The 144,179-nt window shown below is 37.2% G+C and overlaps 1 protein-coding gene across 3 annotated transcripts; it reads left to right on the top strand.

Annotated features, from left to right (window-relative positions):
* Positions 1-7,489: 7,489 nt before the first annotated feature.
* ICE1 (interactor of little elongation complex ELL subunit 1) lies at positions 7,490-92,334 on the top strand. Of its 3 annotated transcripts, XM_043969155.1 has the most exons (21): positions 7,490-7,791; positions 30,715-30,773; positions 32,650-32,684; positions 34,575-34,593; positions 36,867-36,978; positions 41,982-42,058; positions 45,806-45,843; positions 48,290-48,372; positions 48,646-48,685; positions 48,775-48,834; positions 51,787-51,876; positions 51,980-52,036; positions 52,689-53,128; positions 59,182-64,074; positions 65,443-65,611; positions 68,690-68,850; positions 75,507-75,697; positions 76,308-76,414; positions 86,650-86,697; positions 89,454-89,552; positions 91,222-92,334. In XM_043969155.1, exons 1-21 carry the CDS (start codon positions 7,708-7,710, stop codon positions 91,401-91,403), a joined length of 7,044 nt encoding a protein of 2,347 aa, XP_043825090.1. In that variant the 5' UTR covers positions 7,490-7,707; the 3' UTR covers positions 91,404-92,334. The 3 variants fall into 3 exon arrangements, with proteins under 3 accessions (XP_043825090.1, XP_043825104.1, XP_043825096.1); XM_043969169.1 differs by lacking the exon at positions 51,980-52,036; XM_043969161.1 differs by lacking the exon at positions 86,650-86,697 and having other exon boundaries at positions 91,222-92,333.
* Positions 92,335-144,179: the final 51,845 nt, after the last annotated feature.

Genomic DNA, 144,179 nt, shown 5'->3' on the forward strand with positions numbered 1-144,179 from the left:
TGTCACTGTGTGCTCATAGTTACTTGGCTAGGCGGGGGAGAGAGGGGGAGGAGGTGGAATAAGCCTCTTTCCCCTCCTTTGCTGAAAGGCCAAGGGAGGGAAAACGCTTGAAGAGTCTTGAGAGTGAAGGACTCAAAAAAGAGAGCAAACTGTTTATCTTCATTTCCTCTTTAGGTCACTGAAGAATTGGCCCCTGCTGACTCTGGTCAGTCATATTCGGTGCAATCCCCATCACTGGTCAATCAGGCTCATATCCTTCAGCAAGAGACCAGAGCACATACCCAACTCCATAGAAAGTGATCCAGTTCAGATCAGGGTGTTTCTCTCATAACTCCCTTGTCTCTCCCTTGTACTCCCTCAGTTGTACAGACAATGGCAGTTGCTAGACAATGTACATGTTGCTTTGAACTCAGAAGTTCTATACAATAAAGAGTTCAGTTTACTTAGCCAGCTACATCCTTAAAGCTAGAAAGGGAATATAGTTGATATAGCATAGTCTATTCTTGATTCATAGGGGCATCCAGGTGGTGCAGTGGGTAGAGCACTAACCCTGAAGTTGGGAGGATCTGAGTACAAATCTCACCTCAAACACTTATTAGCTGTGTGACCCTGGACAAGTCACTTAACCCCAATTGCCTTAAATATCCGGGGCCATCTCCAGTTGACCTGATATATATCTTGCCACTGGACCCAGATGGCTCTGGAGGAGGGAGGGAGGTTTGTGACCTTGCACAGCCCTCCCTCACTTAATCCAATTCAGTGCAAGTCATGATATCATCCTGATGTCATGGTCCTCTTTGAGAACAAAAGGACAAACAACAACAATTCTTGATTCATGCATTCAGAAGAGCTGATGACCAGATGAAGACTCAGGAATTCTGGACCCTTGGATTACTCCCAGCACAGAATGAGGACTCAGGATCCGTGTCAAACTAGAACTCCTAAGGGCTATTTTTCTGCCTGCTGCTATCAGACCAACACTTTCTATGACCAATTCATTTCAGAGGACAATGATTGAACTCAGCAGTTTGCCCAGGCAAAGAACAGTGCTACCAAGACACCCTCAAGCTTTTGTAAGATTCAGACTTTTATCTTGCCACACATTCCTCTTGAAGCCATATCCTGTTTCTTCTTGTTGCCACTTTCTCTTTTGTCCCTCTGCTAAACTTCCTAATGCTTAGCTTATCACAGTGCTTAGCACATAGTAGGCACACAGTAAGTGTCTATTGATTGGTGGAAGGAGAAGACAGTGAGAGGGAGCTACTGTACAGTAGTATCTGTTCTTTTCTTTTCTTTCTTTCTTTTTTTTTGGCAGGGCAATGAGTGTTAAGTGACTTGCCAGGTGTCACACAGCTAGTAAATGTCAAGTGTCTGAGGTCAAACTTGAACTCAGGTCCTCCTGAATCCAGGGCTGGTGCTTTATTACCTGCACCACCCAGCTGCCCCCATACCTGTTCTTTTCTTTCTGAGTCTTGTAACAGTTTTTTCTTAAAGCAATAAATTTTGATACAAAATATACACTCTGTTAGAAATATATCACTTCTTGGCAATGGGACTGGATCTGGAAATTCATTCATATAGGAAATGCCTTATTAAAACATAGGAAAAATGATTACTGGAATCATCTAAATAAGCAAGACCTTGAAGGAAATAAGCACAGTAGCCTAGAGGTTATTGCAAGAAAACTGGAAACCAGTTTGGCAGAAATCAGGTTTGGACCAAAATCTTATGTTATATATCATTACAAACTCCAAAATGTATACTCAGCCTAAATATAAATTGTAACATCATTAAAAATTGTAGTACTATACAAGTTCGTATCTTTCACAACTGTGACTGTGGAGGAAATTATCAAAAAAAGTGTTAGCGGCGATCATAAAACATTAAGTAGATAATTTCAAATATATAAAAATGTAAACATTTTGTACAAATAAAATCAAATGAGCTAGAATAAGAAGATAAGAAGAAATCTTTTATTTAGGGAGAAAACTACTTCACATCTCAAGGTAACTGATAAAGATCCTCTATCCAAGATACATAGAGAACTAAGGCACAAATGTGAGAGATATAGAGACAGAAAAAGCAGTGCTCAGTAACAGAGAGATATCAGGAAGAGGAAGAAAGAGTCATTCATTCATTCAAGCATTCGATAAGTTTTCTTTGTATGCTGAGAGCCCTAGAATAGTGCCGGGCATATAGTAGGTTTTTAATAAATGCTTGTTGAATGACTTCATAAAATATATATATGAACCATTCCCTAATGGATTTCAAGAGAAGAAATACAAACTCTCAAAAACCTTATGAAAGAATGCTGTGTCACAAAGAATAAAATAAATGCAAATTGATTGATGCTCAGGTTTTACCTCATGTCCATATGATTAGTAAAGATGACAAAAGACAAAAGTGGAATTGTTAGAAGTGATATGCAAAAAATCTCTGTAAAAGGCATTCAGACCCTGTTCATAGCTGTGAGTTGGTCCAACTGTTCAGGAAAACAACTGGAAACTATATTAGAAAAATATCTAAATTGAAATATAGCCTTTGATAACACTATTGGTCATATATCTCAGGGATATCCGAAATAGAGAGAAAGGTCTCATGTATAAAAAAAAATTCTAACTGCAGTTTTTATGGTCGTAAAAAAAATGGAAACAAAATTGGTGCCCACCAATTGGACAATGGATGAGAAATTGTGGTATATGAATGTGTGTAGGGAAGGAAGAATTTAATTACTGACCCCAGATTAATTTATATAGTCACAGTAAGTCATGTGTTGATATGATGATAAGGTGTTAGTACCTAATGATGCCTAAACAAAACAAAAACACTTTTCTCTGATTAAATCAGAAGGGGCAACAAGATTAGCTTGAATTATAAATTGGCGGAGAGTGTTATATAGCAAAACCCTGGAATAAGTTAGCAATTCAACATCTCCATCAGTCAAAGAGAGAACCAAAAGTTGCAGAAGAACCCAACTTCTTGCTTCTTGCAGTGGGGGAAGGGATTTTTTTTTCTTCTCTCCTCTTTTCAAGGGTCATGGCCTCTAAGTGTTTCAGGAGAATTTGAGGCACAGTTGAAGAAACAGAGGCATACACTCCAAACAAATCTGAATACAGAGAAGCCATTACTCAAGGCTGTAATCATCTCCAAGAAATGAAATTTTATGGCAGAGAAGAGAGCTATCTGTCAATTCAAGAAGGAGCCAGATCTGGCAATTAAGAGCTGGGCTCCAGAGAAGGTTACACAAGGAGAGAGTGGACATCAAGCCCCTCGTTCTTTAGCTATGGGTTGTTTTGGTCAAATGTGTCCTCTACACATGTGCCTCAATACCACCATACTCTAAGTTGTGCCCATAGACATTGCATACTTGCACAAGAATGAAACCCAGGCTACAGGAGGGAGTATGTATTAGAGCTACTGTTTTTACTATGCCATCTTAATACAGGGCTAAGAATTGATCATTTCTACTAGCTGATTTTTAATAGGAAGTATACCAGTAGGGGCTGGAGAAGTAGAGTTTTAGAGGGCTGGTCCCACAGGGTCCACCTTTGAAACCCAAAAGAATTCCCCCAGGGAACCGTTCCTACAAACATGTGAATGGTCCTCAGAGGAGGTGAAGTATGGGGGAGGGTGCTAAAATGTATTTGAATAGTATTGCATCATAAAGAAAGGATGAAAATGATGAAAATTTTTAAATGGTAGGACTTGAACTGCTCTAGAATAAAGCAAGCAGTACCAGGAGAACAGTTTAAAGAATGGCCACAGTATATAAAGGAAACTTTAAGGCCTTAGATGTTCTGCCATTTCATGCATATGCATTATCTATTTTATTTAGTGTTTTAAAAACATTCTTGGGTTTTATCATTTCAAATGTTCTTTTGCATTCTAAATTTATTAACATCTGCTCTGTCTAATAATATTCTTTCTACTTTCCTTTTATCTATTATTTTGGATCCTTTCCTCATTACTTAAACACAGACTCAACTGATTTAATTTCTCTTTTTACCTATTACTAAGAGATGTGATTGAATACCACAGAGTTTTATATATTGTATCTGTGTTAACAGATACATACATACATATATGAGCAGGCTTACACTTAAAGAGCAATGGTAACTAGGTATATGTACAAGAGACACCTATAGCAAAGCAATTCATAGCTCCTTTTATTACAAGGCCTAGAAGTTTTCTCTCTTTCTGGAGTCCTCACACTGGATCTCCAGGGGCTGCTCCTGTCCATAGCCAACTCCTGACTGCTAAGGGTCAAACTCCTTAAAGCTGCTTCTTTCCTTCAGTGACTCCCTCTCTGCCTTCATGCCTGTGTCTCTGATCCTGCTGGATGCAGTGTCTCCTGCTGGTAAAATAGTTCTGTTCCAAAGCTACATATGGAAGTGGGGGAAGAAAGAAAAATTCCTTCTTCCTACCATTGCTTGTAATTCCTTACTCTCTTCAATTCTCAAACTGCTGTTTACTTTTCTGCTAGGTGCCATATCTGATGGGGATGGGGAGTTGAGGAGTGGGAAGAGATAGAAATTCCCTTTTTCTTACCCCTACCCTTCAAGCATTCTCATTTTAAAACTGCTTTAGAGCTTTGGCTGCCTAACTCAGTGCTCTCCTCGACTCAATCCAGGGAATAATTCACATCTGATAAAGAGATCAGGGTGAAGAAAAACCTCTACAGTAAGTTCAATATATCATTAATATCTTGTGTTTACCAGGTTGGCTTTCTGTGACTTAGTTAACTGAGGTGAGGTATGTGCATGTCTTATATTTCTTCCCCTCACATACTTATCATGTAGTGCTTTTTTCAGTTATGTCTGACTCTCTGTGACCCCATATAGGGTTTTCTAGGCAAAGATATTGGAGTGGTTTGCCCTTTCCCTCTTCAGCTCATTTTACAGATGAGGAAATTGAGGCAGACAGGGTTAAGTGACTTGCCTTCCATCACACAGCTAATAAGTGTCTGAGGACAGATTTGAACTCAGGATGATGAGTCTTCCTGACTCCAGGTTTGGCACACTATCCAGCTGCCCCTCATTGTAGCTATAGTTACATGAACAACAACAAAGAATATTTTTTCCAGACTGGGGGGTACAAATAAGTGCTTGAGATATAACCCTTTCCATCAAGCACTTAAAAGCTAATTAGAGAAACAAGATCTTTATCTATCTATATGTGTACAGATATAGATATATCTTGTTTTTCCATATAAATGTACACACACACAAACATATACACACTTTATGTACGATAATAATTGGAGTTAATTCACTTAGCTTTTGACTCTCATCCTGGTTCTAGTTCATCTAGGGCAGGGCTTAAACTTTTTCCACTAGCAACCCCTTTTTACTAGAGAAATTTTTATACAACCCTAGGTATATAGGTTTATAAAATAGGTATACATAACCTTTTAGTGTTGCCAAATTTTTTGTGATTCCCCACATTCAGTTACTTGACCCCATATGTGGTCACAACCCAGTTTAAGAAGCTTTGGTCTTGGGGTATCCCCACCCTGCAAAATAGTAAAGTCTCAGTAATGAGTCCTCAAACTCAATGAGGCCACTATGTGTGTGGAGATAGATATATTTCCACACAATACATATATACATACATACATATATCTACAACTATGTGTGTGTAGTCAACCATAGACCACAAGATTATACTTTGTATCCCATCTAGCTATTCTGTAATTTACCCAGCTAACACACATGCTACTTCCCTTGAAACCTAACCCTAATTCCACATCTTGCTCTGTAACCAAATCAATATGACCATACTACCATAGTTTTTTGTGGAAAGATGTTCCAGTTCAAAGTCCTTTTGGATATTTCACTATCCCCCTGACTCTCTTTCCTAGCCACCAGTCCCATATATGTGTCTTCTCTTTCTATTAAGAGCGCAAGCTTCTTGAAGACAGGAATTGTCTGTTTTGTATTTGTATTCTCAGTTTTTAATAATAATAACTAGCATTTAATAAGTGCCAGGCACACAGTAATTAACAAATGCTTTTTTGCTAATTTTTACATGTGGCATTGCCTCTTAATTGCTGAAAAGACATTTCATTGATTTCAGAGGTACCTATACCGAAGTTTCTGAACAAGCTTTGGATGGTGCATCATAAAGTTTGTGTGGGAAACTCTATCAGCAATCATGTAGTCCCAAGCTCTTATTTTATGGATGACAAAAACTGTCCTCCAGAGAGATTAAGTGATTTGCAACAAGGTCACAGAAGAATTAAGTAGAATAGCTGGAATTATTAAATTGTTTATTAGCAGAGTAAATATGCTGCATGTGAATAATCCCAATAAATCCTTCCTGAATGATTCGTTCAATCCAGTCTGGAAGTGATCTCTAGACCTTGGGTCTCTCTGAGCACAAGCTCTGCCTCGACCTTGCCAATCTTAAACAATCATGGTTTTCACGTGCCGGAGCCTCTGAGGTTGCTGCACTACTGGAGTCAGGAAGCCTTAGATTTACACTAGCGGTATCAGTTTCCTAATCTGCAAAATGGGAAGTCGAATACCCGGCGCTTTCTAGCTCTAACGAGATAATGCATGTAAATATAAATTAGTGTTATTACAAGGCTGGTGATGAAAACCCTTCTCCCCGTGCGTGCTTCGAGATGCGGAGAGGCTGCCGGCCAGGGCAGTCAGTAGTCTGATCCAGAACCTCTGTAAAATAGAGATACGAGAAGTACATCACTGGGTGGGTGTGAAGATCGTGTCAAATCACATTTTATAAAGAAAAACGCTTTGCAAACTTTAAAGGGCCATGTACGTGTGGCTACGGTGGTTATTACTATCATTATTAATGATTATTAGGAGAGTCAGAGTCAATAATCCTCGAGGGTGTGAAGAATCCGGCCGCCTGGACCCACCTCCTCCAGATACCGCCCTCCCCCCACCCCCGCCTTCCGCCGGCACGCCCACATTCCCAGGCCCGCAGGGGGAGGCTCCGCCCGCGCCACCCCAGGAACCGAGCCTGGGAGCCACTACCTTCGCCCGTCGCCGGTCGCCGGTCGCGCTGCACGCTGGGAAGGTCGTTCCGCAGCCAGAACCGACGCGGGAAAGCAGAGAGCGCAACAGTCATCTTTATAAAGCTCCGGGGTAGTACCTTTTCTCCGCCCTGGGGGCCTTCGACGTCCTACGCAGCAGAAATATTACGCTCCGGGTGAGGCTCCGCCTTCTCCCTCTAGAAAAGAGGCCGCTCCCTCCCAATCATCCTCCGATTTAGAAGCTTAACTAAGTGCCTGCTCAGAGTTGAGTCTCCATAGTTTGATCCCTCAGGGTAAAGAAGTGAGTCTCTGACTACGCTTTTATTTCTTGAGGGCCATATCGGTGGATCTTCAGGGACCTGCAAGAAATAGTTTTAGCTCATTTCTTTCAGGCTATGTCGTAGACACCCTCTCCCCGGCTGGAAGAGGCGGGGTCCTAACTGGGTCGCGTCGCTCTCTAGGGCGGTGCCCAGCGCAGCGTTTTCCCCACGGTACCTGGGGCGGCGACTACCACGGGATCGGGGTGTCGCTCGCTCGCTCCGCGGGGACATCGGTGTCCGGATGGACTCGCCCGGCCCCGGCGGGAAGTGGCTCCGCAGGCTCCGGCCGGGCAGGCGGCGGCGGCGGCCGCGGCGGCAACAGCGGCAGCAGGAGGACGAGGCGGCAGCGGCCGGTCCCTGAGGCAGGCGAGCCCGGCTTCCTGCGGCACCATGATGCCCGGGGAGACTCACTCCAAGGCTGCGGGGACGGCAGCGGACGCCTCGGGTTGTCAGGGCTGCTCCGCGCTCCAACAGGTACTGACTTCGCGCCCGGAGAGGGAGGGTTGGGTCCTTTCCCCTCCTACCCCCCTCCCCCGTCATCCCGGGACCCGCCCCCTGTGGGGTTAGGGTCTGTAAGCTGGCCCAGCCATTGCCCTTCTGTCTCCCCCCCCCCCGCCCCGCCTTTTGTCACCCCTTGTGCCAGGGCTCCGCGCCTCCTTTCCTGGAGTATTTGGGAAAGGGTCTTCTTGTTGTAGAAGTCACGTGTTCTCTTGGGCGGGGGGGGGGGGTGCGTCGTGGGGGGAGGGGTTGCCGGGGCGACGGTCTAGGGGTGCGTGGAGGAGGTTTCCGGGCTTACGCTCCCAGGGACCGGGTGGGTTCTTGCTGTTCCCGGCATAATGCCCGGGACTGACTGCTGCAGGGGACGGCCCCTTTCTTGGGTCTAGGGTGGGCTCTTTTCCCTCCTGTTTGACTTCAGGAGGCATTTCAGCTCTGAGCTGCTCCTTTAAGAGACAGGAAGGTTCCCCTCGCACCCCCTTCCGCATCCCCCACGCCCCCAACCCACTGTGTGTGTTTAAAGTTCCCTCCTACCAGGGGCAGTACCCCGGGGAGGTGTGGTTATGCCTGGAGCTGCTGGACCCAAACTACAGAAAAGAGTCAAGCTTAGCTTCTCTGATTCGAGGAGGGGAAGCCAGGGGAAAAGCCACCGTAAATGGGTCACTTGGATAGAGTGTCAGACGATCGACAACCATTTTCGAAGCGCCTAATATGCGCCAAACACTGCATGCCACCGGGGGTACAAAGAAAGACAAAGAAGAAACCCCTCCTGTTATTTGGGAGCTTAAGTTTTTCTTTGTTTTGGGGGGAGAGGAGGGAGTTGGGAGGATTTAAGAGGGAGTAAAACAACATACATAGTTCGGATATATACAAAGTAAGTAAGTGGGACTTTTACGACGGAGGTAAAACTTGAGCTGAACTTTGAAGAACGCTAGTGATCATAGGAGTCAGAGGTGAGGAGGGAGTCACACTGGAGATCAGATTATACACAGTCATAGAGGTGTGTGAATAACAGTAAGGGAGCCAGTTTGCAGCCTAGAATGCTTGTAGGACACTAATGTGTAAGCCTGGTTAGGGACTGGTTGTGGGGAACTTTAAATTGCCAATAGAGGAATTCGCATTTTATCTTAGAGGCAATAGGGAGCTACTAGAAGTTATTGAGCATCTGGGATTGGTGTAGTCAGACCTATGCTATAAGAATATCACTTTGGCCACTACGTTTTAGTGTTTGCTACATGATAATATGAACAGAGAAAATCACTTGGGATGGAAAGTGAATTTATTTTCTTTGAATTAATAATTTTGTTAATCTATGAATCATCTTTAAAGATTGTTTTGATTGGCTCATCTATGCAAAAAAGCATAGATTTGTGTTGGAAGAAACCTTAGGGGACATCCAATTCAACTCCTTCATTTTACAGATGAGAAAATTGAGACTCAGAAAGGTGAAGTGACTTGAGCAAGGTCACTCATTAAGCGACAGAGGCAGCATTTGAACCCAAGACCTCTGACCCCCAAATCCAGGACTCTTTCCACTGTTCGATTCTGCAAGTTCAAGTTCTTCAGATATCTATTCTAGTTGATCTTTCTGATCTCTTCTAACTTTAAATCTTATTCAAATAAATATCTACTACCTGCAGGGGCCTAGGGATATACTAACTGAAACAGCCCCAGAATTCAAAGAGCTCAGATAGCACTGGGTAGATAAGGCACATATTTTGGCTGTGACAGTTCATACCAGCCCTAAATTCTGTGTTTAGGAAAAACTACATGTTACTGATAAATTTGTCTTCATGCTTAGTAATACCAAGATATTATAGTAGTTATCTCTTAGGAATACTCTGGAAGTAGAATCTTTATAAAGCATGGTATCTCCAGGGATATACTTGTTTTCTTATTTACAATCATTTTTTATCTTCAAGAATTAGTAACTTTTTTTGTGTTTTGTTTTGTTTGGGTTTTTTTTGGCAGGGCAATGAGGGTTAAGTGACTTGCCCAGGGTCACACAGCTAGTTAAGTGTCAAGTGTCTGAGGCTGGATTTGAACTCAGGTCCTCCTGAATCCAAGGCCAGTGCTTTATCCACTGTGCCACTTAGCTGACTCCTATTAATAGCTTTTTAATGTTAAAATTTGTGATTTCATTAGGGTGGAAGAGATTCTGGTCCGGAAACTTTTCACCAGTATAAGATTTGCAGCTTTTTTATAACTTATGGTTTAGAACACTGAGAGATTAAGTGGCTTGTTCATGCCCTGGTCACACAACCTAAATGCGTGTGTATGTGTATACGTGTGTGTGTGTGTGTGTGTGTGTTTTCAGGCAGGACGAGACCCTGAATCTTCCTAACTCTCCGGCCTCTTCCCTATTGTGTTCAATTTCCAATAGCACCAATAGCAAAGGGCATTTATGTATAACTTAAAAGTTTGCAAAGCACTTTATCTGCTATATCTCCCTGTATTTTAGGGGGGAAAATAAATTTTCAGTCATTGACTCTGATTTAAAATGTTAGATTTGGAAAGGTTCTCAGATTTTTAGACTTGAAAGGGACCTCAGTGGCATCTAGTATAACTCAAACATGATTTTTTTTAATCCCCTTTAAACATACCTGAAAAGTATCTCTTAGCATCTGCTTGAAGACCCATGAAGGAAACCCACTAGCTCCCAACGCAGCCTATTCTGTCTTGGATCAATCCAATTGTAAAATTATTATATCAGGCCTAAATATTTCTCTTTGCAATTTCTCTCCATTGTTCCTAGTTCTGCTCTCTGGGGCCAAGCAGAACTAGTCTGATTACTCTTTGATATGACAGTCCCACAAATACTTGCAGATGACTATCATGACACCACCCCTCCCCTCTCCTCCCCCCACCTTCTGTTTTGTTCTTCAGGATAAGTAACCATTTTCTTCACCCTCTCTTCATATTCTTGGTTGGACTCCTGTGCATTCTTCAGCTTATCAGGATCCTTTTTTAAAATGTAGTGCCTGAAACTGTTACACTACTCTAGGTATGCTCTGACAGGGGAAAAATAGAGCAGGATTATCATCACTTCCTAGTCCTGGACACTGTTGCTTCTCAATGTAGGCTAAGTTTACATTATCTTTCTTGGAGTGGGTACTGAATGCTGAACTTGGCTTGAGAAATACTTGGGTTCCCATCTTGTGACACGTACTACCTAACTGTATGACCATGGGCAAGACACTTAATATGAGCCTCTCAGTGACACATAGGCTATGAGTGAATTGGAAGATATTGATGTCCTTAACAGTGAGAAGTGAGGAGTCTTTAAGGAAAAGATGGAACATGGCTGACGGACAAAATTTAAGGTAAAGTCAGTCATCGTGTATTAAGCACCTGCCATGTGCCAGGCACTCTGTGCTAAGTGCTAGGAACACAAAAAAAAGGCAAATGATAGTCCTTGCACTCAAGGACTGGGGAAGACAGTGTGCAAACAACTATGTACAGACAAGCTCATGGAGGATAAATTGGAAATAATTAACAGAGGGAAGGCACTAGAATTAAACTGGATTGGGAATGGCTTCTTGTAGAAGGTGAGATTTTTACTGGTGCTTGAAGAAAGCCAAGAAGTAGAGATGAGAGAGAGCATTCTTGACATAGGGGAAAGCCAGAGAAAATGCCCAGAGTCAGAGATGGAGTATCTTGTTCAGGGAACAGCAAAGGGGCTGTTGTCTCCTGGATCAAAGGATGTAAGGAGTATTAGGTGTAAGTAGACTGGAAAGATTAGGGGAAGGGCAGGTTTTGAAGGGCATTCTGCACCTAATAGAAGATTTTCAGCTTGATCCTGTAGATGTTACGGAGCTAAATTTAGTTCATTGAAAGTGGGGGAATACATGGGAGGTGCTATGAAGGTAAATTAGACAGACCTTGGCAACAAACTGAATATAGAGGTTGAGAGGGAAGATGACACCTTGATTTGGAGGCTAGATGACCAAAATGATATGATATCCTCAGCAGTAATAGGGAAGTTAAGAGAGTAGGGTGGTACCAAAATCTATGGGATGCAGCCAAAGCAGTGCTTAGGGGAAAATTTATAGCTCTAAATGCTTACATGAATAAGAAAGAGAAAGAGGAGATTAATGAATTGGGCATGCAACTTAAAAAGCTAGAAAAAGAACAAATTAGAAATCCCCAATTAGACACTAAATTAGAGATCCTGAAAATTAAAGGAGAAATCAATAAGATTGAAAGCAAAAAAACTATAGAATTAATCAATAAAACTAAGAGCTGGTTTTATGAAAAAACCAATAAAATAGATAAAATATTGGTTAATTTGATTAAAAAAAAGAAAGAAGAAAACCAAATTACCAGTATCAAAAATGAAAAGGGTGATGTTACCACCAATGAAGTGGAAATTAAAGCAATAATTAGGAAATATTTTGCCCAACTGTATGCCAATAAATTTGACAATCTAAATGAAATGGATGAATATTTACAAAAATACAAACTGCCCAGGTTAACTGAAGAGGAAATAAAATCCTTAAATAAACCCATATTAGAAAAAGAAATTGAACAAGCTATTAATGAACTCCCTAAGAAAAAATCCCCAGGGCCAGATGGGTTTACGGGTGAATTTTACCAAACATTTAAAGAACAATTAATTCCAATATTATACAAATTATTTGGAAAAATAGGTGAAGAAGGAGTTCTACCAAATTCGTTTTATGACACAAATATGGTGGTGATACCAAAACCAGGCAAAGCAAAAACAGAGAAAGAAAATTATAGACCAATTTCACTAATGAATATTGATGCTAAAATCTTAAATAAGATATTAGCAAGGAGATTACAGCAAGTGATCACCAGGATAATACACTATGACCAGGTGGGATTTATACCAGGAATGCAGGGCTGGTTCAACATTAGGAAAACTATTAACATAATCAACCACATCAATAAGAATACCAACCAAAATCATATGATTATCTCAATAGATGCAGAGAAAGCTTTTGACAAAGTACAGCACCCATTCCTAATAAAAACACTAGAGAGTTTAGGAATAGGTGGAGCTTTCCTTAGAATAATAAACAGTATCTACCTAAAGCCATCAGCAAGTATTATATGCAATGGAGATAAATTAGAGGCCTTCCCAATAAGATCAGGGGTGAAACAGGGATGTCCATTATCACCCCTATTATTTAATATTGTTCTAGAAATGTTAGCTTTAGCAATCAGAGAAGAGAAAGGAATTAAAGGAATTAGAATAGGCAAGGAGGAAACAAAACTATCACTCTTTGCAGATGATATGATGGTATACTTAAGGAATCCTCGAGAATCAAGTCAAAAATTACTTGAAACAATTAACAACTTTAGCAAAGTAGCAGGATATAAAATAAATCCACATAAATCATCAGCATTTCTATACATGACCAACAAAGTCCAGCAGCAAGAGATAGAAAGAGAAATTCCATTTAAAGTAACGGTAGGTAATATAAAATACTTGGGAGTCTACTTGCCAAGACAAACCCAGGAACTCTATGAACACAACTACCAAACACTCTTCACACAAATCAAATCAGATCTAAATAATTGGAAAGATATCAATTGCTCATGGATAGGCAGAGCTAATATAGTAAAAATGACAATACTGCCTAAATTAATTTACTTATTCAGTGCCATACCAATCAGGCTACCTAAAAATTATTTTATACAGCTAGAAAAAATAATAACAAAATTCATCTGGAAAAACAAAAAATCAAGAATATCCAGGGAAATAATGAAAAAAAATTCACAGGAAGGTGGGTTAGCGGTACCAAACCTGGAGCTTTACTATAAAGCGGCAGTCATCAAAACTATCTGGTACTGGCTAAAAAATAGAGTGGTAGATCAATGGAATAGGCTAGGCTCAGGAAATGCAGTAGTAAATGACATAGTGTTTGATAAACCCAAAGACTCCAGCTTCTGGGATAGGAACTCAGTATTTGACAAAAACTGCTGGGAAAACTGGAAGATAGTATGGCAGAAATTAGGCTTAGACCAACATCTTACACCTTATACTAAAATAAGGTCAAAATGGATACATGATTTAGACATAAGAGGTGATACCATAGGTAAATAAGGAGAGAAAGGAATAGTCTACCTATCAGATCTTTGGAAAGGAAAACAGTTTTTGACCAAACATGAGATAGAGTATATTATAAAATGCAAAGTGGATGATTTTGATTATATTAAATTAAAAAATTTTTGTACAAACAGAAGCAATGCATCCAAAATTGGAAGGGAGGCAGAAAGCTGGGAAACAATTTTTGAGGCCAGTGCTTCTGATAAAGGCCTCATCTCTAAAATATATAGGGAATTAAGTCAAATTTATAAGAATCCAAGTCATTCCCCAATTGAGAAATGGTCAAAGGATATGAACAGGCAGTTTTCTGATGAAGAAACCAAAGCTATCTATTCCCATATGAAAAAATGCTCTAAATCTCTAATGATTAGAGAGATGCAAATTAAAACAACTCTGAGGTACCACCTGACACCTATCAGATTGGCTAAAATGACAAAAAAGGAAGATAATAAATGTTGGAGAGGCTGTGGGAAAATTGGAACACTAATGCATTGTTGGTGGAGCTGTGAGCTGATCCAACCATTCTGGAGAGCAATTTGGAATTATGCCCAAAGGGCGATAAAGCTGTGCATACCCTTTGACCCAGCAATCCCACTTTTAGGTCTTTTGCCCAAAGAAATCATGGAAGGGGGAAAGGGACCCACATGTACAAAAATATTTATAGCTGCTCTTTACGTGGTAGCAAGGAATTGGAAGTTGAGGGGGTGCCCATCAATTGGGGAATGGCTGGACAAGTTGTGGTATATGAATACAATGGAATACTATTGTGCTGTAAGAAATGATGAGCAGGAAGAGTTCAGAGAAACCTGGAGGGTCTTACGTGAGCTGATGATGAGTGAGATGAGCAGAACCAGAAGAACATTGTACACAGTATCATCAACATTGAGTGTTGACCTACTGTGATGGACTATATTCTTCTCACCAATGCAATGGTACAGAAGAGTTCCAGGGAACTCATGATAGAAGAGGATCTCCAAATCCAAGAAAAAAAAAAAGAAAGAAAGAACTGTGGAGTATAGATGCTGATTGAACCATATTATTTCTTTTGTTTTGGGTGCTGTTGTGTTTTTTTTTCTATTTTGAGGTTTTGCATCACTGCTCTGATTCTTTCTCTTGTAACAGGATTAATGCAGAAATAGGATTAATGTTATTATGTGTATATATATGTGTGTGTGTATATATATATCTATATGTATATGTATAGAGATATATAGATATAACCTATATCAGATTACCTGCTGTCTGGGGGAGGGGGGAGGGAGGGGAGGGAGGGAGAAAAATCTTAAATTGTAAAGCATGTATAAACAAAAGTTGAGAACTATCTTTACATGTAACGGAAAAAATAAAATATCTCATAAGAATTATAAAAAAAAAAAAGAGAGTAGGGTGGGCGCGGGGGGTGGGGTAAAGATTATGACTTCAGTTTTGGACATGCTGAGTTTAAGATGTGTAAGATCCAGGGGGAGCAGCTAGGTGGTACAGTGGATAAAGCACTGGCCCTGGATTCAGGAGGACCTGACTTCAAATCCTGTCTTGGACACATGAAATTTGCTGGCTGTGTGACCCTGGGCAAGTCACTTAACCCTCATTGCCCCACCAAAAAAAAAATTGTGTAAGATCCAGTTGGACGTGTCTAATAGTTGTAGCTGTGAGAGTGAAGGTCAGGAGAGAGTTTAAGGTTAATAAGTAAGTATATTTGAGAATCATCAGCATAGAGATGATAATTTAATCCATGGGAGCTAATGACATCACCAAGTGAAATAGTACAGTTTGAGAAGAGAAGATGGCTCAGGACAAAACCTTGTGGGATACTCATTGATAGCAGGCATGACCTGGCAGTTAGAGATGTGTGACTTTAGTTTAGCAGAGAAATTAGGATTGAAGATATAGTTTTGGGAGTCACTTGCATAGAGGTAAGATCATCAAGTGAAATAGTATAGTGAAAAGAGCAGAAATCTCAGAGCAGAGTCTTTAAGGAAATCTGTGGGCATGACATGAATGAAAACCAGCAAGAGAAACTGAGAAAGAGAAGTTATAGTTAGGAAGAGCCAGGAAAGAGAGAGTGCAGTGTCATCAGGAATGCCTGAAAGTCCTCTCTTTCATTAAATATCCATTTTTTCCCCTGAAGAATTATACTGTTATTCTGGGTAGGTGATTCTTGGCTGTAATCTAGCTCCTTTGCCCTCCAGAATATCATATTCAAAGCCCTTGGATCTGTTAATGTAGAAGCTGTTAAGTCTTGTGTTATCCTTACTATGGCTTCACATTATTGAATTGTTTCTTTCTGGCTGCCTCCAATAATTTTTACTTGACCAGGAAGCTCTGGAATTTGGCAATAATGGTCCTGGGGGTGGGGGGAGTGGAACAACTACTGAGGAGAGGGGGATAGCAAATATATTACAGAGGGCCCAGTTGAGATTGGAAAACATAAATTGTAATAGGCTATCTGTGATTTCCTGAAGCTCCATTCAGCAGCAGAATAGGAAAATTTTAAATGTAATTTTGTTAACTTATCTCAATACTCAGTATAGAAAGGACATCATCAGCAATTTAAATTCATGGGAGCCTTTTATTTTTTTATGACAGCCCTGATTTATTCTAACAAATAGAGGTAATTTCAGCATGTTTTTACTTTTACATGTTATTTACATTTTACAGATGAGAAGACTGAAGCTCAGACAGGTTAAGTAACTTGCCCAGGGTTACACAGCTAAGTGATGTTAGAGGTAGTTGAAAAGATAAATGTCAGGAAGTAACTAATGAATTCAGAATTAATTAATCAAAAGTATTTTGGAAGTGAGAAAGATCACTTGCAGCTGGGATAGTAAAGAGAGGCAACAGAAAAGGATAAGATTTGAACTAAAATTTGAAAGGATAGGCAGGTTTTGGATAGAAATAGAAAGATAATTTTGCATTGTAGGGAAAAGGGAGGAATTGTCATGAACAAAGAAATGGATGTCAAGGTGTTGACTATTCTAAATTTGACTTAATTTTGGGGGTGTTTTTGTAAAATGTGTCCACCTAAATTTAAACCTTTAAATTGAGTTGTATGGTTCTTGAATGAAAAGCTCTAAGGGATACCATGTATCTGCTAAACAGATACTCACATGTGATTGAGTTGTGTATATTTTGAAAAGGGTACTGTCACTAGCGAAATTGATAAAAACTGAGGCAATTAAATCCTAGCATATCAATTTGTTAGCAAGGCATGCAGTTGCATAACAAATCAGAGCCTAAGAGCCTCCAATAGGTAAAAGGACACCATTTTGCAATTAACAAAGCTTTCATATAGTCAGTAATGAGAGACCAATTGGCTTACACGGTCTTGAGAGTAAATAGGCATTCATTCTTTCTTTCTGATTGGCCAGAATTTTACAAATCTTGTGGATATTTTAAGAATATCCTGGTATATTCTGTGGTTATTACAAAAACATATCACAAGATATATGGAGCATCTTATGGTCATTATCTACTGCCCCAATTTTCCAGAATTATATCAACATCTTAATTCCCCATAATCATATGATTTATAGCAAAGTAAGGCCTACCTCACAAAATAGATTCTGGTCAGAAGATGGGGTCAGTTTGGCTCTTTCAATTCCTTCTTTGATCCTTGGAGAACTTGTTCCCTATCAATCATTTATCCAATTCCAATTGTATAAAGTTCATCATATAATTAGAATCAGTACTTTAAACCATCATCAGATTATTAGGAATTAATTTCGAATAGATTTTAGTACAGTAATAAAACCTATAATACAAAGACAAAAGACAATTATGTGGCCTAGGATACAAACATACCTAATTGTATTGGGCTTTGCTTTATTGCACTTTGCAGATACTGCATTTTTTACAAATTAAGGGTTTGTATCCACATAAATCATCAGCATTTCTATACATGACCAACAAAGTCCAGAAGCAAGAGATAGAAAGAGAAATTCCATTTAAAGTAACAGTAGATAATATAAAATACTTGGGAGTCTACTTGGCAAGACAAACCCAGAAACTCTATGAACACAACTACCAAACACTCTTCACACAAATCAAATCAGATCTAAATAATTTGGAAAGATATCAATTGCTCATGGATAGGCAGAGCTAATATAGCAAAAATGACAATACTGCCTAAATTAATTTACTTATTCAGTGCCATACCAATCAGACTACCTAAAAATTATTTTATACAGCTAGAAAAAATAATAACAAAATTCATCTGGAAAAACAAAAAATCAAGAATATCCAGGGAAATAATGAAAAAAAATTCACAGGAAGGTGGGTTAGCGGTACCAAACCTGGAGCTTTACTATAAAGCGGCAGTCATCAAAACTATCTGGTACTGGCTAAAAAATAGGGTGGTAGATCAATGGAATAGGCTAGGCTCAGGAAATGCAGTAGTAAATGACACTAGTAATGTAGTGTTTGATAAACCCAAAGACTCCAGCTTCTGGGATAGGAACTCAGTATTTGACAAAAACTGCTGGGAAAACTGGAAGATAATATGGCAGAAATTAGGCATAGACCAACATCTTACAACTTACAGTAAAATAAGGTCAAAATGGATACATGATTTAGACATAAGAGGTGATACCATAGGTAAATTAGGAGAGAAAGGAATAGTCTACCTATCAGATCTTTGGAAAGGAAAACAGTTTTTGACCAAACATGAGATAGAGTATATTATAAAATGCAAAATGGATGATTTTGATTACATTAAATTAAAAAATTTCTGTACAAACAGAAGCAATGCATCCAAAATTAGAAGGGAAGCAGAAAGCTGGGAAACCATTTTTGAGGCCAGTACTTCTGATAAAGGCCTCATCTCTAAAATATATAGGGAACTAAATCAAATTTATAAGAACCCAAGTCATTCCCCAATTGAGAAATGGTCAAAGGATATGAACAGGCAGTTTTCTGATGAAGAAACCAAAGCTATCTATTCCCATATGAAAAAATGCTCTAAATCTCTAATGATTAGAGAGATGCAAATTAAAACAACTCTGAGGTACCACCTGACACCTATCAGATTGGCTAAAATGACAAAAAAGGAAAATAATAAATGTTGGAGAAGCTGTGGGAAAATTGGAACACTAATCCATTGTTGGTGGAGCTGTGAACTGATCCAGCCATTCTGGAGAGCAATTTGGAATTATGCCCAAAGGGCGATAAAGCTGTGCATACCCTTTGACCCAGCAATTCCACTTTTAGGTCCTTTTTCCAAAGAAATCATGGAAGGGGGAAAGGGACCCACATGTACAAAAATATTTATAGCTGCTCTTTACGTGGTAGCAAGGAATTGGAAGTTGAGGGGGCGCCCATCAATTGGGGAATGGCTGGACAAGTTGTGGTATATGAATACAATGGAATACTATTGTGCTGTAAGAAATGATGAGCAGGAGGAGTTCAGAGAAACCTGGAGGGTCTTGCATGAGCTGATGATGAGTGAGATGAGCAGAACTAGAAGAACATTGTACACAGTATCATCAACATTGAGTGTTGATCTACTGTGATGGACTATATTCTTCTCACCAATGCAATGGCACAGAAGAGTTCCAGGGAACTTGTGATGGAAGAGGATCTCCAAATCCAAGGAAAAAAAAAAAGAACTGTGGAGTATAGATGCTGAATGAACAATACTATTTCTTTTGTTTTTGATGCTGTTTTTTTTTCTATTTTGAGGTTTTTCATCATTGCTCTGATTTTTTTTCTCTTATAACTAATGCAGAAATATGTTTAATGTTATGTATGTATGTATGTGTGTGTATATATATTTATTTTTATATATATATATATATATATATATATATATATATATATATATATATATATATAAAACCTATATCAGATTACCTGCTGTCTAGGGGAGGGAGAAAAATCTGAAATTGTAAAGCTTGTATAAGCAAAAGTTGAGAACTATCTTTACATGTAACGGAAAAAAAATAAAATACTTTATTAATTTAAAAAAAAATTAATGGTTTGTGGCAACCCTGCATGGAGCAAGTCTGTTGGTGTCTTTCTTCCAACAACATGTGGTCACATCATGTCTCTTGTGTCATACTTTGGTAATTTGTCACAATATTTCAGAATTTTCATTATTATCATATCTGTTGTGGTGATCTGTGATCAGTGATAGTTGATGTTACTATTATTATTGTTTTGGGGTACCACAAACTGCACCCATGTAAGACATCAAACTTAGCAGGTAAATGTGGTGTGTATTCTGGTTGGTCCATCAACCAGTCCCATTTCTCTGCCTCTTCCCAGGCCTCCCCTTTCCCTGAGACAACAATATTGAATTTAGACCAGCTAAAAGCCTTACAATGGCCTCTAAATGTTCGAGTGAAAGGAAATCAGTCTTTACAGCAAACTTCATTGTTCTCTTCTTTCAAGAAATTGCCATAGCCACCCCAACCTTCAGCAGTTTCCATCCTGATCAGTCAACAGCCATCAACATTGAGGAAAGACCCTCCACCAGCAAAAAGATTATTATTTGTTGAAAGCTCAGGTGAAAGTGTTTTTTAGCAATAACATTTTTTTCATTAGGAAATGTACTTGTTTTTTTTAGAAATGATATATTAATAGACTACAGTATAGTGTAAACATAACTTTTATATACACTGAAAAACCAAACAATTCCTGGACTTGCTTTATTGTGATATTTGCTTTGTTACAGTGGTCTGGAACCAAACCGAAAATATTTCCAACTTACGCCTGTAGAGCCCATTTGATTATAGTTGTCATTACTCCTCCTTCTTGTACATCAATTTGGAGGGAGTAGATATACTCACTTGTGGCCTGGGCTAACTTCTCGGTCTCAGGGGAGAGATTCTTGGCTGCCTATTCTGAGGCAGTGACCCCAGTGTATAGAATTATGGAAAAGAGAAACTTAACATGACCGTTCTTTTACAGGGTTTCTGATGTATTCATCCTTACTTTTTCTCTTTGGGTGCTTATGCTCCTAAATTTCTAGTGGAATGTTTCTCCACTATTCTTAAAGAATGATTGAAAGCTGATACTGGTGGGGATAAATAAGTGATTCCACATGTCCCAAACCAGTGTGGGGAAAGAATAGTATAAGTTCTTTCACTGCAAACAAAAAATAGACTAGGAATCCTCAATGTCCATGTAAAATTTGAAAGGAGTCTGGGATTTTCTTTAAATTGTTCATCACTGGAACCATTATAAGTAATATTTGCAAAATTAAAATAGGCCTTCAATCCAATTTCCCAATGCTACTGTAAAAGCACCCATTTTCCTATAGTTGACAGTTTGTGTTTTAACTAGGGAAAGAGAAGCACTGGATAATAGTATACATTATTCTCATGTGGAGCAATACAGAACAGGTTTTACCTGGGCAGAGTGTTCCCAATAGTCCTTTTCTCCAATCCTGAATGGGGGTGGGGATTGTGTTCAGCAATGCCTGGAATGGGCCCTTCCAGACGGGTTGAGTTCCACTAGTCTGCTAAACGTTCTTGATGTAGACTGTTATATCTGTGGAGGAAGTGAGGTAGTGAAAAGTTTAAAGACCAAGTCTGTACTGTAGTTCTTGCTTCATGAAGGTCCTTCAGTCTGTTTTGTAATTCCTGTATATAAGAAGCAACTGATTTATCTCTTCCCAACAATGATGTGTAGCGTTTATGGGAAGGTGACCATGTGGTATTTCAAAAGGAGAAAGGAGCAATTTTCTTCTCACTCTGTTTGAGAACATTATCCCCATATCATCCTATATTAAAGGACCAGGCAGGCAGGCAGGAAAAGCTACTTAGAATAAAGAGGATGCCTACAAAGACCACTTTCCTTTAGCTTTTCTACTCATTTTCCTCCTATCTCTACTTATTTAAACCCTCTCACTATTGCAGATTTTTTTACTTTACTTTCATTGTCCACTTGAGCCCATCTTATCTTATTCCCAATCATAAACTAGTTTATTTCGCAGAATCAATACCATACTACTTTATCTAAACAATTAAAACCTGTTGAATTATTTCAAATTAGCTTTCAGATGTGTTTACAATTTCATTGCTTTATTATTCTCCAGAAAAAGAGAGAGAGAGATTGTATGTGCTTAACTTTAATCTTCAAATTTCTAAAATTTACTGTTTTAGCAATTACCATAATTGGGAAATTTACAGTAAAGATATTACAATTTAGTCACAAATTTTAGTTTCTAGTTCTTAGTGTTATAAATTTCTACACACTGGGAGGAACAAAGATTCCCTTCCTTCTTATCTGAGTTTCTTGTCTGCTCTTTCCAGTTGGTCAGAGTTAGAAAGACAAAGAGACTTCCCTTTTTGAAGACTGAAATTCCTTAGATAAAACACATTATTTTTCCTTTGGCTGATCAGGCCACAAGAAAAAGTTAGCAGCATTTACTAAAACACAGACAACATGATAAGATACATAGATGTACTTGCTGGCAAAGTTTTTCCTTCTTATCTCCCACTGAAACTTTTTTTTTTTAGGGCAATGGGGGTTAAGTGACTTGCCTATGGTCACACAGCTAGTAAGTGCCAAGTGTCTGAGACTGGATTTGAACTCAGGTACTCCTGAATCCAGGGCCGGTGCTCTATCCGCTGCGCCACCTAGCTGCCCCCCACTGAAACTTTTAATCAAAAAGTACACAATTTCCTAAAATAACAAAAACCTTTAATTTGAGAAATAGGAATGGGCTCTTTAAGGAGTGGAGGGCATGATCCTTTAGAAAGGGCATCTCAAGAAAAGCAGTAGTTGATTTGATGTTGGTGTTGGTGGGCCAATCTCAATTTCTTTAATATGCAGTAAACAAAAGTGCTGAATTTAGGCCAGAATAGTATCAGCTGTATCTCTTGCAGTTTTAGAACAAATTTCACATGATTTAATAATGAGCTTTTCTTGGTCATTCCTAGTTGAACCTGGAGCTTTCCCCTGTTTCAGAATATGAGATATTTTCCCAGGCTGCTTCCTTTCAATATGCTACTACTGGATCCCATTAGTCCCTTAAGTACCTTCTCATTGCTTTGTTCCTTTAAGAGATTTCCCACTATTGTCAGGGCGTAAGCTAAGGCTTTGAAAAATTGGGATTGAAGTTAAGAGAAGTAGAACTTCAGGGCAATTCTTCATGGAGAAGTCCCTTGATGTCCTCTAAGTATTTTTGTTGGGGGGGGGGGGGGGCAGTGAGGGTTAAGTGATTTGCCCAGGGTCACACAGCTAATGTCAAGTGTCTGAGGTTGGATTTGAACTCAGGTCCTCCTGAATCCAGGTCTGGTGCTAATCCACTGTGCCACATAACTGCACCTATAGGAAGTTCTAAGAGGCTGTCTCACAAGAAGGGGGAGGGGGGATAGAAGAAGGGGAGGAAGGGGCAGGGTTGGTGTCCATGTCCATGCCCCTCTTATCCTTCTGGCCAATTGTCAGCGAAACTGATTTTAAAAAACTGAGGCAGTTAAATCCTAGCATATCTGTTTACTAGCAAGGCATGCAGTGGATCAGATCCAAGATCCCTAGGTAGGTACAAGGACACATTTTGCAATTAACAAAACTCTTCTTATAGTCAGTAATGAGGAACCAATCAACTTACACAAGATATTCCATATAGCTTGTGATACCAACTGTCACCTAGCTGCCCCTTCAGAATTATTTTTGCTTTTTCATTCTTTCTAAATCCCTGTATCTAATCATTGCCAAAAGCTGTCTATTCTACCCAGAACATCTCTTGATTCCATTCCTTTTTCTCCACTTGCTGAGGTTCATCCTAGTTCAGGTCCTTATCACCTTTGAACTAGACAACTACACTAGCCTCCTAATTCATCTTCCTGCCTCAAGTCTCTTCCCTTTCCAATCTATTTTCTTCAGTTGCCAAAATTGATTTTCCTAAGGCACAAGTAAGACCATATCACTTCACTGCTCAAAAAACTTCAGTGGCTCCCTGTTGACAACTCTAGGATAAAATATAAAATCTTTTGACATATAAAACCCTTTTGCAATTTGGCTCCAACTTATATTTCTAGACTTAATTACATTACTCCCTCTCACATCCTGTGTTCCAGCTAAACTGATCTACTTGTTCCAAGTACATGATAGATCATATTTACCACCACATTGTCCCTTGTTCTCACCTCTGACTCTTGGAATCACGTCAGTAGCATTCATGGCTCAGCTGGTCACTTCCTAAATGAAACCTTTCCTCATCACCCTCAATTGTACTCACCACTATCCTCATTACTTTAAAAATATATATATTGATCTTTTTTCTTTTATAGTTTCCCCAGTATTCCTCTCTATCAGAGATCAAATATTATTAATATAACAAATGCTCATTTTTAAAAGACAAAAGATAAGGAAAATCAGCATAACTGATCAATACATTGGAAAAGTGAAAAAAATTTCCATGTACAACACTGGTAGATTTCCCAGCCCTGCCAAGGGATGAGGTAGGAGTATCTTCTCTCATATCTCTTCTTTTGAATCATACTTGTCCTTTTTTGCCTCGTGCTTGTTCTTTATAATTTTGAAACATTCAATTTTTATTTCCTGTCTGTGATCCTTTCTATTTACATCATTGTAACCAGTTTGTATATTGCTTTCTTCTCTCTGCTTATGTCACTTTGCATTAGTTCATGAAAAAAAACTTTCCATACTTCTGTGTATTAATCACATCCATCATTTCTTACATCATAGTGATATTCCATTAAATTAATTTACCACTGTCATTTTAGCTATTCCCCAGTTGATGGACATCTGCTTTGTTTCCAGTTCTTAGCTGTCACAAAAAGTACTGTTATCAGTAATTTGACATATATAGGGATTTTCTTATTGGTGGCCTTCTTTGAGTATAAGTCTAGTAACAAACTCTGAGTTAAAGGATATGGACATTTTAGTCAGTTTATTTGTAAAATTACAAATTGCATGCTTTTCCTGATTCACAGCTCCACCAACAATGCACCAGTGTGACTAACCCCCCCCCAACAGTGACTATTCTCATATTTTGTCATTTTTACAAATTTTCAGGGGTATGAGGTAAAAACCTCAGGGTTGTTTTGCATTTCTTATATTATTAGTGATTTGGAACATTCTTCTAACCACATGGTTGTTAATAGTTTGCGATTCTTTTGAGAACTGTCTGTTCATATCCTTTGACCACTTGTTTATTCTTTGGAAGTGGCTTTTCCCATTATTCTAGCTCTCCCTCCCCCTGTTTCTTCTTTCCTCTCCCTCAATTGCTTGATTTTTAAAATACCAAATCCCTTATAAGAGAAAATTGATAAGTGTTTTTCATTCAGCTGCTTGTATTTTCTACTTATTGGTAAATATTTTGCTCCTTCTGTCCTGCAGTGTAAGTAAGACTCTTCAAAGAGCAGAGACTGTTTCTATTTCTGTCTATATCCCTTGGGCTGACCACTGTATTTGGGAACTATATTATATTATTGTTACCATCTTCCTGGTACCAGTTCCAAATTGTACAGTAGGTTTATTCAGAAAATGAAGTATTACAAAAATGGATTTCGTGAAAAAGTTGGTTCATGATGCAGGCTTTATGTAATACTTTCAGTCTCATAACATTAAGGATATAATTTAAATATTCCTTATACCTGGAATTCTATTAAAATCAAACATTTAGCAAAACTTGGAGAAATTGTGATCCTGTGGCTTGTCAGCAAAAGTGTCTTCAGATTGTGTAATTCATTCACAAATGTTTATTGATCACATACTATTTACAGGGTCTTAGTGGGGATATAGAGGAAATCAAGACCATCTTTGCCCTCATGGAACTTAACATCAAGTAAGGAAATGTAAATGCACAGAAAATTGTGTTGTAGAAAGGCTGTGGACATATTGAATGGTGTTAGACCAAGTCAAGGTGCTAGTGCTCTAATTCTTCCCAAGAAACTTCCTAGATAGGTAGCCATGGGCAATTCATTTTAACTCCTGACTAGAGCCTCAGTTTCCTTACTTGTAAAATGGGGCTAATTCTTCTTTTTACCTGCACAATTATAGGATTATTGTCAAAGAAAGCACTTTGCAAATAAAGCATTGTATAAATGTAATTTGTTGCTATGTGAGAGTACAGTAAGACAAGTACAACATGCCATGGTAAGAGAATTGAGAACTGTCATGAGATAAGTTTTCAAAGAGCATAGAACCCTCCATCTGGCCTTTGAAGGGTGGTTGAAATCGGACAGAGTTTGGAGGCAGAGACAGATGGTCATTACAGGTGGAAGAGCAAAGTGATGGAGGTGGGAGAACATGAGGGAAAGCAAGAGATCCAGTTTAGTTAAAGCACAGAGCCAAGTCGGGGGACAAGATGGGAGAGGGCGGCACTTTGAAATGAAAGTTCAGGTCATTAGTGTGCAGTGAAATAGGACTGAATATTGAGGAATGGCATCACTTGGAAGGAGGAGGCAGATGGACCAAAAAAAAAAAAGGAGAGAGACAAAAAGAATGATCAGAAATTTGGAATATTATAGTGTTATAAGAACTAATAGTATTAATGGTATTATAGGAATATTAATAGTATTATACTAATAGTACTATAGGAACTAAGAGGATTTCAAAAAGAAGGACGTACTCAACAGTATCAAATGGAGCAGAAAGGGGCAAGGAAAAATGGTGATCAAGAAAAGGCAGTTAGGCAGAACAGTGAATAGAGCACCACCTGAACACCTAAGTACAAATTTGGCCTCATACACTTATTAGCTGTGTGACCCTGGATGAGTCACTTAACTCTGTTTGCTTCTGTTACCTCAATTATAAATAAAATTGGATGATAATAGCACTTACCTCACAGGCTTTTTGTGGGGATCAAATAAAGTAGTAATTGACAAACCCTTACTTAACATAGTGCCTTGCATATAGTAAACACTTTCTAAATGGCATTGTTGTAATTAATTCAGAAGCCATTGGTAACCTCAGAGAAAGGATTTTGCTTGAGTGTTGGGAATTGTAAGGGATGGGGTAAGACTAGGGATGATGTAGAGAAAAGGAGTCTAAACTAATATTTTGAAAAGCATACTAGTCCATAGAGGAATAGAGAATTATATGTATATATTTCTATGTCTCAACCTACTATTCTCTATTTTGCCTATCCCTACCAACTTATCATGAATCTCTACCAACTGCCATCTTCCCCTCTGCTTATTAACAAGTTCAGGCTCTGCAGGCTTTAATTAATATTATATATAATGAAAGGGTGGGCACGGTAGTAGCAAGTAGGCCTCAAAGGGAATGAAATAGAAAATAATAGATAGTTTAGCCATCAGCCATAGAAAGCAGAGAGGGAGGATATAAAGTGTTGGGGTAGAAGGGAAGGTGAAGGAGGTCTAGACTGATGTTCTTTATTTTTCTTTGTAAAGTAGTAGGCGAAATAACCTTCAGAGTAGGAACCATCACTTTGGTAGCTAGGGGAGAACAGAAAAAGTTTAGAAAAATCACTGTTAGTAAATACAATAAGGATTGAATGAAAAAGCTTGTATGCTTACTAAATGTCAGGTACTACACTGGGAAAACAAAAATAACCAAGATCATTCTTGTCATCAAGAAGCTTACATTCTAATAGGAGAAGACAAACATATAAAGGGGAGCTAGAAGTGGAAAATTGTGTGGAGGAGTTGGACAGATATGAGGGGACCAGGAAGTGTAACAGTCTGGGATTTGGCCCAGAGTCTAAGAGGCAGGTGTGAACTTCAATCGGTAGAAGAGATGGCCAGAGATCTAGTAGCATGGGTGGGGTATAAGACTGTTGTTTGTTTCTGTCCATATCTAGATCTAGAATCTTATACACTTGCATGAGAAACTATCTGTTTAGTTAAATTCCTCAAGCTGTTTGAATTGAGTGAGACACAAAAAAAGGATAGTTACGTCTATGGGATGTGTTAAAATTAATTATCTGAAATAAAAAGGAAACTGAGGGGGCGGCTAGGTGGCGGAGTGGATAAAGCACCAGTCCTGGATTCAGGAGTACCTGAGTTCAAATCTGGCCTCAGACACTTGACACTTACCAGCTGTGTGACCCTGGGCAAGTCACTTAACCCCATTGCCCTGCAAAAAAAAAAAAAAAGGAAACTGAGGACAAAGTTACTGAGCCATACATGATTTAATTTGCAAAGCTATCATTCGCATAATAAACAAGGTCACCTGATTGCTCCAAGGTCAGGACAGGGAGTGATCTACAGAGATGGTTTTTGTAACAAAAAAGAGGTATTGGAAAAATTATAGAAATTGGTTTTGAATGTAATTCACTTAGACAAGGCAGGTTACCTGACTAGTTATAGTGTCTCCCAGACTTTCTTAATCCTATGCCAGGCATCCTTCCTTTAGGTGTGGTACCTTTTGTAATCAGAAAGTGTACTGGGAAAGAGGAACTTATGGTTAGTGACTGGCATTTTCCCCCTTCCCCCATCTTCTTTAGCACAGTCTGTTACTCAACTTTGGATCTAGCTAAAGAAAAAGAAAAGAGGGTTTAACTTAATCTCTGGTTAACCTTTCTTCAGCTGCCAGAAAGGGAATTTGGCCTCTGGTCAAGCCCCGTTTCTGGATAGCTTTTGGTCACTTCCACCCTTTCTCTTAGAAAAGGAAATAGCCTTTTGAAAAATTTTATGATTTTTGGAATATTTTATTATTCTAAATTATCTGCTACCAAATGATAAAGTCTTCTCAGTCTTTCTATAACTAGTCTTAGTCACTGAGCTGGTGTTGCCTCAGGTAAATTATGACCTGTGAAAGGCCTTAGCTTAAAAGGCCAAAGTTTCCTACTGCATCAATCTGCACCATCTCCAATCTTCCTGATGTATTTCTTGCCAGTGGACCCAGATGTCTCATGAGGAGAGAGTGAGGCTGGTGATTTTGCACAGGCATGCCCCACTTAAGCCCAGTTCACTGAAAATCATGATATCACCTCCCTGTTGTCATGGTCCTCTTTAACAATGAAGGACAAACAACAACATCTGTTAACTAAATCTGTAGGTAACCTAGGCTGTCTATGTTAGTCTGGTTTAGCTCTTAGGATTAGCTCTTCCTAAAGAACGGAGCCTAACCCTTTAATCAAACTAAAAATAAATCAAAGTAATCAGTAAAAGTTGATTTCCTTTTCAAATGAGAACTTCAGATTTGAACTTTCCCAATTGGAATTCAGATATCTTGTTTTTCCCAGAGGCCTGGTCTTCATGATGGGGACAGTATTTACAAGGTGACATAATAGTGTTTGACTTGGAGTCAGGAAAACCTACATGTAGATTCCACTACATGTAGGAGCTCAGTGACCATGGGCAGGAATTCACAGGACCTCTTAGAACCTTGGTTTTCTTTTTCTAAAAAGGAAAATGGTACCTAATACATAGGGTTACTATATGGCTTAAAATGAGATGCATGTTAAACTCCGCATGCCTTGAAGTGCTGTCTGAATTTTAGCTTTTCTTTGTCTCTTGTACTTCAGTGGATGAGTGATCTCATTGATATACTCATTCCATCAGCACCAATTGCAACTCTTCCAATCCTTCTCATTGTATGTGATACTTGGTCATCTTTCCATAAATTGTTCCTGCCCTATATAATAGAGGTCTTCCTCTGATTCTTTAGTGCTTTATAGTTTACAAGGTACTTTCCCATGTAGTGTCTCATCATTGGATCCTCGATGTAGTCAGTGTAGATGCTTAACCCTACTTTACAAAAAAAAGAAATTGAAACTAGGTTGAGTTTATTATTTTTTTTAATGTAGTTTCTGAGTGTCAGATCTAGGAGTAATACCCAGCTCTTTTGTTTCTTAGTCTGTGCTTTCAAAAAAAACTTCACTGGGGACATGTGGAGATTATTTTAGATAGATTGGGATGAAAAATGCATAAGGAGAACCTAGCAAGCCAACATGTCACTGGACTAGAGCAGAGAAGCTATATTGAGACTAAAGAGGTTGGTTTAGAGGGCCTAGCATTATTAATCATTGGCTGTTGATAGTTCTCTGGTTACAGACGAATGAATCACAAACATTGGTTCATATTTAGTTTACAGTTTTGATCTTTTCATGTGGGGTTAGGGAGTAATTAACATTTTTATACTTGATACAGTTGAATGTCGAAGTCACATACTGTTTCTCATTTTTGGGACAATGTAAAATAAATGAAAAGAGGTTTAAATGAAAAAAAAAATTACCTCCTAATCATAAATATTTATGCCTTTGAATCATCTACATTGTGAATCAAATCAGATTAAACTTCTAGGAGCCTAAACAAGTAAAATATAGTACAGCATGCAAAAATCACAAGAACTCCTGAAAGCATCTAGCATGATTTTGCTTAAAGGATTGCCAGTGATTTGAAATGCTATTGTCTATTAAAACTCTTCATGTTTGTCTTCTGTAGTCAGTTACCAAGTGAGTGTACTTCAAGATCATTTCTGTAGTATGTTGCTATAAGAGAGAATTGTGACTGAACATGTAATAGAGGAAGGACAATTTAAAGACCTACCACTTTCACTTTTTGTCTCTGAAGAGTGAGAGAGAGAGAGAGAGAGAGAGAGAGAGAGAGAGAGAGAGAGAGAGAGAGAGCGTGCATGCGTACGTGCTTGTGTGTGTTTAGTTTTGGTTTGGGAATGAGTTTTATATTTGGTAAGTTTGGACTCTTTAAAGTACTGAGGATTTAATTCAACAAACATTGAGGGCCTGTTAAGCGTAAGGCACTGAAAAGTACAGGAAATTGAAGTGGTTATTGCTTGATGTTCAAATTAAAAGAAATATGAAGCTTTTAGGCTCTCCCTAACAATCTTATACAGAGTGATTGTTACATGGATAGTGATTAACCAGTGCATTTGTTTGAGCTGCCTTCCAAAAAATGGAAATAGCACTGATCATTTTTTTTTCTTTTCAGAATTTAAATGAATATGTTGCTGCACTAATCACACTGAAACAGAAAATAATTGATACAGAGTAAGTAAAGATATTTTTTGATACCTTTTAGGTGAACAAAACAGTTTTGTTATTTGGTTTTAATATATAGATCTGGGGAAAATAGGAGATATGTACAGATTTCCTAACCATGTTAGTACGGTGGTTTTGAGATCTGGATCCAAGCCCATATGAGTTTTCTTTATTGCTGACATTGACATTGGAGAATAGTCTCTTGTCTATACAATGACAGTATAATTTTAAGTCATTTTATTAGTGAGATTTAACCTTTTTTCCATTAATAAAAATCTATTTTCTCTCCCTTTCACATCATCCCCCAATGAAAAAAGAAAACTCTTAGTGCTTGTAGATATATTTATGCATAGTAAAAGAACAACAAAAAAATTCTATATTGATGACTATGTCCAAGAAATATGCAGGCTGCTCTTAAAGCTTAAAACTGTACTAAGATTTTTGGGACACCCCCCCCATGTCTGATTCTGTACCCTGAGATCTCCACTTCTCTATCAGGAAATGGATACCATGTTTCACCATGGGTCTTCTGAAATCATGGTTAGTCATTGAGTTGGTCAGAGTTCGTAAGTCCTCAAAGTTTGTCTTTACAATAATGTTATACTATAAATTGTTCTTCTGGTTCACCTCATTTCACACAGCATCAGTTCATAAAAATGTTCCCAGGTTTCTCCAATTACAAAAATGTTCCCTGGTTTCTCCAAAATTTTCCTTTTCATCATTTCTTCAAGTACAATAATATTCCAATGTAGATTTACAATAAATTTGTTTAGCTATTCTCCCATTGTAACACATTTTCCTTCATTTTCAGTTCTTTGCCACCTCAAAAAGAGCTACTATAAATACTTTTTGTACATATGGATCATTTTCCTCTTTCTTTGATCTCTCTGTGGACTTGTTAGGGTCAAAGTGTAGGCATAGTAACTTTGAACATAGTTTCTAATTTCTTTTCAGAATGGCTGGATAATTTTACAACTTAAAGTGGTGGACCAAACTTAAAAGTCCATAGTCAGGATTTTAAGCTTAATCCATATTCTCTTCATGGGTTGAATAAACACACTAGAACATGCTCTAACAGTAACACAGATGTTGGATAATTTTCATTTTTCTAATGTAATAAATAAAAGTTTTCACACAGTGTTAACTTTGAGCAAAACTCCCATTCCCCCCCCCAAAAAAAAAAAATTAGGGACATTGGAAGGGAGAAAATATATCACTCTATGAAAAAATTTACTAGCAAATTTCCAACATTTTTTTCTTAACCAATCTATAGGTATTATTAGCTTGGAAGGAATGACTATTTCCAAGAATGATAGCTATCTTGAAGGGTAAAATTGACTCAAGAAAAAAAAATGATATCTCTCAGGATTCAGACTGAGAAATAGTTTTAGGATCCCTAGGTTATAAATGACTTTGGTCTGCCTCCATTATGTTTTCTGATTTAGAAGGGTTTTTGCTTGTGTGTTTTTAAATTTCTTGCTATACTCAGATTTTTCTCATAATTTAAAAAAAAAGGAATACTAAAATAATCAGTCATTCTTGGAAGTTCAATTAAAATTCATTAAACTCTGTGAAAAGTCTAATACTATATACTAGGCCTAGATTTTAGTTAGCTCAGAAAAATTCTTAGCTAGGGAATGACATATTTCAGTAACTTTAGATAATAAATAATTTAATGCAATATTTTTAGAATAGTCAATTTTTGTGACTTGTTGATCCTAAATAAAATTACAAAACTTTGCTTTATAAGGTCACTTCAGTACATGCTTTATATATTGTACAGCATCAATAACAAGATAACTGTTGAGATTTTTCAAATGAAATGTAAACTGGTATTTTTATTTTTCCATTGTAAGTAATTTATTGTTTTCTCCTTTATTTACAGTAATTTGCTGACAGAATATCAGAAGAAATGTGATGATATCCTTTCTAATAACTTTTTACTTCTAAATACATTTGCTTAGTGTATATTCCTTTAAAATGGATCTTTTATGTCTGATTTTTTGGGAGGGAATTCTTGGATAGTTTATTTCTCATTTGTAAGATAAAAGATTTAGGCTCTAGTAAAGAACGTATCTTAATAGTTTCATATTTGATAGTCATTGTATTTAATATTCTAACTAGTCAGTAAATTGACTTTGCCATTAGCCCTAGGGTCTTAAGAAAGATTCAAGCTTTTTTTGTACATAATTTATCTCATCTTTAAAATGGATTGAATACATATTCCTTATTTATGTGAAAATGTGTGAAGCATATTTGGGGGACTACTAGGGGTAGTTTTTATTATAGCTGGAATATGTGGATAGCAGTATTTGGGTGGCCTCAGTTTCTAGAGGGTTTTGGATACTAGGTTCAGGAGTTGGAACTTTGTTCAGTAGGCAGAATGGAGCCATTCAAAGAGTTTTGAACAGAAGAATGGATTGACCAATTCTGTTTGTGCGGAAAATTAGTCTGGCAGCAGTGTGATAGACAGGAGATATAGCATAAGAATGTTTACTATAGGAACACCAGGAAATCATGAGAGTAGATTAGAAGAATTAATGAGTAGCAGCCAAGGACCTTGTTTTAAAATAATGTTTGATCTGAAGGAAATAATGTGAATTCATCCTAATCTGATTACATAGTTTCTTCTTTTTGAAATTGCTTTTTTCCCCTTCTAAGTCAGAAGTGCTTTTGAAAGCCTAAATGAAGGAATATGTAAATGTTCCATTACTGTAGGAACTCATTTATTATTTAAAGCCACTTTCCAATTACTGTGTATTTGATAGAGATCTTCCAGAATCATTCTATTGAATTTAATCATTCTGGTGAAAATGGAAATTGATTTAGGAATTCTGGTGTGTTGTTTTATAGACCTTTATGTTTACTGCTGGAATTAATTTCATTACCTCCTTACTATAGATTGAGCTCAGATTTTATCAGCAGCAATATTTTTTTGTCATGATTTTGTGTCATACATATTATACATGTATCATACATGTGCTGTTTGTATCTATGTGTGTTGAAGTATCTATATGTGAGGAACTCACTAAAGGCTTGCCTCATTATACTCCTATAGATAAGTTAAAACCCAAATGAAGTTTTGGAGACAGTTCATTTTAGTGCATTGTTTAAAACGGTCTCTTAAAATTTCTGATCTTGCATTTCATTTTTTAACACATTGGTTGTATTTTATAAAAGTCTTTGCTTATTTTTAAACAATAAAGCATTTATTAAAAACCTGTGTTCCTGCTAGGGATTCAAAGAAAAAATAAAACTCAGGTAATTGATACAGAATTAATACAAGGTAGTTTGGGGAGAGATTGAAAGGCTTCATGTGGAAGGTGGACCTTGAGCAGAGTATTGATGGAAACTAGGCTGAGGTAAGGATGTAGTACATTCTAGGTATTGCAGAAAAACCTGTGGTACATCCTGTGTGGAACAGCAAATAGGACAGTATATGCATAGAATGGGGGAGTAAGGTGTAAGAAAATTAGGATGGTAGGAAGGGGGTCAGGTTGTGAAGAGTCATAAATACCAAACATTGGGGCAGCTAGGTGGCGCAGTGGATAGAGCACAGGTCCTGAAGTCAGGAGGATGTTAGTTCAAATGTGACTTCAGACATTTGACACTTACTAGCTGTGTGATCCTGAGCAAGTCATTTAACCCCAATTGCCTCACCAAAAAGACAAAACAAAATAAATACCAAACATTTTGATCCTAGAAGTAATAGGTAATGGGGGGAGGGGGGAAAACTATCAGTAGCTGCAGGGGGAATATATATATATATATATTTTTTTTTCCCCTATGTTTTCTTTAACTCGACATTACAGCTCCAGTTTGCAGAAAGGTAAGTAAAGATTTAAACAATGCAGTTCACATGGGCCTTACTTTTGAGTGGACATCTTTCAAATTATAGTAAAGGAGCTGATAATGTACCAGTAAAAAAAATAATATTAGCTCCTTTTTTCTTCTTTTTTCATATAAATATTTTATTATTTTCCAGTTATATTTAGAGATAATTTTCAACATTTATTTTTATAAGATTTCTAGTTTCAAATTTTTCTCCATCCTTCCCCTCCCTCCCCCTTCCCCAAGACAGCAAGTAATCTGATGTAGGTTGTATATGTACAATCACAATAAACATATTTCTGCATTAGTCATGTAATGAGAGAAGAATCAGAGCAAAAAGGAAAAACCTAAAAAAAGAAAAACAACAAAAACAATAGAAATACTATGGTTCAATCTGCATCCAGATTCCACTGTTCTTTTTTTTTTCTTTTTGTCTGGCTTTGAAGAGCATTTTTCATTGTGAGTCCCCATGAACTATCTTGGACCATTGTATTGCTGAGAAGAATCAAGTCTGTCACAGTTGATCAACACACAATGTTGTCGGTACACAATGTTGTTGTGTACAATGTTCTCCTGGTTCTGTTCATGTCACTCATCATCAGTTCATTCAAGTCCTTCCAGGTTTTTCTGAAATCTGCCTGCTCATCGTTTCTTACAGCACAATAGTATTCCATTACATTCATTTGGGGGGGGGGGGCAGGGCAGTGGAGGTTAAGTGACTTGCCCGGGGTCACACAGCTAGTAAGTATCAAATGTCTGAGGCTGGATTTGAACTCAGGTCCTACTGAATCCAGGGCTGGTGCTTTATCCACTGTGCCACTTAGCTGCCCCCCCCCATTACATTTATATAATACAACTTGTTCAGCCATTCCCCAATTGATGGGCAACCCCTCAATTTCCAATTCCTTGCCACCACAAAAAAGAGCAGCTATAAATATTTTTGTACATGTGGGTCCTTTTCCCTTTTTTATGATATCTTTGGGAAGAAGGCCTAATAGTGGTATTGCTGGATCAAAGGGTATGCAACACTTTATTGCTCTTTGGGCATAGTTCCAAACTGCTCTCCAGAATGGTTGAATCAGTTCACATATTAGCTCCTTCTTAGTGACCTCTCTCCAGAAATCTAGGTGGTAAAGTGGAAATAGTCCTGGGCCTAGTAGGAAGACTCATCTTCCTGAATTCAGTTCTGGCCTCAGATGCTTAATAACTGCGTGACCCTGGGGAAGTCACTGAACCCTGTTGACCTCAGTTTCCTCATCTGTAAAATGATCTGGAGAAGGAAATGGCAAACCACTCCAGTATCTTTGCCCCCCAAAACCCCAAATGGTGTCATGAAAAATCAGACACAACTATAACGACTGAACAAAGTCTGAACCACGCAGTTAGGAGCATAAATCTTCTAAAACTACATCTTTCTGGGTTTCTCTGATTTATTGCATAATTATCTGAATATCTACTTACAGAAGATAACCTTATTTATTAGATGTACTATTTTAGTTATTTAAGTGCCTACTCCCATTATTATTTAAAGGTAACCTCATTGACCAAAAGACTTTTTTGGTAGACTGCTACTTATTAAACATTATAACAGAATACAGCTGGTTATCTGTTAGGATTTATCCAAAATATCCGATGTCAATTAATCAAATGCCCATAAAAGCAAGAGGGTCTGTAGAGCTTTTCTTACATTATAGTCTTTGAGTTCTGTTTCATCAATGATGTTAACCAATGTTAAATGCTATTTATATTGACATTTTAGTACCATCAGATTATTTTGTGTGATTTGGACTATTTAATTTGATAGTCTTAACAAGTTTAATTTCAGCTATTTGATTTAATTGTGAATAGACATATTTATATTTTTAGTAGTATTTCATTATATAATTGTTGTAGTTACTTGCTTATAACATAAAGCATGTACTTAAGATTTTAATATGGGAATAAGTTAACTCATCTTTTTGGCTTAATAGATTAGGCTCAGTCTAAGGAAAAATTGGAAAATCCCAACAGATTGGAAAGTTATATTAATTGCCTCTTAAATCCTTTTTTAATCTGTTTTTGCCAATAAAAGGAAAAAAGTAAAGAGTAATTTTAAGGAGTTGGATGATGACATTGCAAATGGAGCTCATCATGTTAACAGAACAGTTATCACAGGAACAGGAAAAATGTTACTTTACCTCTCACTTGCAAGCTGTATAATGAAGAACTTTAAGTTAATTGAGCTTAGATAACTAGATACTATAGTATTAACTCATTACCTGTTTATTTTAGAGAAAACTCTGCCCTTCGTAAGCAGGTGGAACAAATGCTGCAAAAAATTTCCCCTCTGGAGAAATGCCAGGAAGAACTGGGATGTTTGAAAGCAGAGCTAGAAGAGAAAAAGGTATGGTAGTGAAAAGACGAGTATTGCTAGGCTGAAGCTTACCCACATTCCATATATTTGTTGCTCTGTGCATTCATTTGGAGTAAGTTATAGGTATGTTATTTTGTGTAGATAATAATTCATGTATTTTCATTTTGTTATTTTCCATTGTGTGTTATCACATAGCCTTAAATCGTTAGATTTGGTCAGATTAGGCATAGTTTCTGTCTTAAAATTCCAGAATACTTGAAAACTTCTTAGAAATCTTGTTCTCACTTAGAATTTTATGTCACATTGAGAGGAATACATGCTGCCTTTAAAAAACAGTGTTCAGAAGGACTTTTTAATTTCTTTTGCAAAGTAGTCTGTTGCTGAGTGAAAACTTAGCAGTTTTGGTATCTAATGACCTGCTAAACTATGACATGCTTGGCTTCTAATTATTTCATATTTTATTTATTTTTTAGGATTTATTTATTTACTTAGAATTTCCCCCAAGTTACATGTAAAAAATCCCAAATTTTTCCCCATTGATTTTTTACAACTTTGTGTTCCAGATTTTCTTCCTGCCTCCCTCTTCAACTCTCCCTAAGAAATCAAGCAATTCAATATAAGTCATACATGTGCAGTTATACAAAACATCTTCACATTAGTCAGGTTGTGAAAGAAAACAGACAAAAATAACTTTAGGAAGTTAACAAATAAAATTATACTTCAATCTGTAATCAGATACCATCGGTTCTTTCTCTGTTGATGGTTTGCATTTTTCTTATGTCCTTCTGATAAGCATCCTGCTTATCATTTCTTTCACAGTTACTATTCTTAACTGTATTATCTTCCATCCTATTCTCTCACCTTGATATTTACTCTATTGTCTATCTTCTTTCACCCTATCCCTCCTCAAAAGTGTTTTGCTTTTTACTGCCCCCTCCCCCAATCTGCCTTCCCTTCCTTAGCCTCTCCCCCCTTATCCCCTTCCCCTTCCACTTTCCCTCAGGGCACAATATATTACTATACCCACTTGAGTGTGTATGTTATTCCTTCTTTGAGCCAATTTTGATGAAAATAAGGCTCACTCACTCCCCAACTCCTTCCCCATCTTCCCCTCCACTCCATAAATCTTTTCTTATTTCTTTTATGTGAGCTACTTTACCCCCCCCCCCATCCACCTCTTCTTTTCCTTTTCTTCCATTGCATTCCTCTTACCCTTTAACTTTATTTTAAAGATGTCATCATGGGTCAGCTAGGTGACACAGTGGACAAAACACCAGCCCTGGACCCAGGAGGCCCCGAGCCCAAATTGGGCCCCAGGAACAAGCCACCCCACCCTGTCTGCCCCACAAAAAACAAGGATAAACAAAAAATAAATCCTTTACTGATAGCATCCTTTCATATTCAATTCATACCTGTGCCCTCTGTCTAAGTATATTCCTTTAAGCTGCCCTAATACTGAGAAAGTTCTTATGAGTTAGAAGTATCATCTTCCCATATAGGAATGTAAACAGTTTAACCTTTTAATATATCTCATGATTTCTTTTTCCTGTTTACCTTTTTATGTTTCTCTAGGGTCTTGTATTTGAAAGTCTTATTTTCTATTCAGTTCAGGTCTTTTCATCACAAATGCCTGAAAGTCCTCTTTTTCATTGAAGTCCACCACCATCCACTCCCCCACCCCCCAAAGATTATACTCATTCTTGCTGGGTAGGTGATTTTTGGTGTAGTCCCAGTTCCTTTGCCCTCTGGAATATCATATTCCATGCCCTCGGGGCATGGGTTCCTACTTCATTGTGCCAGCTCTGGTATGCTATTCCTCCTCCTCACCTTGGGACTACCACCCAGGACTGCAACCTGAATCTGAGTATGGGCAAAACAACAGAGTCCTGCGTTAGTGCTAGCAGAGACGCCTGTAATCTCCTTCTAAGCAATTGTTCCACCCCCTTACTGTCTGTGGGCTGAGAGCTTTGGAAGCAGCAGCAGCAGCAGCAGCAGCGGCTGCTGATGTTGATTCGGTGACTCCTAAGGCCTGCTTCTAGTCTGTCCTATATCTCGCTGGGTGTAACAGACCTTTCCTGCTGACATTCTAATTTCTATTTAGCTGGAAAATTTTTTCACCCTCTCCTTTTGTGGATTCTGCTGCCCCAGGAATTGTTTTATGGCATTATTTAAATGTCTTCAGAGGGGTTTGGGGGAGAGCTCAGGTGAGCCTTTTCTCCACCATCTTGGCTCCTCCTCTGTTGGTTAATTTTCTGTAAGTGAAGGTCTTATTCTTTTTTTAAAAAATAAAAGTATTTTATTATTTTCCAGTTACATGGAGAGTTAGTTTTCAACATTTGTTTATATAAGATTTCCAATTTCCAATTTTTCTCCCTCATTCCCCCCCCTCCCCGCCCCTAGACAACAGGTAATCTGATATAGGTTTTATATATATATAAAACATTAAACATATTTCTGCATTAGTCATGTTATAAGAGAAGAATCAGAGCAAAAAAGGAAAAACCTCAAAAAAGAAAAAACAACAGCACCAAACCCAAAAGAAATAGTGTGGTCCAATCAGCATCCATATTCCACAGTTCCTTTTTTTTTTTTTCCTGGATTTGGAGAGCCTTTTCCATCATGAGTCCTTTGGAACTTTCTTTAAAGGTCTTATTCTTAAAAAAGGAACTAATTTAACATATTTAAGGTACATTTAAATGAGCAACAAAGTAGTATATAGAGCAAAACACAATAATAATCACAAACATAAGCACCTTAAGGTTTACAAAGGGCTTTGCATATTTTATTTAATTCTCCCAACCTTGTGATAGGTACTATTATCATTACCATTTGACAGAAAGACAAACTGAGACTGAAAGAGGTTAAATAACTTGTCCAGGGTCATACATCTAGTAACTGAGACTGGTTTCAGTTTCAAGTCTTCCTGACTCCAGGTCCAACTTTCTTATCCACTGTGCTTGCTGTCAGTCTCCAATGCTGATCAGGAGAGAAATGGTATTTGCTTGGTTATTAGCTTTGCTAATAGCCAACTGACCTTTAACAAGTCTTATAAATTCTCTAGGTTTCAGTTTCTTCATATGTAAAATCAGTGATCCTTTCCTTCCAGCTCTAAAATTCTATGATTCTATGTACCTTAGTATTGATTATTCTAAATAACCTTTCTTTATTCTCCGTCATCTTTCTTGAAGGAAAACATAAGCAAAAATTCAGACTTAGCAGCTAAGTAGAGATTGATGATTTATGTTATAAAAAATTCTTCATTTTACAAAATATGGCATTAGAGTCCCCATTATATCCTTTTAGTTTATAAAAAGATTTTAAAAAAATAGAAACAATTCAGCAACACAGAAAAATAACACATTGGTTTTGCCTTAGAGCACACACAATATTTCATACTTGGTTCCTTTTCAGTGAATAGAGAGAGAGAGAGAGACAGACAGACAGTTCATTTCTTAACATCTTTTTTTTTTCTTTAGCATGAGTTTGGTCATAATTACACAACATTCAGTGTAATTTCATTGTTACATTTTTGTTATTACTTTTATTTTTCATTGTTTTATTGCTTGGTTTTTCCTATCTTACTCTGCATCAGTTCATGTAGGTGTTATGTTCTTCTGAGAGTTCTTCATAGTTATCATTTCTTATGATGCAATAATACATTTGTTTAGCCATTCCATAATTGGTGAGTGCCTACTTTGTTTCTAATTCATTACTGCTCTAATAAGTATTGCAGTTTAATATAAATGGAACTTTTCCTTCTACCTTTCATTTTCTTGGATTTTCTTAGCCAGGGGATATCTAGGTTAAAGGGTGTGGCTTTTTAGTCACTTTTTTCCCCCACATAATTCTAAATTGTTTTTTAGAATGACCAGAACAGTTGACAGCTCTGCCAACTGTATAATAGTGTCCTTCATCAGCCACTCCATCGTGAACCATTTTTGTCTTTGTCATTATTGCCAGTTTTCTGGTGATGAAGTAAAACCTGAGTGTTTTAATTTTCACTGTTAGTTTCTAGACCTATGTTAAATAATAGGGAGTTGACTATCCTTGATTTATTGGGAAATCTGATATTTCTCCATGGATATTGCTAGTGTTATATTTTTTTAATCATATTAAAAACTAGCCCACATATCTATGCTTTTTAGAGTTTTTAACATAAATTAATATAAAACTTTGTTGAAGACTTTATTTTATATATTGTCATAATCATAAGATTTGGGGCATTTTTATTTTTAATGTAATTTAGTATATTTTCCTAATGTTTACTCCCTATTACAGTTCTAGTTTGGTCACAGTAAGTGATTCTTAGGTAATGTTGCTGTGGTCATAAGATCATAGAACTCTTCTGTTTTAGTTCCTTGGAGTGCTGAGCTTCAGCTGGGCTCAAGGGCACCTTGATCTTATAGAAGAGGGAAATGAGGCCCAGAGAGCTCACATGACTAACAGCAGGATCCATATGGGAGTTTTCCTAACTGCAAGTCCTGGGCTCTATGCACTGTGTTGCAATGCCTCTCATTTTTTGTAGCGGGGATTTTATTTAATATATTCACTTTAATATTCATTTATAGAAAAAAAACCTTTTAGCAAAACTTCTATTTAAACATTTGCTTGTATATTGTTTATTTATGTATTGTATTTAAGACCTTATATCTGTATATCCCTCTGTGCAGAAATTGGTATTATATTATATTAAAATAATAATGCAGAAGAACTGAAAACTTGAGTTTTTTCCCTTGATTTTACACCCATGAAACTTATCTATATTCATTTACATAAAAAGAAGCATTCAACTTCTGGGTTGTTGTGGGGGAGCGGGATGTTTTGGGTTTTTTGCAGGGCAATGAGGGTTAAGTGACTTGCCCCGGGTCACATAGCTAGTAAGTATCAAGTGTCCGAGGCTAGATTTGAACTCAGGTCCTCCTGAATCCAGGGCCGGTGCTTTACCTACTGTGCCACCTAGCTGCCCCCCAACTTCAGTTTTTTTTGAGTTAATACAATACAATATTGAGGCCATTTTTTTTTTTCTTTGCTAGAGTTCTCTCAAGATATATCAGGATTCTTATCATGAATATACTCGTGTGAAAGAAGAATGCCTAAAAAGTGATGCTCGGTAAGTTTTAAGTTTGTTTTTTTTTTTTTTTAAGAAAAATGACCATAATGTAGCTTATTGTTGTTAATCTCAGATCATCTGTATTTCTTCTGTGTTTGGACTTTTTTTTCATTGTTTCTGGAATTTTGTATAAAAATATTTTTTGAATGTTTACATTAAAAAGGGCCCTTTGCTTTTCATGGGAAGCATAGAGTCAATAAAAGAGCTTTGCTATTTCACAAAACAATCTAGCGCTCTCTTCTCCTACATTGTTTAGTTTTGAGCTTTTTAGGGTACACATCCTGATACTTAATGAAAGTTTATCATTTTTTGAACCAGTTGGTCCCTCCTAAAAAGATAAAGTCTGAATCCTTTTGAGTGATTACAGATTTCTTCAAGGAAGCTTCATAATTAATGTTCTGAGGCTTGATGTGGTCAGCACAATGCTATCCACAGAGGAGGGACCAGGGTAGAGAGGGGGAATGAACAAGCACTTATTAAAATGTCTTCTATCTACCAAGCACCAGGCTATTTATGTGAAGTTTAAAATCTAATTGTGATGTCTAAAAATCTAATGAGTGATCACCTTAAATTAGAATCTCATAGCACCAATCTTTGGGCATTAAGTATTTATTAAAGTATATTAGGGGTTAGTAAAGAGAACATGTGGAGTTCAGAAGGAAAGACCCTAGCTCCCTATACCTCCTGCTCCTACCACCACCTCCAACAGATAGAAAGATCCCCAGTACTTCTTGAGCAGAAGCTCCCTGCAGGTCTGACCAGGAAAGGTCCCCACACACAGCTCTAAGCTAATTGGCTGGTAGCATTGATTGACATGACTTACAGGCGGTTCTATGAATAGATGTAACTTCTAGACGTTAGTCACATGCTTTCTCCTCAGGGTGGTACTGCCCTGGTTCTCACAATGTCTTTCTCAGCAGGGGGTAGCACTCTTGATTCTCACGAGTAATTTATAACTATTCTTAATTGCTCATCACAACAACCCTGTGAGGGAAGGGCTATTATTATTCCTACTTTACAGTTGAAGAAACTGAGGTATATGGAGATTATACTGACTTGGCTATGGTTCCATAGCTAATAAGTGTCTGGGGTTATGTTTGAACTCGGGCCTTCTTAACTCCAGGCCCAGTGCATTGTCCACTATGCCACCCACCCAAATGAGCTCACCATCCATAGTGACTCTGTTAGATCTCTGTGGGGACCAATTTTTAATTGGGGAGTGTTAGCTAAGCGGCTCGTCGCAAGGAAGGGGCAAGGAAGGAGACCGGCAGCCTCCCTCAAAACTGAATAGGATTTATTTTAACAAGAACGAACTTTAAAAAAAAAAAAAACCACAAACAGGATCAGGAGGATCAAGGGAAAGGAAATAAAATGGGGAAAGGGAAATTATACAACCTGAAAAGATACCACCGCCCAGGAATCAGCTAAGAATACGCAGTAGAACTCCTGTCGCCTTCCAGCATCCAGTTAGAATGCCCAGTTCTCCTCCCCCAATCCCAGAAGAACCCCACCCAGCCCCAGCTAATGGGATGGCCGTTCTGACAGTCACATTACTTCCCTCACTAGGCTTCCAATCATTATGATTGTGCCAGGCCCATATAGGTGTCAGCGAGTGGTGATGATGTGAGGTGCTAGCGCTATGGCAACGGCTACAACCAGTGGTTGGAGCACCGTGCAGTTTTCGGAGCCCCAGGCCAGTGCGCACGGAAGCATAAAAACCTCAAATAACAATTAATTCTTTACAACTCCTTGGTCACAGAGGTAAATGTTTTAGGTGAGCGTACATCACCTTGTTTCATGCTTCATGTGATATTGATTATCAGAGGGTCATTGAACAATGTTATTTTTGTCATTACATCTTACAGACACTCTCAAATGAGTTAATGTATTGATGGGAGACAACATTGTTCTAAAGGACCCTGAAAAGTAGTGTTTTCTTCTATGATATGAGATGCCTTTTTATAATCACAACACCATAAGCACAATGGGATGGGATCTATGTTCTCCACTTTTTAAAGTTAATTGTAGAATGGTAAAAATGTTTTCATTGTTGAATATCACTTGGGAAAGGCTGCTTGCTTCCTATAAATACATTTGTTTATGTGATGTTTAAAATTAAATGTGTGGTCGCCTTATTCCTGTCCCAAGTATAGGGAAAGCTAGCTAGGGTTTACTTATAAATTAGAAGCTTTAGCACCAGTTTTTAGGCATTAAGCATTTATTAGAAAAAAGAGAACACCTGGGTCAGAAAGTTAAGAAAAGGCCTATCTAGCCTAGCTTTCCAGCCTCATCTGCTTCTTCCTCAATTTCTCCACCACCAGCCTGTTCAAGAGACAAACTGAATGTGGAAGCTTCCTCTCTCTCCCAAGGAGAGGTGGTCCTTCCACACTGCATAAAGCTAATTGGCTAGTATCACCCAAATCTATTGGTTCACTGGACTTGAGGGTTGTCCTGTGTTGAAGTCAGAATCCACAGTCTCTTTGAACTGGCCCTCCTGAGGGCCAGGCAGGTGTGGCTTCAGTTGAATTAACTTTAAGTGAGTCATTGAAGTCAGTCAGTCTCAGTCAATTCAATAAGTCCAAATCAATCCCCTCCAGCTGGGGCCTTTGGGTGTTGGCAAAGCCCATTATTTTCTTACATTTATAGATAATTCTCATAAAGATTTTATGTAGGTGGAAAAGTAAATGTATAGTTTGGTAATTATTTAAACCTTCTGTTACCTTTTTTTTACCCCCAGGAGCAATAAGATAAGTGATTTTTCCCTATACCTTTGATAGCTTTATCTTTGTCCAACACCTTGTATATCAGTCCTTTAGTGTCTTCACAATTGTATTGTCTCTATCATGGATTTTAGTATATATACACTTGGTTCAGTTCAGTTTCTTCTAAAACTTTGATACCATTTCTCCCTTCTTTTATTACCACATCAGGCACTGTGATATTAGGATTCAAATGTAGGATTCATTGCCCTTGAGAAAAATTTATTAAAATCAGTTTTGCAGATCTTTCAATTCGTATTTTCTGGTTATAGTCCTTCCATTTTCATCAACCTTGAATACCTTTGAGATGGCTTTGCTTAGTTGGATAGCTTGCCAGAAATTCTTTAAACTGGTTTTATCTCCCTGGGTTTTCATTTCTTTATAACATGATACTGCTCATAATCATTATGATCCTCCTTTATACGATTTTAAGATAAATTTATATTCTAAATTAGTATTGACTTTGGAAATCATCTCTCTATCTTCAGTGCCTGGCACACTGGTGGTTAATAAATATTGATTGATTAATTTTCAGTAAGGGAGATATTTGCCAACTACAATGATTTCTGGCCTCCTTATTGTGGCAGTTAGTTTACATTGATGAAACTTCTAGATGAAATTAGTATAAATAGTACTGTGTTGTTCCCATTGTTCATTTTCATTTCTGTAGTTAAGTTGTTAAATTGTAACCCCCCAGATATCTCTTTCACAATATTTTCTTTTCCCAGCTAATTCTGTTAATACCTCTGACAAGTGAGTGGTTTTGCAAACAACTAAGGGATAACTCCCACAGCATTAACAAGTCTTTTCATATGATATCCCCCCTTTATGATATTATTTGACACTACCATGTCCAGTACCTATGACTTTTTCTTTTAGCCATTCATAGTATAAGCATTTGTGTCCTTCATATTACAATATCTAATTGCAGAAGCAGAATTCCTTATCTTGTGCTGTTACTTACTGTCTAACTTGATCTTTTAATCAGGAAGAAGAAATTAGAAGCCAAAGTGAAAAAGCTCGAAGGTAATTAACACCACTCTGATGATGATGAAGTAAATAATTTCTATTTTGTGCTGGTACTTGACTGAATGATCCATTTGAAAGCATCTTTCATGCTGTACTAATAGATAACTACATTAACAGCTTTGTCAAAATAAGTATAAAAACTGTACTTATCTCCATAATTACTAGAAAGTAGTATCTGACTGTAATGTGACAAGTCCTTGTAATGTTGTTACAGTCCAAATAATAGGAGCACTATAGTTTTGCTATACTAGGCAACAATTGAACATTTATTTTTAGAAAATTGAAAGGAATAGTTCTTTTTGTACTCTTTTCCTTAAGGAAATGAAAGTCACTCCTGAGAAAAGTAGCAAGCAAATTATGATATGTACGATGAGAAAGTTTTAATAAAACTTGGATATTTTTTTCTATGTTAGAAAAATTGATGCCTTGGATCAGAGATTGGCACCTTAAATGCTGATCTTCATTTATTTTTTTTCCTTTCTTTGTTTTGAGAAGGAAGAATTAGCTTTTTGGTCTTCTACTGCACCTGCTAAAATACTGTTATACTGGGAAGGTATACTTCATCAAGAGCTATTTTGGAGGATATGGGTCTGAAAAACCCAAGTTCAAATCTTGCCTTAAACATTAACTAGCTTGTGCTGTGTGAGCTATTTAACTCATCTGTAGCATCAGTTTCCTTATCTATAAAAGAAGGGGGTTGCGGGGCAGCTAGGTGGCGAAGTGGATAGAGCACCGGCCCTGGAGTCAGGAGTACCTGAGTTCAAATCCGGCCTCAGACACTTAACACTTATTAGCTGTGTGACCCTGGGCAAGTCACTTAACCCCAATTGCCTCACTAAAAAAAAAAAAAAGAAGAAGAAGAAGAAGGGGGTTGGACTTTATAGTCTCTTTGGGCCCTTCTAGCTCTAAATCTATAAGCTTATGATTTTCTTACTTGGCCATTTTCAGAATTTTGCCTAAGGCTGACCCTGAGATACATAGCTCTCTTCAGATTTCTGTCTTGGCTACCAGAGATTACCTTTTCTGTTTTCAGTTACTACATCTGTCTTTTCATGTTTAGCACCATACTGCAGTAGCTTGATAGTCTCCATTAAAAAACAAAACAAAACATTTACTTCAGGTTAGGAATGATGGATTTTCTGGATTAAGATAGGTTAAAAGTTTACAGTGCAACTACTAAGAACTGGCATAGGCGTCAGCATAAACTTGTTATCTTGATTAAATTTGAAATTTAGATTTGAACTCTTAAAATCCAAATACTAATAATTTCATCCTATTTAGGAATTGTATAAACATTGTCAGTAAAAGGTATAGGTAGAGAATTCCTGTGTGCTGTGTCATCATTTAATAGTGGATGAAGGGGTATTGAGGGAAATGCCCTTTGCTTTGTGTCACTTTTTGTTTAAGTTTATCTTTAAATTCTCCTTTGTTTTGTATGAGCTGTTTAAATTTGTTATTTATTATATTTTTTGACAAACAACATAGGACCTACTTACTTGTATAAAATGACTAGGGAATGTTGGAGGAATAAACAGAAGAATATCTTTGTCTGATTTAGAGGGCCCTTATCAATTTTATTTTTCTGTAAATTTGATTTTTAATTCCATATTGGTGCCATAGTATATTCAGTAGTATCTTATTGTTGTAATCAGCACTGGTGAGACCCTTACTAGAGTATTCTATCCATTTTGGAGCTCCACAGCTAAGGAGGAATATAGAGAACTACAGATAAGAACCTCAAAGATGAATGAAGGTTTGTAAGTAAAGATTTATCAGCAAGAGTTTCAGGAATTGGGATTATTTAGTCCATGGAAAGGAAGGGTGAAGGAATTATAGTAATTGTTTCATTAATAACAGAAGTCTTTGAATGTAGAGAGTAGCACTTAACTATTCTCTGAGATCAAAATAAATTGAAACAATTTTAAAGTTACATAGAAAATTTTGTGACAATAACTTCTTGATAATGAAGGATACTGCACAGAGGAATTTGTTTACTGAAGAAGCTCATAGGATTTCCTCTTCTTTGAAGAGCCTTAACAAATTAGATTTTTGTCTTTCTAGAATGGTTTGCCTATGTTCTTTCCTGGACTAGAATGACTTTTTTTTCCCCAAGGCAGTGAGGGTTAAGTGACTTGCCCAGGGTCACACGGCTAGTAAGTGTCAAGTATCTGAGGCTGGATTTTAATTCAGGTCCTCCTAAATCCAGGGCCACTGTGCCACCTAGAATGACTTTTTAAACTGTCTACACTTGATAGATTCTGGTAAAATACCAAAGAAAAGCTCTTTTATATTATTCTATTTTAAAAATAGCAAATGACTAGAGAAGAGTTTTATGCACGTAGCAATCATATTCCTGTCTTTATTTCATGAATGTAATTAACTGTAGTAAAGTTGATGACTTTTTTCTTCCTTCTTCTCATGTCCTTTTATTCATTAAATAAAGAGGCTGCAGTAAAACACACTGAAGACTTAAAGCAATTGAAAATTGAAAAGAAAACTCTTGAAAAAGAGCTCAAGAAGACACAGGTAATAAAAAGAATCTCTAACGTCTCTGGTTTCTAGGTTTAGAGATTACTTACTATCCTTTGTAAATTTTGAAATATTAATATAGAGGTGAGTTCTAATAAGAACTTTTACTTACAGAAGAATTTCTTTACATGAGAATAACTATAGAACAAAATAAAAACTAAAAGTTAGTAAATCGTGCCATATTAGGTACTAACCAAGAGTTGTTTATTTGATAAATTTCTTATATGTTTTCATATACATACATAATAACAAAACTTTATTATTTATCAGGAAAAACTTGATGGATTTCCTAAACAAAATAATAAGAAAGGTGAGTCTTTACTTTGTAACTATATTTGATTTTCCTTTTGACTTAAAATATAATTTGCATTGTGAAATTATTCTTCTCTGTATTTTTAGTGTTGAAACATATGGGGACCCAGAGTTCCAGTAATGAGCCAATTGAGACCCTAGACAAGAGTGAGTAGCATTCTAATAACTGTTTTTATTTTAGCTTAAATTTAATAGTATATATTATAATAGGAATAACAACAACTAACATTTATATAATATTTACTATATGCCTGGCAGTGTGCTAAGCACTTTACAAATATTAGTTTATTTGATCCTTAACCATAGGAGGTTGGTGCTGTTGTTATCCCTGTTTTACAGATGAGGAACTGAGGCAAATAGAGGTTAAGTATCTCACCCAGAATTTACACAGCTAGTAAGTGTCTGAGGCTGAATTTGAACTGGAGTCTTCCTGACTCCAGACCCAGCCCTCTATCCACTGTACCACCCACCTGCTCCTAGAAAATAAGTGTAGCACATTATTTGCTGCTACAAAGCATATTCAAATCTTTATATTATTGACATTTTTAATTTTTTTTTTTATAGAATAGCAGCTGGGTAGGGAATGATGTTATCTCTGACTCATTGTAGGTGTGAAAGATCTCATTGGTAGATTGAATAGGATTTTGTGACTTATTTGATGTCTATGGGTCATAGGAAAGGTAATGGTGCCATTAGCAGAAAGAAGGAAGAAAGAGGGCAAAATGATGAGTCTGGTTTTGGACACTTTTAATTTGTAGTATTATTGCATCCAGGAGATTATTAGGAGGCAGTTAGAACAAGTCTAGAGCTTGGAAGACTGGGTGGTAGAAATAGATGCTCCACCCGTAGTAGAGTTGGAATTAGTCTGATCTCCTGATTTAGAGTCAGTTGTTCTTTCCACTAATCTATCCTGCCTCCCAGTTGGAATTCATTTGTTCATGGATTATAGTTGATACTGTGATGTTTAAAATCTAAATGTGTGGTCGCCTTAAATTAGAAGCTTTAGCACCAGTCTAAAAGGCTCAAAGTCTTTTTTTATGATTGAGCATATAATCAGTAGATTCTTGTCTATGTTTGAGATGGTTTCTCGAATGACCTAACTGGTTTCAAAAAAAAAAAATTAAAATTGTGATAGCTTCAGCTTCTGAGGCCCAATGGCCCCACCTATATCCTTAGCCCAGTCAAAGTAATAGATTTTTGAAGTCATCAGAACTGAATGGTATATACTAGAAATGTCTTTGAAATTCATTCATTTTACAAAATTGAATTAAAAAGAAACAAAAGTCAAAAACAAAACCAAAAACAAAAAATCAAAAGGTTTCCTAAGTACTCTTTTGTGTTCATGAGGAAACTTACTCTGGTTGTCTCTGGACTCGCTTCTTCAGCTGTTGTACTGCTGGTTTTTCACTAATCCTTAGTATAGCATTGTCAATGGTCAAATTAAACAGTTTCATAAATCTCATATTTCACCAAAGACAATATGATGGTAAAAATGCATGTTATGCTGCATAACTCAAGATATACTTGTAATATTTACAATAATTCCAAACCATACCCAGAGTATACATAGTCACAATGACATATAAATGATAAACGAATGTAAATGGCTAATAATATTAAACATTATTATGTAATCTTCTTTGAGTAAGTAAACCACATCATCTTGTACATGAATTCTCTATCTAGTATGATAGTAACACATACTTGAAGTAATAATACTGAAAAAGGAGAGTGTAAAAAGAAAAGAAGGCAGAGGAAAATACTTAAGGAATGGCAATGTTGAGAAGCCAGTAAGGTTAAGTGTCTCACCCAGAGTTTGCAGAGGAAACGAGTGCTTTGAGAAGGAGGAGGAGAGCAGAGACTATCAGGGTGTCTGGGAGGGGCAGCAGCCTCAGAAATTGAGAAGTGGTTAAGGAAGATGAAGACTGACAAAATGTCATTGAATTTGGCTGTAATGTGATCTTTGGGAACCTTCAGGGGCAGTTTCAGCAGAATGGTGAGGATGAAAGCCAGATGGAAGAGTCTGCAATGACTTGATGATGAGGAATTCTTTAGGTGCAACTATATGATCCCTTGTTATCAACCTTGTTGAATAGAGGATCCCTCTACACATATGTTTTCGACCAGATACCATCTCTCTTCTTTTTCAGATCTGATTCTGTGAGGTAGAAGATAGATATCTTTCAGGATGTTTAGCTCTGCTACCATGGGAACTTTGAATAAGTCACTTAACTAGCTTTATGTTTCCCCCATTTGTAAGATAAAATTTAAATTAAATTATTGTTATTCACTTATTTGTATAGATCCTAATGAAATAGCGAAGAAAAATTGGGTTTTCCCAGTAACTTAGGAAGGAAACCTATAGGCCTTCTTGCCTATCCTTGCCTGCCACAAGAAATAAGTATTACCTACTGTTGCTGCCCATCCCAGCCACTGCTCTGAAAACCTACTTGTGGTTCTTCATATCCTGACCTTCTTCCTCAGACCAGTGCCCAGTGGGTTCTATTGGCCTGACCTCATTCAGCCCCTTCTTTTCTCATTCTGGGGTTTCAGATCTCCATCCTCCTCAACTCCATCTTTACCCAGACAACGATGAAATATATCCTCCTTTAGCCCTGTATCCTGTCCTAGGGGTGTATGGCTTCATCCTTTCTCAATAACTATGGCCCTGATACTCCCTGATTCCTAGGCCTTTCCTCTTCTCCTGTCTATTTGAAACTTAGGGACATCTACTATCTAGTTTGTCCACTGCTAGAATGAACAGATAATGTATTGATGATACAATATATTACTAATTAAGGTGGAATAAAGAAATAAAATATTTCTTTTGCAAACTAAGCCCTATTAAAAAGTTTATAGAGTAAATTTTTAGAGCAAATATTATCCTACCTACTAAAGACCTATAGTTAATTCTCTGCCTTCCCTTTCTAGACCTCCATACCCTCAGAATATTCACCAGGGCCCTGAAATGAGGCCACACCTAAGTCACAGCTTCCATCAAATGAACTACTTTCCCAAGGGCAGTATGTCTTACCTCACCTGGCCTAAAGTAAATTCTGTTAAATGAAGAAAATGTAATTGTTTTTATATTTTTCTTAGGAAAAATAAAGCTGCTTTTGAAGGAGCTCTGGTTGTGCATTGACTCTACAAAAGAAAGGCTACAGAATGAAGATGGTGAAGATGTCCAAGGTGAGATGAATATCAGCAAAACTTATTTTTTTCCCCTTCCATTATAGTATGATTTGTACTATGTTCTTAGCAAATAATGTGTTTGGCTTTTAATTTGCCACAGTTTCCATCAATGAGTGTTCAGAGATAATTGAAAAAAAATCCCTCGAATACAAGAAAGGTAAGTATTAAGCATGTGTAGTAGAAATGAAAACAAATATGGGTTTCTTATATTCTCATTATACTTAGGAAATGTTTACTTGATAAGAATGGCAATTCTGATTTCCTTTGATCTAGAGGTTTTCTCCCCTTTTTTGATCATTGGCAATCTATGATTTAATTAAATTTGAGAACAGAAAGTTCTTTTTGATGTGTGCTACAGAGCATTTGTATTGGCTAATTCACTATTACTTAGAACATTGCAATAAACTGGCTCCAGTGGTAGGTACAATTCTCTCCTAAGCTAAGCAGCTTTTTCATAATAAACCACATTCCTGAAACTAGCTGTCCTGCATATAATTTGTTAGTACAAGAGGTAGTTGGCAATAGAAGTGGATGCATTATCAAGACATAAGCCTATCAAACCAGTTGAGACAAAGCTTAAACGATATGCCTTCCTCGTTGACTTAGTTTCTTAATGTCTGAAAGATGAGAAGCTTATTATTTATACAACATTCAATTTCTGAGGGGATAATTGAGAAAAGTTTCACTTTTTACGATATTTTTTTTCTTGTTAGGTTTTTGTTAGAATTACTAATTTATAGAATTATACCATAAGAGTACAGGAAAGCTGACTGATATCCCAAAGTTTAATTTCAAATATCTGTCCATAGAAAAGACTGCCAAAGAAAATATAAAATCTCGAAAATCTGTTGAAGGATGTCGACTGCTACCTCCGATGCAGAGTAATCACCTTGGATCTCCTGAAATGAAGACTTGCCTGACAAGCTTCTCTGTACAGTTAGAGCAGGAACTCCTCAGAGGGTCTGGTTCTGCTGAGGAAGATGGCCCCATCACTGTCAGTGTGCAGGACTGCAGTAATGATTCAGCTTTTCATGAGGACAGAAATCATGAGGTTTTCGTTCCAAGCAGTTGGGAGGATGATAGTTCTGATTCCTCTGATCAGGAAGATCTGGAAGATAAACCATTCATGAAGGACCTGGAAGCCATTTTTGACCTCTTCAGACTTCCTCCACCACTTCTGTCCCCAGTGGCTACGCCCCCTCCAACACCATTACGATGTCAGGTGCCATCATCATCTCCACTTGCACCTGTAAGTTACAGAGTATATGAATTTGTTATGAAATACATAGTTATCTATAATGTTAAGATAAGTTAGCTGTGATACAAATGATGATTTCTGGTATTACCAGAGAAATAGAGTGTGGATCAATGAAATAGATTAGGTACAGAATACATTGTAGTAAATAATGATAGTAATTTAGTGTTTGAAAAACCCACAGAATCAAGCTTTGGTACAAAAGCTTCTTATTTGACAAAAACTGCTGGGAAAACTGGAAAATAGTATGGCAAAAATTGGGTATAGACCAACATGTACAACATATACCAACATACGGTTAGAATAGGTACATGATTTAGATATAAAGGGTGATACGCATAATTAAATTAGGAGAGTAAGAAATCGTTTACCTTTCAGATCTATCGAAAGGGGAAGAATTTAGGACCAAACAATATAGAGAGCATTTAACAAAATGTAAAATGGATAATTTTGATTATATAAAATTAAAAAGGTTTCACATAAACAAAACCAATGCATTCAGAATTAGATGGAAAGCAGAAGGGCTGCTAGGTGGCACAATGGATAGAGCACCAGCCCTGGATTCAGGAGTACCTGAGTTCAAATCCAGCCTCAGACACTTAACACTTACTAGCTGTGTGACCCCAGGCAAATCACTTAACCCCAATTGCCTCACTAAAAAAAGAAGAAGAAGAAGAAGGAAAACAGAAACGGGGGGGGGGGGGGTAGGTGGGATGGGGATTTTACAACATGTATCTCTGATAAAGGCCTCATTTCTTAAATATATAGAGAACTGAGTGAAATTTATAAAAGTAAAAGTCATTTCCCAATCAATAAATGGTCAAAGGATGTGAACAGGAAATTTTCAGATGAAGAAATCAAAGCTATCTATGCTCTAAATCACTGTTGATTAGAGAAATGCAAATTAAAACAATTTTAAGGTACCACCTCATACCCATCAGGTTGGCTAATGTGACAAAAAAGGAAAATGATAAATATTGGAGGCAGTGTCAGAAAACCTGGTGTGATGTATGAAAAGTCCATGAGACATAATTTCTGGGCTATTAATAATTAGCTTTATCAATTATGGCTAGCAAATAATTCATAAAATGATGGTCATTGACTTTCTCTTGTAATTCAGAGAAGAACTTTGTGAGCCACTGAGCACATACATACCTTTAGAAGAGTGGGTTTCCCAACAGGCAGAAATCAACTCTGATTGATTAATAATGAGAAAATAAATATTATAATGAGAGGTGGGCCAATTCTAATTAGGAGCTGGTAAGGGACTGATCATGTCACTCTTAAACCTAGAGACTAGTCTCTAAACCTAGAACACACCTATGTAGGGGCAATTTAGACCAGAATTTCTTAAACATTTTAGACTCAAGACCCCACTCTCCCTTCTTCCCCCCAGGGCAATGAGGCTTAAGTGACTTGCCCAGTGTCACACAGCTAGTAAATGTCAAGTGTCTGAGACTGAATTTGAACTCAAGTCCTCCTGAATCCAGGGCCAGTGGTTATCCACTGTGCCACCTAGCTGCCCCCTCAAGACCCCTTTTTTGCCTGAGAAGTTTTTACACAATTCTGGGTATATAAAATGAGTATGCTTAACCTTTTACTGTTGCCAAATTTTTTGAAACCCCCACATTCAATTACATCAGGACTCATAGTTTAAGAAGCTTCGATATAGATAAATGGGCCTATTTTCCACCCAGTCTTACCTGAGTAGAACAGTGGTGGGGTTATGGTAAGATAAAATGGTCTGGGTCAGATGAATTCTTTGGTGAAGGTCAGAAATGTCTTTTAAAGGCTGAGCTTTGAATGAGGAAATAGAAAGGGGGGAAAAACCCACCCTATATTATTTGGTTTTTAATGATTATTTCTCTCATGGGACACTCATGCACTGTTGGTGTTGTGCACTGATCCAACCATTCTGGAGAGCAGTTTGTAACTATGCCCAAAGGTTTATAGAACTGTGCATATACCCTTTGATCTAGCAATACTACTACTAGGTTTTTATGCAAAAGAGATTTTTAAAAAATGGGATAAGAACCTATTTGTACAAAAATATTTGTAGCAGCTCTTTTTGTGGTGGCAAAGAATTGGAAATTGAGGAGATGCCCATCGTTTGGGGAATGGCTGAACAAGTTATGGTATATGATTGTAATGGAATATTTTTGTTCTATAAGAAATGATAAGCAGAATGATTTCAGAAAAAAACTGGAAAGTCTTATCACATGAAATGATACAATATGAAGTGAGCAGAACCAGGAGAACATTGTACATAGTAACAGCAATATTGTATGATAAAGAATATGAATGACTTAGCTTTTATCGTTAGCAATATAGTGAATCAAGGCAATCCCAAAGGACTTGTAATGAAAAATGCTATCCACTTCCAGAGAAATAACTGATGTTGTCGGGATACAGGATGAAGCGTTCTGTTTTTCACATTTTGTTGTTGTTGTTTGTTTAAGTTTCTTGCACAAAATGACTAATATGGAAATGTTTTACATAATTGCATCTATATAACCTGTGTGAGATTGCTTACTGTCTTGAGGGGAATGGAGGGAAGGAATGATAGAATTTGGGACTCAAAAATTTAAAAAGATGTTAATTGTTTTTATGTAATGAGGGAAAAATATTTTTATTAATTTCATTTAATTTTGACATTTACATATTTAAATTCATTTTGAACTTAAATACAAAAAGACTAGGGGGAAAAACCATTTCCATGTACACAGCACAACATTAAAGAAGATTCCATATAAAACCATGAATTTCCATTTCATGTGTTTACATTTAAAAAAAAACTATAATAAATAATCTACATTGTTTTTTTGTTTGTTTGGTTTTGTTTTTTTGTGGGGCAATGAAGGTTGAGTGACTTGCCCAAGGTCACACAGCTAGTAAGTGTTTAAGTGTCTGAGGTCAGATTTGAATTCAGGTCCTCCTAAATCCAGGGCTGGTGCTTTATCCACTGCACCACCTAGCTGCCCCTCACAACATTAATTTTAAAAAATTTTGAGTTCTGAATTCTTTCTTCCTCTCTCCCCCACCTTTCATTGAGAAGTAAAACAGTTTGATAATGATTATACATGTGAAGTCATGCAAAACATTTCCATATTAGCTATGTTGCAAAAGAAAACACAGACAAGAAATGAAACAAGAAAAATAAAGTTTTTAAAAAGTATGCTTCAAACTGCATTCAGAGTTCATCAGTTCTTTCTCTAGAGGTAGATTACATTTTTTATCATAGGTGCTTTGGAATTGCTTTGGATCCATGTCTTCATAAAAGTAGCTAAATCTTCATAGTGGATCAACCTTACAGTTTTTTTGTTACTTTGTACAGTGTTCTGTTTTATAAGTGATATTTGATGCAAAGTTTATTTTCCCCCCCATGACATTTCACCTACACTGATTTTGCCTCAAGCACAAATTTTTACAAATATTATGTAATCAAAATTCTGTATTGTGTTCTTTTTATTTTTTTTTATGATGTGACGTTTTATGTTCAAGTCCTTGACCTTAGTTTTAATGGGACAACACTATAATATTCTTCTTGGAACATTGTGACTGGTGGGATGTGTGTGCTGAGTTAGTATATTAGTTATTAGAGTTCTCTGTTGAACATTATCTACATCTTCATTTTATTGGTGTCCTGGCGTGTGGAGACACTTGCAGTTACTGTCTTTTTAATGCCTATTTCTTCTTTATGAGAGTGAGAATTGAAGAAAATGCCTGGTCCTCTTATTCATGTGACCTATGTAGAAATATTTTAAACTAACTTGCCTAATTTGGGGGGACTAATCTAATTGCAGGGCCGAATCTTGGGACTTTTGACTGGCTGGCTATCTGACTGCTATTTAGTATGGGCTGTTTAAAAATTTGTCCACAAAAAAAAAACCAAAAACAAAAAACCAAGGGGCAGCTAGGTGGCACAGTAGATAGAGCACCGGCCCTGGAGTCAGGAGGACCTGAGTTCAAATCCAGCCTCAGACACTTAACACTTATTAGCTGTGTGACCCTGGGCAAGTCACTTGGTCCCAATTGCCTCACTAAATTAAAAAAAAAAATTGTCCACACTGTTCTGCTCCCAATTTGATAAGCAAAAGATTAAGAAGCCTCTTAAATAAATAATCAAAGCAGAATTATTTATAAAAATCAATGTAAAAGATAAGGGTTAAAAAATGCAAATTATGCAACCTGTCTGCTGAACCCTTGCATCTCTCTCTCACAGACCTTGCATTCTCTTAGTCCTCCAGTATCCCTTCTAAGTTCTCTCAATGTTCTGGCCTCTCAGTGTCTCTTGCCTTCCCTCCCTTTCTCTAACTTCACTTTCTCCACCTGCCTGTACTGTCTCCCAATCTCTCTTGTCAGCCCCCTTTTTATTAACCTGCTCTCCCAGATGAAACCCAGGCTCGCTGCCCCCAGGGCTGGCCGAGCCTGCAGCTGGGGCTGGGCAAAGCAAACCCCAGTGTCCCTGAGGGTTTTCTTGGGCCTTTTCACTGCCATGCCCCTGGCCTGGCTTAGAGAGGGCCACCCCTCCCCCAGGTGAAGCAGAGGGGAAGGGGAAGCTCCCCTTGGGAAGCCTGAGGATGATTTTAACACCTACACCTAGAAGTCATTCTTCTCTTTTATTTTATTTTATTGCAGGGCAATGAGGGTTAAGTGACTTGCCCAGGGTCACACAGCTAGTAAGTGTCAGGTGTCTGAGCCGGATTTGAACTCAGGTCCTCCTGAATCCAGGACTGATGCTTTATTCAATGTGTCACCTAGCTGCCCCCTGGAAGGCATTCTTATACATTTCAATCTCTTCTTTCCATTAGAATAGAAGTTCCATAAGAGTAAGGATTGTTACATTCCTTGTATTTGTACTTCCTGTGCCTAGCATAGTGCCTTACACATAGTATGTGTTTAATAAGTACTTGTTGATTGATTGATTTATTGAATTCTTGCTAAATGTCTTTCTATATAGACCTTTTTCTCAGAGAAATTTTCAGTACAAATTTTTCCCCAGCTAACTAACTGTTCCTTTTAATTTATACTACTTTATGGTATAATAACTTTGACAAGTTTCTATAATCAAAATTTGCCCCAGACACTTTGGTTAAGGGAAGGGGCCATGTTTATCCTAGAGAAGAGAAGACTGAAAGGAAGATATGATAGCTGGCTTCAAATGTTTGTCTGTATTTGCCAGGTCGAAGAGTTTAGACTTGTTCTGATTTGTCCTAGAGGGCAGAAGTAGGTATAATGAGTAGAAGTTGCAAAAAAAAGGTTTTTTATTTTTGTTTTTTCCTCAGAAGTTTTCAAGCAAATTCTGAATGGCACCTTTGTTGAAGCTGTTATTTAGAATGATTGCCATTTAGACTAGACTATGGGGTTGACAAAACTTCTTTCCAAAACTGTGTTTCTATCTTTGGTTTGGGGAATGTCAACTCTAAGCTTCCTTTTACGTGTTAAGATTTTATGGATGAGATTCTAAATGTTTTTGGAACAATTAGTCTTAGCCTTCACTAGTGGCATTAGGTATATACTGTTATTGGATGAATCACAAAAGTTTGTGTTATACACTTGTTAGGTGCATATAATGTAACCTACTTTTATCTTATCAGAAAATAATATGAATATCTTTATAACTTATTTTTCTTTTGCTGTATTAATTGCCCCATGTAATATAAATGATGAAAATTTATGCTAGTATTACTGGAAATATTACCAGTACTTTTTTATATTTTTATTTATTTATCATTTATAATTTTTTTTTAATTTCATTCTCAGTGCCAGGCTTGGCCTATGCTGATATAAACTTGATATTTGATTAAGTGGTTAGCATTAACTACCCATTAAAGATAATTCAGATGAAAGTTGATATCTGTTATATTTAACATATTTTTTTTAATGAATATATTAGCACTTTAGTAAAGATCACAGTAGATTGAACTCTTCATTAAAAAGTCTTTGGGGTGGGGATGGATACCTTGTGAATCTGTTGAACCTGAAGTATTTATTTGATTAAGAAAGCTGATATAACTGATCATAAGGTGGTTTTTTTTTCTCCCTAGGAGGACTATTTTGGAGATTTTACAGATTCCAGCGAAGAAGAGTTGGTGGATAGTGAACACACTATACAATCTCTTTTAGAAAATGGTACAACTGAGTCGCTGAATACTTTTAACTCCTCTAGAGGGAAAGAAGAAAGTAGCAGACTTATAGAACAACCTGAATCAAATCTTGGAACCCAGGATCCAATGAATCTAGAAATGAATGAAGAACAGGCTGTTCAGTGTGACATTTTAACAACAGAATTACAATTTAAGGATAGTAAACCTAGTGAATCCTATAAGGAGCATCTTGTGGTTTCATGTGAGAGTACAGAAGATGAAAACAAATATGTCTTAGATAAAGGTGTTATACCACAAAATAACGAGGAGAAAGATGACACACCGCTGCAAAGTGAAGGAGCATCCTTTAGAGTACACTGTATACCCACCGAAACTAAGTGTTTACAGAAGATACCTGATGATCTAATGCAAGTGACGGATAATGCTGTTTTGAATGGAGAAATATCTAATTCTTTGCTTAGCCAGGAAAAGTTAGTTGCACCAGTTATATCTGAAGAAAAAAATTCACTGGTCAGAGCTGAGACACACAAATCAGAATTTACTAAACAAACAGCCATTAGTGGACTTACCTCTGAAAATGAAAAAATGCTCATAGTCTCTGAACACTTCCAAGAAATAACTGGAGAATTGCCTGAAAAGGAGATAAAAGAAATGCAGGGGGTTACTATACAGAAATTGTCTGAATCCAAACAAGATCTACCCATTATGAGAGACACAAGTGAGCTTGCTATCAAGACAGATCTTGTATCCTCTTCTCCTAGTGTTATATCATCTACTTGTTGTAATCCTCAGTTCTCCTTTGATTTAGAATATAATAATGAGATTTCTTGGAAATTCAATGGACAGTGTACTTTAATTGAAGTCGTAAGTACGGACTTTTTAAATGAGACTGTTCCCAATCAACTCCATTGCACGGAACAAAAATCCTATGAAACAATGCCAAATAAAATTTCCGATATTTTAGATAAGCAGTCTGAACCCACAGATTATTCTAAAGGAGAATGCAATCTAGAGAATAACATACATGTTTTGAGGCATAATTCAGCAACACCTATGCTTAGTGATCAAATTACTGGAGAGACAGAATGTTCTGATGTATCAAAAGTAATGACTAACATCTATGTAGTTGATCAGGCAGCATTTGTAAAAGACACAGGTGATGAACAATGTGAAACTGAAGATCCAGGAATTGAGCTTAATACAACTAAGTCAGAAGATGTAATTTCATCAATGTCTGAGAGTGACTTGGTAAAGAGAGGTACTGATTTAGACATAAGTACTTCATGTTACAATATAGATGCTGGTATGGTAATAAAGAGAGAACATGAAGGAAGTTCAGAAGCTAAAATCAAATGTGAACTAGAAGATAATAAGCAATTGCAAACAGAAATGCCTGTTGTAAAAAATATGCTGTTATCACCCAAATTGGATTGTCATAGAGAAGTTAATCCAGTAGAATTTAAATTTGTTTCTATTTTAAATAACCAGATGTCAATTATTCCTGAGCAGTTGAAATCTGAAGAGCCCCATGTTACCAACTTGGAAGATCTTGGGTCTCATATTAAAGAGAGCACTTTGGCACCTGAGAATACTTACACCAAAACTGAACAGCATATGCCATCTAAAGCAAAATGTATTGACGAAAATAAATGCCATTCACTAAAAATTAAGCAAATAGAGACAGTAAATTGTCCCTCAGCAGAAGACTCTACTTCCTGGATAACATCAGATTTAAAGTCTTTTAGTGACTCTATACCAGTAGAAAAATCTCATTATGACACAGTTAGGAAATTATCAGCCAGATCTGACGAAATATCTGTACAGAACCAGAATAATAATGTATCAGAAGTAGATAAAAAGCAAGATCTGAGAAACCAAGATCATCTTAAAAGCATGAGTACTAAGCAAGAATTTCCTCCATACACAAATGTTTCACTTCCAGATGGTTTAGCCACAGAAGATATTTGCCTAAGAGATACTTCCATATCAGATGTTGAAGCCACAGTTACACACTTGGACTCTGTTTCTCTTAGTGTTCAGCAGGTTCAGAAAGAGAGAACTCCTGGGAATACTTGTTTGAATTCTTATATGGAAAAAGGATGTGCTTTCTCTTCATCCCTAATTAAAAAAGATGAAAACGAGACCCATATTAACCTGAATATACTTAATGACATTGTACAGAGCTATATGGGCAGCCAAGAAGAAACAAAACATGATTCTGAAGATGAGAAATATAATCAAATTAGTTATGAGAGTAAAAGTAAAAATGAGGCTGAAACTAAGAGTGAAACTAAAGAGCAAAATTTCAACAGAGAACCACAAACTCAGACAGGAAAAACTAATACTTGTAAAGATGCTTCTGCACATATGAAAAGGAGAGGTTCTTTAGAAGTAGAATATTTGACATCAGCCCTGAAAGATTTTAATATAAGTGTTGTTTCTGAGACAAATGGATTTTCTACTTCAGAAATACTTAAACTTCTTGAAAGTAGCCGGTCACAGGACTATACTTCAGAGAACTCTGTTTTAGAATGTTTTGACAAAGTAGTGACAAATAAAGAAATTAAAAAAGAATTAAACCCAGAAAAGGTATCTGAAGAAAACTTAAGAAAACACTCTTGGGTGAAAACTCAGGAGGTTTCCAAAGAGGCAAATGATTCAGAGGAAGATTATCCTTTAAGAAAAGTTAAGTGTACAAGTCAATTTACACATTGCTTACTGGGGGAAGCCCCTAAGACTTATACCAAAGATGTACCTGGAATTCAAAACAATTGTAAAGATTCTTATACTAAATATGCTGGTGTCTCCTCCTTCTTGAACACATGTAATAGTGTTGTAGCTAAACATTTGAAAGAAAAATCTCTTTCAGACATAAAACAATCACCAAGTCTAGATTTTGATCCTGAAAGAAAGGCCTGCACTGACATGTTTATTAATGAAAACACTCAAAGAAGAGAGCATAAAGAGTATTCAGATGCAGCTGAGGGAAAGAATGATAGTAAAGATGCCACAGAGATGGGAGCTGAGACAGTTGGGAAAAGTACCGTTGGGCAAAATACTAGCAATTCAAAAGAAGCAGTATTACTCCATCATATGTCTAGCATGAACTCAGAAGTTGTAAATGGATATGGAAAAAATGGTGATTTGAATTTAAGTATCAAAGAATCTGATGATTGGAAGATTACAAAGGATGAAAATCTCAAGTCAAGCATGGACCAAATTGTAGCAGGTAAAGTTCTTGAGGCAGTCCCTACAGAGCAAGTTATTCTTGCTGGAGATATCTTAGAAGATGCACTTGATCTGGTTGCCTCTACTGAATACACAGCAAACACTGAACAAGAACAGAGTGACCTCCCATCTAGTGAATGTCATTATGATGAATGTCCTTCATCTAGACAGAAAGACGGTTCAAACAGTGGTCAAAATGGTATCTCTGATAAAGACACTTTGTGGAATCCATCTATGTCTGATGTAAATTTTGACTCTAAAGGAAATATTCAGACTTCAGAGTCCCCAAATACTTCCTTTGATAACACATATGATGCTTTAGAACTTGAGCCATTTGTTGATTTAGTCAATCAAAGTAAGAGTGGGTCAAAAATGGCAAATCAAGAACCATTACATAACCTGAAAAAGACTTTACCTAAATCTAAAGTTAGCCAGGGCAAAGCTTCTCGAAAGTCTTCAAGGGTAAAAAGCAAAGCAAAAACTCAACAGAGTCATTTGGCTCAGCCAGTTTTGGCAACTGCTGATACTTCTACACCAACAAAATGTTCTCCTGATACTTTGAGTCAAATAAGGCAAGAGATGGGACCACCTTTGCCTCCTTTGCTTGCACCACTGCTAGCAACACCACCAAGGACTGTGCATCCAGTTTCCCCTCTAATGTCAACCTCTAGTCAGTCCTCTCTTACCTCACCACTTGATGATCTAATTTCCCCGTTGCGTGATACACCAGTCCCTCCACTGATGTCTCCACTATCTGATGATCCACGGTACAAGTCTCCTATGCATAGTACTCCATCTCCTTCAGATGCACCTGTCGGTCAGAGAATCTTATCATCTCCTCTGCAGTTTTGTGCTGCCACACCAAAGCATGCACTTCCTGTACCTGGAAGACTTCCTCCATTGGCAGTTGGCAGTGCTGCACTAGGAGGACCCCAGGAAAACTCTGTGAAAATCCTTGATACCATGTACCCAGAACTATCTGCCAGAGCAAGGACACTTAACATTCTCAAAGGGAATATTCAGCTGAATAGATGTCCTCCAACAGACTGTAAGAATTTACCAGGGCCTGTCAATAATATTACAGGATTTAAAGCAATCACGTCTACATCAACTGCTTTTGTTAAAACAGGAAGCAATTCCAATACTGAGTGTGATCAAGGTAAACTAAAAGATTCTGGGACTGAGCTTACGAGTTTCCAGAGTCACGGTGGAAAAAGACCATTGGTGCCACCTACCATTTTAAGGAGTGCCAAGAGGTTACGTCTAGACAGTGAGTCACCAAAATTGGAGATTAAGGGAGATGTACCAGAAATCCAGATGCCCCAAACTAGTTCTCCTCGAGCTGAAAATGAAACAACACATGATGAGAATTCTTTTGTTCAGGAACCAGCAGACAACTCTGTTACAGAATCATCTTCAGCTTTACAGGAACATGAAGAGCCAGATGATAAAGCCATGAGCAGTGCCCTGAAAAAGATTGCTGAGTCATCTTTTGATTTGTTACCTGTCATTCGAAGTCATGTGCATGTAGGAAATGTTTCAAAAAAGCCAGTGATGAGGGATCAAGAGAAAGAAGTTGTCTCTGAATTTAGTACTACAAAGAAGGTATGTAGTTTGGTCTATTTTACAGAATTATTGTATTTATGCTCAAAGCTGGCAGGTTGCACAAATCTTTTAAAACAATTTTTGTTTCAAGAATTGTTAGCCCCATAAAATTTGGTGGCTTTATTTAGCAGTTACTACAAACTGAACTTTGTTTTAAGCCCTTGGCAAATATCGCAAATTTAATGTTATTTTCAAACACTTGCCACTTACAGCTGTGTGGGCAAGTCACTTAACCCTCATTGCCCTGTCTCTCCCCCCCCCCCCAAAAAAAAGGTAAATACTATATAGTAATAAATAGTCTTTGTTTAGAGAGTTTATTTTAATTGTAATATGTTTATATAATGAATTACATAATATAATAATGTTGCATAGTGGATGAAAGAGGCAAGATCTACATTCATGTTCTTTCTCTTATTCGTATTAGTTATGTAACCATGTTGCTCATGTAACCATGAGCAACTTCACCTCTCAGAACCCCAGGAAACTTATACTACTATATAAATGAGTTGCTGGTTTGCCTCAGTGTGAGTGTTCCTTACACCAGTGGATACACACAGTCATATAGTGTCAATGTGAGGTCATCTCAGAGGGAAGGCAAAGGCAATAGAAATAGCAATGGAGGTGAAAGGGAGGTTCTCTCTCCTCACCCTCTTTGAAAAAGTTAGGAATTGAGTTTAGTCTTGGGGAAGAAAAACAAACAAACAAAGAAATCAAGAGGCAGAGTTGAGGAGGGAGAACATTGCAATCATAGGGGTAGAAAATTGAAGTGATTTTTCCCAGTATCCCATAGGTAGTATAACTGAGGAAACAAAGTCCAAACAATAAAATTGATTGGCAAGACATGCAGTTGTGAAACAAATCTGGTCCAGGGCCTCCTTGGTAGGCACAAAGACCCCTAGCAAAAACATCACAAGGATAGTACAAAAATAGAACAGGCATTATACAGTAGACAAAAAATGGAATAGGATATAGTTACATAGTTGATAAAAAGTAGAACAGGAGTAGGATTGAGTCATCCTGTTTCTTATTGGTGGTAAGGACTGAGACTTTCCAGTCTTGGGGATGCTGATTGGTAACATCCATTTGCTTTCTACAGAACAGTTAGAGGTATCGATGACTTTTTTGAAGTGACGTGATAGACAGGAAAACTAAACTTTAACTCAGGAAAACAAAACTTAGTTCAAGAAGGTATACAAAATGTTAGTGATAAAAATTGAGTTGGCTTGGTTCTCTCAACTGCTACTCACACATATACTGATATTTCATTTACTTGTAAGAGATTTTGTGTTTAATTTTTTCTTATTAATTGTTCTTATATTTATTGAATGTAAATCCAAGTAATAAATTGCTTTTACATTTTTGATACAGCACTTAGCACAGCCTTTGCTTCATGCTATTCTCTCTGAACTGAAAATTCACAAGACATCTTTGGACCACACTTATATTCATGCACTCTGCAGAGTGTATGTTGGAATATGTCGGCAACTGGGAGACTTGGAAAGAGCCCGAATCTTTTGCTATGACTTAATTAAGGAAGGTATGTTGATACACTATAACAACTGTCTTGAAAATATGCTCTCAGTCAGTCAATGAACATCTATTAAGAACCTGCTATGTTCCCAAGAGCTGTCTTAAGTGCTAGTGATACAAATACAAATAAAAAGAAAATCATTCCCTACCTTCAAGGAGCTTACTGTATAATGGAAAAGATAACACACAAAAGAAGCTGAAAAGCTATGGGTAAGTGGGAGGGACCTAACCCAGGGGGACAAAAGAGAGAGTTCCTATGAAATCCAAAAGCAGTAGTGTAACTGGTGGGAAATGTGGAGAAAACTATGCTGAGCACCCTCTCTAAAAAAGGCCCTGGAGCCCATGGCCCTGCCCTTCAATCCAAGGATCCAGTCAGAGAAGCAGAGGGCACTGATGAGATGTGGGGAAACAGGCAGATTTCCATTTTGCAGGATAATGTTACCCAGTATTGAGTTTCCTGGGGAAGGAGAGCAGAATGAAGAGGTCCAGAGATGTCCAAAAGTGGAGCAGCTGGTGGGAAATGGGTAGTTTTCCTTACATTTGAACTTTACTTTTTACTTTATTTTAGGAAAAAACATTTGTATAATTTATGTATATCTTTCATGTTGTATATTTTTGAAAGGGCATAAAATTATTCTCAGTGTCCAGTTTTTCTACCTAGCAAATACGCCCATGATTTAAATGCATACCACAGTCGCACAGTTTATATTTAGATGAACTTTATTCACCACTTGTGTCTATTGGTTTGGCTTTCTTTTGTCAGTACATTTAGGAAACATTGTGCTTGACCTAAGATAATGAACTCCATTTTGAAATAGGACAAGTAGAAATGCTTTATCACTCATCAAGAGAGTAGCACATAAACAGTTAATTTTTCCAGAACTCAGTTTTCCTCATGTATAAAACTGAACAAGATGGCCTCTGAAGTTTCTTTCAGCTCTAAATATATGATCATGTAATTTAATAAAATGAAGATTTTAGATTAGAGGTTAGAAATGCCTATGCGCTGAAGAAAAGAAATGATTAACATGAGGGCTGGCCTTGAATTATTTTTTCACCAATGATTGCTTGACATCTGTTCTATCCATAACTGTCTTATCACTTAACAGATTATTAAAGATAGCCTGATTATATCATCTGCAGTAAAGTGTCTAAGCTTTTTGTTAACTAACTATAACCATATGAATGTAGGGTTTGGGTATTTTTTCCATATATATATTTTTAAATCAAGATTTATCTCCTTCATGTCTCAAAGCAATCTCTAGGGCCAGTATAAATTCAGGTGAAAATAAATCATTTCTCCATGATTGTAATAGCCCTTTGAATGAAGCTGCCGTGTTCAACTGCTTCTGACTGCCATTGTGAATTAAAATAGATATCTGAATGTTATAGCTATAGATGGCAATGTAAGATGCCCATCTCAAGACTCTTTCTGTTTGTTTTGTGTGAGTTTATAAAGAATCCTTGCATATATTACCTCTTCATTCTTAGACTGCTGAAACTCATCTTTTCTGGAATTATCATACCCTTTTGCTTGTTATTTTTTTTTCTTTTGCCCTTTCTAAAAGTGCTCTCATGACATTTTTCAACATTAAGGTAAATTTAAATTTGTTTTGTGAATTTCAGTATGTAATTTGATTATAAGAGAACCCAGTTTGGAAATTGCTGGGTTCAGCCTTTAAAAAACAAATGAATTATTATTAACTCTTTTATCTTAATTATTTATGGCAAAATTTTCATCCCAGGATGCCATTCTACCACTGGCATGTCCCCTTGATTGTCTACATATATGCTTATGAAAGACAAGCTAATTATTTGTTTTAAATAAAAATAATTAGGAAGGTGAATTTTTCCATTTGATCCATCTAAATCCAAATATAAATGATTTTATAAATACATAATCTTTTGTATTATTTTCACCCTGCATTGGTAGGGAAGTGCATTGGTTCATGAGGTATTGGTACCCTTTATTATTGTGAAAAATTATTTTTCATCTTTTTTAGGATCTGAATCATATTTTTGAAGGGAAAGGTAGCCCCTTTTCTACGAGACATATTAGAACAAAAAATGTTCTTTGAAAGGTGGTTCTCGCCATTTCATGATGTTGCAGGAAATAGTGCTAATTTTAAGATATAAAGCTTGTATTCAAATCCCCTCTCAGCTGCTTAGTGACTGTGGGCAAGTCATCTAAGTTCCTTTATCTCTAAAATGACAGGGTTGCACTGGATGATTCCAAAAGGCCTATCCCTAGTCTATGAATAACTCATGAGAAATCAAGAAAATAACCATAGACTTCCCAATGTCCGTAGAAGAAATTTCTTTTAAAAATAGAAGTTATGATGAGCTTCTTATTTTATGACCTAACAAAAATTAGACCTTTTTTTGCGGGGCAATGGGGGTTAAGTGACTTGCCCAGGGTCACACAGCTAGTAAGTGTCAAGTGTCTGAGGCCTGATTTGAACTCAGGAACTCCTGAATCCAGGGCCGGTGCTTTATCCACTGCGCCACCTAGCTGCCCCAAAATTAGACTTTTTAAAAAAAAAACCTTTCTCAGATTTTTGCTTCTACTTTAGCCATTGCTAAATCGTTTTATTTTACATACATCTTAAAATGGCATTGTTTGATCCTAATGTACTGAAACTCTTAAGAAATCATTTGGTTTTTGTGAGTGTATATATAGAGAGAGAGAGAAAGAGGGAGAAGTCTCCTAGTTTCAAGGTGAAGATAATTGAATCAGTAACACTACAGTACATTAAGTGCCCTAGTTTAATTACTTTTCACTCATACTTCCCCTGTGTGTGCACTAGATCTACTTGCAGACAGATTTTGGCGGGGGAGGGGGGGGGATGAGAGTTAAGTGACTTGCCCAGGGTCACACAGCTAGTGAGTGTCAAGTGTCTGAGGCCGGATTTGAACTCAGGAACTCCTGAATCCAGGGCTGGTGCTTTAGCCACTGCACCACCTAGCTGCCCCCGCAGACAGATTTTTAAAGCACATTGTCCTTCAAATAATTTTATTTGCCACTGTATGTTGTATAGTTGAAAAGTTATAAGGGTTTTTTGTCCTTTTTGTGTCTCCCCTTTAGATTTTCCAGAGTCTGATAAATTAACTTTGTTTATTGCAAACATATGGCATGATATATTTACCTTCCAAGGAGTGATTAATAAAGCAGTGCAGCTGGTTGTCCGGGAACGTGCTAAAGGAGAGGTTCTGAACTGTTTGATTACATATCTCAATTGGGAAAAGGTATGCTGTGTTTTTACTACACTCTTTAGTTCCAGAGCTTGCTTCTGCTAAGATGCTTCCTCAACTTGTCTTTTTGAGTTGCCAAATTTTCCAGAAGCACTTGGGCCAGAGCATTCAGGAAGCGACAACCCCTCCCCAGCCACCTGGCATAATTTGTTGTTTGCATCCCAAGCTGGATCTCCTGTGTGTCCTTGGGAGGCAAGAAAGGCACCAGCCAGTCTGTGCTAGGCTGGGAAAATGCTTGTGCAGCTGGGGTCCCTCCCATCTTGATGCTCTAGTGGTTCCCAAGGGAAAAATAATACAGCTTTTGCCATCACCTTTCTCCTGGCCTTTCCCTACCTTTCCCCTCCCATTGCATGCCTCTTCCTGGTTTCTCCTTTTGTTGTCCTGTCATAAATATTTAAACTTCTATAAGGCCTGTGGACTCTTTGGGTTCCACATGCATGTTAATTTCTCCTGTTATAAACCTGGTTTTCACATAAGTCTCCTGAAATTATGATTGCCTATTGACACCTCTAATGACACATCAATGTTATCTTTTTTTTTCCTTGTTAGTTTGTTTATAGACTCACAGCTCACAGTTTTGGTGTCTTTGTTTTTCATATTGGTATTTGAACTTGTCAGATTAATCATCTCCCCTGTCCAATATTATTGTTGGTCTTTACGTTTTTATTATTGCATGATTTTAATTAATTGGCTCAGAGATACTTTTATCATTAAGATACAGTTATAGCACTTGGTGTCATATTCAGGACAAATTCAGAAAACAATTATAGTCTTTTAAATTGTTTTCTTGATAGAAATTTCCCTCTTTAATGGTATGTTAGGTATATGATTTACTGATCAACTGTTGTTGAATTATACCTTTGTACACTTAGAAATATATTCGGTGAAGCAGACGTAGAGTAAAAGGATCACCAGATTTTAACTTAGAGGTCCTTAGGACAACCTGGCATATGACTATGGACAAGTCATCTAACTTCTATCATCTTTAGTTTTCTCATCTGTAAATTGAAGGAGTTGGAGTAGATGATTTTAAAGTTTTTCTAGCTTTAAATCTATAATCATTTGATCCTGTATATTGCTTCAGTTGCTTCAATCAGTCAGGAAATCTCAGCTATACGGGGATCTGTTGATAAAATATATAAGTTAATTATTTTAGGAGCAGATGCTGGATGAGAGCAAGAGAAAGGTTCTTTTAAACATCAAGAAGTTGGTTCTGGTTTTTTCAATAGTTCATCTCTTTCCTGCTCTTTTTCCTTCAGTGTTTTTGGGATAAAGTTGCTAAAATTGTAATCATCTAGTTCATTCTGTTTCTTCATACAGTTCTCATTTTGGCTTCATCTTACCTCTCCAACTTTATAACCCAGCAATCTTCTTTTCACATTCTTTGTTTTGGCATTCTTACTCTTCCTTACAAATGATAGTTCATGTCTTTTCTGTATGCTTTTAAAGTGCTCATTCCTCATACTGGAAATTCTCTGCTCCATCACATTTACCTCCTAAAATCCCTTCTTTCAAGACTGCACTCATGAAACTTTTCCTGATTCCCCTTCCCCAAACACCTCTCCCCACCACCCCCATGCTATTCTCATTATACTTATTTTTGTATCTCTTGTCTCTTCTGATAACATATATATGCTTGTTGAGGTCAGAGACTGTCTCGTTTTTGTCTTTGTTTCTCCAGTAGCTAACATAGTGTATGACCCATAGTACTAATTTAATAGATGCTTTTTGATTCATTGATATGTGGATCTTAGGAAAATATTTATTTACAAAGTATTTTCTGTCTCAAAAGAATATAGTTAAAGGAGGGAAGCTAGGTGGCACAGTGGCTAAAGCACCAGCCCTGGATTCAGGAGGACCTGAGTTCAAAATCTGGCCTCAGACACTTGACATTTACTAGCTATGTGACCCTGGGCAAGTCACTTAACCTTCATTGCCCTGCCACACACACACACACACACACACACACACCCCCAAATGTAGATTAAGAACTAAGATCTGTTTCTCAGAAGTCCCACATTGATTTTTGGGCAAGTTGGTGGCACAGTGGATAAAGTACCAGCCCTGGATTCAGGAGGACCTGAGTTCAAATCCAGCCTCAGACTCTTGACACTTACTAGCTGTGTGACCTTGGGCAAATCACTTAACCCTCATTGCCCCACCCCCACCCCCACAAATTTAAAGATCAGTGTAAATGATAGCTTCATGAATAATTTACTAAAGATAAAGTAAATTCAGAAAGGAGTTGATAATCATTAATATTTTATGAGCATCTAATTACATAAATCACCCTCTGTCATTGATTTAAAGCCAGAATGGATCTCAGAGACTATCCAAATTAGCCTTTTCATTTGATAGTTGAAGAAACTGAGGCCCAAGGAGATTTCTGAAGTAAATGACAAAGTACAAAAATAGTTCTCAGATTAAGCCAATACTTTAAAAATGTCATTTTAGCAATTTCACCATTTCTACGGTGTATTTTTTAAAACAATTATTATGAAGCAACTACAAACTGACTTGAGTTTTATATTCTACCTATCCTTGCTTTTGCTCATCCTTTTTAGGACAGATATTTTAGAGTTATCTGTCTTAATATATTTTTGGTACTATGTAGATAGAATAACTACCAATTATTGGTATAAGTACTCCCAATAGTAACAGAGATCATATCTACCTGGAGTCAGGAGGACTTCAGTTCAAATCCAGCCTCAGACACTTCCTAAATATATGAGCCTGGGCAAGTCACTTAACCCTGTTTGCCTCAGTTTCCTCATCTGTAAAATGAGCTGGAGAAGGAAATAATAAACTACTCCAGTATCTTCACCAAGAAAACCCCAAATGATGTCACTGAGAGTCAGACACAACTGAAACAACTCCTCAACATCATTTCTACTTCTTCATGTAGCACATCTATTAGAGTTGATATAATGATCATTGATAGTAAAAAGAGGTGGTTATGAAAACCTTTTTAGATCTTTTTCATTTTTCAAACATTTGTTGTCCTTCCAGTTTTATCCTTGAAGTAATTTTGTCCTTGAAGTAATTCTGTTTAGTTGTTTCTGATTCATTCTTTCTTTCATTTATTTATTTATTTCCAGCATTCGTTTATAAACATTTTGAGTTCCAAATTCTATTCCTCCTACCAACCTCTCCCCTACCCATTGAGAAGGCAAGCAATAATATATATTATACATGTGAAGTCATGCAAACCCTGTGTCTGTGTTAGCCATGTTGTCCCTCCCTCCACCCCCACCCCCCAAACAACAACAACAAAAATAAAGTGAAAAAGTATGCTCCAGTATGTAATCAGAGTTCACTAGTTCTTTCTCTGGAGAGTATTTTTCATCATAAGTTCTTTGGAATTGTCTTGAATCATTGCCTTGATCAATAGCTAAGTCTTTCATAGTTGATCATCATTACAGTATTTCTGTTACTATGTACAATGTTCTCCCAATTCTGCTTACATTTTGTATCAGTTCATATAAGTTTTCCCAGGTTTTTCTGAAACCATCCTTGCTTGTCATTTCTTATAGCACAATAGTATTCCATCACAATCATGTGCCACAACTTGTTTCAGCCATTCCCCTATTGATGTGTATCCCTTCAATTTTCAGTTCTTTGTAACTATAAAAAGAACTACTATAATATTTTTGTACATATAGGTCCTTTTCCTTTTTCTTTGATATCTTTGGGATACAGACCTAGTAGTGATATTGCTGGATTAAAGGGTATACACAGTTTTATAGCCCATTGAGTATAGTCCCAAATTGTTCTCCAGAATGTTTGGACCAGTTCACAGTTCCACCAAGAGTTCATTAGTGTCCTCATTTTTCCACATCTCCACCAGCATTTGTCATTTTCCTTTTCTGTCATGTTATCCAGTGTAATTAATTAGGAAGTAGCAAACAGTAAAACTAAGGTCTCTTCCAGCTCTAGATTTATGATCCTGTGAAACAGTTTAGCCAGTTCCTTCATTTACCCCTCCATAGAAAATCTTTGAGCATGTTTTTATTTAGCTGCAACTTCCTTTTGTCTTTTATTTTCATATATTGTGAGAATGTCAAGAATAATATGATTGAGTTCCTTCAGGAATGTGCCCATGCATTGGTCTTTGGAAAAGAAACTTACATTTAGAAAACCAGTAGCTAAATTAATGTTTTTATATGATCAGAAAATTATTCCTTAAACACCCTCTATCTCCTTTCCTCTTATTCTGCCATTCTCACTGGAGGCAAATAAAACAACTAAGCACCATTTTGTGTTTTCCTTTGCTTTGTTGGTTTTTAGGACCAAAAAAATTCATCATTAAGACTCTAACTGGGGCAGCTAGGTGGCCCTGGAGTCAGGAGGACCCGGAGTTCAAATCCAGCCTCAGACACTTGACAACTTACTAACTGTGTGACCCTGGGCAAGTGACAACCCCAATTGCCTCACAAAACAAACAAACAAACAAAAAAAAAAGATGACTCTAACCTAATAATGATGAGCCACTCTGATCTCCGGGGAAAGCTGGCTCTCAGAAAATAGACATATTCTGATGACAGGATAATACTCCAACCCTTCCAACTTGATAGGAACCTACCAGAGCTTCCACTTTGCTGGCAAGGCATTTCAAGAAGTCGTTATTTACTTCTGCACAATTAATGATATGTTAAAGAGGAATTAGTGGAGGAGTATGATAAAATTATGAAATTTTAGAACTGAAAGGGACCTTTAAAAGCTGCAACTTTGAACATAAAATTAAGGTTTTAGATGTTTTCTTGAACCATTTAGTGGCCCTATTCTGAAAATAACACATGTCCTTGCTAAAAATGCTTTCGCTAGCCTGTTTTGATAAATGTGCTGACAGCTTAATGCTTTGCTCATTTAACTGACTGCGATATTTAAAATTTAATGTGTGGGCCTCAGACACTTAACACTTACTAGCTGTGTGACCCTGGGCAAGTCGCTTAACCCCAATTGCCTCACTAAAAAAAAAATTAATGTGTGGTCGCCTTAAATTAGAAGCTTTATCACTATTCTTTGGGCATTAAGTATTTATTAAAGCATACTAGGTATTAGAAAAAAGAGAACACGTGGAGTTAAGAAAAGGCCTATCTATCCTAGAGTTCCAGCCTGGTCTGGTCCTTCCTCAAATCCTCCGCCATGAGCCTGCTTCAACCACGAACTGCTCTCAAACTGAGTGTGGCAGTTTTTTATAGGTCTAGAGCAGAGGCAGTCCTTACACACTGCTTCAAAGTGATTGTTAGGCCTCATCCAAATCTATTGGTTCACTGGACTTGAAGGTGGTCTCCAGTTGAATTCAAAGTCCTTAGCTTCTAAGAACAATACCTTTTTAAGGGCTAGCCAGGTGTGGTTACAATCTAATTAACTTGAAGTAGACTAATCAGCAAAGTCAATCACTTACTTAATTCAATCAGTTTAGATTAATCTCCAGGTGAGCCTTTGAGTATCTGCCAAATCCCATTATTTTCTCACATGACTCATTAAGGTTCCAAATACACCTCATGTAGATTTAGCATAGAATTGTGCCTTAGAAACAAGGATAAACATAAGCAGCTTTGCCAGGTTAACTGCTCTGATTTCCTAATAGCCCTGATGAAAACTATAGTTACTGGTGAAAGCCCAGACAACTGTCTTATGGATATGGTCAGTTCATCAAAGGAGGTCTTGGTATAAGACTTTGCTTGGATCACGACAAACTATATATCCATATAGACCTGTCCCAGTTATTTGGTCCTTCAAAAACATCATTTTAAGCAAAACTGCTTTACAGGGATCAGTTAGTTTGGTAGTATAAGTGGACAGCCATATTTATACCAGGTTTTTGCAGTCTTACAGTGGAGTTTTGTCATAATGATAACATATATTGATCATACTGAACTAGAAAAGTTGTGTAAAATACAAGCATGATTTTCCTACAAACACACATGTTCTCATTCTTCATAAAGCATTCTACCTTGAAATGTTTTCTGGTGAAAAACAGCTAGTTATAAGGTGTTGAGATTACCAGAATCAGTCTTGATTGTGGAAGGAAACCAAAAAGAATTTTCAAATTAATGGTATTAAATGATTCTGACTCATTATGTAAGATAAAATATTTAGGCCAGAGTACACTGAGTGGAAGTCATGTTTTGGTAGAATCTTTTCTGAATCACTTCCTACTGCTTTGTAGGAGAAAAAAGTCTTTCAAATATCAATAGATTTCTATAAATGTTGTCAGCATTATAGCAGGGGGTAGGAGTTGGGATTAGAAATTAAACTGTTTCGTTCTACTAAGATTGTTTTATAGTAAGCGGAAGGGAATATAATTCCTGTTTTTAAATTATTCTGTTTACGAAAAGGGAAAGTAGGAACTCTTTGTTTTTGTTTTGTTTTTTAGGCAGTTGGGGTTAAGTGACTTGCCCAGGGTCACGCAGCTAGTAAGTGTTAAGTGTCTGAGGCTGGATTTGAACTCAGGTACTCCTGACTCCAGGGCTCGTGCTCTATCCACTGTGCCACCTAGCTGCCCCAAGTAGGAACTCTTAATCAAATGATTGATCATCTGGTCATTACTTAGATACTTTGGAAGTAATAGCCTAAAGACTAAGTCATATGTTTTGCTATCTCTGCAACTCTCTTAAATTTTGTTGTATTTTTCCATTTCCCAGACTTCAACCTTAGATGTTAGTATGATGATCTCCCAGCTACTTTTGACAATACAATTATGTCCAAAAATGGAGTTTCACATAAGTGAGAAATTTGGTGAAGACCTAAATGATGACATGTGGGAATATATATTTGCCCTTGATCTACTCTGCTGTCATCAGAAATGGGTTTGGACACATGATAATATCATAAGGTATGGTATTGCTTTGCTAAATAATAGAAATAAAAGTAATAAAATAATCTCTCAGTTGGAAGTTATTTCATAGGCAAAAATAAATTTTGGGGTAGTAATGCTCTCATGCCTGACAAACAATAGGCACTTTATAAATGCCTGTTGACTTGTTAAGTATTCTTTATGAGTAATAAGCTTTTCTCCAGTGAGTATAATATAGTTGACCCCTGCTTATTGTGCAGTTAGTATACAGAAATTCAGACTTTACAAAACCAGTAAACTAGGAGAGCACTTCTTTACATTGAGTTCACTATATTGTGCTTTGAGGATTTTATATCCATTTCAAATTATTTGAATTGCAAAAGTTCAATTTTTACACAACCATGTGACAACCTTTATAAATACAACTTAATGGTAAATGAAGGGCATTTGTTAGCATTAGAGAGGAGAGTACAAGGGACCAAACTAAGCTTAGCTTAGGCTAAGTTCTTCCTCAGAAGAGAGTGCTTTTACAAAACAACTGTAGTTAATGATATTTTAGGGTAATTCTTAACTTGTTATTATCTATGTAAAATAGAGTCTTTGGTAAATTTCAGGGGGTTCATACTTTCATTATCTCTTGATTTCGTAGTAAAGAACTATGGCCTGTCATGGATAAGTGGATAAAGCACAGAAAAGGACATTCGAATATCGCATACACTCCAGATACTATTGTAGCATTGATACTCAGGCTAATTGGTGAGTTTTGGCTTATGTTGGCAATTCCTCTTCTTTCATGTGATTTTTTTTTTTTAAAGCACAAAATCTAATTGATGTAAATTGTGTCTAAACTTAAGCTACTTTTGGTTTTACCTCTTGCATTAACATTTATAAGATGTTTAAGCTGTCAGGGAGTTAGCATGTATACTTTTCTGAAACTTATTTTCCTTAGCCTTCTTATCTATATGTAATGGGAAAATAATTCCTGTAGTTTCTCAAGAAGAAGAAAACCTTCCCCTCCTAGAACTGGATAAATCTCACCAAAAAAAAAAAAAAAGGAAAAAATTAAGGAAATGAATAAAATTCTTGAAAAGTTAGATATGATAGATCTCTGGAGAAAATAGAATGGGAATAGAAAGTAATATGCCTTCTTCTTAGCAGTACATGGGACCTACACAAAAATTGACCGTGTGCTAGGGCATAAAAACCTTACAACCAGATGCAGAAAAGCAGAAATAGTAAACACATTCTTTTCAGATCATAATACAATAAAAATTACATTCAATGATGGATAATTGAAAAAGAAACTAAAAATCATTTGGGGGGCAGCTAGGTGGTGCAGTGGATAAAGCACTGGCCCTGTATTCAGAATGACCTGAGTTCAAATCCAGCCTCAGACACTTGACACTAGCTGTGTGACCCTGGGCAAGTCACTTAAACCCTCATTGCCCCGTACCAAAAAAAACCTCAATTGGAAATTAAATAATCTGATCCTAAAAAACAAGTGGGTCAAAGAAAAAATCATAGAAACAATCAGTGATTTCGTTAAAGAAAATGACTATGATGAGACAACATATCAAAATTCATAGGATGCAGAAAAAACAGTACTTAGGGGAAAATTTATATCCCTAACTGCTTAGATCAATAAAATACAGAAAAAGCAGATCAATGAATTGGGCATGCAACTAAAAAAACTAGAAAATGAACAAATTAAAAATCCCCAATTAAACACCAAATTAGAAATCTTGAAAATGAAAGGAGAGATTAATAAAATTGAAAGTAAGAAAACCATTGAATTAATAAATGAAACTAGATGCTGATTTTATGAAAAAAAAAACAATAAAATGATTAAGCTGTTGGTTAATTTGATCAAAAAAGGGAAAGAAAACCAAATTACTAGTATCAAAAATGAAAGGGGTGAATTCACCACCAATGAAGAAGAAATTAAGACGATTATTAGGAACAATTTTGCCCAATTATATGCCAATAAATTTGACGATCTAAATGAAATGGATGAATATCTACAAAAATCTAAATGACCCAGATTAGCAGAAGAAGAAATAAAATAATTTAAATAACCCAATTTTAGAAAAAGAAGTGAACAAACCATCAATGAACTTTCTAAGAACAAGTCCCCAGGACCACATGGATTTACAAAGGAATTCTAAGAAACATTTAGGGAACAATTAATCCCAATACTATATAAATTATTTGAAAAAATAAATGAGACAAATATGGTGCTGATACCCAAACCAGGAAGAGCCAAAACAGAAAGAAAATTATAGACTAATCTTGCTAGTGAATATTGATGCAAAAATTTTAAATAAAATATTAACAAAAAGATAACAGCAATACATCACAAGGGTCATACACGATGTTCAGGTGGGATTTTTACCAGGAATGCAGGTCTTGTTCAATATTAGGAAAACTGTCAGTATAATTGACCATATTAGTAACAAAACCAACAGAAATCATATCATTATTTCAATAGATACAGAAAAGGCCTTTGACAAAATACAGTACCCATTCCTATTAAAAACACTAAAGAGCATAGGAATAAAAGGAGTTTACCTTAAGATCATAAGTACTATTTATCTAAAACCATCAGCAAATATCTGTAATGGGGATAACCTAAAAGCCTTCCTGATACAATCAGGGGTGAAGCAAGGATGTCCATTATCACTCTGTTATTTAATATTGTACTAGAAATGTTAGCTGTAGCAATAAGAGAAGACAAAGAAGTTAAAGGAATTAAAGTAGGTAATGAGGAAATAAAACTATCACTCTTTGCAAATGATTGATGTTATACTTAGAAAATCCTAGAGAATCAACTAAAAAGCTACTTGAAATTATTAATAACTTCAGCAAAGTTGCAAGATACAAAATAAACACATAAATCATCAACATTTCTATATATGACCAATAAAATCCAGCAACAGCAGATAGAGAAATTCCATTTAAAATAACTGACCAATTGGAAGTCTACCTTCCAAGACAAACACAGGAACTGTATGACCAGAACTACAAAACACTTCTTTTGTATGTTTTTTTTTTCTTTTTGGGGAGCAATGAGGGTTAAGTGACTTGCCCAAGGTTGCACAGCTAGTGTCAAGTGTTTGAGGTCAAATTTGAACTCAGGTCCTCCTGAATCCAGGGCTAGTACTTTATCCACTGCACCACCTAGCTGTCCCTTACAAAACATTTTTGACACAAAGATAGATCTAAATAATTGGGAAAGTATTAATTGCTCATGGGTAGGCAGAGCCAACATAATAAAAATGACAATCCTACCGAAGTTAATTTATTAAGTGCTATACCAATCAAACTATTAAAAAACTATTTTATAGAGCTAGAAAAAAATAACAGTTCATTTGGAAAAACAAGTTCATGGATATCATGGGAATCAATAAAAAAAATACAAAAGAAGTTGATCTAGCAGTACTAGATCTCAAACTGTATTATAAAATGGTAATTATCAAAACAATCTGGTACTGGCTAAGAAATAGAGAGGTGGATCAGTGGAATAGAATAGGTACAAAGTACACTATAGTAAATGACTATAGTAATCTAGTATATGATGAACCTAAAGATCCAAGCTTTTGGAACAGAAACTCATTATTTGACAAAAACTGCTGGGAAAACAGAAAACAGTATGGGAGAAACTAGATATAGACCAACATCTCACTGTATACTAAAATAAGATTAAAATGGGTACATGATTTACACAAAAAGGATGATACCATAAATTAAGAGAGTATCGATTTGTTTATCTGTCAGATTTACAGGCAGAGGAAGAATTTAGGACCAAAGAAGATATAGAGAATAAAATGAAATGTAAAATCATTTTGATTATATAAAATTAAAGTTTTTGCAAAAAAAAAAAAACACCTAACATAACCAAGATTACAAGGGAAGCAGAAAACTGGGAATGAATTTGTGAAACAAATATCTCTGCTAAATGCCTCATTTCTCAATTACATAGAGAACTGAGTCAAATGTATAAAAATGCAAGTCATTTCTAAAGGGTATGAACAGGCAGCTTTCAGACAAAGAAATCAAAACTATCTATAATCATGAACAAATGCTCTGGATCACTGTTGCTCAGATAAATGCAAATTAAAACAACTTTAAGGTATCACCTCACACCTATCAAAGTGGCAAATACATCAAAAACAAAAAATATTGGCTGTTTGTGGGGATGTGGGAAAACTGGACACTAATCCTCTGTTGGTAGAGTTGTGAAAGGATCCAATGATTCTGGATAGGAATTTGGACCTATGCCCAAAGGGCTATAGAACTGTGCATACTCTTTGATCCAACAATATACCACTGCTAGGTTTATATCCCAAATACATCCCCAAAAAGAAAAATACCTATTTGTACAAAAATATTTCTAGCAGCTCTTTTTGTGGTGGCTAAGAATTGGAAATCAAAGGAATGCCCATCAGTTGGGGAATGGCTAAACAAGCTGTGGTATATGATAGTGATGGAATATTATTGTGTTATAAGAAATGACAAGTAGAATGGTTTCAGAAAGGACTGGAAAGACTTGTATGAACTGATGTATAGTGAAGGGAGCAGAACCAAGAGAACCTTGTGCACAGAGACAGCAATATTGTTTGATGAAGAACTGTGATTTAAACTATTCTCAGCAATTGAATGATCCAAGACAATCCCAAAGGATTGTTGATGAAATATACTATCCACCTCTAAAGAAAGAACTGATATTGATGGAACACAGACTGAAGCTGCTATTTATTACTTTCTTTCATTTTTTTCTTTTATTTAGGTTTTCTTATACAAAATAACTAATATGGTAATGTTTCACCTAATTATATGTGTATAACCTATATCTGATGGCTTACAGGCTCAGGGAAGGGGGAAAGAAAGGAGGGATAAAAATTTGAACCCAAAACTATCAATAAAAATCTTGATTACTTTAAAAAAAACCTTACAGGACAGCAGGTAAAGAGGGAAAGGGAGGAATTAAAAAAGGGAGAAAAAAGACAAAAACTTTGTTCCAATGGTGGGAAGAGATACTCCTAATAAATGCTTCCATGGATGAAGAGAGTTAGCTGTAAAGGGAGATGGGTTTTATGTGCAGGGATTAGGTGCTGAGAGAGACCACTCACCTAATTCTGCCTCAGCAATAGTTAAATCAGAGCTGCTGGAAACAACTGATGCATAGAGGGCTGGGAAGGCATATCTTAAAGAAAAGCTTTTGAGACCAATAGGAAAAAATGGCCAAAGGGAGGGCATATGTCAGTAATGAACTTCACAGCTAGGGACATAGGAAGACTCTTACCATGAGGCTGTACTTTCTCTCCCCTGCATGAATTCGTATTTTTCTCAGAGTGAAACACAACAGGAAAAGGTCGCCGAGGTAGAGGGGGTAGTGGAGAAGGGCAAACTCTACAAGGGAATAATAAGCTGTTTAAAAGAGAACCAAAATTGTACTTCAAAAATTTTCATTCTGTGAGGAATAGAGAATAAAGAAAGATTAAGCCTAAGGGCCATGATCCAAAGAATAAAAGTCTAGAATAGACAAAATAGTAAAATAGACAAAAAGATAAGATAATGATGATAGTGAGGGAAAGATATGCTTAATAGAAAATGAATGACTTTTGTATAATAATGCTCATCAACTGCTGTTTGTATATCTGTGTGTGTATATATACACATACACATTACATACTATGGTCTTAGCACTTTTCTGAGTAATGGGAGGTGACGAAAATAAAAAGCAATAGTCCCTTTGCTTAGGGAGCTTTTATGCAATCAGGTGAAATAACATGTGTGTATATATTAAATAGATACAAAATGAAACTGAACCTAGAGGGATCAGGGCAGGCTTCATGTAGGAGCTTGTCCTTGACCTGAATTTTCGAGAAAACTAGGCATTCTCAGTTGTCAGGTAGAAGCACCTACTATGTTCCAGGCCTTTTGGGATACCAAGAATGAAACAATCTCTACTCTTATGGAATTTATATTCTAATGGGGGAGAAGATAACAAATGTGCATGCATGCATGTGTGAGATATGCACATACACACAGACACAGAGTATAAAGAAAATTTTAAATAAATAATACAGTGTAGTTTGATAGGGAGGACAATAGCAGATTTAGGGGGATGGGGAAGGATCAGGAAAGCCTTCATCTAAGTCATGCTTCATCTGTGTCTTAAAAACAGCAATTCTGGGGCGCCTAGGTGGCGCCCTGGATTCAGTAGTACCTGAGTTCAAATTTGACCTCAGACACTTGATACTTACTAGCTGTGTGACCCTGGGCAAGTCACTTAACCCCCATTGCCCTGCCAAAAACAACAACAACAACAAAAACCACACACAGCGATTCTGTGGAGTAGAGGTAGAAGAAATGCATTCCAGCCATGAGACATAGCCCATGTAAAGGCATGGAAATGGGAGGTAGAATGTCACATGTGAGTAATTTCTACAAGGTTAGTTTGGCTGACTTGTGTGGAAAGGAGTAGCGTAAAGCTAGGAAGAAAGAAGTAGGTGTGATGGGCTTTAAAATGCCAAACAGAGAAGTTTGTACTTGAGTCTAGAGGCAACAGTGAGGTCCTGGAGTTCATTGCACAAGTGATTGTCATATGCTTTAGGAAAAATTATTTTGGCAGCTGTGTAGTGGATGGATTGGGAAGAGACTTGAGAAGAGGAGACCAATTAGGAGTCTATTAAAATAGTCCAACTGTCAGGTGGCTGCACTTGGAGGTCCAGCAAAGGAGACAGATCAGAAACAGGCCGACAGGTAGAAGGTAACTGAGAGATCCATGTCTTGAAAACCCAAGAATAAAGAGAATATCTAGAAGTAGAGGATGGTCAGCATTGTCAAATCTTGCTGAGAGGTCAAGAAAACAGAAAGGAAAAGTCATCAGATGTAGTAAATAAATATACCACGGGTCACTTTTGGAAGAGCAGTTTCGTTTGAATAACGAAGTCCAAAGCCAGATTGTAAAGTGGAGAAAATGAGAGGAGAGAAACTGACCAATTTTCCTGGTTTGACTTATCTAATTACTGAGCCAAGTAATTGATAGTTAAAAAGAAGCTTGGGAATGCAAAAGAAGTGAAAAATGATTATTTAGTTAATCATTCCCCTAAGTTACAAATTATTTTAAGTTATACTTCATAGAGTCTAGACTGATGTTTGCCAGAGAACTTGGTGACAAATGATGAAATTGTTAAGGATTGTGGATTCAAACAACAGTAGCATTAGAAAAAACAAATTAATTTTATTTAGTACAAAGGGCACTGAATTTAGAGGCAAGACTTGGGTTCCATCTTCACTTCTGTTTCGCTGTTTCTTCATATGCAAAACTAGTGTTAAATTGTATAATTAGTAAGGTCCCTTTCCATTTCATTTCACACCTCTTTGTCCTATCACTGACCATCTTTGCAAACTGCAGCCTTGGAGTACTCATACTATCCATAGCCTTCATTCCTGAATAGCATGCTGCTGAATAGAGCTGGAGAAAATAGTGAAATTTTGTTCCCTCTTCTTCCCTCCTTTTATTCTCACATTACTCAAACATCTTTCCCCACTATCTCCTACCCTGTCTTTCATGAAGAGATGGCTCTCTTCTTTGCAAGGCAAACTTTGCTATATACACCCTTGAATTAATTTTCTTTCTATTGGCTCCTTCCATGCTACCTACAAATAGACCTATTTCTCCCTCACCCTTAAAAAAAAAAAAAACTTATTTGCTCCTACCATCCCCCCTAGATATTGTTATTTCTCTCTTCCTCTTCTTGGTTAAATTGCTTGAAAAAGCCACCTAACCTTACTGTTTTCATTTCCTGTTGACTCACTTGTTTTTACACCCTCTGCAGTCTCTCCTCTCTCCTCATCATTCAACCAAAATTGCTCTCTAAAGTTGTCAGTGATCTCTTAATTGCCAAATCTGATCTCTTTTTCTTAGTCATCTTTCTTGACCACTCTATCCTAACACTGTCAATCACCCTCTCTTCCTAAAGGAATATATTTATTTAGATTTTTGTGATACTACTCTCTACTGATTATCACTGGTCCATTACTGCTGGTTATCTAGCCATCCCCTTATATCTCTCCCTTTTTTGTGGTGAAACTCCTTGAGATGTCTACCTTCAGTCAAACTCTCTACTTCATTTCCTTTCAGTCTCTTAACTCTTTACAATCTGGCTTCTTGGTGATCATTCAACTACAGATAGCTTTCTCCAAAGTTACCATTGATCTCTTAATTGCCAGGTCTAATGGCCTTTTCTTGGTCCTCATCCTTCTTAAATTCTTTGCAGTACTTGATGCTGTTGACCACCCACTTACCTTGAAACTCATCTCTATAGGTTTTCCCAACGCTGCTTTTTCTTCGTTGTCTTCCTACTCATCTGACCACTTTTCAGTCTCCTTTGCTGCATCTTCTTCCAGGTCATACTAACTGGGTGTCCCTCAGGGCTCTGTCCTATATCTTCTCCTGTGTTGTCTCTACATTATCTCATTTTGTGATCACATCACCTTTCATAGGATTAACTATTATCTCTGTGTAGATGAGTCCCAGATCTACATATCTAGCATAAATCTTCCAAACTCTAGACCCAAATCACCAACTCCTTTTTGTATATTTTGTATGGATATTCTGTAAATATCTCCAACTTAACCTGTTCTAAATAGAACTCATTATCTTTTCCTTCAGATTCTTCCCTATTCCCAATTTTACCATTACTATGAAGGACATCACTATTCTCCCAGTCACACAGGCCTTGGTGTCATCCTGGAGTCCTCAGGTCACCCCACATACATATTCAGTCTGTTGTCATATCTTTTTATTTTTTCCTTTACAACATCTCAATTTCATACAACTGCCACCTTAGTACAGGCCCTTGTATAATATCATGCTTAGACAATTGCATTCACTTTCTAATTGGTCACCTACCTCAATTCTCTCACCTCCAAGCCATCCTCTACTCAGCAGCTGAACTGATCTTAAAACATATCTGGCCATGTGATCTTGCCCACTCATTAAACTCCAGTGGCTCCCAGTTAGCTCCAGGATCAAATGTGAAATGTTCTGTTTGGGTATTTAAAGACCTTCACAACCTGTTGCCTTTGTTTCTTTCCAGTCTTTTTATGCTTTACTCCCCTCCACATACCCTGTGATCTTTATAATCTGGCCTCTTTGTTATTCTTCATCCAGGGCAGTGTATTTCTTTTCTCTTCTATTTTTCACCAACTAGGCCTCATGCCTGGGATGCTTTTCTTTTTCACTGCCTCCTACTTTCCTTGGCTTCCTTTGAGAGTCAGCTCAAATTCTGCCATCTGTAGAAAGCCTTTGACCCTTTCCCGTCCCCCCACCCCCACCCCAAAACCACTGATAGTCCCTTTCCTCTAAAAGTACTTCCCAATTATTCTCATTCTCTCTCTCTCTCTCTCTCTCTCTCTCTCTCTCTCTCTCTCTCTCTCTCTCTCTCTCTCTCTCTCTCTCCCTCTCTCCACCCCTCCTTCTCTCCCCCTTTCCCTCTCCCCTCCCTTTCCTAGTCATTTGGATGTCGTCGCCTTCAGTTAGAATATGAGCCCCCTCAAGGCAGAAACAAGGGCAGCATTTTTGCCTTACTTTGTTTCTCTAATGCTTCCCATGGTGCCTGGCACATAGTAAGCACTTGATAAATCCTTGTTGACTGACTGAAAAATCGTCTGATCATAAAATAAAGGGGCTCTCTGAATTAGTAATTTCAGGAGTAGAGTCCTGATTGAGGATTTTTGTAACTAACATTCCTGAAAACAAATTCAGAATTTCTCCACAAAATAGTGGGAGTAACAGTAAAATTCACTCCAGTTAGTTTCTGCACACAAGATTATTATGTAATTATATAGGTGTTTTTTTTAATGCACACTTTTAATATCAGTTAAAGACTAATTCTTGAAATGCTTTAACTGAGATTTGAATCATAGAGTTTTAGAGCTGCTACATGGAATGGTGGAAATCTAATCCATATCCCCTTTATTTTATAGATTTTATAAGGTTAAATAACTTGTCCAAGGTCTTTATGTAATAGCAGAACAGCAAATAGAACCCGTGTCTCCTAACTTACGTTAACAGTAGACACAGAACACAGTGAAAAAGGAATGAAATTCATTTATTTCATTTAAAGAATAGTTTCATTCAGCAGTTATTTTTTTAATGTCTCCTTGTGTACTTACTATATCAGCGGCCTTGAGGATAAGAAAGAAATATAAAAAACTATGACCTCTCCTTAAAAGAAACATACTTTAGTTTAAATTTTAAAATATAACCTAAACTGAGTCACTGGTCACAAAGAAAAAATGGAGACACATCCCTGCACACAGTAAAAATTGCTTTAGGAGAACAAACGTATCTTTCATCCATATGCTTCGAATTCTTATCTCACATTGCTTTGCCAAAAAGAACGGAAATACTACGTGGGTAGAGGAAAATGACTTTAAAAAACCAGTGTGGAAAAAGCTTATCTTTTGTTCAACTTAATGTTATGAAGCTAAATCAGACTGCAAACCTATAAGAATGAAATTTGTTGAGCTATCATTGTTAATTTATGCATTCATAAATATTCATTGGATTGAATAACGGATTTGTGTTCACAAACTAGTTATCTCTTCTTAAGCTGGTTATCGCCTCCTCACCAAATCCTCTTTGTGCCCTGTTGTCCACTAGCCTTTCCCTTTTAATTGTTTCCAAGGTTGTGATCTGCCTATTACTTTTACTGTGCCATTCTTAAAATTTTCATTTTACTTCATGTAAAATCTAACCAAGCTGATGTTTAAAGAACTTTTTCTTTGATCCAACATTTTAGACTGACTTGCTTCCTTTTATGATATTTCACCCTTTCACTTTGTTTATCACAGACACATTTGTATTCTACATCCAGTCATCTCATCCTGTTTCTGAGCCTTATATCAGGTTACATCACATGCTCAGAGATACCTCATTTCACAGTTATTCATTTCTTTTGCTTCCTTCATTCAAACAGCTTATGAAATCCTGCCTCTTCCAGCAAGCATTCCCAATTGGAAAAGAGGTAACCGTTTTCCTCTGGTCCTACACTATCTTAGAAAACTTGCAAACTCATAATTACACCTTCATCACTCTGCTTTATACTTAATCGTTTTGCTCTCATTCTTAATGCATTTATTAGAGTAGAAAAGAAGACAGACCATTTTATTCTTTTAGTACATAAGAATATTAAGTAGTCAGCAGTGCCCAAAATTGATTTTTCGAGTTCTGGAATAGACTGTACATCCATTGCAACTTCGTGTATCCACATTAATCTGAACTTTATACATTTTGAGTATTAATTGGACATTTATCTGATACTTATTGCTAGGTACCATGATGAGAAGCAGTAAGGATAACTTAATAGTTTAATTTCACTTAATAATAGTGTTAAGTGCCAAAAAGGAGAATGTCTATTCCATCCTAGAAGTAATAAGCAGCCATGGGAGTTTTTCAATAGAGATGGAAGGATGACACTATCAGACATGTGATTATGTAAATCTCTTGGTCAGCTACTATATGGTAGTTGGGAGACACTTGAGGGAGGGAGACCAAAAGGTTACTATTACAATAGACTGGGTAATTAAATGACAAGAACTAGAATGGTGACAATATGACTGGAGAGTGGGGAGACGTGAAAATTTTCGTAGAAGTAGAAATGATAAGTTTTGGTAATTTGGTTCAGTATGTGGGTGAATGAGAGTAAAGAGTTGAGGATGTATGATTGAAAGGCTCAGTACTCAACAAAAATAAAGAAGTTCAGAGGAAGAATGGATTTGGGGGAAAATCTTATGTTTTCTTTCTTGGACCTGTTGAATTTTAGATCCCTACAGGACAGTTAGTTCAGAATGTTCACTAAGCAACTGATGAGAATACAGCTTAACTTTCATATAGGGTGGGAGTAGAGACAAGATAAGGGAAGGTTTCATGACAGGATTATTACCTTAACTGTGCCTTAAATGAAAAGAAATATTTTAATAGCCAGAGATGAAGGAAAAAATACTTCCCAGTATTAGGGGGAAAGCCAGTTCTAATTCAAGAAGAAATTTAAAGATGCCTTCTGTTCAAGGAGTGGCAGTCTTTTTGGAGAGATGAGAGTGACACAAACAAAATAGAGGACAATATAAGGTTTTATACATACTACAAACTGTGTGTTGTTGACTTTAAGTACAGTAAGAACTTAAAAAGGATTTTTTTTTTCTTAAATATAAGCCTGATATATTTCTGTGGATCTTGACTTGAGAGAACTTCTAGAAGAGCCTCAAATAGAGAAATCTGTCAAAGTTGAGTAAGCACATCTACCTCTGCCCTCATGCTGGGACTTTTTTGAGTCAACCTAATAGCAACAGTCTGAATAAACTAGATTCACAATGTTGGAAGGAATCGATGAAAATTTATTTTATATTTTAACCTTTGAATCCGTTTGCTACATAATAATAACTATATAGTTGACAAAGCAGTAAGTGCTGGAATGCAGAAATGCATGCATCTTTATAAATTTGCAATTTGATTTATTTTTATATTATTAAATTGAACAAATGATAGGCTTTTCCATTTTGGCCTACCCGAAACACATTTTCCTCCAACCCAAAGAATATAAGTCATTCTCTCTTATCAAAGCAATTAGTTGCATGTAAAGGTAAGCATCCCCTGTTTATTAGGTGAGGGAAAGATGTGTTAAGTGGTTCCTAAAGCATTTTTATTTCAGCAGACATTAGCTCCTTGTTGTGTTCAAAGAATTATTTTCAATTCTGAGGTTGCAAAGACAGATACGGCGTATACCCTGCCTTTAAAAAGGTTCACATTCTAATAGGAGGAAATGACATGTATACAAATAGCTACAATGAAAGGCAAGTAGTATTTTTTTCAAAGAAAAAGCACTTCCAGTTGGGGGTTAGGGATGGTACTCGTGAGATTGTGAAGAACGGCTTCATGGTCAGAGTGACATTCAAGATGGACATTGAAGGGGGGAAGATGCATTTCAAAACAAGAGAAAGGGAACTCGTTACTGATAATGGATACAGATGAAAATATAGCTGTTAGAGAAGAGGAAGGTGGTGCCATCAAGCACAGCAAGAAAAATGAGGACAGACTTTTGGAAGAGAAAATAAAGTTCAGTTTGGGACATGTTTTTGAGGTACAGGTAGTCCATCACACAACTGGAAATAATAAAACTAAAGTTGTAGAGAGAAATGGTGGGTAGAGATTTAGGAGTTAACTACATCGAGTTCATAATTGAAATTCTGGTAATTAAAGAGATCACCATAGTAAAGAGACAGTCAAATGAGAAGAGACAAAGATAGGACTTTGGAGAGTACCCTCATTTAAGCACTAACTGGGAGGTGCTGGTAAAGGAAACAAAGGGGGCTGAGGAATAATATGTTGAACAAGTGTGTTTCCCATTGTCTGTCAGACACATGAGATTGGCAGAGGAGGAAGACGACAGAAAAGAGGGCCATTGGACTTAGCCATAAGCTGTTCATGAATGATTTGAAGAGATCTGTATGAGTGGAGTAGAAGGGACGTTATATCGGGTGCATTATTTTCAACTGTCTTTCTATTATGTGATCTTTTTTTCTTTCCCTTGTAGAAAGTTGACCAATATACTATAGATGCAACTGTGCATGTGGTCATTTTAGTTTGTTTGCTGTTAGGTGATACATCAGGGGAAGACTTGGAAGAATGGTGGAAAAGGAGATGAAGAGAGTAGTTTTAAATTCTTATTGAAAATAGCTAATACTTAACCAAAGATACCTTTTATATGTCAAATTCTTTTTACAGGTCGTTTAGGCCAGCTAGGTTTGAAGGAAGGATTTTCTTCTGCTGTGAAAAATATCAGTTCTGTGATTTGTATGTTCATACAACATTCAAATGAAGAAGGTAAAAATGGTTCTATAAAAATATTTTACTTCCTAACCTTAAGTCCTGTCTCTGTTTTTGTTTGTTTGTTTGTTTGTTTTATTGATTGATTGAGGCAATTGGGGTTAAGTGACTGCCCAGGGTCACACAGCTAGGAAGTGTCAGGTGTCTGAGGCTGGATTTGAACTCAGGTACTCCTGACTCCAAGGTCGGTGCTCTATATACTGTGCCACCTAGTTGCCCCCGTGTCTCTTGATACACATAGATTGTACAGAAGAGAAATTAAGTTAGGAAAACAGCAAGAACACCACATAGGTTTTTAGTAATATGTTTTAGTTTTTTCTGAAGCCATAATATTAAACTCAATTCCTACTATTCTCTTAGCATTGAGATTTCTTATCCCTAGAGGAAAGAGAACTCAAATCTTTATCAAAGGTTTCTCACAGACCTTTTATAAATAAAACTTTTCTTTGTTTTGATATCCTTCAGTGTTATTTTGTATTATGTTTATTTTTGTATTTTGTACTTGTATATATTTGTTTTTCATGAGAAGTGCTCAAAGTTCAAAGTAAACCTTTTCCTTCTCTGTGAGACCAGTATAAAATAATGTATTTTGAATGTGGAGAAAATAAGCCCCAAATTAGGGCACTTTATGCCCTAAAACAAATTTGGAGCTCAGTAGAATCTAGTCCTCAAGATACCTTAAAATGATACCTCATTCCCCATGAAACAATGATTATCTCAGATTTCTCCATTAAGAGTTTGGATACAGCTTGATGATGTTTTCTTATAGTTCCCTCTGATTCTTTTCAGGATAGTATGTATTTCTGTGTCTATTTGTAAAGCACTTAGCACAGTGCCTGGCATATAATAGGCATTTAACAAATACTTGTTTCCTTCCTCTCTGCAAGACTACTGTGAATTAAGATTGTAAAAGAATTGAGTCTGAGAAGAACTAAGACTAAGTCTTCCTAAGTTCATAGAGAATAAGATAAGCCATAAGATAGTAGGAGTTAGAGCTTCAAAGTCCCTTAGAGATCATCTACTTCTTTTCATTTGATAGTAAAGAACATGAAAGATGAGGTCTGAGGTCACACAACTACTTGGCGGGTAAGCTAGGATTCAAATCTAGATGCTCTGTCTCCAAATCTAGTATTCTAATCTCTGTACCTAACTAACTGTCTCTTGGATTTTGTCATACCATCTAGGGATAGTGTAGCCCCCGTCCATTGTTGTTGGGGCAGCTAGGTGGTGCAGTGGATAGAGCACTGGTCCTGAAATCAAGAGGGCCTGGGTTCAAATGTCACCTCAGACACTGACCCTGGACAAGTCACTTAACCCCAATTGCTTTAAAACATCTGGGGCCATCTCCAGTCATCCCGATATATATCTTGCCACTGGACCTAGATGGCTCTGGAGGAGAGAGTGAGGTTGGTGACCTTGCACAGCCCTCCCTCACTTAAATCTAATTCAGTGCAAGTCATTACATCACTTCAATATCATGGTCCTCTTCAAAAATGAAGGCTAATCAACAACTGTAGCGCTCACTGCTTTCATTCATTTTGATTATTTTTCTCTTAGTCTTTTTATTTTTAATTTATGGAAGAAGTTATCTTTTATGGCAGCCAAATTACATGTTTAGGTTATCCAGACCTTAAATAATAATGACTGACTTTTAAACTCTTTCCAGATGTACCCTGGAGTATTCAGTTAGCAGCTGTGTATGCTCTTTGTGACTTGAGTCCCAGCAATCCGGCAGAAGTGTCCAAGGTACTAGAAAATTGGACACGAGTGACCACAAAGAACGTCCCATCTGCTGTTATGAGCTACTTAGCTGAAATCAACTTGTTGTGTGCAGCAGAGCTCAGCTAAACCACTGAGAAGAAAGACACTGCATCTGTCCAAGTGCCTTTTTGTCTTTATCAGAAGAGTTGGTCGATACAAGTCAAAAATGATCAAAGCAATATCAACAACAAATCCAGGCAAAAGACAGAGACATTCCTTACTGTTGTAGGCAAAAAAGAAAAAAGTAGGAATGACTTTATTCTAGAAGGCGCTATGTCCTTCACAAAATTATCATATTATTGAATATACATTTCATATAAGTCTGACATGTTTTAAATGATGATGGGTTGAAGTATTGTATTATGATCAGATAACAAAAACTTGAACTTTGCCCTTTTTGCTGCAGAAAGTATCTTTTTTAGTGTTGGCTTTTAAAAAGTATATATGTGGCATTTTAAATTTAATCTAACAAAATGAAAATGCTATTGGTTCTTGAACCGAAACAGTTTCTGGACTATGCACTCAAGATTAGAGAATTATATAGCTAAAAAAGACTTGGATAGAAAAGTCTTCCGTTACTGAGCCTAGGGATGGGCTACAAAACTGTATTTTTTGTTTTCAGTGGGCTTCTGGAGAGAAAAAAAGACAAAGCTCTTGCCAGAAATTCATTTTAACTTATTTTCTCCTCATTTGTAAACTTCAGTAAAACTGTTCAGTTTCATCCTATTGTAGCAGGAAAGGGCATCTGAGAAGTAAAACTAAACTCTAAATGCAGTTTTATGTATCAATTACATGTATATAAAAGATTCAGAGAGAACCAGATCTCTGTGTATGTTTTGTATGTACAGTATAATGCTATAATGTGTTTCACATTTGATGATGTTCCACTTTGGAAATTTTAGTGTTTGTATATAGAAAAGGGGGTTAATAACTCACCATGGTTCTGATTTGTCTTGTATTCATCATTTCTTAAAATGCCTGTACATGTATATGTTCTTTGTTGTTTTTTATAATAAAAACAAAATGAACCATGAAAATTGTCTGTATTAATAAAGAACAATACTCATCCTTTATTCCTATAAATGTTGAAAATAGGTACTAAACACAGAAACTTCACAAAATCACATTGATAATATGAAATATTGGTTGCTTTTGAGACCTAATACTAATTTCTTTAATACTAGTTCTACTAATATAATCCTACTAATTTCTCAAATACTATTAGCTGACATTTTTGTAGCACTGTAAGGTTATACATATACATACACACATAGTGTATTTCAGTAGTAGAACAGATGTAATACCAAGAAAAAGAAGTTTGTTTTGTTTTGCTTTGTGTGAGGTAATTGGGGTTAAGTGACTTGCCCAGGGTCACACAGCCAGTAAGTGTTAAGTGTCTGGGGCTGGATTGGAACTCAGGTCCTCCTGAATCCAGGGCTGGTGCTCTATCTACTGCACCACCTAGCTGCCCCAAGAAAAAGAATTTTTTTTTTTTTTAGTAAGGCAATTGGGGTTAAGTGACTTGCCCAGGGTCACACAGCTAGTAAGTGTTAAGTGTCTGAGGCCGGATTTGAACTCAGGCACTCCTGAATCCAGGGCCGGTGCTCTATCCACTGTGCCATCTAGCTGCCCCAAGAAAAAGAATTTTTAAAATAATTCCGTGGTAGTCTCTTGAATGCCTTCCTTCTTATTAGAAATCTGTCTAACATTTGCAGATTTTTCCTTCACAATAGCCATTTACTTTTTTTAAAAAACTTAGTTGAAAAGTCATGGAAGAATTGATATCCTGCATTTATTGAAGCATATCAAGACTATTAATTGCCATTATATTTTTTTCTTAATTTTTTTAATTTTAAAATTTAGTGAAAACCAAAAAGAACATTTCCATATGCAAATAAAACAAAACCATGAATTTGTTACATAAAATGGCTCTTTTTGTACCAGCATATCATTTAATACATTACTTTTAAAAAATTCAATTTATTAGTGTCTTTGGTTTTTCTCTCTTAAATTCCTCTCAGTATCTCTCCCCTTTCTCCCTGAGAGCCATCCCATAAAAGAATCTTTTTAAGAGGAAGTAGGGGAGAAAATTAGCCAAAAGCAGTAAATACATTGAAAAAGTCTTGAAAATATATGCAATATTCCACACTCATGAATATCACACCTTTGCAAAGAAGGGGTTGTTCTTTGTAACGGTCAATTGTTTTGTAATTTTTTTTCCATTTATGTTATAGTTGTCTTTTGTGTCTATTGTTTTCTTGGCTGTTTACTTCTCTGTATCTTAGTTTAAGCTTTTCCATGCTTTTCTGTACTCTCATTTGTCACTCCTTAGAATGCTATAACATTCCATTATGTTCATGTTGCACAAACATTTAGCCATTCCCTGACCAATGTATCTTGAGATGACTTGCCAGTAACCAGTTAAATTCTTTCAAGTGATAATAGGGACTAAAGGGAGTTGGTATGTTTATCCAATTCGCAGATGACACAAAGCTGAGAGGGATAGTTAACAGTGCATGAAAGGAGCCAAAAGGATCTTTGTGGGCAATACAGCATTAGGCTGTATCTGATAAGGTGGAATTCAGCAACACAGGGAGAGATGTAAAATATTCTGCTTACAAAGAATCAAGAGGCACAAGGCATTGTTCTGAAAAATACCTGAGGACTGCAGTGGATTGCAAGTTCAGTGAGAAAGCAATGTGATATGGAAGCCAAAGAAAAATGTGTCTAGGTTGCATTTATGAGAGGCATAGATTCAATGAGTAAGGAGTTGATAGTCCCACCATACTCTGCTCTTATCAGGTCTCATCTGTGGTACAGGGATCAATTCTGGGCACTGTGGATTAAGATAAGGAAGACTTGTAACAGTGTCCAGAAAAAGCCCACATGGTGAAGGGCTTTGATTTCATGCCATATGAGAATCATTTGAAGGAAATGGATCTATTTGTTGCTCAGTCAATTCTTCGTGATCTCATTTGGGGTTCTCTTGGAAAAAATACTGAAGTTGTTTGCCATTTCTTCTCCAGCTTATTTTACAGGAAATAGGCAAACAGGGTGAAGTGACCTGCCCAGGGTCACACAGCTAGTGTCTGAGGCTGGATTTGAACTCAGGTCATCTGACTTCAGACCCCCACACTATCCACCACACCTAGAAAATAGAAAATTAAAGAAAGAAAGAGGAGGTATGGATGAGAAAACCAAGGCAGACAAGTTTGTGACTTGTCCCGTCACAAAATGTAAACCTAGATTTGAACTCAGGTCTTCCTGATTCCTGGTTCCATGCTCTGTCCACTGCACCAGAGCCTATTTCATTAACTGATAAGTCTAACATGAGTGAGTTTTGAGACTTCAGGTGTTTACATTGCAGCATGGCAACCCCCTTTTTTTTTTTTCTAACCAATATTTCTGTTAAGGGCTCCAACCAGTCACCCAGGTTTGCAGTCATTCTTGGCTCTTCTCCACTCCCTCAGCATACCTCCTCTACATCCACTCTTGCCAAGTCTGGTCCATTCAACCTCCATCATATGGAGGTCTCACATGTATCCCCTTTTCTCTGTTCGTATAGTCATTTCCCTAATTCAGGCTCTCATTCCATTTTTGCCTGGGTTATTGCATTAGCTTCCTAATTGATATCCCTGTTTGCAGCTTCTCTCTCCAATCAATCCTCCACACAGCTGGGGAACCAATAGTTCTGAAGCATTGATCTGACTATATTTCTTCTCCTCTTTGTATCCCTGGCACCTAGCACAGTGCCTTGGTGTTTAATGGGCACTTAAATGACTGTTGATAGATGTCCCTCCTCTCCTCAAGAACTACCTTCAAGCATTCTTATACTTCTTTGAAATTGGCCTGCTTGACTCCTGTTCTTTATACATTATATCCCATCTTCCATGTCTGCATCTTTGCATTACCTAACCCTAATTCCTGGGATGCACTCACTCCTTCAGGGATTAGCTACAACAGGAGGTGTATGGGCTGTTTGAGAAGGATTAACACCTCTAATGTGAGGGCCGCTTGTCCACATTTGGTGTCCACTTTCACCCAACTTAACCTGTGGCTCCAAAAAGCTGTAGCACAACAGCCACACTCTTGGCAGACAAGCTAAACCAGGTTGAGGGCAACCTGCAGACCTCGAATCAGTCAGTGAGGGAGATGTCAATCCCAAGCATGTGAAGACTTTCCCTGGGGAAATAGGAGGATGAAAACAATTTGTTCCAATGGAGAAAATGGCTGAAGCAGGCACTGTGGAGCACATAAAGCTTAATCAGACACCAAAGATGCTAGAATCATCCACCACACCAATCATCTTGACTTGTCTTGCCACTGGATTTCAATGAGTCAGGAAGAAAGGGTGAGGCTGATGACTTTGTGCAGTTCTGCCTCAACTTAAATCCAATTCATGGGCAAATCAAGATATTATGTGCTGTTATTGGCCTGGGACCTAGCACATAGTGGATGCTTAATACATGTTGAATTTGTGGAAAGGATACAAAGCTGTGAGCACTTGTAAACAGCAGAGAGGGGGTAGGGGGAAAGAGGGAAGAAAAGAGAGGCTATGAGAGGGAGAGAAAGAGAGAGAGAGAGAGAGAGAGAGAGAGAGATCTAGCTAGGGAGTGGGAGGAGTCTAAGCCAAAGTTTTGGAGCAAATCTTGAGTGTGAGGCCAACTTAAAAATAATGCCATTAAATGCCACAGATTAGAGAAGATGACATAAATTGTAGACTATGCCTTGGCCATTTCACACTGTCTTTGTTCATCTTTCTGTACAAAGGACACAAATATACATAGCCTAAATTCAAGGCAATAGCAGCATAACTAGGCTACAAGAAAAAAGGAATAACTGTGACCAAGCACTTAATCAGAATTTGAATGTTGCTCAATTGCTGATAAATCTTTTTCTATCTCTAATACTAGTAAGTTTTTATATCTTGTAAGTCATTATTTTACAGCTAGGATGTAGCATTCATTACACTGTTTTAGAATGCCCTCTTTAAAAGAAATCTTGGAATGATGCATTATATAATTTCCACTACTCATATTTTTTCTCATTGAAAAAGGAGAGGACAGCAAAACTTACTATTTTGCCAGTAGAGGGTGCTCATGCCAAATGCAAACCAAACACTTGCACTATGACCAAAGCCACCTTAGCTTGAGTTAAACTGGTCTTCAAAAAGTTGCTTCATCCAAGGTTTTTATGTAAGAAGAAATTTATTTCCACTCTTTTTTTTTTAACAACTCAAAGTTTATTATTCCAATACACCGAAGAAGATTCAAGCACTTCTGTGACAAATACAAGGGGGAAAAAAGGGGGAGCTCAACACAGAACATTTAGCTTAAATGTCATTCTTTGTCATTTTTTTGGCCAATGATCCTACAAGCATGGGCATTCATCTTTAGTTTTGTTTTTTTGAATAAGCCTTAAGTGGCCTGTTTCTGGGTGCTCAAATTACTCCATGTTTAAAGGAGGAAATACAGTATATAAAAATCAGTTGGTCATGTGAGTTTAATTAAAATAGGATGTTGAAACTTGCCTATGCAGCTCAGAACCTATTCTTCCAATATTACTATTGAATAAAACACATGCAGCTTGAAAGGACCTGAAAAATTATACTGTTCAATCTTTTCACTTTGAAGATCAGGATACTGACATCCAGAGGCAAGGAAGTGATTTCCTCAAAGTCACCTTTGAAATAAATATCTTCTTGCAACAAGACAGCTGTGAGAAAATTATTCATAATAGAGTGTTTTGGAGTTCTGTGACACCCAGAGAGCCTGGCCAGACTCTTCTTGGGGCCAGCCCAGAATCAGGACAATTTCAAAGTAAATGTGGTTGGACCTTGGACTGTGAATAGGGATTAAAACCACACCTACCTGAAGGCTCTTTCCCCTTGGAGGTCTCAGTACTCTGACATCAGCCCTCAAATCCAGTAAACCAATAGATTTGAATGGTACTAGCCAATTAGCTTTGAGCATTGTGTAAGGGCAGGCTCTCCTCTTGCCTGCAGCAAGCTTACACAGTGACTGGCTCTCTTGGCGAGAGCCAAGACAAAACCCATTTTTTCTCTCCTTCCCTAGATCCTAGCTATGCTTTCCTATCTTTAAGGGCCATGTGTGTTCTCTTTATTAATATCTAATATGCTTTAATAAATGCTTATTGCCCCAAAACTTGTGCAGTATCCTCTAATTTCTAAGTAACAAATATATGATAAACCCCAGTTAATTTTATCTAAACTTGGGACAGAAATAAGGCAACCACATTTAATTGTCCTCACCACACAGCTAAGTCTTTGTTGATTATTTATTTCAAGGAAATTCTAATTCAGTAAAAAACAAAACAAAACTCACAAGTACAATTATACTTCTCTTGAAACAAGTCTAGTGTTATGAAGATCCAGATGAAAACTATGAAGTAAAAGGTGGTTGCTTTTTCTTTAGAAAAATGTAAAAGGGGATATCTGTAAATATTAAACCCTATTACTATGTTCAAAGGTGTGTATATGTATGCATGTGTGTACACAAATTTACAATACACTAATGAACTATGTGTGTACAACATGCATAACTAATGAATGTATATATTATGTGTATAGGTATGTATATATATACATCCAAATAAACACACATGCGCATACATATATGCACATATATTCCCAATAACATTAATGAACATATGTATGTGAAACACACATAAACGAACATCTATATGTGAAAATGAACACACATGTGAAACAAACATTGAAATATAAATGAACCTTTATATGAAAATGAACATATATACATGTGTGTGTATATGTATATATATGTTCATTAGTATTATTGGGAATGAAAGAAAGAAAAGCATATGTAAAGTCTCTAATAGGCAACGGGCAATTGTTCTAGAGATATCTACACTAAAATATTTCGAAAAATGGTCTTCTATGATGCAATCATTTTTGAGTAGAACTCAAATACTGCTAGTATTTTAAGGAATTAAAAATCCCTCAAAACCCATGCCACAATTAGACACTTCAACATGATTTCTAGGTGCCTCACAAATATTATCTCATTGAATCCTCAGAACAACTCTGAGAGGTAAATGCTATTATTATCTCCACTTTATAGTTGAGAAAAATGAGGCAAATAGAGGTTAAGTCACTTGCCTGCTATCACACAGCTAGTAAGTGTCTAAAGTCAGATTTGAACTAAGGTTCCTAACTCCAAACCCAGCACCCTATTGAGTGCACCACCTCGCTGCCTCAAATGGAGATCATTACCTCCTTGGGGCTGCCCATTTCATTTTGGGGCCAATTCTAGTTGTTAAATTCTACACTGAGGTAAAATATACCCTCAGTCTTATTTATAGGGAGAGAGGGATGGATACATGGGCCGCATATAGAACAGGAATAAATCAGCTCTTATACCTCATACATATTCTTTTTAAAATAAGCTTCATGACATTCTGCTTATTTTGTGGCTTATTTAAAAGCTTTACTATACAGGACTGTAAATGCTTCTTCAGTTCTAGTGGCCAAGAACCCACAGGATGGATGAATTAGGTCAACCCTTTTAAAGTAATCTATTCCAGTGAGTTATAAGGTATGTAAATCCCCATTCTGACTCTCTGTGGTCAAAGGAGGGAAGAATGCTGCTGTCCAAGGTTCCTATGACATGGGCAAGAATTTAAGAATTGATCAATACTTCATTAATGAACCAGGGTTGTAGCTATCTTGTGTAAATATAATAAACTTATTATAATAAAAAATGAATAAGGAGTTATTTTTCCAGCTATACTCTAGGTTCAATGAGAGATGCTTTTTTAAAAAATCAGATTTCAAGGGGGCAGCTAGGTGACACAGTGGATAAAGCACTGGCTGGCGCTGGAGCCAGGAGGACCTGAGTTCAAATCTGGCCTCAAACATTTGACACTTACTAGCTGTGTGACCTTGGGGCAAGTCACTTAACCCTCATTGCCCCGCAAAAAAAAAAAAAATCTGATTTCAAAAAATAAGGTAATACTATTCATTCAGATAAAGATTGATTCCTGTTGTTATTCCTTAGCAGCTACAGTAGTCTCCTCTCTGCCTCCTTTTCACACATATACTTAGTTCTGGTATAAAGCTTGTTTAAGGGGGAAAATGGGAATTTGTTCCAATGTGATTGATTTATTAGGGAACATTTTAAGCATAATGCACATTTCTAGTTCTTTTTTCATAATTTTTTTTTCTCAAGAATGCAGAAAACTAGGGCAGCTAGGTGGTGCAGTGGATAGAGCACCAGCCCTGGAGTCAGGAGTACTTGAGTTCAAATCTGGCCTCAGATACTTAACACTTACTAGCTGTGTGACCCTGGGCAAGTCACTTAACCCTAATTACCTCACTAAAAAAAAAAAGAATGCAGAAAACTGTACCACTTCACAATAATTCACAAGCTGCTTCCCTTCTAATGCCCACTTCCATAAACAAACTTCAGGGTAAAGTGCAGTATTTATTGTTTATTTTGGTGCAATAAAAGCTGTGGGCAGCGAAGGGCTGGTCTATACCACTCCCCCACCCTTTTCTACTACCCCCCCAAGGCCTGAAGTTGCAACCTGCCCAGCTCATTCTTGCAGCCTGGGGTGCAGCCCAAGCATTACCCAGAGGCCACAAACTCCAACCACTATTTATTGTAGGATTTATGTATTTCTTAGCCATGTGACATGTAGAAAACTGCATTATCATTTTTATTAGGTTCCTATTATGTTGTTTTTTTCTGGTTACTGAAGAAGTTTTTGAGCATTATGTCCCTAGTTCCATTCTCCCCCCACCCCCCAACCCTCACCAACCCTAGCCCTGTGATTTTCATTGTGCTGTTTTGCATAGAAAGGTGTTTTAGGGTAACACATATGTTATGTTATAGAAGAACATACCTCCCCTTCTCCTAGCCCTGAACTTCTCCAGAAAAGTCACAGGATCAGAGATTGTGACATTGGGAAGGACTTCAGCAGTCATCTAGTTCAATAGTGTCAAACTCAAGAGGGCAGCTAGGTGGCACAGTTGATAGAGCACTGGCTCAGGAGTCAGGAAGACCTGAGTTCAAATCCTACTTCAGACACTTGCTGGCTTTTGGACCTTGGGCAAGCCACTTAAACCTGTTTGCCTGTTCAATCATCTGTAAAATGAGCTGGAGAAGGAAATGGAAAACCACTCCAGTATCCTTGCAAAGAAAATCCCAAATGGCAGGATCACAAAGAGTCAGACACAACTGAACAACAAATCAAACTCAAATAGAACCAGAGTGACCATTAACCCCCACAAAAGTTATTCCTACTGATACTGGGGAATATTGTGGACTGTAATTAAAGCTTCTTGTCTCTTTCAAGTCCAGCAAGCTCACATGGGATTCAAACCCACTTCTTCTTACTCCAGAACCAGTGTCGAAAAATGTCTTGAGATTTGTTTCCTCTCAATGGAATTCAGTTTGCAAGGTAATGCTATGAACAGAGAAGTTCTGTTTCCTGCCTCAGTGAAAAGAGCTTTCAGTAATATCTAATTTCTTTTCATCTTGACATTTGCCTCTTAATACACCCAAACATTTTCATGAGCCATATATATGTCTGTCACTGTCTGCCGATCATTTTGTTCAACATAGCAAAACAGCTTCTAATAGTATAGGTTAGGAGGTAATTGTGTAGGTGAAGAACCAGTAGGCATCCATACAATTGAATTTGATGAACATAAAGTGGAATTCTTCCTCTCCTCACAACCTTGCCTCCCTCCCCACATGTGGCTTTTTATTGGTTTTGTACTCATTGACAAATGGATGCCTGGGTATATGATCTACTGTCCTCTCTAAACTATGCATACTAATGGAGAGGGAAAGTCTTCATAAAACAAGTGAAAATAAAACAATCCTATAGCATTCTTATTGGCGTTAGGTAACAGACTGTAACTAAGAAACAAGACACTCAACCAGACATTCCCAATCTCTCTCTCTTTCTCTCTCTCTCTCTCTCTCAGCTTAGTTTCAGAGAAGAAGCCCTGGGTCCCTGAGGACAGAGAAAAATTTTCTATGGGTGCAAACATGGACAGGACTTTAAAATGGAAACTGAAGTTTTATTCCTGGAGAAGAAAATGACCTTTTCCCATAGACAAGCATTGTATTCTTTTAGGTCAGGCAATCTTAACTCTGACAGCTAAGTTAATATATATAATAAAAGATTAGTTAGTAAACATTTATTAAGCACCTACTATATGCCAGGCACTGTGTTAAACATTGGGGATACAAAGAATAGCAAAACAAGTCAGTCTCTGCTCCAAAGAAGCTCACAGTCTAATGGGAGAGACAAAATACAGCCTACTATGTATAAACAGGATATATTCAGGATAACTTGGAAATAATTTAAAAAGAGAAAGCACTAGAAGTAAGGGGGAATCAGGAAAGTCTTTGACTTGAAGAAAGCCAGGAGACGAAGATGAGGAGAGTATTCCAATCATGGAGGAGAGCCTGTAAAAATTCCTGGAATCAGGAGATGGAGTATTTTGTTCAAGGAAGAACAAGAAGATAAGGACCCACTGGATTATAGCACAGTTGTAGGGTATAAGTGCAATGTTAGAAGTTATTATAATTGAAATGAATCTGACAATTTTTATATTATATCTTCTCAATTTATTCTCCAGAGGGGGTTATGTAATAATATTAAGTTTTAGAAAATGTTTCCATTTTTGTTTTTATTATTTGTTTCATGTGTAACAACTGGACAATAATTGTAAAATCTCTAAAAGATTCTGAATTTCCTCAGACATGTTTTTGAGAATTCTCATTGTTTGATTTTGTTATTGGTAAAGCTATCAGCATCTGAAACAACTGAGACAACCACATCTGAGTCCATGCCCAGAATCCAGAGCCAGAATCCAAAGCCACTACCAGATGACATCCCAAGAATCATCTGAGATAAGACTTTGAGAGATTTAAATGGACATTTCCCTGTTTTCTTTTTCCTATTGCATATACTATTTGCAATATCCACCTCCTAAAGGGGACTGCCCCTTTTAGTTTTTTGTCAATGCATCCCTCAAATTCTCTTCTCTCTTTTCATTCCTCTTTATGTTGCTAATCACCATGAGTCCCATGGTTGAGAGCCCTTTGTAAAATATTATTGCTTCATTTAAGGAAACCCTGTTTCTTAATGAAGCAGAGGGGGAAAATGTGAGAAAACAATAGGGTTTGGGGAACACCCAAAGGCCTCAGCTCAAGGGGATTGATTGCATTAAGATTTATTGGATTGACTGACTTCACTGATTAACTCACTTAAAGTTAATTCAATTAAAACCACACCTACCTGTCCCTCAAGAGGGTGTGTTGTCAGAGAGTGCAAACTCTGACCTCAACCTGGGACCACCCTCAAGTCCAGTGAACCAATGGATTTGCATGATGCTAACCAATTAGCTTGAAGCAGTGTGTAAGGACCACCTCTCCTCGAGACCCAGAAAAAATTTCCACACACAGTAATGCTCAGTTGGACTCCCTCAGAGGCACTCTTGATGGCAGAGGAATTGAAGGAAGAAGCAGTCCAGACTGAGCTCTATTCTCTCTTTAGGCTAGATAGGCCTTTTCTTAACTTTCTGAGACATGTGTGCTCTCTACTAATATTTAATATACTTTAATAAATGCTTAATGCCCCCAAACTGGTGCTAAAACTTCTAATTTATAAATAATAACTATATTAGGAACCGCAGCTAATTTTCCATAAACTTGGGACAGAAATAAGGCAAACATATATAGTTTTACTCACCACAGCAAGAAGAGTAGGGAAAGGGGTTGGGGGAGGGCAAGTTATGAAGGGCTTTGAATTGCAAGCAAAATAAATAGGGAGAGGGGGCAGCTAGGTGGTGCAATGGATAAAGCACCAGCCCTGGATTCAGGAGGACCTGAGTTCAAATCCGGCCTACAACACTTGACACTTACTAGCTGTGTGACCCTGGGCAAGTCACTTAACCTTCATTGCCCCACTAAATAAATAAATAATTTTTTAAAAATAAAATAAACCCTTCTCAAAAAAAAGAAAGAGGGGCAGCTAGGTGGCGCAGTGGATAGAGCACCGGCCCTGGAGTCAGGAGTACCTGAGTTCAAATCCGGCCTCAGACATTTAACACTTACTAGCTGTGTGACCCTGGGCAAGTCACTTAACCCCAATTGCCTCACTAAAAAAAAAAAAGAAAAGAAAAGAAAGAAATAGGGAGGAAATTCTTTGATTGAGTCAAGCTCAAGAAAGCACTGCTAGAAGCAACAAACTTCCTAATGAGATCACCACAAATATTTCAAGCAACAACCAAGTCTTTGAGGAGATAGTATTCTTTCTTTGCAAAACTCTTATAGTCCCAATAAAGAAGAGATTACTCCTCTTCCTATCCCTTTATTGCAACTCACTCTCTGTAATTCAGTCTGACTGGAAGAGGATTCGCTGGTCCTAAGCTATAGAGTATGTAAATTCCCATCCTTACTGTGTGGTGGTGAATAAGAGGAGAAAAGTACTTCTCCAGTCCAGGGCAAGAACCTAATGTCACCATGGTTGTATTTGTCTTGTATAAATGAAAAAAAACCCTTATAATTATAGAACAACAAATAGCCACAGAAAGAAAGTTAAAGCATGATTTGAGTAAGAAATGTGCCTATTTGTGGACTTGGATACAAGTTATCGGTGAAAATCCCCTTTTACCTTATTGCTCAATTTCAAAGAAGTAAAGGGTTGAAGAGTGATGTCTGGTCTGGGTCAGTTCTGTACCTCTCTCGTTGTCCTAACCCACTCCCTCCTCTGCACTCTCCTATTCAACAGGATTTTCCTCATTTGAGGGAAAGATCATTTAATGTAGCACTGACCTCCTCACAGGTATTCACGTCTCTACTCTTGCTCTACTTCAATCCATTCTTCATGTTGCTGCCAAACTGGGCTTTCTTATACAGACACCTGTTTCTGTAACTGCTTTCTCAGAAATTGTCAATAGATCCTCTCTCACTGCCTATTGAATAGAGTTTGAACTCCTTTTCTTGGAATTTGAGGGCTCTCACTGCGACACCATAGTGTAATAGATAATTCTCTGAAATGGAAATTGGGAGACCTATGTTCTAGTACTATCTCTAAGTCTAACTCATCATGTGACCTTGGGCAAGTCACTTCCTCTGGGTCTTTGTTTCCTCAAGTATACAGTGAGATATTGAACTCACTATTATAGAGCAAGACCAGCTACAATTCTCCCTCAGGGTCGTAGGGGTATCCCTGAGGGCTCAGGGTGGTTCACTTGCTTCTTCACTGAAGCCAGCATTCTAGTGTGTTTTTACTGTTTAACCTTTAGTGATTACCACCTCAGTTCCCACTCGCTAATTAACATCAATTAGCTTTTTTTTTCTTTCTTGCCTTTTTTTTTTTGGTGAGGTAATTGGGGTTAAGTGACTTGCCCAGGGTCACACAGCTAGTAAGTGTCAAGTGTCTCAGGTCACATTTGAACTCAGGTCCTCCTGAATCCAGGACCGGTGCTTTATCCACTGCACCATCTAGCTGCCCCCTATCAATTAGCTTTTACAAAGAGTATTTACTGCCAAGAAAAAGGGGGACTATAATTTACAAACATTTCCTCCCCAAGATCTCCTAAATGACCTTGGTACCTGGGGAGAATGGGTTGCTACTTAAAGAAGTTTCTAGGCAGCCCTGATCTTTGGAAGTTCACTTCCAAATGCAGCATAGTCACTAGGTGAATACTTGTCTCAGTGAACCCTGACCTGCTTCCCAAGGATCATTCTTCAGGGTTTAACTTCAGGGCTAGCATGGACTCTGGCTCCCTGACCTCTGATGGCTCACTAGACTGACCTTCCAAAGCTCACAAGATCATAACTGTCTCCACAACTGCAGGAAAGAATAAACGCAACAGAGAAAGAAGTCACAGCAGGATCATGTGATGTAGGAGGCAAAAAGGGGTTAATAGAAAAACCTAAGACCCAAGCTCTAATACAGATATTAGTTCCAAAAGGGAGTCAGATCCCAGTTAATGGATAACTTATGTTAGGTTCTTGTACCCATAGTGATCAACATCCATAACGGACCAGAACGGGTCAGGTCAAAATAACAATAAAGGAAAAAGACAACCTATAGAAATTCTAAAGAGAAATGATTTTATTTTGAAACTAGCCATGGGAATCAGAAAGAGACATGCGCAGAAAAGGCCACATTTGTCCCCAGATTCACCTTATGACCTGTAACCCCCCAAAACACACCTCCACCGAAAAAGGTACCTGCCTTGGGGGTTGGTTTAGGACACCAGGAACTCCAAATTAGGATAAGCCCTCCCCTGTGGCACCCCTAAGTGGTGAGTATTGTGATGGGAGGGACGGGCCCTCCCCTGTGCCTCCCCAGGGTGGAGATTATTGTAATGAGACTGATGGTCAATTTATCCATACTATAAATATAACTATCTTTCCTTTCCTTATTTGAGAGATACCTTTCCACTTTTCTGGTTCTCTCCCTGTGATCACTTGAAGCATTGCAATAAAACTTGGTAAACTGAGTCACTGAATCTTGTGATTCTTTTGGGACGACTCACGATCAATTGGACCCCAAATTTCCTGCTCACATCACATGGACTAATGGGTCACATCCCTGAAGCCGCAGTGGGGAGATAAAGGACCTGAAGCCTCTTCCCACTTCCCAACTGCATTCAGCAGTTCTTGCCTCTTGACTGGAACACAACCAGGCAGGGATGAGGACCACCTTCATTTTGGCCACTTAGTCCTTTTTAAATATACCCCGTTTCTAGCCACACAGCCAGCCAATCAACAGTCTGCCTTGTCATCACATTGTCAGTCTACGGGAACCAGTTGTCTGCATTTACTCTAGATTAGGGAGCTGGCTCCCCAGCCTCTTCCAAAAGGGGCTTTGCTTACCAATCTGAATGCTTACCAGTTCCACATTGTGTGCAAAGTGAGAGGCTGGGGATGATCTCAGGCACCTCTTTTAGTATATTGCTTTATAATTCAATTCTTCTTCATATACTTTATGGGGGAGAAGGCATTTGAGCAAATCAGTCACGGAAGAAATTGAAAAGCATTTCCTAAGTACTTGCTACGTTCCAGGCACTATGCTGCCCTTTTGCTGTACTCATAACATTTTCTATACTCACAATGTTTGCTATGTTCCAATAATGACCTGTATATTCCACCCCCCAGCCCCCAGCCCTGTCTATTTGCTCACATTGTAAAGTTCTCCCTCTTCCTTTTTACCTTTGGTATATCCTTTCTTCCCACCTCCCACCCCCACCTTTAAAGCTTAATCCCTAAAGCACAAATCTGACCCTCTTACTCCCTTCCTCCAGAAGCATCAATGATTCCACATTGCCTGGAGGATAATATGCTAATTTTTCTATTTGGCATTCAAAGTCCTTCACAAACTGGCTCCAGCCTATCTTTCTATGATGGTTATAACCTTACTCTCCTTCATATATTCTGCACTCAAGCCAACCTGTCCTACTTTCTGTTTCCCTACACATCAAATTCCATTTCCCACTTCTATTCCTTTCCAGTATACTTGGAATGGTGTCTGTTTCTTAGAAACTCGTGCTTTCTTTAGGGTTCAGCCCACACATCCATCAAGAGGTCCTTTTATTGTTAATACCCCCTCCCTAAAAATATCTTGTATTATATATCTACATTCAATGTTTATTTACTTGTGAACAATTTATGTTATTCCAGAATATATTGTCTTTAAATCAATGACTGTCTTACTACTTGTTTGTATCTTGGCCTCTAGCATGGTGCCTGGCTGGTAGTAGGTGCTTAGTAAATAAATGCTCTTTGATTAAGTGGAATGTCACCTTCCCCTTCCCAGACTTCACATAATCTTTTGTATCTTTCTGATACACTTATCATGTATTATGTCATGACCCCCTACAATATTGGAAATCCTTGAGAAAGTGGGATTAGGTCTTAGTTATGCTTTTCATCTCCCTGAGAGCCTAGTGTAATGTCGTGCATATTCTATACTTAATAAATGTTTGTTAAATTGATTGGAGTTGTATAATGCTGTGTGTAAAATCCAATGATAACAACTTGTATAAGGCCATCCATTTATAGTTGAGTTGTATTGAACTTAGAATTCCCAGTCTACAGAAATTAGCTATGTAAAAGAACTCACTGTAGAGAATCAACAATGAACTAGACATGCTTTAAATCCCAAATCAGGCAAAGTGAAAGTTTCATGTAGTCATTGATGCCTCCATCATCTCTTTCCTTTTAGGTTCAGGATCATATGGCTAATGCCAACTTGCTTTGGTTGGTAGTTGGAATTTTTTAAGTGGGATAGATGGAGGAGTCAGTTGAAGAAGGTAAGAAAATAAGACACACACACAAAGAAACTTATTATGGGCCCGGGATACCTCAGAAGTTTTCTGGGGTAAATCAAAGAAACTTCTCCTTGAGAAACTTAACCGTAGGACTGACACACCTAAAGAGATAAGTGGCACCTGATCAGATAGGGACTGAGTTAGCTCCAGGACCACCACCCTTCATTCCAGTCTCCCTCACCCCTCAGGGAGATAAGATTAGATATGGCTGCAGCCTTTGTGGATTGAGGGGGAGAAAGATGACTTGAGAGATCCTGAGCAGCCCCTCAACCAACTTCCCCCAACCACTACCAGTGGGGGATAGTCCTCCCCCAATAAGGAAACTTTCCACAGTCAGATGATCACTTCATGGAACCACCATGGGTCCTGTATAAAAGTATTTGCCTGTCTCCTGCTAGAGGAGAAAGGAATCTGAGAGAACCACAACTCTGTGCCATGCCTTCTCCCCATGAGAAGAAGTCCAAGGATTTCTATCTTGGTTTCCTTTCCCTAGCACCTAAGTAAACTATTATTTTATTCTAATTGGATTTGTGTGCAAGAGGGTGTAATTCTTTAAAGAGGAATTCCTAAGAATGCCTACCCCAAACCTCTCATCAATTTCCCCCATAACAAACAGAACAGGACAATTACAGTCCATCTCCTTCAGCTGTCCTCTTCCCATTGTGAGAAAATAATTACTGAGAGGGCAGCTATAGGTGTGTGACCCTGGGCAAGTCACTTAACCTCAATTGCTTCATCAAAAAAAAAAAAAAGGGCAGCTAGGTGGCATAGTGCATAAAGCACTGGCCCTGGATTCAGGAGGACCTGAGTTCAAATACAGCTTCAGACACTTGACACTTCCTAGCTGTTGTGACTCTGGGCAAATCACTTAACCCTCATTGCCCTGCCCCAAAATAATAATAATGATTATTATTATTGATAACTACAAATTTACTGAGAACTGACTGATCTCCACCCAGGCAGGTGAATTGCCTGGGGCTGACCAGTCTTTGTCAATTCCAGACTCTTGATTGGCTTATGCACCTTCCCCCACCTTACTCCCTGGGCTTTATGTTATGTTATGTTATTACTACATTAAGTAGTTTCTATTTAGAGTTAAGTAGCATCTAGATTTAACTCAGGAGCAGTTCTATAGTTCTATAGTTTATCAACTATAATCAAAGGTTCATTTATATTAAGTAGTTAAGTACTTTCTGTACATGACTGGAGCAGTCTTTTGGTTCCCTTTAGTTCTGTTACCCCATAAAAACCCTGTCCTCAGGTTCCCATCTTTGGGTATTCCTAGCTTCTTGCTTTGCAATACCATGAGCTATGGTTCCTCTGCCCAGATTAAAGACCTTATTTTCTACTATATTGATTGTTTCCTTAATTTCCAGGTTAACATTATTAATAATGAATTTGTTGGGGAGACCCAGAGATCAGTTTCTCAGTCTTTTCTCCCCCTACTCTAGAAAGTCCAGTTCACCTTCATCAGGGACAAATTCAAGGGAACAAAAGAAATGGAGATAGATTCTTTTGTGAAGGACTAATGGGAGCAAACCACACCTAGGTAAAGGACTTTGCCTCAAAAAACTTGAGTGAGGGTCTTTTGAATACTTTTCCCTGATGTCATCTCTAGAGTTCATTTTATTTTATATTTTTCCAATCATAACAGTGTTTTTTTCAGTTATATGTACAAATAGTTTTCCACATTTGTCCTCATAAGATTTTGAGTTCCAAATTTTTCTCCCTTTCTCTCTTCCCTCCTCCCTCCCCAAGAGACCAAACAATCTGATATATATGTACAATCACATCTGTTATATATGTATAACCACATTAAACATATTTCCACATTAGTCATGTTGTGAGAGAAGAATCAGAAGAAAAGGGAAAAACCTCAGGAAAGAAAAAAAAACAGTAAAAATAGTATGTTTCAATCTGTATTCTGATTCCACAGTTCTTTTTCTGAATGTGGAGAGCATTTTCCATCATGAGTCCTTTGGAATTGTCTTGGATCATTGTATTGCTGAGAAGAGCCAAGTTTATCACAGTTTATCATCACACAATGTTGCTGTTACTGTGTACAATGTTTTCCTGGTTCTGCTCACTTCACTCAGCATTAGTCCACTTAAGTCTTTCCAGGTCTTTCTGAAATCTGCCTGTTCATCATTTCTTATAGCACAAAAGTATTCAATTACATTCATATACCATACCTTGTTCAGCCATTCCCCAATTGATAAGCATCCCCTCAATTTCCAATTCTTTGCCACCACAGAGACCTGCTGTAAATATTTTTGTATATGTGGGTTCTTTTTCCTTTGTTAGGATCTCTTTGGGATACAGACATAGTAGTGGTATTACTGGGTCAAAGGGTATGCACAGCCCTATAGCCCTTTGAGTATGGTTCCAAATTGCTCTCCAGCATGGTTGGATCAGATCACAACTCCACGAACAATGCATTAGTGTTCCAATTTTTCCGCATCTTCTCCATTTATTATTTTGTTTTATTTATTTATTTTCTGCCCTTTTCTTTTTTTTTGACATATTAGCCAATCTGATAGGTATGAGGTAGTACCTCAGAGTTATTTTCATTTCCATTTCTCTAATCAATAATGATTTAGAACATTTTTTCATATGGAAATAGATAGCTTTGATTTCTTCATCTGAAAACCGCCTGTTCATATCCTTTGACCATTTCCCAATTGGGGAATGACTTGTATTCTTATAAATTTGATTCAATTCTCTATATTTTTAGAAATGAAGACTTTATCAGAAACACTGGCTATAAAAATTATTTCCCAGCTTTCTGTTTTCCTTCTAATTTTAGGTTCATTGCTTCTGTTTGTACAAAACCTTTTTAATTTAATGTAATCAAAATCAAAGATTTTGCATTTCATAATATTCTCTATCTCTTGTTTTGTCATAAATTCTTCTCCTTTCCATAGATCTGAGAGGTAAACTATTCCTTCCTTTCCTAAGTTTCATCAGCCTTTCTGTCTAAATAAAATACCCATTTTGAACTTATTTTGGTATACGGTGTAAAATGTTGGTCTATGCCTAGTTTCTGCCACACTATCTTCCAGTTTTCCCAGAAGCTTTTGTCAAATACTGAGTTCTTATCCCAGAAGCTAGGGTCTTTGGGTTTATCAAACAGTAGATTACTGTAGTCATTTACTACTGTCTCCTGTGCCTAACCTATTCCACTAATCCACCACTCTACTTCTTAGCCAGTACCAAATACTTTTTATGATTACCCCCTTTATAGTATATAGTTTTAAATTTGGTATGACTAGCCTACCTTCCTGTGCATTTAAAAAAATTTTTATTAGTTCCCTTGATATTCTTGACCTTTTTCTCCCAGATGAATTTTGTTATTATTTTTTCTAGCTCTATAAAATAATTTTTGGTAGTTTGACTGGTATGACACTGAATGAGTAAATTAATTTAGCTAGAATTGTCACTTTTATTATAGTAGCTCAGACTACCCATGAGCAATTGATATTTTCTCAATTATTTAGGTCTGATTTTATTTGTGTAAAAAGTATTTTGTAGTTGTGTTCATATAGTTCCTGGGTTTGTCTTGGCAGGTAGACTCTCAAATATTTTATATTATCTACAGTTATTTTAAATGGAATTTCTCTTTCTATCACTTGCTGCTGGGCTTTGTTGGTCACATATAGAAATGCCGATGGTTTGTGTGGATTTATTTTATATCCTGCAACTTTGCTTAAGTTGTTAATTGTTTCAAGTAGTTTTTTATTTGATTCTCTAGATATACCATCATATCATCTGCAAAGAGTGAGAGTTTTGTTTCTTCCTTGCCTATTTTAATTACTTCAATTTCTTTTTCTTCTTTTATCACTAACATTTCTAGTACAATATTGAATAATAGAGGTGATAATGGACATCACTGTTTCAACCTTGATCTTATTGGGAATGCCTTTAACTTATCCCCATTACATATGATGTTTGCTGATGGTTTTATGTAGATATTCTTTATCATTTTAAGGAAAGTTCCATTTATTCTTATGCTCTCTAATGTTTTGTGTTTTTTAAACAGGAATGAGTATTGTATTTTGTCAAAAGTTTTTTTTTGCATCTGTTGAGATAATCAAATGATTTTGTTTAGTTTTGTTATTGATGTGGTCGATTATGTTAATAGATTTCCTAATGTTGAACCAGCCCTGCATTCCTGGTATAAATCCCACCTGGTCATAGTGTATTATTCTGGTTATTAATTGCTATAATCTCTTTGCTAATATTTTATTTAAAATGTTTGTTTCAATATTCTTTAGTGAAATTGGTGTATAATTTTCTCTGTTTTGGCTCTTCCTGGTTTAGCTATCAGCATCATATTTGTGTCATAAAAGGAATTTGGTAGAACTCCTTCTTCACCTATTTTTCCAAATAATTTTATATAGTACTGGAATTAATTTTTCCTTTAAATTTTTGGTAGAATTCATTTGCAAATCCATCTGGCCATGCAGAGTTTTTCTTAGGAAGCTCATTGATGGCTTGTTCAATTTCTTTCTCTAAAATGGGGCCACTCAAATCTTTTATTTCCTCTTCTGTTAATTTGGGCAATTTATATTTTTGCAAATATTCATCCACTTACTTTAGATAATCAAATTTATTGGGATACTGTTGGGCAAAATAACTTCTAATTATTGCTTTTATTTCCACTTAACTGGTGGTAAATTCACCCCTTTCATTTTTGATAGTGGTAATTGGTTTTCTTTTTTTTTTTAATCATATTAACAAAAGGTTTATCTGTGTTATTGATTTTTTTCATAAAGCCAGCTCTTAGTTTTATTTATTAATTCTACAGTTTTCTTTCAATTTTTATTAATCTCTTCTTTGATTTTCAGAATTTCTAATTTAGTATTTAATTGGGGATTTAAAATTTGTTCTTTTTCTAGCTTTTTTAGTTGCATGCCCAATTCATTGATCTCCTCTTTCTCTATTTTATTTATGTAAGCATTTAGCGATATAAAATTTCTTCTAAGAACTGCGCCTCATAAATTTTGGTATGTTGTTTAATTTTTAGAGTTCATTTTAATGTAGACCACCTTCTAGTCATGTCAACCAATGGAACTGAATGATGCTAACTAATTGACTTTGATCAATGTACTCACCTCTAACAAAAGAGGATAAAAACCATGGGAAGAAGGTATGAGCTCTCAGAGGTCTTCTAGGTCTTCTAGGTATTCTGGGGCTTTTCTCCTGCTCCTGCTAACTTGCATGCTGGTATGCTCCCTGCTTTCTCTACCATAGGGCCTGAGACCATGAGAAATTAGGGAGATACATAGTCAATCCTTTACTGGTTTAATATTAATAAAATAAGGGGAAGCTAGGTGGCACAGTGGATAGAGCACCAGCCGTTGATTCAGGAGTACCTGAGTTCAAATCTGGCCTCAGACACTTAACACTTACTAGCTGTGTGACCCTGGGCAAGTCACTTAACCCCAATTGCCCCACCCCCCCAATATATATATATATTAATAAAATAATAATATGCTTACCCCAAACTGTTGTCTGTATCAATGATAATTATTTTTTAAAACATATTATTTCATCCCCCTTCCCACACACACACCCCATTCATGTACAAGGTGAGCAATGTAAATTGAGTTAAAGGCAGCCCTCAATTTATTAAATAGTTTGGGCTCCAAAAAATCATTCATAATCAGATGTTTGGAACTTAGAACACCATTTCTCTTTGAAGCAATGTTAGAAATAGTGGCTAGATTCTCAAGCCAGCTTCTCAAATCCTAATTAGCTTATAATTTATATAAAGTATATTCTTTTCCAGGTATGAAAAGGCATCAATAACCAAAGTTAATTTAGACTTAATTTTAAAAGTATATTATAAATGTAATAACCATCAACATGAGTAAATATCCAAATAAAATTAAATCATACATAAACCACAGACTATTATAATTTGACATATAAATATAATGTGCATCTTATCTTTAGCAGAATAATAAAAATTACATTGTATTTGCTTCTCTTCTGATTTCTTTTCTTTTGTATACATTACTAGATTTTGTTGCTATTATTTTCTTTTATATAATCATAGTGTGTTCATTATTATTATTCTACTTTCTTCACTTTGTATCACATTTTTCATAAGTTTCTCAATATTGCTTTGTATTCTCCATATCTGTCACTTCTCATAGTGCAGTAATATTCCATTATACTGAAATACCAATCCCCTTGAATCCACTAAGCATTTATTAAGTTCCCACTATGCAAGATGCTATACTAGGGGATGGAGGTAGAATGAAAAAAAAATGTCATTGCACTCAAGGGGCTTACTATAAGAGTGGGTTAGACTAGAAGATAATATCATATAAACATGAGTATGTATGTGATACTTTGAGGATAGAGAGAGCACTATCATGAAAAGCTTCCCACCTCAGCTGAGCCTTTTAAGGAGGCCTGGGATGTTAAGAGGGCAGAATGGGGATAAAATGCATTCCCAGTATTTCCTGAAATTTCTCGGAAATCTGCCTGCTCATCATTTCTTACAGAACAATAGTATTCCATTACATTCATATACTACAACTTGTTCAGCCATTTCCCAATTGATGGGCATCCCCTCAATTTCCAATTCCTTGCCACCACAGAAAGAGTAGCTATAAATATTTTTGTACATGTGGGTCCTCTTCCCTTTTTATGTTCTCTTTGGGAAAAAGACCCAAAAGTGGTATTGCTGGGTCAAAGGGTATGCACAGCTTTATAGCCCTTTGGGCATAGTTCCAAACTGCTCTCCAAAATGGTTGGATCAGTTCACAGCTCCACCAACAAGGCATTAGTGTTCCAATTTCTCCACAGCTTCTCTAACATTTATTATTTTCCTTTTTTGTCATATTAGCCAATCTGATAGGTGTCAGGTGGTATCTCAGAGTTGTTTTAATTTGCATTTCTCTAATCAATAGTGATTTATAATATTTTTTCATATGGCAATAGCTTTGATTTCTCTATCAGAAAACTACCTGTTCATATCCTTTGACCATTTCTCAATTGGAGAATGACTTCGATTCTTATAAATTTGATTTAGTTCCTGTTATATTTTAGAAATGAAGCCTTTATCAGAAATACTGGCTATAAAAATTATTTCCTAACTTTCTGCCTACTTTCTAATCTTAGCCCCATTGCTTCTGCTTGTACAAAATCTTTTTAATTTAATGTAATCAAAATCATCCATTTTGCATTTCATAATATTCTCTATCTCTTGTTTAAGAAATTATTAATAATTATTTTCTCACGTAGGTGAGGTAGAGGAATGAAAAGAAGGTGACTCTGATGTTGTAAACTTTGATAACCAGAAGCTTACCCTTTGCAAGGTTGGAAGATAGGCAAGATTTAGGGGATAAGACAACAAATTAAGCTTGAGATGTCCAAGGGTTTCAGATGGAGATGTCCAATAAGCAATTGATGTGTGACTGGAGAAAGAGACTAGAGTTAGATAAATAAATATGGGAATCATCTGCATAGAGATAATAATTGAACAATTATTTATCAAGCCATTTCCAAATCATGATCATAGAGGTTTTTTCTAGGGTTGTTTTTTTTTTTTTGGCTATTAACAATAAAGACCCTATGAATACTTATTTTTTATACCCACATGTCTCCTTTTCTTTAATTCAATTTAGGATATAATCTTTAGAGTGGGATTATCTGGTAAAAAATACAATAAGTTTTTTACCTTTTATTTTACATTTCCAGGTTGCTTTCCAAAAAAGATCATATCTGTTCAGGATTTGACCGGCATTGTAGCAGTGAGTTTCACTATAGCTCTGCTGCATTTTAATTTTATGGCTTTTAAGGATTTTGCCAATTTGATGAGTCTAAGATGATACTTTTGAATTGTTTTATTACATATTTTCCTAATTGTTAGACAGCTTGAATAGTTTTACAAGTAGTTATTAATAATTCATATTTCTTCTTTCAATAACTGTTCACATTGTTTTTCTAATTTTCCACTAGGAAATAAATATTATTCCTAAATATTTTTCAAATTAAAATAGATTTTTAATAATCAGATTTGTTCACTACAAAGATTTTGCCTAATGTTTCTCTTTTTATATTTGATACATTGCTTTTAGTGATGAAAAACTATTTTAAAATAATCTTTTATTTTTCTTACAATTTATTCTATACAATCTATAATTTCTTTTTTTCTTTGATGAGAATTTTCCCCTTTTCCACAGCCACAATAAATATATCATTACTTGTTCTTCTAGTTTTATGTTGGTTTTTATATTTAGATTGTTAGTTCGCTTGAAATTTATTATAGTATATGAGATATGGACCTCATCCCATCCCCACAGTTTTATTGAATTGTGATTCCTTTTCCTAATGTTTTTATGGTCTTGTATTTATCAAACATTAACATATAGTATGTCTTTGTGTCTAATTCTAGATTTTTTTCACTTATCTATTTTTATCCAGTATCAGATAGTTTGGTTAATTGCTGTTTTATAGTATAATTGAGATGTCACAGCTCAATTTCTCCTTCTGAGGTGCTTATCTCATAGTTCCCTTTTATATTTTTGTCTGTTTATCCTGCATAAATTTTATTATTTTTATCAATTAAGTAGCTCACTGCCAGTTTGATTACATTAAATTTGTAGATTAATGTAGGTCCTGTTAGCATTTTTATTGGCTTAGTTCACCCTCTCTCTAATTGTTTGATCCATCCTGTATGTCTGTCAAAATTATTTTTATGGTTACCTTTTAAATAGATTTTATGCATTTTTTACTGATCCACTGTCCAAGAATTTAACATCTTTTGGTTTGGGTTTTGCTTTGTTGGTTTGTTTGTTTTGCTGGGCAGTGGGGGTTAAGTGAGTTGCCAAGGGTCACACAGCTAGTAAGTGTCAAGTGTCTGAGGCCAGATTTGAACTCAGGTCCTCCTGAATCCAGGGCCAGTGCTTTATCCACTGCACCACCTAGGTGCCCCACTTTTGTCATTGTTAATTCTATTTTTTCTTTTTAAATTCTCTAAATCTCAGGTTTATGTTTTTTCATTTTTAAACTGAGAAAACTGAAATTGATTAATCTAAGGTCTGTTCCAACTCTAATCTATGGTCTTCATTTCTGTTACTAGATAACAAAATGTGGATGATTTTCTGTGCTCTTACTGAAATCATTTAGATCTTCAGTCAATTTGTTTTCTAGGCTCTTGGATTTTCTAAATATCCCATTATCCTTGATCTGTCACTGGATTGCTGTGGGTACTTCCTCCATTGAGGCCATTTTAAATTCCTTCATGATTTTTCATCATGTAAAAATCTTGTCTATGTCTTTCCATAAATGCCCCATAGAGGATCTGCCCATTATGCTGGAGGTCAAGTCTTCATGGATGTCAGTGCAGCACTCTTATGCCTCATTCTTTCCACATGACCAACCCACTTCCTTTTCTGTGCATATATGTTCTCAGTGATGTCATTTATGGCACTTCCTATAAGCAAGTCAGCCTTACCTGACAATAAACTTCCATCCATACTCACCCACTCATCCATACCCATCCATTAACTTTTTTTCAATTTTGTTAGCATTTATTTAGCTATTCATAGAGTAACCTATTTTCTTAATTTTAATTCAATATAATGAAACATATTGTTTCTTTTTAAATTTATTATCCTATTGATATTCTAATTTCGGTTGATTTTTCTTTTTTTCTCTCTTTCACAATTCTAAATTTTGTTATTGAGAATTATCTCAAATTTGTTATCTTTTTAAAACCTTCACTTTAGGTTTTACCAATTCAGTTTTTCCTTTTTAAATCTATTTTAATGATTCCTTCTCTCATCTCTTTTTATAATACTTTTGGTAAATTAACTTTTATATTTTCTATTTTCTTTGGAAATCAACTGGAACTAGTTATAGAATGTCTATGCATAAATCAAATTAGGAGTAGGAGCTGTGGATAGAAGTTACAGGATGGCAGTTTTCCTAATAATTAAAACTAGACAAAATGGAAAGGTTTGCCTTGGTCGGTAATAAGTTTCCTTTCACTGGGGGTGAAGTACAGACTGAACAATCCCTTGTCAGGGATGTTATAGAAAAGATTCATGTTTTGGTTGTTGGTTCTCTGAAATTACCTCTAATTCTAAAATAGAAGCATACTGGGAGCTCTGAGATAAAACACAAGGCAAAGCCTCTTGGTAGTAGAATGTAAAAATAGGACAAAAACTTAGAGCTAGAAAGGACCACTGAAGCTATCTAGTCTAATTCTCTAATTTTACAGATAGAGTAATTGAGTCCAAGAGAATTTATGTTACATTAGCCAATAAGTATTTATTATGCACTTACTATGTGTCAGCCACTATGATAAGTGCTGGAGAAAGAAAGAAAAGTATGAATCCTGGATCCCAATGAACTCATAAAGTGCAACATAGCAGAGAAAAAAGAACCCATATTTTTCACTCAAAATCCACTGTTTCTTTTAGGGCTGGCAATGATGCTAAAGAAACCAAATCTTTTGCTGTAAGAGGCTGAGGCAACAACGTGGAGACACTGGGATTAATGGAGAAACATCTGGGAGCTTTTTCCTCTCCTTCCTCTAGACACTATTAATCTTTTCCCTAAGGTGAGAAGTACAGATGAGGCAGGTGAAAGTGGCTAGGAGAGAGAAAGAAGGGAAGAGTCATGAAAATTACAAATGACAACATCAAGGACAGATAGAGTTCTAATAGGTATCATCTTTTCTAGGGAGCCATTTCTAAATTGGACATGCATCCATCCATCCATCCAAGAGACGATCAGTGTTTTCATTTTCAAGAATAAGAATTCCATAAATAAGGGCCAGAGAAAAGATGTTTTGCCGAAATATTTATTAAATAAAATTTAGCACAGCCAACAAAACACTATGAAAGTACAACAGAAAGAAGAACTGAGTTCAGATCCTCCCTCTGACAGCACCTACCTGAATGATGAGTCAGCACAGTGTAGTAGATATAAAGCTGGCCCAAAGTCTGAAAGACTTAGGTTTGGGGGTCTTCTCTCTGACACATACAGGGTGTGTGACCTTGTGTTTTATTTACTCTGGTAGAGTTCTAGGCAACTCTCTAAGTCTGTAAGTTGTAGACTAAGTACCAACCTGCACCGGTAGGCATTTACTAGGGAAGCCCTTATACTAATGAAATCATAGCTCTTATCCCTGACTCACCTGATGTGATGGAAATTTATGCAATAATATTTTACCTATATTTCTTCTTAGATATATTTCTTTTCTAGAATGAGCATAAACCAAGAGTTGTAGAGATACCCAAACATATAACTCACTAAGGATTGACATTGGATTAGAATCTTTTAAGTTTTTATGTAAATCCTATTTTACTTTATTTTATTTCATTTTTTCAGGTATCAAGTGTCAAGTGTCTGAGGCCAAATTAGAACTCAGGTCCTCCTGAATGCAAGGCTAGTGCTTTATCCATTGTGCCACCTAGCTGCCCCTGTAAGTCTTATTTTAAAATTTTAAAAAATTATCTTACTGCATAACTCTAAGAAGCTATGTAGTGCTTTCATATGTGGCGAATGTTATTCACACTCAATGGGAAACTGAAGGTGTCTCATTTGTCCCATTACTCCAACCTTACTTATCATATGGAATAAATAATATTTCATATAGATTTAGAATACTGGACTCACACTGTTCCCCACTTTCCCATTCCCCAACACACATTCCTTAGGAAGATACTTTAAGCATCACCTCTAATGACAAATGGCATATCCCTTTCAAAAGCAAAAAGTACCTTTCTCATGATTCAAAATGCTATTTACCCAATCTGTTAGTTTTCTGGTTCCTAAGTGGCTCAGTGGAAAGCAGTATTACCTTGGTCATTACTGGTTGCATGGCCATATAGGGATTACTTCTTGGTCTTCCAAAAGACATGATTGTCAAAACTCACTTCACTGTGAAATGGAAACTAAAACTGTCTTTACCTTCAATGAACCATGAAAGTCTGGTTTTGATGCCATCACATCGGTCTGATTCTCAGTTTACTCGGCGGCAGCAGAACTACTCCAATGAATTAGCAAGGAAGTAATGATTCCCACTGAGGCAACAGCAGAATACAGGACATCAAGAAAATCAAGAGTTGGGTGTCTAACAAGAGGAATGTCTAAGTTTATATATATATGTATGTATGTACATGTATGTATGTATGTCTATGTATACACACACATATATACATACACACACACATATATATATATACATATCTATATCTATATCTATTACACACACACACATGCATATACAAACTGGAGTGTGGAACTGAAGGACAGAAAATTTTCCACAGAATGGAAAAAATGCTTTATTAGGAGTCAACTCCTGTTATTCCTAATAAAAGGAAGTTGAAGTTCATATTCATCTCCCTTGGCCTCAGTTTCCTTAATTATAAAATGAGGGACTTAGATTAAATGGTGTCTAAGGTTCCTTCATGGTCTGACATTCTGTGATTATGTATGTGTCATATTGTCGTCCCTCTCTTCTATCCTTCCCTACCATGCTAGGAGAGTGGGTATTTGTTGTATAGAGAATTGATAAAAATATATACAAACAAGAGACATTCTCTAATAGATAAATGGTCAAAGATTATGAAGAATCAAATTTCAAATGAAGAAACAAAATGTATCAACAACCATATTAAAATGTTAAAATTACTAATACTAGAAATTCAAATTAATACTAATAATATATATGCAAATTCTGACATTTCACCTTATATTCATCATACTGACAAAGGTGAAAAAAGATGAAAATGGTAATTCTGGAGGGACTGTAGGAGTAAAGGCACATTAATGGACTGTTGGTGGAACTATGAATTGATCCAACAATTCTATAAAGTAATTTGGAGTTTTAATTTAAAAGTTGTTAAACTGTATGTAATCATTGATGCCTCTATAAGGCATCAGTGACCAGAAAGAGGTCAAAGACAGAGGGAAAGGACCAATACACACCGAAATAATTATAGCAGAATTCCTTTTGTTCTTGAAAAGAACTGGAAATTAAGGAAGTGTCCATCAAATGGGGAATAGCTGTGCAAGCTATGTTATATGACTATAACTTTTTTTGCCTTAGAAAATCATGAATATGATGGATTTATAAAAAATACCTGTTAAAACTTGTATAGTTCAAACAGAAAGAAATGAGTAGAAACAGGACAACAGCTTACACAATGACCACAAGTATGTAAAAGAAAAGAACTTTGAAGGACTTCAGAATTCTGATCAATACAATGACCAGTCATGACTTCAGAAGACTCTTGATGAAACATAATTCCCTCCCCTTGGCACAGATATAATAGACTAGAGGTAGAAAATGCTGTAATTATATTCAGAAATGGTGAATGTGTGGGATTTTTGTTGTTATTGTTGTTTTGCTTTGGATTTTGGGGGATTTTTTTGGCTTGACTTTGTTACAAGGAAGGCGATTTCAGGTTGTGGGGAATTTGTGAGTAGGGACAGAGTTGCAAAAGAAGAAGAAAATAAAGAACAGATCATCAATGAAACATTTAAAAATACATGGGAAATAGCAGAAGGACGTTCACAAGGGGAGCATAGATAAGTGGGCTGTCTTGTTAGTGCTGTGTTAAATATCATATATACTTTAAAAACCACCATACTATACATAATAAGTTTCACACTTTCATAAACAATCCTTTTTTGTTCTTTGTATATTGATGCATTTGTGTTGGTTGATGTTTAAGTTCATGATCTGTGTTAAGGGGAAAGGAGAAGTGAAAATAACCTGAAACTACATAATATATTTATATTGGCCTTCATAAAGCCATTAGATAGACAGTGAGAAATATGGACCATTATTACTTTCTCTGGTTAGCACCTTCTCAATTTGCTGCACTCATTAGGGGTCATGGGAATGTACTCGATTTAGGATGAAAATGGAAGAACATAACCTTGCCAGGGCATGTATTCTTACAGATCATCAGATAGTTAAAGGTTGTGTGTGTGTTGTTGGCTTTTTTAGGCTGTCTTCACCACCTGCGCCGTCGCCCTCCCCCCTCCCCCCCCTCCCTGCACCGTGAGGTAGTGGGTTATTTAGCTAGATAGAGTGCTGGATTTGGAGTCAGGAAAACCTGAGCTCAAATCCTGTTTCAGACACATACTAGCTACACAACCCTGACATTTCACCTAACCTCTGACTGCCTCAGTTTCCTTATCTAGAAAAGACAGATAATAACACTTACTTCAGAGGGTTATGGCAAGGATTAAATGTGATAATACATGTAAAGTTTTACAAACCCTAGAGGGATATCCAAATGTTAATTGTTATTGTTATTTATTAGTGTGGCCAACTTTTATTATCTTTGTTTTACAAATGAGGAAACTCAGGCTTTGTAAGATAAAATGACTTGCATACTTCATTAGTAAGTGGTGAAATCAGGATGAAAGCTAAATCCCCTGACTCTAAATGTTCTTTCCCCTGGAGGGCCTGCTGGGTTGTAGGCCTGGATTTTCACTGGCGAATCACATGCATTTAAGATCGGAACAATCTCACAGTTGCAGACTCCTGGACTTGGAAGGAGGCTTGAAAGCCATCACACTATGTTCAGTGGAAAGAGCCCTAGCCCTGGAGTTAAAGGACTTTGGTTTAAATCCTACCTCTGACACTGTGCTAACTTGCACAAATCACTTAACCTCTCTGGGCTTCATTTTCCTCTTCCATAAAATGAAGGGGCTGAACTTGGGCCTCTGAGGTGTCTTCTAACTCTGAGTCTATTATCCTAATCCTACCTGCATGGAGGTATGGTAGAGCCTCCTCATAATAGCTCTTGTGGGCCAATTGTTAGGAGTTCAGTATGATTATTTACCCTGTGAAATAGGCAAAAGCTACAAATCAGTGCTTATGTTTTTGTTTCATTTTATTTTGCTTATTGTCTATAATTAAGAAACTCATGGAGAAAATGTTAATGATTCAGATTAAACTTAAAAGTGTGTTGGCTTATGTTCTCCACACTCCCAGCATCTTAGCAGCACATCACTGCAACCCATACCTAACCAAGAATCTCTTCTATCTCCAACAACCTTTGTTTAAAGATGTCCTCAAGGTAGCTTATCCCATTGTGGATAGCTCTAATCATGAACAAACTTTTCTTTACATCCAGATAAAGGCTGCCTTTCATTTCACTACTCCTACTTATGCCCATTGGGACTAAGCAATGCCCCTTGAAATTTGTTTAGGGGGTGGGTGTGTAGTTGACGTGGTTCCACACAGAATTCGTCACTGATATGCTTGCTGTACATACACTCCTCAGCCTTGTATATCCCCTGATCACCTCATACCAACAGATTATACCACCTGATGGCAAAGGAATAGTTCTGATTTGTTGTGAGCTGGTTGAACATGAGTCATTTTGTGAAGTTATTATCAATTATTAAAAACTGTTCAAGAGTCCATGTAAAGTATCTGCTTTTATGTCACCTCAGAAGATACTGGCATGGGGGAAGGAGGGGGAGGAAGAGGTCAAGAGGGAAGAAGGACATTCAAGTTGTCTTGCTTAAACTGAATGCAGTATTCAGTACTCATTCTTTTTTTGTTGTTGTTGTTTGTTTTTTGGTGAGGCAATTGGGGTTAAGTGACTTGCCCAGGGTCACACAGCTACTAAATGTTAAGTGTCTGAGGCCGCATTTGAACTCAGGTCCTCCTGACTCCAGGGCCGGTGCTCTATCCACTGCGCCACCTAGCCGCCCCTTCAGTACTCATTCTTGAGAAAATGTTTCTACAAAAACAGAACTTAGCAGCAGCCAACAACATGGGCAAAGTAATGTCTCTGTCTCCTGGAGATGTACTGTGTGCTAAAGGAGATGCCAATGGAGTAGATTCAATGCTCAACCCTGCTTCAATATCTAAGAAGAAAAACAAAATTCCAAAAAGTGACGAGCATCTATCCCATGAGCCATTTGTTCAGAACATAATTTTCATAGTTTTCTTTCTCCTGGAGAAATAGATCCAATGTGCTCTGTTGAATGAAAAGCTGTCTGTAGGGCAGTCACTGCACCTATAGTGAAGAAGATAAATTATGGATTAAGGTCTCAGGAAGGGGTTCAAACAACTTTTACTATGAATTTGTATAACCAGAGGCCATCTTTTGTTTGCATATTGAAAACCTGTTTGTTACATCTGCAATGAAGCAGAAAATGGAATTTTAAAAGCCTGACTGACCTTTTTTTTTTTTTTAAAACAGACTTTGATCTGTTACTGGTACCATCTTGGGGATAATCAAGAACATTTTAAAATGCATCTTTCTAGTTTTGCTGCTTTTTCAGTGGTGAAGAAATTGATTTTCTGGTTCATAATGCAGTTGTGAAATGCATAACTTTAATTTCGGTATGACTCTGAAATGCTAGCATTATAGAAACAACATTAATGCAAACATAACTCCAAACATTCTCCATGTATTTTCCTTTTAATCTACATTTATCTTCATAATCCCATGTGCTGGCATCAAGTTGGATATATGTGTTAAATCTTTAGTTAAGATTTTGGTTTCTTATACAGGTAATAGACTTTTGCCTTTAAATCAGTAAAATTCTATAAGATAGCAAGGCAGAAAGAGATGAGCCATTTATAAACACACTAAATATTGCTTGCAGTGTTTCATTCTCATTAACATGTTGTCAAGTTATTTTTCCAGTTGTTCTTTTCTTCTTCCAATTTTTGGTATACTTGTCAGAGGGTTATAGGATCCAATATTGCACTAGCTAGTAATTGCAATTCTGTTTGGAATTCAGGGCTATTGGATGGGAGCTTTCTACCACAATATTGATTCAATTACTCTCAATTTGTCATGGGGCACAGAGCACCCCAGAATTTCTCTGGGGCACACCGAGGAATCTTCTCCTTGAGAAACTAAACCAGAGGACAGATAACGCCTAGAGGAACCAAATCGGACTGAGCTAGCTTGGGATTCCTACCCTACATTCTGGTCTCCCTTATCCTGGGGAGATAAATTTGGGTGTGGCTTCGGCCTTTGTGTTCTGAAGAAGGATCTGTAGCCACCCCTCACCCAATTCCTTTAGTCACTACCAGTGGGGGATGGTCCTCCACTGCTCACCCAATTCCCCCAGCTACCACCAGTGGGGGATGGTCCTCTCTCACTAAAGGAACTTTTCACAGGCAGATGGTCCACCCCCATCAGTCCTCTATAAAAGTACCTTCTGGTCTCCTGTTCGAGGAGATTTGGTACCTCTGAGCCATGTGCTTTATGCCAAATCTCCCCATGAAAAGTCCAAGGATTTCTTTCATGGTTTCCCTCCCCCCACCCTTCCCTTCCCTTGCTCCTAAATAAACTATCACCTTATTCTAACTAAGTTTTGTGTGCAAGAGGGTGTAATTCTTTAAAGAGGAATTCCCAAGAACCCCAACCCCAACCCGTACCCCATTTTCCCACCATATCAAATTCAACAATATTTATTAAGCACCTACCATATGGAAGTCACAGTGCTAGGGTGGGGTTTGGACTATGGAGGGAGGACAACAAAGACAAGAGGAGAAATAATTTTTACCCTCAAGGAGGTTACATTCTACTGGGCATAAATACAAGATAATTTGAGGTATATGATGGCACTAACTAGGATTAAAAATGACTTCCCCCCTGGGGCAGCTAGATGGCACAGTGGATAGAGCACCAGCCCTGGAGTCAGGAGTACCTGAGTTCAAATCCAGCCTCAGACACTTAACACTTACTAGCTGTGTGAACCTGGGCAAGTCGCTTAACCCCAATTGCCTCATTAAAAAAAAATGACTTCCCCCTCCCCCCCAAAAAATGCAGAAGTATTTTCTACTGTCATAGAGAATATCCTAAATAAAATTTAAATGGAAAAGAGATTACCTGTAGAATCTTGACTGGACATTCACAGACACTTAAGGGGAGCATGGATAAATTTCAGGGGTTCTTGAACCCCTTGGAGGAGGAAAATTCACATATTTAATACAATTGGTTTCTTTTGTAATCCTATATATTCCATTTTATGCATTTAAATATATTATTCTGAGAAGAGGTCCATAGGCTTTGACCAGACTACCAAGGAATCCACAGCACAAAATGAGGAAACACTTGTATAGACTGATATACCTGCATATTTAACCTTTCCCCTCAGAAGTCTATTTGTGTACATTCTGGGAATTGTGTTTCTAATGGACAATATGCTTTCTCCCTGCTCTGGGAGAGAGATTCTCATGGGAGTTTATTCACAGACATAAGGCTATGAAGAAGAACCAAAGTAACTGAGCATAAAGTTCAATGTTTTGTTTGTTTGTTTTTGTGGGTGCTAGGGTTTTTCCTTCTCTACCTTGAGGCTGAGCTGAATGAAAGAGAATATTATAGTTTTGATTTTCAAGAACTCCTATAAGTACCAAAATCATAGATCAATGAGCCACCTGACTTTCCACCAGTTACCCCTAGGCAGTGACTTCCAGCCTCAGGAATGAGGTGTGGAGTAGAAGTATGAATCAAGGGAATGTCATGCCCCGGGGGGGGGGGGGGGGGGTGTGATCCAGCGGGGAAGAAAGGTGTGATCTGAGAAAAGTTTCCGGGACTAGGACAAAACCAAAAAATCCCAAAGACCATGTTATTCAAGTGCTACTTAGATAGTGCTACCTAGTGATTATACTGTTAATTGTGTTTCTAAGAGGCATTTCAATCTTGAGAGACTAGTGTCCTGGAGAAGACATGACCGATTATGGCTAAAAAGAGATCGAGTGAAGTACAGAGAGAAAGAGAATAAAGAAAATTTTTCTTATGAGAATTTTTAACTAATATCTAATGCAAAAATACTGTTAAGTGAGTTCTTGACAGATTTAAATTGTTATCCTGAGATAAAACTGGCTGGTGGGACTGTGTTTTCAGATGTCATGAATTGTAGTGTGGGTTAGAGGCTACTTTGGTCATTCTTATAGCTAAATTGTAAATAATTTTATTTATCTTTATTTTATTATTTGTTACCCTGTTAATAAATTGCATAGCTAGTAACTTTGATGTCTATTTAAACCGTGGTGATTAGGAACTTTGAAATATGAACAGATGACTAACTGCTAATGGGGGAGAGAAAAGAGTCTTTTCAGTTTATTACTCAATCAATGAACATTTAAGTACCTACTGTGTGCCAGCACTGTGTTAAACACTGGGGATACAAAAAAGGGCAAAAGACAGTTCTTGCTCTGAAAGGTTCAAGAGTGATTGATTAATGAGGAAGATTAAAATTTCACTCAATAATAAAAAATATTCAAGGATACCTCTGGATTACCTTGAATTTGGGGGTTATGAGAATGAATATGGTAACTAATCAAGAAGGAGGCTGATGGTTCACTAGACAGTCAGGCTACATGCAATAAAAGGTCAACCCCCACATCTGTTACTCACTTATTAAACAGCTACTCCATGTTTGTTTTTATGTGTGTGTGTGTATATATATACACACATATGCATATATGTATATGCATGCACACATGTATATATACATACACATATATGAGGAGGCACTCACATGTATGTGTATACACATATGTATATGTTTATACATAGATACATATACACACATTTATTTTTGTATCTTTTTTTAACTTATTTTTTTAAATCTTATTTATTTAAAAAAGGATTAACATGATCAGACCTGTGCTTTAAGAAGAGTACTTTGGCCACTGTACAAAGAATGGGTTAGATCAGAGGCTCTTAATATTTTTTTGTTTCACGGACCCCTTTGGCAGTTCTTGGAATTGTCACGGGGCGCAGAGCACCCCAGAATTTCTCTGGGGCACACCGAGGAATCTTCTCCTTGAGAAACTAAACCAGAGGACAGATAACGCCTAGAGAGATAAACTGAACCCTACCCTTCATTCTGGTCTCCCTTACCCTGGGGAGATAAATTTGGGTGTGGCTGCGGCCTTTGTGTCCTGAAGAGGGATCCGTAGCCACCCCTCACCCAATTCCTCTAGTCACTACCAGTGGGGGATGGTCCTCCACTCCTCACCCAATTCCCCTAGCTACCACCAGTGGGGAATGGTCCTCTCTCACTAAAGGAACTTTTCACGGGCAGATGGTCCACCCCCATCATTCCTCTATAAAAGTACCTTCCAGTCTCCTGTTCGAGGAGATTTGGTACCTCTGAGCCATGTGCTTTATGCCAAATCTCCCCATGAAAAGTCCAAGGATTTCTTTCATGGTTTCCCTCCCCCCACCCTTCCCTTCCCTTGCTCCTAAATAAACTATCACCTTAGTCTAACTACGTTTTGTGTGCAAGAGGGTGTAATTCTTTAAAGAGGGATTCCTAAGAACCCCAACTCCTACCCCAACCCGTACCCCATTTCCCACCATAACAGAATGATGTTTTTAATTGCATGAGGTAAACCAATTATACTAAAATACAATTATCAAATATTTAAAAGGCAAGTTTATAGATTCTAAGAACCTTTTTCATTATAGAGATGAGAACCTAGAAATGGGAAAACCAGTTAAAAAATAGAAGAATTGAAAAGTGGGAGGTTTGGGCGAGGCCCGGCCTACTGTTAGATCATGCTGACCTTGAAAGCAGAGGAAGAAAAGGGATCACACTGAGGAAATTATATAGCACTTGCAAGGATCCCAAACAGCTCCCCACTGACAAAGTTCCTTTTTAAAAACACAATTCTTCTCCTAGTGATTCCAGATAACTGCAAATCATAGACTTACAATGATCTCCAGAGAATAAAAGATGATACATTGCCCCCAAAAGCAATGGAAAAATGTGAGATAGGTCTAAACAGAATGAAGCCTTTGTTAAGTACTTAATAAAGGCATTGTGCTTTGTGCTTGGGAATACAAAGAAAAGTGGGGAAATAGCACCTTCCTTCAAGGAGTTCACATTCTAATGTGGGAGACAACATGCAAATAATCAGGGAGTATAAGATATAAACAGAGTCAATGGAAGGAAATATCAGAGGGGAAGTTACTAGCAGATAGTAGGAACAGCAAAGACTTCTGAAAGAAGGTGGGATTCAAACTGAGTCTTAAAGGAAGCCAGGGAAATTAACAGGTAGAGATGAAGAGGGAAAACATTTTAGGAACAAGGTATAGCAACAAAGAGGCCCAGGGACCAGAGACGAGTACTACTGTGTAAGGAACAGTACGTTGGCCAAGGGCACAGGACTGTAGAGTGTATGAAGAAGCCTGGCCAAGTAGGAAGGGGATAGGCTGGGAAGGACTTTAAATGCCAGACAGGCTACTGTGATCTTGGGCTACATTAAGCAAGGCACAACTCCCAGAAATCAGGTGATGGCAGTCCCTCTGTCCCATTTCTAGAATATTGTATTCGGGTAGTGTGTTACAATTGAAGACAGCCATTGATATATTGGAGATGATTCAAAGACAGCAAACAGGATGCCAATGGGCCTTAAATCCATGTCATATCAGTAACAGTTGAAAGAACTGGTTCTGTTTTGTCTGAAGAAAGAGGGATCTGATGACTAGATTCAAGCAACTGAGAGGCTAGCACTGGGAAAAGGGATTAGCAGTGTTCTCTTTGCCCCAGAAGGAGGAACCTGGAATAATGAGTAGAAGTTAAAAGATTAGGTTTGATAGCAGGAAAAATGACAACGATGACAAGAACAACCAGGATGACAATGACAACCACAACAATGACAATAACAACTTCCTAACACATAGGCTCTCCAACGATGGAACAGGCCACCTTAAGAGATGGCAGGCTCCCTCTCATTTGGAGGTCTTCCAGATAGATGACTACTTGTCAGATCTGTTGATGATATATTGGCTGATCTAGATGAGCCCTGAGGCTCAGAAATGACTCTGAAATTCTGTGACTCTTTGAGAAGTGGCATAAAAGACATGGCCCTTGACACACATATGACAAATCAATGACCTGAGTGTTGCACTGGTATAAATGAAATTTTAAGTGACCCAGAGGAAAACCTTCAGCCCATTAGGGAGGTGATCCTTGAAGGATATATGGTAGGACATAGACAAGAATCCCACAGGATGAGAAGGGATGGATTGATTGTATTCAACCCAGGTGGTGGAAGCATCTGTCTTAATGAGATCATAGATCTATCTAAATGTAGCTACACCTTGGGGATGTGTGATGAAGGGTCCCTATCTCATTATGCTGAACTTCAGAGCAGGTGTAGCTATCCTTGGGTGCCTCCTATAGCCATAATAACACTTCTAATTTCCTACTGAACTAGAACTCTATGGATTTGCTGAAGGGGAAATCCCTGCCCCTCTGGCCTCCTCTTCTTCCTGGATTCAAGTTTTAAGGATGACTCTAAGTTCTAGCAGGCTGGTAGGGGATGCCCTTCCCCCACCAGCCCATAAGCCAGGAAGCCAGGAGTTCATGGCATTGCAAGCCTGTGGACTTGGGGCTTGGCGTGGGGTTGGTGATACTGCCTCCTGTTTGTATCTTCTTCCCCTTAGAACAGTGAATGCCTTGCAGCTGCCATCTGCCTCATCCCAGGTATCCAAGCACTGGGGTATCAGTTACTAGAGGAGTTGAAGTGGCAACAACAGCAGCGGCAGAGGCAGCAATATTAGCACATCTGACAAGAGGAAGTTTTCTACAGTGAGAACCCACCCAAAAGAAAAGAGCCTACTTGGCCTACTTGGCATTGATTGGGTTGTACTCAGGGGAAGCAAAATGTAAAATAGCTAATGAGCAGCACTGTAATAAATGTCTCAGAAAGGCTTGAATACAGGCCTCTTAACTGACTATAATCTTTCTATGAATATTGTTTATCATGCTCTTTCCTGTGTGAGAATAAAAACCACTATTCCATTCCTGATTCATATTTATACTCAGTTCATTTTCTTTACTTCTCTGCCCTCTCCCTTCAACCCCATTCCTTGCAAAGGACCTCTTAGCCTAGAGCCCAAAATATTCATTTTGTTTTTCCCCTGGGGAATCTGAGGTTGGGATGGAATTGAAACTTTGGGGAGCCTAATTCTCCTATAGGAAAGACAGGCAACCCCACAGCAATGAAACCAGGGCAAACCATGAAAACATAAAGAACAAGTATTGGTGAAGTTTTAACCTCAGCCTAGCAATGTCTGGGTAACCGCTATGTTTGACAAGTATGTTCAACGCACTGCAGAAATAAACAGCTCCTGCCTTCATGGATCTTACAATCTAGTAGGGCTAAAATATACACAAAATAAGAGTACCACAGAATAAATCAGAATATGATTATGCACATAGAAACATCAAAGAAAGCACTATGAGAAATTGGGAAAGGGAAAGATCTCTTCTAGCTCCAGGAAAGCTTAATTTGGAAAGCTTTTGTCAACATCAATAAAAATATGGCACTGGTTTTAGGTAGTGAGCAAAAAAGACATACAAACCCAGTTTCTGGGAAATTCCTGTATAAAATTTGCCTAGGGTTACATGAAATAATCCCAGAATCAGAAAGAGTACACTTCTCCTAATCAGTCAGTCAGTCAAAAAAATATATACATATACATATACATATATATGTATATATATATATATACACATATGTGTGTGTGTGTGTGTGTGTGTATATATATATATATATATATATATATAAGGTCTACCATGTGTTAGGTGCTGGATATACAAAGATACAAGTAAAAACAGTCCCCACCCTCAGGGAACTGATAGTTGAAGGGGGAGGGGAAAGGCATGCATATGTAGCTAGATACAAAATAGATAATGAAGGAATGTTGAAGGGACAATACTATCAGTTATGGGCATCAGGAAACACCTCACTTTGGTTACTCAGGTTACTCAGGTTCTATTTGGGCCTAATCACAGTCTTTTGAATACTTGATAACCTAAGCCTTGAATTGTATGGGTTTATTACCACATTTATCTAGGATTTGGGAACTTAAAATTGTTGGCTATTCTTGTGGATTGATCAAGGCAAGTCTGGTCTGTCACATAAAGGGGTTCTGTCATCTATTTGAGGGCAGTGAGCTTACAAACTCTACTCCCCCCAAAATAATGACCAGAAGGAATATTCTCTCCCCTTGCCATTCTTCACTGACATTTACAATTTGTTTCCATCTTATTCTGCAAGAACACCTTCCTTGGGGCAGCTAGGTGGTATACTGGATAAAGCACCAGCCCTGGATTCAGGAGGACCTGAGTTCAAATCTGGCCTCAGACACTTGACACTTACTAGCTGTGTGACCCTGGGCAAGTCACTTAACCCTCATTGCCCCTCAAAAAAAAAAAGAAGAAGAAGAAAAAAGAACACCTTCCTATATATTCTCCTTTCCTCAGAAATTGTGAAGTCTACCATGGGAACTACCAAATGAAGTTATCCCTCTTGGGGCAGTATTGCTTTGCTGGCTGTTTCTGGTCGAGCAGAATCATTTTTATGTCTCAGCTTGTATCAAACCCCCATGTCCTATAGTCAACATGTATGTTGAGCTGTAATTAAAGGTATGGGAGAGAATAATACCAGAAGACCATTTTAAATACTATGCCATATTCTGGCACAGAAGTAGGAATGCATGTAGCATGTTCATGGGGAAATAAAGAGACTAGCCACACTGGAATGGAGAGTAAGTTAAGGAGTAGGGGTAAAATAAAGTTGAATAGGTAGGTTAAGGACAAATTAAAGAGGATTTGAAAGCAAACAGAAGTGTTTGAATTTAACACCTGAGGAGCCATCTGACAGTTGTGCCAAAGCCAAACCATTTTCAAAGCTAAGCAGAATGGAGGATGAGTTCCCAATTGTAAATTAAAGGCTTAGCATTCTGATTGATCCAATAATTGGTGCTAGGTGGGGTCATAGTGCATAAACTACTGGGCCTGGAGTCAGGAAGACTCATCTTACGGAGTTCAAGCAGGGCTTCAGACACTTACTAGCCGTGTGATCTTGAGTAAGCCACTTAACCCTGTTTGCCTCAGTTTTGGCATCTATAACATGAGCTAGAGAAGGGAATGGCAAACCACTTTCATATCTTTGTTAACAAAACTCCAAATGGGATTACAAAGAGTCTGACATGACTGAACAACAAGCTCCTATGAGCTTGTATGGCATTAAACAGATGTTGGAGAGTCTAAATCAACTTTAGGGAAGCTGACCATTAAGATTTTGGGCCCCAAATAACTCCTATATGTCCTCTTCTCTCTGCCTCTACCAGATCCCTGGTTCAGGCTCTCATCATCTCTTACCTAGATTATAGAAACAGCCTCTTAATTGGTTACTCTGACACAAACTTCTGCCCACTCCAATTCATTCTCCATGCAGCTGTCAAAAAGATGTTCTTAGCAGGCAGGTCTAATCATATTATGCCCTCCTCCTCCCTTACTCACTTTACTCTAGTGGCTTCCTATTGACTTCAGAGTCAAATATTATCTCATTCTTTTAACTTTCCTTTTTGTGTAAGTTTTATAATGCATATAATTATTAGTAAGGTAGCATATGTATATAATTTATAAATGAGTAAATATATGCATGTTAGAGATGAATCCTCAAAAATCTTTGACTGATAGGGGTGCATGATCAAAAATATTTGGAAACCACTGAGCTAGGAAACTAAGCTATTTGTCTGTCCCTGACTTTATCTACTCACTCCTGTTCTCCACTTCTGGTACCTCCCCTTTGATTAATGTCTATCAAGATTAAGGGATTCAGTCTAGAATCAGAACAAGTCTGTTGATTAATTACCTAAGGGAAAGAAGCATGCTAGATCCAAATGATGTGATCCATCAGCCTATTTCCTCTCTGGGGATAGAAGAAAGCTCTGGCCCTTTATGATCCTCTAGGAAAAAAAAAATGCAATATTTCTTATTTCCCTATGCACCAACCAAAGCAACCCAATGCAGAGGGAGCAGGTGCTTCGATATGGGAGGTCACTTAGGAGGGGGTAAAAAGGGGAAGGGGTGAAACAACCTTTCAGATGATTGATGAAGGTATCTTTCAGCTGGCACACAGAGGGCTCAAGCATTCATAGTTCTAAATTTAGTTTTGCTAATGTATCTTTCCCCAAATACAGTGCTTTATTGCTCATCACATAACTCTTCCTGATGTCCCTGTTCATTAATTTTGGTGTGAAGAATAGGTGTAGGCTGCAAAATTATTAAACCACCATCTCTGGGCTTGTGTGCATTTTAGTAATAATGTGTAAAACTCTCCTATAGTACAATTACCTAGTTAATTGCTCTAGTGTGAACACAGGCAGTATGATTAAGACCAGGTTCTCATTACAGTAATTATCTGATTAATTGCTAGAGTGTGAATGTAGCCTTAGACTGTTACATGGGATACAGAGATCCTTGCTCCATTCCATTTGAAACCATCCTCCTTGTTCACACACACACACACACACACACACACACACACACACACACACACACACACACACACATACCACAGGACCCCTTTTTGACTCTATCACCAGGTCACAATCTCTGTTTCAAGTAATCACTCCATTTCCTCTTCTCCATGGCACACACCTCATTGGGTAGACTTTCATTTTCATCCTAAAAGGCACATATTGTTTTCCAGCTGCAGCTGGAAATGCCCATGGGGCATGTGTAATTATATTGGGCTGTAATTAGCCCAGGGCTAAATGGGAAAAATGGTAACTAGACTGGAGATAGTGGCTACAAGGTCTAATGAAGAGTATATTTAATGAACTGTTACAGGGTTCAAGGTGTCAGAGAGGGAGGGGAAGTCACAGTGTGATTCTCCTTTCAGGGGTTTTTATCCTGCTGCCACCTCTGCTCCAGAACATCAGTAATCCCCCTGCTCCCCCTTTGCCCCATAGCACATATAAAGCCTTACATTCACATGATGACAACCCTCTTCTTCTTTCTTTCATTTTCCTAAGGTGAATGAAGGAAGGAGAAGGCATGATCAGGATTGGTAGATACACCCTCAGGAATGGGGGAAAAAGAACTTGGATTCCAGTATCCCAGAGAACCCTGAAATACTTAGGGTCTATTCTTGGTTCTGGCCATAAAGCCATAACTAGCAATCTTGGCACCAAAGGCAAATGCATTTTATGGTAGAGACCTTGTGAAGAAACCTTGGGTTTCAGGACATAAAGTCCCATTGGTGAAGAGGCCCCAAGGCACCATAAGACAACTGATGGGGAGACTGAGCTGGAAATAGGAAGTAGCAAGGGGCCAGGTCGGGAGGAAGTCAGGTGGCTAGCTGCTTCTAGAGGGAAATCATTGGGTAGCTTCCTACTCTAACTAATTAATTTTGTAAACAGTGTACTAAGATCTGGTGTTTCTTCCTGGGTCAGGAGGACAAAAACTCTCTGTCCTCCAGATTTTAGGCAAGACCTTACCCTAGTTATTCCTATGTTTAGGTACATTACACATTTAAATTATCAAGACCTTAGGCTAGTGATATATGCATACCTGCCTCTCAGAGATGTAAGCTGGGATTTACCATCCTAGCAATGGAGTCCTCTTTAGGTATAGCCCTTGTATCTCCTAAACACTAAGTCCAGATCAGTTCATTCAGAAGAAGCTGTTAAGGTCTTAATACTTTACTTCTCTCAGGAATATGTGCATTTTTCATGGAGCCTTGAAAGGGCAGTCTTCAGGTAAATGGGTTGTTAATGGTACTAATTTGAGACAATAGTGAGAAGAAGATTCCTATCATTGGATCATGGGTCTAGAATTGAAAGGGGCCTTTCAGTCCATTTAGTCTCATTTTAAAGCTGAGAGAACAGACTGAGAAGGATTAAGTGAATAGCCCCATGTCACATAGGTTGTAAGCAAAGAGCTGCCATTTGAACCCAAGCCCTATGATTCTCAATATAGTATTTCTTCACTGTACCATGGCAGGCTTCCTGGAATCCTGTAGATCACATCACATGGGCAGGCAATGAGGCATAGTGGGTAAAGAGCTAGGTTTGGAATCAGGAACACACAGAATTGAAATCTGCTTTGGACATTTGCTAGCCATGTGACACTGGGAAAAGTGACATCTCTCACCCTCAGATTCCTCAATGGTAAAACAGGGATGAAATAGCCACTACCTTACAGAGTTGTTAACTGAGTTAATATATATAAAGTGAAAGCTATCCCCCACATATAGTATGAGGGTCTTCCTGTCTGGCTTGAGGGGAGGCAGAAGACATTTCTAGCTTCTTTTCCTCCCTCCCTCCATTCTGAGGGAAACTTTATTGTCAGGAAGGGAAACAGGAGATTGGAGCCTGAAGCTCAGTCACTTGACTCTCCTCAGAAAGAGCGGGTACTGGGCTGGAATTATATTTATCTGCTTCTTTAAATATTATCAGTGCAGGGAATATGATTTTAATGTTCAAGGAAAATTCTGATTGGTTTCCATTAATTGGGAGGGGGGAAGAAGGAGTATCCTAAACTAAAGCTTTCCACCAAATACCAGTTCCACAATGAACACATATAGCACACTGCATAAAAACTCATTTATCTAAATATAAAGAAAAACATAAATTAGAGAAACTATACATAGGAAAATCTATAGTAGAATAAATAGAAGGAACTCATACTGGGAGTGAAGCAACAATTTAAGTGAAAGAGAGACAGACAGAGACAGACAGAGACAGAGACAGACAAAGACAGAGATAGAGACAGAGACAGAGACAGAGACAGAGACAGAGAGACAGAGAGAAAGAAATTAATGTCTTAGAGAGAGAAAGAAAGAAAGAAATGAATGTCTTAGATCTTGCCCAAATGGGAGGTTCTACTAAGTCTCTAATATTACAAATTGGGGATAGGGATATAATAAAGTCTGCCAGCTCTTTCTATGGCTTCCCACAGTCTTTTCCCTCAGCAAACTGAAGTGAGGTTGGCATTTTCCATCTTCTTCCTTAAAACTGGAAGTCAGAAGTACCTGAAGTGACTAGAGAACCTGAACTCTTGAAGAGACTACCAAAAGCAAGGAGACTGAAGTGATTCAAAGAACTTGCTTGAAGAGAACCAAAACACTTTTTGCTCCTTGCCCTCACACCAACATCTCTGCAGTAGCCCTCACAAAAGTGCAGGGCATTGATCTCCATCAATAAGGAAAGAGTCCCATACCAACAGACTTTGGGACTTTGATTACAACTTCTTAAAGCATTATTATTATTATTACTATTATTAATATTGTTATTAAAGACAACTACCTACTCTGTCCATTTATCATGTCATTCATAGTCTTTGCTCTCTTTTATTAGTTCTCTAGCTAGCAGCTAGAGGCCAAACACACTGTGGACAAATTTATTTCTCTCAGGTTTTGAAAGAGAAACTAGTAGGACCGAGAGGAAGCTGGTTGTAGAATTAGAGCTGGAAGCAGCCCTGGGGGCCACCAAGTCCAGTTCTTTCATCCTATAGATGAGAAAACTGAGACCTCAGACTGAAGTAACTTGCTCAAGGTCACATAGGTATTGATCAGAATTTGAACTCAGGTCCTTTCTGTGACTCCAAAGCTACTTTGCCATACTTTGCCTGCTATTTCAAATGCTTCCAAGAAAAGGAAGTTTTTTTAAAAAGCTACTTAGACTCTAAGTATTTAATTTAATTTATATGAGTTTTCTTTTGATCAATAACTTGCTTGAAAAATCAATAAATCAAAAAAGAGCCAAATGCAGTAAAAATTGAATAACTCTCAGTGCTATAATGAAAATCAATATGCAGCAAAGTAGTTTCAGAAACCATTCCCCTTTCCAAGAATAAATATTTGTCCTGGTGGTTACTTATACATTTTAAAGTAGGTTGAGGAATACATTAAAGCTCTTCTGTAATGTCCATGCATTTCATTGCTCCTGGAAATTCTTATGTAAGTGTACAAAAATGTTTATGGGAGAAGCAAAAGGAATGGAATTTTTCCACTAACTAGAAAGTAAACTTTCAAATTTGAACATGCTATGAAAATAGGTTGAGATGAAGAAGGGTAATGTCATCACAAAGCCCTGGCAGTAAAGAGGCAGCCCTAGGTCATAGTGCCTGCTCCCTTTCATGTGCTCAATTAATGGTTTTTTTGTTTTTTTGTTTGTTTGTTTTCCAGGGCAATGAGGGTTAAGTGACTTGTTCAGGGTCACATAGCTAGTAAAGTGTCAAGTGTCTGAGGCTGGATTTGAACTTAGATCTTCCTGAATCCAGGGCTGGTGCTTTATCCACTGCACCAGCTAGCTGCTTGCACTCAATTAATGTTCCAGGCATCCTTTTCTTGAAGATCTCCATTAATTATCCCACTTTTGGATAGCTCTAGTTGTTAGAAGTGGTTGTTTTTGTTTGTTTGTTTTGTTTTTGCATATAAGCAGCCTAAAGCTATCTCTGTGATTTTGAGACTTTTTTTTGTGATTTTGTAAATTTCTGTTACTCTCATTTTGCAAATAAGGAAATTGAAGCTCTTAGAGGTTAAGTGACTTGTCCTTGTTTACAACCTAGGAACTGTGAGGCAAGATCTAAACCTAGCACTCAACTGTATTCTAAATCTCTTTCCCTTGTACCAACATTGCCCCTTATTTGTTTCTAGTTCTGTTTCTTAGGGCCAAGGAAAACCAGACTAACCCCTCTTTCATATGAGCCCTTCAATTTATTTGATGACAGTCCTCCCCTCCCCCAAGCTTCATAAACATTAGCAGTGCTTTCTAGGTTCTATCTGTCATTATCATTTCTTTCCACATGAATCACCAGGAGTGGGTAATTGTCATGTTTGACAAGTCTCCAGAGACTTCCTATCATGTCCAGTTACATGCTCTAGGAAGATGGGAGACCTCATTATTCATTATGTTAGTTTAACAAATGGTAGCATTGGTTCCTTTTTGCAGGAAGATACCAACCATCACTAGTCTCTCTTTCTTTAGAAATTTACTGGACCATCTCCCTCCTGTTGGCAACAACGGGTCGCCATAATTATATGGAAAATAAAATGTATGTCAAACAACACTAAAAATGAACTCATCATCATCATGACTTGGAGGCCAAGAAGTTGCTTCCTCCCGAAAGGGCCATTTCCTTTCTCTATATGAACTCCTCATATTTATGTAAATTTTAAAGCACTTTCCTCACATCATCCTGTTAGAGGTAGGTAATGAAAGTGTTATTACTCCCATATTATAAATAAGTAAATTAAGGCTCTTAGAGGTAAAGTGACTTGTCCATGGTCATGATACAGGAACTATGAGGCAATATCTGAACCTAGGACTCATGTATTGTAAGTCTCTTTCCTTTGTACCAATATTGCCCCTGGAAAAATGCTACATAATTATAACTCAGCTCCAAATATTCCATGACCCTTCTCTTCTTTCTTTGTTTTCTCTCTTTTGCTTTCCAAACTTCTGACAAATATTAGTATTCCCCTCTCCTTCTTCTCATTTTCTTCATTCTTTGTTTCCCAGAAGCACTTCTGCCATTCTTTCAAGGAATACTTCTTTCTCTCTGATAAAAGAGAATAGAAAGACATCCTTCCAGTATGTCCCCCTCTAGGATGGAGATCAGTTTCTACTTTATGCTGTAGGGTTCTGGAAAGAACACATGCATCGTGTCCCCTGTGTGTAACTACAAAATTGACCTTTGCCTCCATATTTTTTGGAAACAAGATTTCTAGTTCTTTGTTGTTATTTTTAGTAGTTTTCAAAATTAACTTTCATCTTTGTATATGCCCTTATAAGATTGCAATGACCTTATAAGTAACAGTAATGATAGCTACTAGCTAATATTTATATAGTGCTTTAAAGTTTGAAAAGAGCCGTAGAGATATTGTCTCATTTTATCCCCACAACAACCTCAGAAGGGAGGTGCTAATTATTATCTCCATTTTACACATGAGAAAATTAAGGCCAAAGCAGGTTGAGTGATTTGACTGAGGTCACAAAGCTAGTAAGTAGGGTCTATGTTGTTTCTATTCTCAACAACTAGGACATAGTAGACATTTAATATAGGTTTGTTGAATTAAATGGTTGTGGACCTCATGGAATGTAGAAAAAGTTAAAAGTTCTGTGAGTAATCAGCAATGCATGAAAAAGAAGGTTTATTTTTTATTTTTTGCAGTTAAACTGGCTTTTTATTCAAAAGCATAAAAACAATTCAACAGGAGGCTGAATGAGGTGATCAGCTTCAAGACACAGAGAGACAAAAACTTCAAACTGAAGAGGTTTTAATTTTTTCTGTTTAATCATTCTTGATCATGTTCCCTTATTCCATAGAGCCCAGCCCATTCATTGGATTTGTAATAAACTTCCAAGATTAAGGGAAATCTCCTATTCATTGTATGCCTGAAATCTTGATTTGTGTTTATTTTATTAAATAGCAAATATGCTCCAGTGATCCCAAGAAGTTCGAGGGCTGAAATTCCTTTAAATATCTTTCTTGCTAGTAATTCATTTAGGGGAGCCATTCTGCACCACCTTCGGCGCCTCTGCTGCGCAACGAAAAAGAAGTTTAAAATATGTAGTAGACATCAAGGGTCTGTGCTATTTAATATGCTGAAGATTCTGGTAGGATGAATAAATAGCCTGTCATTACAAATTGCTAAATGAGTTTCCAGTTCTACTTTTCATACCATGTGCTCCTCTTCCTTCAATGGGTCAGCTGTCTCATGTGAATTATGGGGGTGAAAGAGGAAAGTGCTTTCCTCTTCTTTGGTGATCTTATCTCCTTTATTACATTTGCTGGAGTCAGTAGGAGAGGACTGACTTGGGAGAAAAATATATAGCATTAAAATCCCCAAGGCCTATGATATTCAAGGTGCCCCTTGATTGATATGAGAGGCATTTCTTGAAAAGCTTAGTGAACTAAATGATGTAAATCAAACAACACTGCATATGTTCCAGACAGTTTTACTATTTGAAGTAATTCCTGTGTTATATCTTTTGGTAGTGTGAATAAACATTCCCTTCACTTATGTCAGAAGACCTGGATTCAAATTCCAGGTCTGATAACTACTACCGGCTATCTTTTCTTTTCTTTTCTTTTCTTTTCTTTTCTTTTCTTTTCTTTTCTTTTCTTTTCTTTTCTTTTCTTTTCTTTTCTTTTCTTTTCTTTTCTTTTCTTTTCTTTTCTTTTCTTTTCTTTTCTTTTCTTTTCTTTTTTTAGTGAGGCAATTGGGGTTAAGTGACTTGCCCAGGGTCATACAGCTAGTAAGTGTTAAGTGTCTGAGGCCGGATTTGAACTCAGGTACTCCTGAATCCAGGGCCGGTGCTCTATCCACTGCGCCACCTAGCCGCCCCTTACCGGCTATCTTTTCAACCCTGGGAAAGTTGTTTAACTTCTCTCTAAGTCTATACATTTTTTTCCTCATCTATAAAAGTAAGTGATTGGATTAGTAATTGCCAATACTCCTTCTTGCTCTAATTCCTGCCATCCTTTGGTTCTTAGTTCTAAATTTTTGCATGTTAAATTTTTATAAACTATGTCATTGTTTTCCCAATTGTATAGACATTTTTTCATTTTTAATCAAAAGGTGGGATGAAATATAACTGAGGTAGGAACGATACAGAGAAGGCACTGATAAGTATGGTTATAGTTGATATAAACTATATAGCATGGGCAGCTAGGTGGCACAGTGGATAAAGTACTGGCCCTGGAGGACCTAGGTTAAAATGCGACCATAAATACTTGACACTTACTAGCTGTGTGACCCTGGGCAAGTTACTTAACCTTCATTGCTCTGCAAAAATAAATAAATAAATTGGATAGCATCTTGAATATTTATGGACTTCTATAATCTGGCATTTAGTCATCAAATTTAATGGAACAAACCTTTTTGAAGTACTTATTTACTATGTGGAAGACACGATTCTTGGTTAGAAAAGTAAAATTAGACACAGTCCCCATCCTTAGGTAAGTTGGAATTTAGTTGGGGAGAGATACACACAGATAACCATGACATAAAGGATAGTGTGTTAAGCACAAAAGATAATTCTAGACAAATCTGAATAGGAAGAAATAACTTTCCATTATGAGAGAAGTCATCAAAGATGGCTTTAAGGATATTTAACTTCTAAGTTGGGCTTTGAAGAGAGGGAAGGACTTCAAGAAGAAGAATGGGGTAGAGGAGAGATCAATGATTTCATTCCCTCTGTGGGGATGGTATGAGCAAGGACAGAGGCAGAGGATGGAAGGAAAGGAACAGGAGACAGACTAGTCCAGTGTGACTAGAACATGGAGGATAGCATATGGAGGTGAATAGCATGAAATAAGGCAGGAGAGAAAGTTTGGAGACCGATTGTTGAAGACCATGAATGTCAAGAACAGAAGTTTATCTTGCTCAGTAAACCCTGGGAGTCGCCAAAGATTTTTTGTTTGTTTGTTTTGTTTTTTGTTTTTGTTTTTGTTTTGTGGAGACATCATATGATCAGAGCTGTGCATTGGCTAAGTTTCTTTTTTTCAGGTTAAATGACTTACCAAGTGTCACACAACTAGTAAATGTCTGAGGCTAGATTTGAACTCAGGTCCTCCTGATCTCCAAGGTCAGTGCTCCATCCAGTCTCTGAAAGGTGAAGATGTAGTCTACTAGACTAGACGTATGACCATACCTACCTAAATATTGTGGGCTTCTTTATACAATAGATTTTTTAAAAGCCACTTAACTTGATCACTCTTAGAGGGAGGGTGTTATTCCAACATCATACTCAAGGACTTAATTCCGTCACACCAAATGCTAGTTACACAAAAGTCTATCACACATAGCGAAGAGCTAGTAAACCTATCTTGCCAAGCAAATAGCAAAGAACTAGCAAGTTATATAGATTAGAACACACCAGGACATACATAGAGTAATTGAACTCTTCTGCTGGAAGTGACATATTTCACTTAAAACCTAGAAAGGTAAGCCCTGACCTCACTCAAGAGAAAGCTCCCTTAGTGGGTAGGGTAGCAAGGTGGAAATAAAAACCATGTGGAGGAGCAAGTTTTCCTTTATGTGTCTGTAACTCCAAAGTCTTTCCCTCTCTCTTCCTATATTTATGAAGCTGATCCTGGAGAGAGTCTCAAATCACATGTACTGTTTTCCAAGCAAAAAAAAGTCTATTTTCTCTAATCTTGCACCAGCTCCATCTTTTATGCTCACAGGTGCATAGCCTTGCATCAGCATTCTCTCCACAAGTTAGGATTCTCAAGCAAAATTCTCCAGGATTGGCTGAAACCCTAAAATTTTATCATTTATTTGCAAAATTGCTCTAATCACATCTGAGAGGTAGTTTGGTGCTTTGAGCTCCAGTTTCGCACAGAGAGAATAGTGAGAATATTTGTTTCATATTTAGCCTGTTGTCTTGACAAGATGTATCAGTTATACCAAGTCTCTCTTCAGATAGAGAGAGAGACTTCCATGTCACCTCTGTTACAAATATACCTAATTCCCCAACTTTTCAATATGCTCCTCATGTGGTTACCCCAGGAAGTTGGTTGTACAATATTCTATATAGATTGTAGGTCTTCTAGAAGAGGAGGGTTTGAGTTATACCATATAGTTTGGGCCTGACCTTATTCATAAAGCTCTGAGCCTACCTCAATCTACCAAGTCTGTCTCACAGCTGAGTTGCATCCCTGTAATGATAAGGGGCCTAGAACCACCTGTATTTAGAATGCCAGATCACATAGCTCAGGCTTTTTCACTTAGTCAGGAAGGGTCAGCTTGACATAATTATGTGATCCCTGAATCTCAATCTCAGAGTTGGAAGGAACTTAACAGGTCAAGTCCTCTTTATACCTCAATGTAAGTCTTTCTATAACATCTCCAAGAAGTTCTTATCTAGCCTTCACTTATAGATTTCTAGTGAGGGGAAATCCAGTATCTTCTGAGAAAACCTATTTCATTTTTGGACAACTCTAATATTAGGAACGTTTCCCATTATATCAAGCTAAAGTTTGCCCCTGAAATTTCCACCCCTTTGTGTCCATTTCTATCTTCCTGGGGTCAAGCAGAACAAGGCCAATATCTCTTCAACATGATTACCTTTCAAATACTCCATTTTTTTTCTTGTTCAACATAGTATTTAAAAATATTTTTCTTTCCCTTTTTAAAAATTTATGGAAAAAAGGATTTCCATAACATATCACAATAAAAGGATGATTGCATATCAAACTGCAAATCTATTATGTATACCTTTCTATTTCTTTTAAATATGTGATATTTCAAATAGCTTATGATACCTACTCCACTTCCTCCAAGTTTCCTCTTCTCTGGTCTAAATATCTTCTGGACCTTCAACTGATTCTTAGTTGGGATTTTTTTTTAATGGGGCAATGAGGGTTAAGTGACTTGCCCAGGGTCACACAGCTAGTTAATTGTCAAGTGTCTGAAGCCGGATTTGAACTCAGGTCCTCCTGAATCTAGGGCTGGTGTTTTATCCACTGTGCCACCTAGCTGCCCCCCCTTCAACTGATTCTTATATAGCATTTTCTCCAGGAAGCATTATGGTACAGTGGATGGAGTCTTAAAATTAGACTCAAGAAGACCTGTGTTCAAATCCTCCTCAGATACTTAGAAACAGCATGACCCTAGACAAGTCATTTAATATCTCTGCTTCCTCATCTGTGAAATGGGGTAATGAATAGCATCTCCTTCATGGGGTTGTTGTGGGAAGCCAATGAGAGAATATATGTAAAGTGTTTTGTAAACC

The sequence above is a fragment of the Dromiciops gliroides genome, chromosome 1 (genome assembly GCF_019393635.1).
Source record: "Dromiciops gliroides isolate mDroGli1 chromosome 1, mDroGli1.pri, whole genome shotgun sequence".
NCBI lineage: Eukaryota > Metazoa > Chordata > Mammalia > Microbiotheria > Microbiotheriidae > Dromiciops > Dromiciops gliroides.

Excerpts from the sequence above, each read along its gene's own strand:
- ICE1 (XM_043969155.1), top strand. The coding sequence starts at position 7,708 with ATGATGCCCGGGGAGACTCACTCCAAGGCTGCGGGGACGGCAGCGGAC. Across the intron at positions 48,686-48,774 it reads TAAACAAAATAATAAGAAAG|TGTTGAAACATATGGGGACC; the intron begins GTGAGTCTTTAC and ends CTGTATTTTTAG. Across the intron at positions 89,553-91,221 it reads ACAACATTCAAATGAAGAAG|ATGTACCCTGGAGTATTCAG; the intron begins GTAAAAATGGTT and ends AACTCTTTCCAG.